Source organism: Heterocephalus glaber, unplaced genomic scaffold (assembly GCF_053883595.1).
Source record: "Heterocephalus glaber isolate CG9 unplaced genomic scaffold, H.glaber_assembly_v1.0 deba00001859, whole genome shotgun sequence".
Lineage (NCBI taxonomy): Eukaryota > Metazoa > Chordata > Mammalia > Rodentia > Bathyergidae > Heterocephalus > Heterocephalus glaber.
The window spans coordinates 999,708-1,129,975 of record NW_028258500.1 but is presented as its reverse complement, the minus strand read 5'-3'; the positions used below and the strand labels follow the sequence as shown (position 1 = coordinate 1,129,975).

The window sequence follows — 130,268 nt, the reverse complement described above, 5'->3', positions numbered from 1 at the left end:
ATGTGAATGGAGAGACTTCACAGAGCCAATAAATTTCAGATAAGAAAGGCTCCATTACAACATAAATGGTGCTTTTATAAGGACAGGGAAATACCACATAATGATGGTGTTAAAGATCGGAGAGGATCCCATTGGACCCCACAGATTGGAAATGCTTCATTTTCACAATTTATTATTTTTATTAATACATGCTTGCAGTACATGCAGTTTACAATCATCTTGAAGAGTGGATACACATAAATAGTATACCTTGATTCTTTTTTAATCCCATTCCCTCCCATCTTGGTTCATCCTCTCTAAATTGCCTTTGCGCATTTTCATTCCTGTTGATATTATTAATGTAAGGTTAACGTTCATTTAGTTATGTTTCCACTACAAGGCATGACTTTATTCTACTTTTGTCCCCTTCCCCTCCCCCCTCCTCTCACCCATATTCTTTTGGACCCCTTGTTATTTGCAAGAGATCTATCTTTTATTTCCTTCTATCCATCCTTTGGTATACTTTTTGTACTTCATCTTACTCAAATGAGAGATATCACACAGTATATAAGATCATGTATCTGGTTAATTTCACTCAATATTATATTTTCCAGATGGATGCATTGTCCTACAAAGGTCTCAAATTTGTCCTTCTTTAGGGTGAAGTAGCATTCCATTTTTCACAGATATCACATTTCCTTTATCCAATCCTCTGTTAATGGATACACAGGCTGCTTCCAGGATTTAACTACAATGAATTATGCTGCTATAAACATTGGTATGCATGTATTGCTGTAGTATGATATATTTAGATCTTTGGAGAAGATACTAAGAAGAGGTAAACCTGGGTCATATGACATTTATAATTTTAGTTCTTTGAAGTACATCTACAGTGATTTCCATAATGCTTTGCATAATGCCCCCAACAATGCAGGAGGGTTCCCTTTCATTCCAGCATTGGCAGTATTTGTTATATTTTTATTTCTTGATGATTGACATTCTTTCTGGAGTAAGATATAATCTTAGTGTTGATTTAATCTGCATTTATTTAATGATCAGAGATGTTTAACAGTTTTTCATGTATTTGTTGCCATTTGTACTTCTTCTGTGAAGCATCTGTTGATTTTACTTGTCAATATCTTCATGTGGTCTTTTATACTAGATGGTCTATTTTTTTGAATTAATTATATTTGTAGATATTCTTCTGATAATAACAATCATGGCCAGATTTTATCCAGCATCACAAAGCATGAATCTGGTGAAAACTTGATTTCAAACACTTACATTCCAATAATGTCAGAAAATATATTTTTTTGTGCACCTAGTTGGTGATATTTATTAAAGCACCATAGAAAAATGATGCAGAGCCTATATCACAGAGCTTATGTAACACAGGGATTCTGCAGTAGAACAGACAGTACAAATTTAATGTTCCCTTTTAAGTTAGAAGCTGTTTTTAAAAATAGTAGTTTCTGTACGTCAAAGTCTTTGGTGTAGAAGTGAGATTTTCCTGCAGCATTAGATCCTAACGGCCTTCTGAAGTGTTTGAAACATGGGATAGGAAAACAAAAAAATCAGATCAAAAGAGCCAAAGAATGTCACTCCATATGATTAAGGAAAACATTCAACAAGAAGGAATAACAATTATAAATGTATATGCACCAAATACCACCACATACAACTTCCTAAAACAAACAGTGTGGGTATAAAAGACAACATAAACACTGACACAATCATAGTGGGGGCCTGAATACCCTAAGGCCATACATAAACAAATCACCTAGACAAAAATATCAAGAATGAAATGTCAGAGTTGAACAAAACCTTTGAATAAATGGACCTAATAGATATTTGTAGGGTGTTTCACCCAAATAGAACAGAATACATACCCTTCTCAGTGGTACCTGGAACATTTTCCAAAATGCACTACACTGTAGCACATAAAGCTTGCTAAAGTGAATATAAAATAATTGAAAGTATTCTACATGTATTGTCAGATTAGTTTCTTCTATGGTGTCTCCTAGTAGTCACAAAGTTTCAGTTTTACATTAATGTCTTCATCAAATTTGAGTTGATTTTTTTCCAGGTGAGAGATCGGATTCTAATTTTATTGCTTTCTTATGAATATTCATTTTCTCAAAACTATCTTTTTAAACCATCTCCTGGCATGCATGATTGTGGCATGTTTGTTCCAGACCAGTTGCCTAAGATGCATGTGTTTATTTCTGGGACCTCTACTCTTTCATTGTTTTATCTCTATTTTTATCCCAATAGAACACTTGTTTGTTACAGTGGCACTGTAATGTTGAACTTAGGTATTTTGAATCCTCCAAGATTGTTCCTTTTAGTCAGCATTGCTTTGATTCTTTAGTCTTGTACTCCCTTAACACTGAGAATTTTCTAATCCTATGAAAAGCATCATGAGAATTGCATTGAATCTTTGCCTCATTTGGGACAAATATTTCCATTTTAAAAATATTGATTTTTCCCAATCTATGTACATGGTAAGTCTTTTTTATTCTTCTATTTTATTCTTCAGTTTCTTTCTTCTCTATTTTATATTTGTATTGTAAAGACTTCATACTTTTGTTTAGGACTTTCTTTCCATCTATCTTTCTTTTTTATTCTAGTGGATTGGATTTCTATCCTGATTTGTTTTTCAGACATTTCATTATTGGTGTATAGAGAAGACACTTATCTTCATATGATGATTTTGTATTCTGCTACTTCGCAGAAGTTTTGAGTTCTAAAAAGGTTTTGGTTCTATAATTTTTATGGATAGAAATATATGGTCAGCAAAAATAATTTGATTTTCTCATTTCTGTTTGAGTACCTTTTAATTTTTTCTGTTGCCTAATTACTCTGGTTAAAATTTCCAGTACCATAGTGATTGAGTCCTGTGAGTACACACCCTTATCTTCATGCTGACTTTTAGAGACAATGTCTTTCAGTTTGTCCAATTGGTATAATGTTGGCTATGGGGGTTGTCATCTACACAGCCTTTACTATGTTGAAATAAGATACTCCTATACCTAATTTATTCAGGCCTGTTATCATAAAAGAAACTTTAATGTTGTCAAGGTTTTTTTTTTACAGCATTTCTTGAAATGACCATGCACTTGCTATTCTTAATTATATTTATGGAATGCATTAAAGTTTTACTATTGAGTTACATATGTTGAACCATTCTTTTATCTCTGAAATGAAACCAACTCGATCATGGCATATAAACCTTTCAATATGTTGTTAATTTTCATCCACAAGAATTTTATTGAGAAATTTTGCATTTAAGTCCATCAAGGATGCTGGCTCACATGTAGCAAATCTTTTTAGTTAATTTTATTGGTATATTTTTGACATGCATAATGATTACATTAGTCATAAGGAATTTGTACCTGTACATGATATATATATTTTTTTACCATTCCCATCTGTTCCCTTCAATCCTTCTTTCCCTCACCATTTACAAAACTTTGTTTCTGTTGTGTTCTTTCCATTCTTTATTTTTTATCCCTATTCCCTTCCTTCCCTTCCAACTGCCCCCTCCCTTGTTCCTCTTCCAATTTAAACATTTTTCCCACTTCCCAATACCTAGCCTCTATTTTGATCCTTGTGTAAACTTTGAGTTTCTTATATAAGAGAAACAATGTTATGTTTAAGAATGTGTCTGATTTATTTCACTTAAAATTGTATTGTAAAGATGCATCTATTTATCTTCCTGAAAAAGTTAAAAGCATCATACTACAGTGACATAGGCCCAAGCCTTCTTTATAGCAGCACAATTTGTAATAAGTAAAGCTTGGAAACAGCCTGTATTTCCATCAATGGATAAAGAAAATGTAATTTTTATATACAATGATGTATAACTCTGCCATAAGGAAGGATAAATGAGTCATTTTCAGGTAAATGGATGTACAACATGTGAAAAATCTTATCTTGAAGGAAATCATTTAGTTTTTATTTTAGACAAATATAAAGAAATCAAGTTGTCTATAATGTTTAATCTAGTATTTTGTTGGTATATGCCATGAGTGTAACCAACAGAAAAATTGTGGGGATTTTCCTTACAAAGTTATATGTATTGGGGTAGCAACATATCTTTGTATTCCAAAGTTGTCTACTGCATAGTAATCTACTTGCCCCTCCTTACTTAATGTTTAGTTTACAGCCACCTTTCTCTCTCTCTCTCTCTCTGTCTCTCTCCCTTCAGCAGAGGTTAGTTTGCAATTGTTGAGAAATAATTTCTCAGTTTTATTTCTTCTGAGTTGATTCATAATATCACATTATTAAGTATAAATAAGGAGCTTATTTGTGAGATGTATGCATTTCAATTTTGGTTCATACTCTACTGTTTAAGAATAATGAAATCAATAGATATATCATCTTATTAGGTGACATTACAATTGATGTATTAAGCAGTGAAATATGGAGTTTATGTTCTTTTCAAAGTAATATTTCACTTTTGTAACTTCACTGGGTTGTTTCAGTGCATATGGGTAATAAAAATCACATCATAAAAATTATACTGTATATGAATTCAATTTTCTTATGTAGATTTTACAGTAAAGTTACATGATTTCTGTAAAAAATTTATCTTCTTGGTACATAAGTACATTGAGAGGTATCTTCATGAGTTTTCTTAGAATGTACAATGGTTGTATCCCATTCATCTTTAAAGCCAAAGTAGAAAGACCACATATTTTTCCATCATGTTTAAAAGGGATGTGTTTTTCCAATTCTCATTTTATTTTTAAAAAGTCAAAATTTTCTGTTTGCTTCTTCCACTGGATCCAATGTGCCATATTCTGGACTATAAAGGTGTACCGAAATAATGGTAGTGAGTGGCCTCATAGAAAATGAGAAGGCACTGAAATTACTTCCTTAAATATTTCTGAATCAAATAAATGCTTTGGTTAACAGGAACTGGTATTATTTTAATATAAGGTAGGTTGAACCACATAAAAGGAAATTATTTTACCACTTTTAAAGATATATTTAATAAGGCACAAAGGGGAAGGGGAAGTGGGAGTGGTAGGGGAAATGAAAGAGGGGAATGGAATTAATATGAAAAAATGGAAACAGTCTTTGTAAACAGGGAGGGGTGGAGAGGTTGAAGGGAGGGCAGGGGAAGGGGGAAAAATAAAAATCAAGATATATTATGTAAAGGTACAAATCTCCAATGATGAATCTCATTATATTGTATGTCTAAAATATACCAATAAAATTAATTTTAAAAAGGCTAGAGATTTAGCTCAGTGGTTTTGCTGCCTGCTGCACAAGTGCAAGGACCCAAGTTTGATCCCTGATACAAATAAATTAATTTTGAGAAGAATATATTTAATAAACAGTATGCACTGTCTTGCTCTATATAGCCCCTACCAGAGAGGCTGAGGCAGGAGGAGCTCTTCAACCAAGGACTTAGATGCCAGCCTCAGTGACACAATGATTGTTTCTGTCTTCGTAAGTAAAATATATGTAGTGAGAAGGCCACTTCTTGGCATTGAAATACTGCGTAATAGATTAAAAAGGCTTGTTTAATTACAAAAATTTCTTTCTCTGGATACCAGATGCAATGTCCAGATTAATAAACATAAATTCCTTTCATTTAAAAATTATTATATAATTTTAAGCCAATAGATTTAATATATTATTCTGCCACATAATTATTATAAAATTACTGAGATATTGTATGTTCATTATGTCTTTTTTTTTGATATGCTGAAGATTTTGCACTTCTATCCCAACTTTATTTTGAGTAGCTGCTTTTCAAAAGGGAATGAAGACATGAGGCCAGTATCTTTTATTTTGGAATATAAATTTTTCTTAAAACTTATAGACTTTAATTTTTGAAATTTTAGCTTTACAAAACTTAATAGGTTCTCTCCTACTTTTAACATATCACTTACTATTTACATGTCACAGTTTATAAGCCAATATCGATACCCAAATGATATGGAAAGTCTATGTCCACGTTGAGGATCATTCCTTGTGCTGAATATTATTTAGAGTTGGACAAATGTCAAATGACATGTGTTGCACAAATACATTATTCAGAATAATCTTCCTGTCCTGAAAAATTACCTGAATTCGGGGCTGTAAATGTTGCTTAAGTCTCCCTGCTTGTGCAATGGGAAACACAGAAGTTATTTCCAGCTCTGATCCTCAACTTTAGGGTGGAGAAAAAAATTACTACACAGATTCGTGTTCTCACAAAAGCCTAAATACAGGAAATACTCAGGTTTGTAGGAGTAGAAATTGATTATGACAGTATATTAAACCATAGAATAAAGATACTTGTAAAAATGAAGATGTAGGAAAATAGGCTAAATTATATAACTGAAAATGTACTTTACTTTATTTCTGCATGGATCTTGAATTACTAATTCAGATTTTCTGGATTTTGTGTAAATATTTGTACCCCAAGCAATGCAGAGCACGTGTTACTGTGAGTTTCAGCACATGTGACTGGTACAAGGACAACAGGGCTATACAGGGCATGTTCTCTGGCTGCAACTCCTGATCATGGACCAGTCAATTGATAATTCCCTATCTTCCACTTTTGAAGGCACAACACCTGATGTTTCTTGTGTGAGCTTGGGGATTTTCAAAACATTTTAACAGAAACCTAACATTAAATCCTCTAGTGCAATCCATTAGCAACACCACTCTATGCCAATGGCTTTTTGACAAAGACTTAGGAGCAAATCTGCCCAGGAGGAAGTGGCCCCTGGGATGTTGCTATTAGTGGACTTGGATGAAATCATGGTGGCTCTAGGTGGAGAAAATCAAGCATAATTTCTGACTTGTGTTTTTCTCCTGGACACCAGAACTCAGATGTACAGCCCAGAGGGCAATGGTGGCAAACTTTTCCGGGGACATGGAGCAGGTGCTGCTGACAGGAGCCAAGGGCATCAGAGTGTCACCTGAGTCAGAAACAATGTCACACAGAATCACACAGATACTTATTTGCCTGGCTGACATTGCAAGTTTCCTCTTCATTCAGCCTAAAGTTTTATATATACATCAAAGATGTTCACTTTGTTATCTTCCTCCTCCTGCAGCTTCCTGTCTTAATGTGCAATAGTCATAATGAAGCCTGCCTTCAGCAAAGCAGCACCAGTGTGCACAAGGATGGAGACATGGTGATTGGGTTTTCTGTCTCTCTATGTCTATGTGTACTACACAGATATCTTTCATATAAGGCCTATGAATCCTGTATCATGCTGGAAGTGTCTTCTTCATTGGTTTATTTTCTTCCTGGTTATCAGGCTGGATAATGACTAGGAACCTATGGATAGATGCATCAGTATTCTCTGTAGTGCTGTTCTGTTCTGCCCACCAAGATGTGCACAACAGGACTATAATTCTTTTCCTGTCCCCTTTAAAGCTTTGAATATGGGAAGATACTATTCTGGTTTTGTTTTCTTAGCTTCTTGTTTTCAGTGCTGGAACCTGAGATAGACACCACTCTCCACCTTATTCCATGGTCAATGTCCTTCCTCCTACCTAGATGCCACTGCATGCCATTAAGTGATGTTCTGTAGAAAAACAATCTAAGCCTTTAGATTGAATTGAATTGAATACAGAGTGGCTATTGCCAAATGTCCCCTCATACAATCAAAGGTCTGTTAATGTTTCTTTAGTTATGCATAAAATCCCTTTTATTCATACATATTATCCTATTTCTACCCCTCCTGCTTGAAGACACTTCATACTCAGATATTCAGTTAGTACTCTAAACTCTAGGCTGTTATCTCATGCCAGGGCTGCTTCCCATTCCTGGAGCTGCAAGTAGGGCCAGGAACAAGGGATGGGTCATCTGTGAGACTTTTCCTCACCAATGTGATTGTTCTGCAGTTTGGTGCATGTATATTTTGTTTTCACACACTATCATATCAGTTGTTTTCATCACCAAATATATAAATAAATAATGAAATTTTCAAAGTGACAGTGAATTCTAGAAATGATGTGCTTTTCTGAGAAAAAGAGATGCCACAGAAACAGTGATTGATTGTGGTCTTTATAAAATGCTGGACAAACAGTGGCAGCTGCCCATATTTGGGAGCATGAGGGGCAGTATAAGGAGTTTGAGCTCTTTTCTTCCATAGATAATCTCTATCTCCTATTCTTCATAATGTCCAGATGTTTGCTTACATTTTTATTCTTAGACACATTCTCTATGTTTACAGTTTTTGAGACAGTGACTTATTGTGCTGACTATGCTAGCAGCAAACTCCAGGACTCAAGAATTCCCTCCACTTCAGCCTCTTGAGGACCCTCCATTACAGGTATTTGCCATTACACCCTACATGTGTGTTTTTCTTCCATATTTTTCCAACATGTATTAGATATTATTATCAATGTGGTTTGTATATAAACTGTGACTATCAGAGCTGCTGTTGATTGTTTCCTCTCAGATACTGACAGAGCAGAAGGACTTTTGAGTGGGCTGACACAGACAAGTATGCTCTGAATCACCTGAAACCTATGAAAGCATTAATCACTCATGGCACTTATTGAAAATCAGATCAGAACATAACCCTCAGGACAGAAGCCACTACAATGTGGTTTGGGGAAGCAGAGTCTGGCAAGATGGGCTAATGGGAGTTTAGAAGCCAATGAGAGGATGGAGAACACTAGATGGAATTCACTGAGAGACCACAGGGAATGATGAAGTCTGGCTAAACCTACCTGAGAAAATTCTAACTAAAGACAGCCCAGTGTTATGAGGCCTCATCTGTGGAGAATGAGAAACTGATCAGCTATCAAAATAAGGCTTGAAGAATAAGTGAAGGATGAGGGACACAGGTTGTTTCTGTCCTAGGAGGAGATCAGAGACTGCCTCCTCTTCTCTTTATTTTTCTAAATTGTAAATCTTTTCAAGAATTTTAATTGAAATACCACTAAAAAAGACTTACAATTGTCTGCAATTAAATAATGAGTGAAATTTAACAATGCAATATTAAAATTAAGTTCATATGTAAAATAAAAGATTTTATAATTCAATTACCTTGAAATTAAAATACAAATCAAATCGTTAAGTATTAAATTTCCATTAAAGCAAATTAAATTTATAGTGAATTTAGTCTACCTTTTTATCAATATCAATGTATATAATATAAAAATAAGATGTGCTTATTTTGCAAATAATTATATTTTAATTTTATTTTACTTTTATTTTTTCCATTAAGTTTATTGGTACATTTTAGGTGCACAATACAGTTACATTCATCATTGGGATCTTGTACCTTTACATGATGTATCTTGGTTCTTATTTTTTTCCCCATTCCCCTGCCCTCCCTTCACCCCCTCCACCCTTCCCTATTTACAAAGACTTTGTTTCCATTTTTTTCCTTTTCTCATATTTTATCTTTTCCCTTCTTTCCTTTCCCCTACCCTCCCTACTTCCCCTACCACTTTAGACCTTTTCTTTCTATTACACAATATCAATTATACATTTTGATCCTTATTTACACATTTAGTTTTTCACTCCAGAGAAACTATTCAGTATTTACACATGTGTGTCCTATTTATTTACTTAAGAGTATGGCCTCAATGTGCATCCACTTAGCTATAAATGTCTCTAGTTTCTCATTCTTTATGGCTGAGTAGCACTCCATTTTATAAATAAAAAAGCACATCTTTATCCAGTCTCCAGTTGATGGGTAACTGGGCTGTTTCCAAGTTTTAGCTATTACAAACTGTGCCCCTATAAACATGGGTGAGCATATATCACTATGATGTGATTCTTCCTTTTATCCTCTGCTGTCCCCTCACATGCTTGGGGAATCTGGCTGCTTTTGCAGTTAGCCATGTTCTAGACACAAGCCCTGTGATCCCTCTCTATGGTGAGAAGAATACACTTGCAGTTCCAAAAGCGTTTTATGCCCATTGGGATGTATACACTAGGAACAAGGTTTTAGGGACTCATGAGGAAGTTTGCATTTCTCCTAAAATCAGAAGGAAAATGAAATTTTGGGAATAAAAGTGTTTACAAATAAGCAACATGTATATTTATATAGACCTTATATTGCAAAAAGTATTTTTCATATTTTAAAGGATATTGCTTTTGTTTGGCTCCTATACTAGTTTTTTCTTTTCTTAGGTGAATAATCTTATTCTTTATGTGATATCAATGCCTGTCTTCCCTTCAATTTTTTTTGTTGTTGTTACCAGGTATCAAACTCGGGTCCTTGTGCTTGCGCAGCAGGCATCAAAACCACTGAGCTAAATCCCTGGCCCAAGTCTTCCCTTCAATTCTTTTTGCTCTAACTTGCTGAATATTTATTCTAAGTCTTAATGTCTGAGGCTTAGCAGTGCTAAGTAACTCCAATGCCAACACAGAAGTATTGCATTGGTCACTTTTGCACTGAAAATGCTTTAAGGTACAGCTTCTTTAAGAAGCTTCATCACACAACATTCAAAGAAGATCCCACTTTATCTATAGTATGCTTACAATTTTCTTAACATAAGCTCTTTCAAGAGTGGATGGATGGAGCAATTATCTGTGCCATGAATTCCCTGGAAGGAGGGTGAACTTTGATTCCTGACCTTTATCCAACTTCATTGTGACTCACTGCTATATTCTGCAAGCAAAATCCAAGTTTTGACTTGAAAGAGTTTTGGTTTCACCTTTAATTTTATCTTTATCAAATATTAATTATATATATTTATGGATGCAATGTTATATGCTGAAACATACATTATCAAATAGTAAAATCAAACAGATTGATGTATCCATCATCTGTTGTACCTTTTCATGTGGATGAATGTGGACAGCAATTTTATGTTTTACTGAATTAGTAACATTGAGGAAATACATTTCTCCTAAAACACCCTTTTTTAAACTCTCAGCCCACCCACTTCTCCAGGTCAAGTCTCCATGCAGAAGCCCACAGAGCTGCCCTTTTAGGACACTTGGGTGACTTTAGCTCAGAACTTGAATAAGGAGAATGTCAATCCCTCCTCTCTCCAGTAATTCAGCTGGGTGACCTTGAGTAAGCACTCTGCCTCCCTCAGCCTCCACTCTGTCTGTGAAAGGGGATCCCCCAGGAGGACACTGCTAAGTTGCTGTGAGGATTAAATGAGACTTCTGCATGGAGCACCCTAGAATGTCCTTGATAAGGAAAGGTATGCATTATCACTGAGTTGAAAACAAGAAGCCCAGCTGGTGTCCTCTGTGCTCCCCTGTATGGCCATTCCAGCAGGGACAGAGGGAATGAACTGACATCAAAGTCTGCCTGAAAGATGCCCCTCCCCTGCCCTGTGCAGCCCTGGCAGACAGTCTGTACTGGAATAGTATCTGGGAATATTACAGCATCTTCCTGAACACCCCAAAATGCACTGTAGTTTTTCTCTTGCTACTGAAAGCCAATAGATCAGATAATATGGAATCTGCAGTGATACAAGGTGAAATATACATTGATTTGGGAAATATAGAGGCAAGAAGACTGTCCTTGCCTGCTCTGTCCCAGGGCAGTTCACTGTCCCTGTGGGCTCAGAATGCCCCATGTGGTACCCACATCCAAAGAGAGTTTCAAGGCACAACCAGAAGATTCAGAGATGCAGAGAGCATGTGTCTGGGCTCAGCCTGGTAAGGAAACAGCCCTATAACATAAAATCAAGGGGACAGCATGCACAACTCCCTGGCTGTCATGGTTTCTCAGGGGCCTCTGCTTCATCCACGGGCCTTTCTTCCCACTGAGCAAGGCCAAACAGCTCACCGCCCACCAACAGGCACTCTCTGCCCCATCCTGCCTTCATGCCCTTCCTCCTGATCTTCCCTCAGGCTGGAGATGAACTTGCTGTACCTTTCATCCACTGAGTCTGGGAATGCAGCGACATGGCTTCAAAGCAGGCCCAATAGGCTAATACACCTGGGTTCACAACCTGGCCTGAGTGGCTGACCCTTGGGTGAGTTAACTCAACTCTCCTCAGTTTCCTCATTGCAAATGGGGATAAAAATATCTGCTGGTCAGGTTGTGGGAGGAATAAACAAAGCAATGCACATGGCAGGCTTGGCTCAAGCCTAGTAAAGGATCAGTAAACAGCAGCGCTGATGTGATGCATTATTCATTAACACCACGTCCACAGAGAGAGCAGGGAGAAAGTGGAAAGAAAGCAGAGAGAAATTGGAGCTGGCCACATGTATCTCCACCTGGAGAGTCAGGGCTGGAGAATGTAAAAGGCCATCCATGGGCACCCTGGAGAGGATCCAGTCAAAGGTGGAAGACCCGGAGCTCACTGCAGAGACCCCTATGTGTTCATATCAGGAAGCTGAAGGTTCTGTGCTGGAAGGCTGAAGAATCTGCACTGGAAGCCTGGAGATGGAGGTCCAAAGTTGAAGGTAAAGACTGGAGCTCCTCTGAAGAATCAAAACAGAAACTTCCTTCTTTTTTCTCTTTTCATGCCATTGAGGCTCCAAGCCTGTTGGTTGGTACCACCACATTCAGGGTGGTTCTTCCACTCTTCACTTAAAACAGTCATCCAGATACAACCAGAACTATTGTAATGTAATTTGCTAGGCAATTCTTATTCAAGTTGACACTATTATTGCAGCACTGCTTGCTGTCTCTGCACTGGAAAGGGCTTCCATTCCTCCAAGTACCATTTAACTCACCAGATATGGCTTCCTCTCTTATAGCCTCTCAAAGGTAAAAAGATGGGCACATTTTGGGGAATTCCTGCATTTTCAGGGATGGGACTCTGGGTACAGATAGCTACCTCAAAGAGAGGATGAAGCTGCTCAAGTGACTGCCCAGTAGACAAGTGACACATGTGATGAAAGCTGAACTCCAAATCATAGCCATCCCAGCCATCCTGGGAGTCCTAAGCATTGGTTTCCTAAAGGTTAGAAATCAGAATCAGGCTGGATGAAGTCCTCATCTCTGCCTCCATCCTCTTGGAAGTGGAATGCAGCTGATTTTTCTAATACATTTCAACTTATCAACATAGGAGGGATCTTGGTCATTCTAAAACCAACTTCAATAAAGTCTTGTGAACAACAATCAAGTCTTATCCTATGTGTGATGGCCTGTTCCTTGAGTGACTTAATTAGAACCTGCAGGTGTTAGTAGGAAAGAGGCAGCACAGTATATTTCCAAACAAGCTCATTTTTCAGAAAAAAATGGAGATTCCCAGTGTGGGAGGAGGCACAAAGTGATGCCCTGGAAGATAAGAACTGCAAATGCACTGAGCTGTGGGCATTGATCTTCACACAGGAGATTTCCAGGGAATCACTTGGACAGGACAGTGGGCAGCAGCTGGGCTCCACTGCAACCCCAGGGAAGCAGAGAGTGACAATGTCTGGGAGAGGCAGTCAGAGCAGGTTATTTTTTATGAATTTGGCTTCTAGCCACACAACTGACACAACTCTTGGGCAAACTGTGTCCTAGGCTACATGGACAGGAGCACAATGGTGCTAAAATACAATCAGGCTCAACTCACCAAACCATGCACCCTGGCACAGGTCTGGTACTGTAGTAGAAATGGGCACCTATTCCCGACCACCCAAAGTGCAATGTGGGTATAACAGAGGCCTCCATCTGTCCTGCCCCCAGCAGCACAGCCTTCAGAGCCTTTTCACACATGAGATCTCACTGAATTGTCACAATTCCAGGAAGAAGGGATCATGAGCATCATTTTACAGAGGAAGAAACTGAAACTGAGATGTGGAAGAAGACAAAACTGTAAGGAGCCACTTCTAAAATGGACCCCTCAGGCCCAGTAACTTCACTTGAAATATTCCTAGAACATTCTGGGAAAACTCACTAATATTCTTAGCCATTTGCCCTGTGACAATATTTGCTTCATGTGGAAAAACAGACACTTTATGTTATAACTTATTGTGTACATATTCCAGGATTGCAGATAGAAATTCTAAATTGTGAAGTAAAATAAACACTATTGGTATCATTTTGTTATTTTCCTCACCCGAATAGTTGTCTTTGTAGAGAAATAATAGACAAAGGATGAAATGTCCCTTCATGCTATGTTGACAGAGACCAAGTGACATCACTGTTTTGATTTTGTATGCAGCACAACACTGTTGACCCCTCCTAAAATGAGTGTGTGCAATCTTATATACTTGAAATAAAAGAAATTATGCTTTAAAAAAGTGGAACAGAATATCGGGTTTATATCTAGTATTTGCTTGTTTAAAAAATAAATGAGATTATTTGGGGGGAAAATCCTTTAATTGGCTCTTGGTTTACCAAATCCAGCACATATCAAAGAGAAAGGAATGCTTCCCACCTTGACACAGTTTCATAAAACACCCCAGCAACAACAGCTATAGGACCAAGCATGAGTGAATTCAAACCTTTACTTGGCTTCTGAAGGAAATTCTGTGGATGTTGGTCTCCACAGAAAGGATGTAGTAAAACACAATGGGGAGTGCATGTCATAGTACTTCTTTTCCTTTTCAGAGCTGAAAAACTAAATGCACATATAAAATTCACTGTGAATTACACTAAAAATTTAGGCTACTTATAAAACAAGTGCTAATTGGATTCCTAAAATTGCAATTAACCAAGCCAGTATACCAAGACTCCAGTGGCTATTAGCCAAGAAATTATATACAATTCTGGTGCTCTCTGGTGTCGCAAATGTAGTTCAGCACTTTTATGAAGGGGCGGGGATCACATAGAGCAGAGGGCAGCTGTACCTACTTGGAGGGGTGAGCACCAAGTGTTCCTAAAATATGAGGGGATGATGAGGATGTAGCAAGGGAAGGGCCACTTCCTGTTTATGTCATAGGCAGGAAAGGGGTTTGGATAGCTAAGTGATATGATCAGAGTGGTTTGGAAAAATTCAGCAGTGGAAATGGAGCCATGGATGGTGACAACAGATCAATGCCTGAGGCATCAGTCCCCCAGGCCTGCTTACTGCCTGCATTCTTGGGTCAGACCACTGGAGCAGCATTCTTCTAGTGGAACAGAAGCAGGGATTCATGGGTGATTTGCAGGTGTCTATTATCCTTGCTGCCTAGAACAGTGCTTTGTACATAATACTGTTTTATGTAAAAGAACAAGGAGAGTATTTTTCCACAAAAGACTAAATGATCATACTGTGAAAATACAGATCTTGTGCCCCATCCATCAAGAAGCCCTCTTTGGTGAATAAAGAAGTTGGAGTGGCTTCAAACCAGCAGGCATCATGTGAGCAATTTACCTCATTTCCAAATGCCAACAATGAGATGTTGTGCTGGAATGGACCATGACTACCTGCCACTTATGATTCTTCACTACCCAGGCCCAAGGACCATGACATGTGGATGTAAATGAGGTAACTTTGGGGCCCTGACCAGGCCTAAGCCTGTGGATTTACATCAAACACTTACCCTATGACCTCCAGACCTCACAGATGGCTCCGTGAAAGAATGAGGGACAATTATCCTTCCAGAAAAACAAGTCTCTAAAGTGACATTTTCCAGGACTCTCCCAGGGGAAGTGGACGCAAGAGATAGATGCCACCAGAAGATGCAGCTCCCAACCCATGAATAAATGGAGAGTTCACACTATCCATGACTGGGTGGAAACAAGGGAGGCTGAGCAACTGGTGCCTTCTGCCTCCTTCCATAGCCTTATGTTTATAAAAGGAGAAACTGAGGCCACCAGTGGAAATAAGTCCTCTGAGATTACATCTCTTCCTCTTCGAGGGGAGAGCAATAAATTTGTTTTTTCCTGGGTCTCAAAGGGCGTGGTTCAAAGGTGATTTCCGACAGGATTTCCAGAGCAGTCCCCTCAAGGCTTCCAGGAGGCGCTGCCCACCTCACCTCACCTGCGCAGCTCCACTCCACCCCACACAGCTCCAGCTCAGGACATAGGGACAGCTTCTCTTGGATCCACTCTGGTCCCTTGGGCTCCACTCACTGGGTTTCTTCCTGCCAGCTCGCCCATCCCTTCAGCATAAGTTTAGTCAGACTGGCTCCGCCCATGGCTTCGGCTCCACCCACTCACTCCTCCTCTTCTGACAGCTGTCACACAGGGCACTGCATGGTGACCTTTCTGGCCCGGCTTCCTGGCTGAGTCTCTCCCAGTTCAATCCATGTCCTGAAGTGTCTGAAGCAGGTGGCTCCACCAGCACCACCTGCTCCCCTGCCAGCCCCTCACCCTCCGGCTACTCTACTCAATCCCTGCCCTCTGCATGCTCCTCTGTCCGCCCCACACTGACCTCGCTGACCACCCACCCAGTCTCCTCCACCCAATGTGTTTGAATATTAACAGTCTATTGCAAATAAGTTTCATGTTTTACAGGAGGATATGGCCCATGTTTTCAGAAATGCCATTGCTGTAATAATCAAAAGAATCACAAAAATATCTTAGCCTTTTCTGCTTCTATATATAAGTACTAAATTCCAAGTTGGATGCACTATTTCTATGATGTTGTAATCCATTTTTCTTACACAAAAATGACATATATGTTGACATATACATCAATAAGTTTGTGAAAATTCTTCTGCCTCCGTGATATGTTATGTAAGGCCAGCAAATTCACCTTGTATCACAATTTGCAACTTCCTAAATTTCTAAATTGTTCATTATCCCATGTATCCATACTGTGGAAATTTCTTGATGTTTGATATATATATATGTATTCATTTATAATATATTAATATGCAGATGTATTGTCTCAGATTAAAGCAAATGAATGCTGAAAATGAATTTGACTGGGATTGAAACTATCTATACTTTTAAAAACTTGTTTTTACTATCAAGCAACAATCCAGAAATATAATACCAATCATACAGGGGAATATTAGTTCTTTAATCTTCACCTGTAGCAAGTGCTCTACATTGATATTGGCAAATGCTGTGATGTTGCTATATCTGCATTATTTTTAATAGTTGGATTGATTATATTACACATATTACCTTGAGAATATTTTATTTGATGGCTTTTTCTTTATCATTTATATATCTTGCTATAAGCCTTTCCACTAGTTCAAGAATATTTTGCATGTTAAGTAAAGACTAAGTTGGCGAACCATATGCTATCTTTTTCAAATGATTAACAGGGCTATGAATATTTTGCATATATCATTTTTAACAGAAAGAACAGGAAATTTTAGGTAGCAAAGAATTCACTTATCATTTGTTTTTTTCTTCTTTTTACCATTCATTCCAAAGTATTATTAAATAAGTCTATATTAATTCAAAAATTATTTAGTGCTTTTTCAATTTATTTTGTAATAAATGCAGTTACATTTTGCATGATTCTCTTTCCAAATAAATAAATAAATTTATTTTGATTACTGATTTGTAATATGAACTCCTTATTATAAGCAGTACACATGTATAAACATATGTTATTTAATACAAAATTGCACATAGCTCATTTCTCTTTTCTTCTTATTTTGTTGCATTACTGCATCTGTAATTTTTTCCGTCATTCTCAGGTTGTTTAAAACATTATAGAAAATGCATTTTTCCCTAAATTATAATGTCATATTGTTCTGAATTACTTCTAAATATATTACTTTTAAAAGTAAAATCTCTATGTTTGCCCTAAAAAAAATCTCACTTCTTTCTATTTTTAATTAAAGTAGTGACAACTTCCAAAGAACTTTTAGGTGAGTGTTAACATGCATGAAATACTTTCTTTGATGCTTTTGTCCTTCTTAGTGCATTATATTTTTGTTATAGGTACTATCATAAATTTTAAATTAATTTCATTGGTATGTTTTAGACATAATGATCACTTTCATCATAGGGAATTTGAAACTGTACATGATATATTTTTATTCTTCTTTTTTTCCAAATTTCCTCCCTTTCCTTCAACCCCTCTCCCCCTCTGTATTTGCAAACATTATTTTTTCCATTTTTCAGTTCTATTATTTATTTTCTTTTCCTTTTCTTCCTTTTCCCCTACCCCCTCACTAAGTTCTCCTTCCTATTAGAACATTTTCTTCCCATTTTACAATAGTATCATTAATTTTGTTAAGTATTGCTGTGGTATATATACTATTTTTCACCAAAATCTTTTAATATAGCAATTTTATATTGGAAATTTTGATAGTTCTCAGGCATTAACATTGTGGTTGGCTCACGCACTTTTTGGTTAATCAGATTTTTTTCATGGATTTTTAAAGTGAACAATCTTCTCCTTTATGAAATACTAATGTGTATGTGTCCAGTCTATTACTTTTTTCCTATCTGTTTTACTGAATATTTCCTTTACGGCTTAGAAACTCCAAAGTGATACTAAGTAATTCTGATGATAACACAGAAATATTGCCCTGGTCCTATTTTCAAAATGCTCTTGATACTCAGCTTCTTAGGAGTATTTATACAAAATATATACTAACAAGAAAAAGGAAACACATACAAAGCCTGAAGGTTAAAGATTTTAGTGCCAGCTCAGGAGGGAGTCAAGTCAGCCTTATGTTTAATCCAAAGATCTGCATGACTGAGGCTCCCACAAAGGGGCACAACCACCACCACAATGACTGCCATCGCAACAACAAAACCTTCTGAACACAGAGCTGGGGAAGCTTTCCTTGTGGGCTGGGTTCCATGTGTAACACCACACACTGCTGCTGGGAGAAGTCAACCTTATCCATGACTCCACTGGAGAACACACCTGGAAGCTAGTGCTTTGAGTTCCCTTGGACCCATCCCCAATAGCTGTTAATCTTTCCTATTTTTTTATAGCCAGAAAAAAAGAATACAATAATATATGCATGAATATAACACAGAAGATGCCTCCCCCCACAATATGCAAAGGAGGTCACACCCTATCAATTGGAAGACTTATACTAGTTTTCATAACACAGAATCTGCACAAAGTGGTTGGAGTAGTTTTGTGTGCAGTGCATTCCTGGAAGGAGGGTGAAATTGTACGTCTGCCCTCCCACTACTCTCATTGTAACTCATTGAGTTTTTTTAAAGAGAAGTAAGTATTGAATAGAAAGGCTTTCTGGTCTGTTTATCTTTATTTTCTTCTTTAGTTGTCAAATAGTAATTATATGTTTTATTGGGATGCAATGCTATGTGTGGATATATATTTACATTACCCAACAATAAAGCCAAGAAGGATACAATATCTAACTTTTTGTCCTGCCCCACACGGATGAATGTGGACAGAGATTTTGTTTTAGTTACATTCAAATACTAGTATTAATATTAAGTATCTCTCACTAGTTGCCTGATAGTATCAAATGCTCCCTATATTTGAATAAGCATGTTGTTTTTCTTCTTGCAGAAATGTGAGAATATTTTTAGAAACTATTGCTGTAGTGACTTATGTAATATAATCCTTTGCTCAAAATTTTTTGAGTATTTAGAGCAAGCTCTTGTTCATTTAATAGAAAACACATTTTGTGTTCCATACATTCACTTTTTACTAAGAAATTACTAGATGACTACACTTATTGTTTTTTGTGAATGGAAATTGAAACCTAGACCTTCGTGGTGACCTAGATTGCTAGCCTGTTTTAATTTATTTTTTTAAGTTGACACTTGCTTAGATTTAAACTGTCTGTATGGGCTTGAACTTGCAGTCATCCACCTTCAGGGCCCTAACCCCAAGCAGAGATTACCGGTGTGCTCCACCATGTCCAATTTCCCTTCTGACATATATACATATAGAAGTCCCTGATCTGTAAATCCTTCCAGATTCAGTGTATATTGGACTTTCTGTTTCAACTCTGTGGAAGCCCAGTATTGTTTGTATAATTTCACCTTCACATTTTCAAATTCAGTCACTTGGGTAAATTTTAATTTTATTTTTAATGCAAAATCAAATAGGTTTTATTTCAATTTTAATTTTATTAGTACATTGATTGTAGGGAATTGGTACACACATGACACACCTCAATTCTTTCTTCTTCCTTTTCCCCAGTCCATTTTATTTTCTGAGCATCAGATTTGTTTATTTATCTTCTAAGTCCATATAAAGCTCATTATTATTTATGCTAAGTAACAACCAGACTAAGGAAGAAAAACATATAAAACACATAAGACAATTGTACTAAGTCAAGACAAGCTATTCTCTTACATATATTGTCCATGCTAGATTTACAGAGAATAGCTTTTCTCTCTCTCTCTCCCTCTCTCTCTCCCTCCCTCTCTCTCTCTTTCTCACTGCTTTCCTATTATCTGGCTTTTATTTCACACATTATTTATATGTAGAATTTTTGACATAAGATAAAGTATGTGATTTTTAAGCTCATTTATCTGATTTAATTCACTTAACATCATTTTCTCAAGGTGAATCCATTTTCCTACCAATGACTCAAGTTTAGCTTTCTTTCCAGCAAAGTAGGTCTCCATCGTGTATGAATACCACATTTCCTTTTGTCTATGTTTCTGATGACAGACATAGATGCTGTTCCCAAGATTTAGCAATTATGAATTACGTGACTATAACCATAAGTATAAGATGTTACCTCTTTTGAGAAGATAACAAGAAAGGGAGTAGCTCAGTCAAATGAAATTTTTACTTTTAGAATTTGAGGAAACTCCACACTGATTTACCTAGGGATTGTTCCAGCTTACACTGCCACCAACACTGAAGATGGGTTCCTTTTTCTTGAGAGGCTTCCCAAAATGTAGTATGTTGTTTGAATTTGCATTTCCATAGTGGTCAGTGATATTGACTATTTTTTTCATGTATTTATTGGCTGTTTGTATTTCTTCATCTGAGAAGTGTCTATTCATTTCAGATGCCTGTTTTTTGAATGAGTCTGTTAAATTTAGGGATTTATTTTTGAAGTTCTTTACATACTCTCTATGTTAGTATTATGCTGTACATTTGAAGAGTAGCTGTCAAAAATCTTTCCCTTTCTGTAGCTTGTCTCTCCACTCTTATAGTGATTTACTTTCTTGTGAAGAGCTTTTCAATTGGATATAATCCTATTTGTTGCTACTTGGTAATATTATTTGTGCAACTGGGATTTTTCAGAGAACATCTTTGCCCACACCTATGTCTTCAAGTGTTTGAGCTATTTTGTCTTCCAGTGGATGATTTCACTTCTAATGTTGAGATCTTTGCTCCATTTCATTATAATTTTGTACATGGTAAGAGATATGAGTTTAGGTTCCCTCATTAGCATGTATATAGTCAGGTCATCGAGAACTATTTACTAAAGAGACTATCCTTCATCCAGGGAAGGGATTTAACCCCTGTCAAAGATAACATAGTTGAGTGTGCCTGGAATTGTTTCTGCATCTTCTATTCTGTTCCTTTGATCTACAAGTCTAGTTTCGCCAATACCATGCTGCTTTTATCACTGGAGCTTTGTAGTATAGCTTATCCTTGGGACTTTGATGTCCCCTCCCTTGACCGTGTTGCCCAGAATTTCAGATGCATAACTGTGATGAGTGAACGGTTTAGGAAATTCAATTGCAGCATTTTGCTGCACCATAATCATCCATGGATGTGTTTCTTAATTTGTCTCAGATCTTTCATGGAACATTATTTTCATTGGTATTTCCACCTTCATGCATATCATTGTTATAATAAGAAGTGTTTAAGTATGACTTGTTTAACTATATAATCTAAGACTTTATGGAGGCCAGTTATTCAAAGATGGAATTATGTTTCTGGTTGCTTAACCTTAGGATATTGACTGAATTCTTTCTGCTGTGTAAAATATACCAGCAACTGAGTGTTTAAAACAATAATTCTCAGTATTTAATACATGTGGCGCAGAAAATGAAAAAGCACCTGCCTTCTAGTTTATCAGTGGCTGTCTGCCCAGTGTGTCCTCACATAGAGGAACCGTGAAGTGATTGTCCTGAGATCTTGTGAGGCAATGATTTTAGTTATGAGAAATCACATCAAGTTCTCACCAAAACCTGATTACACCTCCTCAAAAGTACCCACTAGTAATCTTACATTTTTGCCTCAGAACTTAAAACATGAATAAGGGGAGGAACATGAGCATTCTATTCATAAATACTATTGTACTGGATTGCAATATAACCATAGATTGCATTTACTATAAAGACCTGTATGCTCTCTATGCAGGTATACATGCAACCACTACCACAGTGTTCTGGCCTTCATATTTGCCATAGAAGAGATCATCAAGAATCCACAGCTTCTACCCAACATACCTCTGGGATATGAGTTCCATAATTACCTTCATGGTCACTGGAGGGTACTGGAGAGTTCTGTCATTTTGCTCACAGGATGGGATGAGACCCCTAATTACTCTTGTGGAAGAGAGAGCAAGTCTATAGCAGTGCTAACAGGAACATTATAGGGATATTCTGTGCAAATCGGAACCCTGCTGGAGCTGTACAAGTTTCCACAAGTGAGGATGAGTGAGACATGGAAAGATGAAACCATGTCTTGCTGGTGACACTATTAGGTGCCTAATCAGGGTGGAAGAAGGATCCTGGGTAAAAAAAGTCTTGACCAGTTTGTCATTTGAATGTATAAGTATGCAATGACTTGGTGTGTTGCTTACAATTTCCTTGTCTACAGCAAAAAATAGGGAGAGAAGAAAACAAAAATGTTTCCTAAAAATGAGATAATTAGAAAGACTGTAAAAATAGGTGTCTCCTCCTACTCCTTCCAGCTTTTACTTAGTATTCTCTAGGCATGAGGCTGTCCTTGGATTTCATGTTCTTACTTGTATTCCTTCCTATTTTCTTTCCTTTTAGGTTACATTTGGTTCTTTCACCCCTATGCTAAGAAACAATGGACAGTTTCCTTCTCTCTACCAGGTAGCTCCAAAGGATACACCTCTCACCTTTGCTATGGTTTCCTTGATGCTTCACTTCAGCTGGACCTGGGTGGGACTGATCATTTTGGAAGGTCCAAAATGTCTTCAGTTTCTCTCAGATGTGACAAGAGAGATGTACAGGAACAAAATCTGTGTGGCATTTGTGTCAAAGATCTCGAGAAATGTTAGGGCACATGAGACAGTCACACAGAAACATACTATTCTGACTAAGGAATCATCACATGTAAATGTGATCATCATTTACTATGACACTGAAATTCCACATGGTGTAAAGTATGGTATAGAGCACTATTTACCAAGGGGCAAAGTCTGGGTCACAAACTCACAATGACATGCTGACATGACTGGGAAAATTTCATACTTAGTTCATTCTATGGGACTCTCATTTTTTCCAACCACAGTGAGAAAATTTCTGGTTTCAAAACTTTTGTCCAAGAAGCCAACCCCTTCAAATACCCAGAAGACTTTTACTTCACTGAGTTTTGGTTCAATAATTTCCACTGCTCATTCTCTGTGACTGCTCACTGAGAGACTGTACACCTAATCCTTCTCTAGCATGGCTGCCTGCAAATTGTTTTGACACAGCCATGACCGACTGGAGTCACAATATATACAATGCTGTGTATGGTGTGGCCCATGCCCTCCATGAGATTCTCCTTCAATAAGCACAGTGGCCACCAATGGGACACAAAGAAGTGATGGTGTTTGCCCCTTGGCAGGTAAATCATCTTTTTTGTAATGACGTGCGAATGTCACCAAGATGCCTTTTTAAAGTTAATATGCATGTGCTTCATCAGAGAATTTTAGAACACTGTATCCAAAAGTACAGGTGAGTACACACCAGCTTATGATTAAGGAGGTAAATATTGACCTGGGAAGAAATGTTCACTTGCCAAGAAGGCCTTGGCATCAAAAAAAAAAAAAATATGGGACAAGATCATTGATTTTGTTTAAAAGATCTCAGTGTCCACCTAGATAATTGTCTTATTATAAAATCTCAATATTTTCCTCAAACTTCTTAAAGGGCAAGAACAGACCTAATTCTTGGATTTAAATGGTGCTAACCCCTATATTAGATACATTATTTTAAATTTCTCACTCCATGCTACAATCAGTTTGGCTAGTGACAACTTCATTTTGCAAGTCCAGGCTGTTGGAACATCAAGAGAGAAAATTATTAAAATATCAAATACTAATTTTTCTAACGCCCATGGAAACTTTATTTCTATAAGTGTGTTTATGAATTTTACTCCTGAGATTGATTGACTTTTTGGGAAAAGTAGGACATTTTGTCTCCATAAGATTTTATTCGTTCTACTTTATTAATTGCCAGTGTAAAATTTGCATTCTTAAATAAGATTAAAGATAATTGGGAGCTTTCCCTAATTATTTTTTTGTCTGGATAATGAATCCCTGTTCACCAGAGGATGTGTCTTTTTTAGCTGCACCCCTTTCTGAAGAACCTCCAATTTGACAACCCTGCTGGAGACCAAGTGACTTTGAATGACACACGGAAACTGGATGTAGAGTATGACATTCTCAACTTTTGGAATTTTCCAGAAGGCCTTAGACTTAAAGTTAAATTGGGTACATTTAGCTCACGTGGTCCTCTTGGCCAGCAATTGTCTTTGTCTGATGATATGATTGAGTGGGCCACAGGAATTACAGAGGTATGTTGGACAAAAAATCATAATGTACTACATTACCAAAAACCCAACATGTGGTTGTAGAATGTCTATCCCATATTTTTCTCAGGAAATGGAAATTATATGAATTACAAATATCAATTTTCAATTTTACCAAGGTTTCCATAAATTGGTAAGGGACATATTCATTTCACTATATGTTGTAAATATTTATAGAATTGTGTTGTTAAATATGACATCTACACACATATATATTATTTCTGCATATACACATTTCTCTCAAACTCTGAAGGAGGGAAAAAATTCTAACACCTCACCAAGATATGTTTTTCCCTCAAACTCCACACTCTGTATGCACTGAGAGTTGTCATCCTGGATTCAGGAAATCCCCTCAGGAGAGAAAACCTGCCTAATGTTTTCATTGCACCCCTTGCCCAGAGAATGAGATCACCAACGACACTGGTAAGAGTGTGTCTTCGGGACAAATTCCCCATGTTCATTTTGTATTCACCTCATCCATCCAGGAAATGGAAAAAAATTGTTCAGAGAACAACTATGATCAAGTTCTTTCTTCTGTGAATGACAAAATTCTTCCTTCTATCAGGTGAAAATTTATTCTTTCAACTTAGAACTATTATCCCTTTAAAGACACATTCTCTGTCCCTTGTACTATACATACTCATAGATTCACTTTTATTTCTTATGTTTTCTTTTCCTTTTGGCATTGATGAAGATTGAACCAAGAGGGGCCCTCGCCCTGAGCTTTATCGCTACCTCCTTTCATTTTGTTATTTTGAAAAAATCTTGCTAATGTTCACCAGCCTGTCTCAGGTTACTGAGTATCTGGGATCATGATATATAAAACTCCACCTGGCTTTTTAAATTTGTTTTCTAGACCCACTGAAAGTCCTTTTTGCATGAGAACATTTTTCCCTTCCCCGTAGTCTCTGAGTTCCATCTGCACCGCGAAGCTTAACACAGAGCATTCTTTTTTTTCCATTAAGTTTATCGGTACATTTTAGCTATAAAAAACAGTTACATTCATCATTGGGATCTTCTACCTTTACATGATATATATTGGGTTTTTTCCCCATTCCCCTACCCTCCCTTCAACCCCTCCACCCTTCCCTATTTACAAAGACTGTTTCCATTTTTTCCTTTCCTCATAATTTTTCTTTTCCTTTCTTTCCTTTCTCCTACCCCTCCCACTTTCCCTACACCTTTAGACCTTTTCTTTCTACTACACAATATCAAGTATCCATTTTGATCTGTATTTGCACATTTAGATTTTCACACCAGAGAAACTATCCAATATTTACACATGTGTGTGCCATTTATTTCACTTAAGAGTATGGCCGGCCTCAATGTGCATCCACTTATCTATAAATGTCTCTAGTTCTCCTTCTTTATGGCTGAGTAGTACTCCATTTTATTAAAAAAACACACCTTCTTTATCTAGTCTCCAGTTAATGGGCAATTGGGCTGTTTCCAAGGTTTAACTGCTAGAAACTGTGGCACTATAAACATGGGTGAGCATATATCACTGTGGTATGACTCTTTTAATGCTTTTGAGAAAATACTCAGCAGAGGAATATCTGGGTCAAATCCTCGTTTTTTGAGGTATCTCCATATTGATTTCCACAGTGATTGCATCAATTTGCACTCCCATCCAAAATGCAGAAGGGTTCCTTTCTCACCACAACCCTGCCAGCATTGTTGATTTCTTGAGAGCAGCCATTCTTTCTGGGGTGAGGTGGAATCTCAGTGTTGTTTACATCTGCATCTCTCAAATACCAGTGATGTTGAATATTCTTTCATATGTTTATTTGCTGCTTTTACTTTTGTGTCTGAGAAATCTGTTCATTTCAGATTCCCATTTTTTAATTGAGTCTTTATATTTGGGGATATCTGATTTTTTTGAGATCTTTATATATTTTAGATAGTAGACCTTTGTCTGAGGAAAAGCTTGTAAAGAATTTTTCCCACACTGTAGGTTGTCTCTCAGCTAACATAGAATATTCTTAAACAACATGTGCTCACTTGATGTGAAACCTCATTTTGAATACACTGGAGATGAAGCTCCAGAATAGTCTTACTTTTCAGGACCTAGCAGTGATTTTAGAGAAAGCAGGTGCTCAGAGAGATTGTGTCTGTCTTCAGACAGAGATATTTCTTTGGTGTACAACATGCCTAGAGTACAGTATGACATTAATGACTAGGATGTCATCCCTGCTGTCCTAGATGTTGCACATCAGTAGGGAAAATAACATGCATCAGGACTCATAATTCATGCAAGAGAGCTGTAGGATGACATGCATTCAGTCTAAGGGATTTAATGAGTGATGATAGCCATATGTTTAGGAGAATGTCAGAGATGTTTTCACAGGACAGTAGCATTAGTATTTGTTCTGTTTCTTACATAAAATGTGTCCCACAATTCTGTGTATAGAATAGCATTGGATTATAGGGGTACTATGTCATCAGTGGGTTAATTCAGTGATAAATCCATAGCTGCACATACTGTTAGGAGCAGTCCTGGTCAGAAGACATGACTCACAGAGGGTGTGACCTGGAAGAGCATGTCTTCCTACCAGTTCTCTCTCTCTCTGACTGTGTTTTTCTCTGTCTCTGTGTGTGTTTCTGTCTTTGTCTTTCTCTATCTCTCTCTCTGCTCCCATGAGACGAGCAGGTGTCTTCTGTCCTGATTCTTCCATGATGCCATTTCTGCATTTAATCCACTGACTGTGCACTGAAAACCTGAGCTAAAATAAAATTCTTCTCCTCTAAATTGTCCATGTTAGCTGTTTTTTCTAAGGGATCAGAAATTGACTCATTCAGTATTGTACAAGAAAAAAAATAAGGTGGCATAAATTCTTGTTTAGGATTAGCAGATGTGGCCAAAATAGCAAATTCTGTTTTATCTATTATCTAAATTCCTGAAAAAGAAATTCTATATCCTAAAAACACAGATAATATGAGGGTAAGAATTGAAACACTGTATAGAAAAGTTACAAATTTGCAAATACTGAAGGATTTTGCATACCATACGCATGACTTGGGAAACGCTTGAACTGAAGATAAAGGATGGCCTGGTTGAATCACCTTTCTAGTGGATATTTTCTAATTTGATTTTGGGGCTGACATGTGTTTAGATTTTGCAACATACTTAGTAGGATTTCAAATTTTCTTTGAAAAATACCTGACTGTTGATGTACCTGAGAAATAATTTGGGTATGCATTCATTACAGAATTTGAGGACATGGTATTTTTTATGTTTTTGAAGTGTTGACAAAGAGAGAAGAATTAGTTCAGGAATATAACTTTGTGTACCCTTGTTGTTTCTTACTAACAATTGCCAACAATTTGTGTCTCACACAATGATTCAAAATGGAAATAAATAAGCATGGGTACTTGAATACATGACACCAAATTTTGTGAGTAGAACCAAAGCAAAACTATTGTTAGTGACAAATGCATATTTCATAGCATATATATTCAGGTACATATTTATGAATATTGATATAGAAAAAGGCTGGAGTTCTGTATTTGAAATACTGAAGAAATGGACAGATTCCTAAATATATATGAATTACCAAAGTTGAACAAAGATGACCTAAAAATTCTAAACAAACCAATATCAATCAACAAAATTGAAAACTTATGAAAGAAGCAAAGGCCAGGCCAGATGGCCTCAGTGCTGAATTCTACAAGACATTTAGAGAGGAACTACTGCCGCTTCTGTTTAAACTATTCAATGAAATTGAAAGGGAAGCAATACTGTCAAATTCATTCCTGGAAGCAAGCATCACCTAGATACAAAAGGTAGAGAAACACCCAACCAAAAAAGAGAACTATAAGTCATTCTCACTAATAAACATAGAGGCAAAAATCCTTAATAAGATACTGGCAAATAGAATGTAGAAGAACATCAAGAAGATCATACACCCTGATCAAGTGGGATTCATCCCAGGGATGCAGGGATGGTTCAACATACACAAATCAATCAATGTAATACACTATATCAATAGAACCAAGGACAAAAATCATATGATCATCTCAATAGATGCAGAAAAAGCATTTGACAAAATCCAACATGCATTTATGATAAAAGCCTATAAAAATTGAAGCAGATGGTCACTACCTCAATCTGATAAAGGCCATCTATGAAAAACCAAGAGCCAATATCATACTAAATGGTCAAAAACTGAAATCCTTCACACTAAAATCAGGAACAAGACAAGGATGTCCACTATCACCACTCCTGTTCAATACAGTTTTGGAAACATTAGCCACAGCAATTAGACAAGAGAAAGAAATAAAAGGAATAAAGATAGGAAATGAAGAAGTCAAATTGTCATTATTTGCTGGTGACATTATACTCTATATACAAGACCTCAAGAGCTCCACCAAAAGTCTTCTAGACTTAATAACCAAATTCAGTAAAGTAGCTGGATACAAGGTCAACACACAAAAATCAATTGCTTTTCTCTACACAAACAACAGACTCACTGAGACAGAAATAGGGCTAACAATTCCTTTCACAATAGCATCCAAAAAACTGAAATACCTAGGAATTAGCCTAACAAAAGAAATCAAAGATCTCTTCTCTGAAAACTATAGCACTCTTAAAAGAGAGATTGAAGATATTATCAGAAAATGGACAAAAAATGGAAAGACATCCCTTGCTCCTGGGTAGGAAGACTCAACATAGGGAAAATGACCATACTTCCATAACTGCTATATAGATTTAATGCAGTTCCAATTTAAATTCCACAAGCATACTTCACAGACCTTGAGAAAATAATGCAAAAATTCATTCAGAACAAGAAGAGACTTAGAATAGAAAAAGCAATACAAGGCAATGAAGACAAGGTAGGGTGTATCATAACCCCCAACTTGAAACGATACTACAAAGCTACTGTGATTAAAAACAGCACAGTACTGGCAAAGAAACAGACCTGAGGACCACTGGAACAGATTGGAAGTTGCAGAAACAATTCCAAACACACTCAACCACCTCATCTTCAACAAATGAGCCAAAAACTCTCATTGGAGAAAAGATAGCCTCTTTAATAAATAGTGCTGGAAAAATTGGGTTTCAACTTGTCAAAGATTAAAACCAGACCTCTATCTCTCACCATGCACTAAACTAAAATCAAAATGCCTTAAAGATCTAAATATTAAAATAGAAATGCTGAACTGGCTGGAACAGAGGTTAGGTAGAACTCTTGAAGACATTGGTGTAGGAAAAGATTTTATGAACAAAACCTCAGTTGCCCATGAACTAACACAAATAATCAACAAGTGGGATCTCTTCATATTAAAAAGGTGCACAGCAAGAGAAACAACCAACAGTGTGAGGAAACAGTGGGAAAAAAATTTTCACCTGCTGTTCCTCAAACAAAGGTCTGCTATCTAGAATCTATAAAAAACTTTAAAAAATCAGACCCCCCCCAAATTAAAAAACCCAATCTGAAAATGGGCATCTGAAATGAACAGACATTTCTCAGACAAAGAAGTAGAAATAGCAAATGAGTGTATGAAAAAATGCTCAACATCACTGGTCATTCGAGAGTTACAAATGAAAACAATGCTGAGATTCCACCCCATCCCAGAAAGAATGGCTTCTATCATGAAATCAACCAATAACAAATGCTGGCAGGGCTGTGGGGAAAGAGGTACACTACTCCACTGCTGCTTGGCGTGTAGACTGATGCAACCACTGTGGAAATCATTATGGAGATACCTCAAAGAATTAGGACTGAAAGTCCTATTTGACCCAGCTATTCCCCTGCTGGGTGTGTTCCTCAAAGAATTAAAAGAATCATACCACAGCAATATATGTGCACCCATATTCATAGCAGCACAGTTTGTAATAGTTAAAACTTGGAAGCAGCCTAATTTCCCATCAACTGGCAACTGGGTAATGAAAATGTGGGGTTTTTAAAATATATAAAATGGAGTACTACTCAGACTAAAAAATGAGAAATTAGAGACATTTATAGATAAGTGGATGCACATTGAGGCCATACTCTTAAGTGAAATAAATAAGACACACGTGTAAATACCGAATAGTTTCTCTAGTGTGAGAAACTGAAAATGTAAATAAGGACTAAAAGGTATAATAGATAATGTGAAATAGGAAGAAAAGGGACAAATGGGAGGGGGAAGTGGGATGGGTAGGGGAAAGGAAAGTAGGGAATGGAATTAATGTGAGAAAATGAAAAACTGGAAGCAAAGTCTTTTTAAATAGGGAGTGAAGGAGGGGTTGAAGGGAAGACAGGGGTATGGGGAAAAAGTAAGAACCAAGAGAGATCATGTAAAGGTGCAAATTTCCAATGATGAATGGCATTATATTGTATACCTAAAATGTGAAAAAAAATCCATATGTACATAGACTGAGTTATATGATCCATAGTATATACATGAAGCAATTCGTCAGCATCCTACTGAGATACCTGCCTGCCTATGGTCAACATGCATAATGTATAATAGACAATATTCAGCCAAGGTTGCTATTTTCAGGTTATTAAATAAAGAAATCCAGTATATAAACACAGTGAAGGGTACAGCCATTAAGAAACGTGTAATTGTGACATTTCCAGGAGAAGGAAACTGGAGATCCTCAGGTAAAATTAAATAAGGCAGACACATGAAGAGAAGTACTGCATGTTCTCATAATATGTGGAATCAAAACAGGTGGCATAAAAGAGTGACGGAGGTGATTATTAGAGAAGGAGAAGGGAATAAGTGTGTGGGGGGGTAAGGGAGGATAGGGCAGGGGTAAAATATATTATGCACATGTAGAAAAATACCACATTGAGGGCCAGGGATTTAGCTCAGTTGTTCTGCCACCTGCCTCACAGCCACAAGGTCCTGAGTTCAATCAGCAGTATCAAAAAAAGAGAAAAAATACCGCATTGAAATCCAATGTTAAATGAAATTAATAGGCACTAAGAAAATATCATAAAATAAATGCTTTGAGGATTCAAAGGTGAAAAATTATACCAGTGCACAGTGAACATAGGCAGGCAGGTATATGAATAGAATGCTAATTCCTCCATATATATGTGTGTGTATATATATATATATATATATATATATATATATACACACTAGGGATGGTATAACTTATCAATGCATTCAACAACATGCTGATGCTAAGTTAAACTATTTCAGAGAAAAATGAAGTCAGAAAATAATTTATGTTAAGAGGAAATAATTTATGTTAAGAGGAAAGCTAAACAAAATATAGTATTTATACACAATGGAGTAGTACTGGCCTTAAAGATGGAGATACATGAGCCATTTGTCACAAAATAGGTCCACCTTGAGACCATACTTTTAAGTGAAGTAAGTCTGGCTCACATGCATAAATATTGTATAGTTTCTCTTCTATAAAAAACTCAATATATAAAACATTAAATAAAATATAATCACAAGGAAAGAAGAGAGAGAAATAAAGTTATTGTATTTTAGCATCGACAATGTATCAGAAAGTGTTCCTTGACTTAACATAATTGTCATTTGTTTTATATGCTTTGTGGCCCATTAGTCTGTTGTCAGTCTGTATATACAATAATTAACTCGATAAGGAATTACAAGATAAATGAATTCAATCCTAGCACAACAAAAGGGAAGTGGAGGGGAGGGGGAAAATTAAGATGTGTTCTGTACATGTACCAATTCCCTACAGTCAATGTACTCAGTATGTACTGCAAACATGTACAAATTAATATTTTTTAAGAGAGAGACTAAAGCTACATTATATTATCCACAGCTGCCAATGTCATTACAAGAAGCTAAGTTGATAGGTTGGTTATTTTAGGAAATAAATTGATATATTCTCTTCCAAATTGAGATTTATATCCTAAGGAGGGAATCCATGACCAAATTCAGTTTATGAAATATACTTTACTGTAATACGTTCATGAAAAAAGAAATAATATCAATGAATGAGGAAAATTATAAATTTGAAATCCTTTCTGTGATTTACAACTAAAGCAAAACAACATTTCATAAATTAAACATAGAAAGAAACTGTTTCCCCCCCAAGAATGACATTCACACAACCCTAAATTGAACAACACACTTTGTGGTTAAATTTTGAAAGCAAAAATCATAGTACAATTTTCCTTATAACTCCTTCTCCCACATATTATGCCACGTGTACCTACTGATACATATACTCAGAAACACATATAAAAATAATCATGTACAGGGAAAAAAAGAATACATCTGAGATAATTTTCCTATGGTGTTAGTGTGTAAGTATAAAACCCACATAAATTAACAATTAGATTGTTTAGTGATGGAATATCAATTAAGGTGAAAAATAACCTATTTCTGCAGCTCAGTCATTAATATTTCATATCTGGTATTGTACAAAGTAACATTTAATCAATAGTAGAGTATTAAATATGCAGGTAATATTAATAGGTTTCTGAAAGATACCACGTTTAAGCATAGAAAAACTTTCTAGCAGTAAAGTTGAAGTAACTGGTTGAAGAGAGCATGTTCATGGATCAAAATGCTCAGCAATGGGAAGATGCTAGTATTTTTCAACTGGATTTACAGATTCAATTCAATTGTTACACAAATTCCAATACATGTTTTCATGAAAGCTGCAACTGTTCATGGGAGTGGGAGAACATATCCTAATGGACACTATGTAATATTCATCATATCCTTAGAACTTAGTATATTATTTGGGTTTCTCAAATGGTTGTCCATTGATTGAATCTATAAAACATGACTTGCAGTGATTTGCTATTAACAGGCACATATTTCCTTACATTTTGAAAATGCAGAACAATACAGAAGAGAGCAGTATGAATTGGGACACACTGTTTTGCTTGGTATCTAGAAAATCAAAGGAAAAGTCAGGCATGCAGATGCACATGGAAGCCCAGCAGTCTGGGAGGCTGAGACAAAAGGATCACAAATTTGAATATAGCTTTGACAATTTTGTGATGTTTATTTCAAAACTTTTAATTTTTTTAAGGTTTGGGGATGAAACTCAGTACAATGGTCCCAAATTCAATAATTGGTCCTAAAATAGGAAAGAAAAAACATTACATGGAAAACAAAGAAGAGACAAACAAAAAAGGGACAATTTGGCTCAAGAAGTCCTATGAATTTTTTTTAAATTAATTTTATTGGTACACTTTAAGTATACCTAATGATCACATTCATCACAGAGAATTTGTACCTGTTCATGATATATCTTGATCCTTATTTTTTATCATTTGCCTATCCTCCCTTCAACTCATTTTTGTCTTATCTACAGAACTTTGTTTCTATTTTTTTCCTTTCTTTTTCATCATTTCCCCAGCCCTCCTCCCTTTGTTCCCTGCCCATTTTCTGGAATGAGTGAGTGAATGAATGAAGAGAGATAATGAATTTCAACTAATGACAATTTGATAATCTCTGTAGATATGGAGCAGTGAGTGAAGTGTCCTGATGATCAATATGCTACAGTGCTGCAGAACCATTCCCTCCAAAATTCTGTGACTTTCCTGGCTCTTGAAGACTCCATGGGGAAGTTGCAGGCTGGCACCACCTTGAGTCTCACTGTCTTCACAGCTAGTGTTCTTGGGCTCTTTGTGAAGCACCGAGACACTCCCATTGTCAAGGTCAACAACTGAGATCTCAATTACACCCTGCTCATCTCCCTCATCTGTTTCCTCTGCTCCTTGCTCTTCATTGGGCATCCCAACACAGCCACCTGCATCCTCCACCAGATCACATTTGGAGTTGTGTTCATGGTGGCTGTTTCCACTGTCTTGGCCAAAACTATCACTGTGAGGCTGGCATTTAAGGTCACTGCTCCAGGCAGAAGGATGAGGCAGTTGCTGATATCAGGGGCACCTAACTCCATCATCCCCATCTGCTCCTTGATCCAACTCACTCTCTGTAGAGTCTGAATGGGCACAAATCCAACCTACATTGAAACAGATGCACACTCTGAACATGGCTGCATCATCATCATGTGCAACAAGGGCTGACTTACCACCTTCTACTGTGTCCTGGGATACCTGGGCTCCCTGGTCCTGGTGAGCTTTGCTGTGGCTTTCCTGGCCAGGAACCTACCTGGCACCTTCAATGAAGCCAAGTTCCTGACCTTCAGCATGCTGGTGTTCTGCAGTGTGTGGGTTACCTTCCTCCCTGTGTACCACAGCACCAAGGGGAAGGTCATGGTGGCCATGGAAGTCTTCTCCATCTTGGCCACCAGTTCAGGGCAGCTGGGCTGCATCTTTGCCCCTAAGTGCCACGTTATTCTGTTAAGACCTGAGAGGAATTCTCTGAATGGGTTCAGAGATAAAACACACTCTCACAGAAAGAAATCTTTTTAATTTAAATAATGTGTTTTTCCCAAAATGCATAGAGGGTCTGGACCAAATATATACCATGTTTTTCAGTTACATATTACATTATAGCATGAGATTTTCTTCAATTATCAAGGGACTTATTTCTTTCTATAATAGTTTTAAAGATGCTAACTCTTGTAACCAGTTATGTTTTCACTTTGAATATCCATTTGAAAGATATTTTTGTTTCTCTCATAAATCAGTAATAAATTCTTACGTTTGCACTCAATTTTCTTTTGGTTTCTCACTTTTATTTTGTGCACCACTTGAATGTCTCATTCGTATTCATTTCTAATATAGTAACTTTGTAGATTACCATATTCCAGAATTTCCTCAATCATTAAATTTTTCCTAGTCAAAAATGACTATAACTTAAATATGCTATTTAGAGGTTTTTTTATTTTTATTTTTTAGAGTTTATTTTTGAAAAGGACTTCATATTTCCTTGCTAATCCTTTCCTGTGAATATTCTTGAAGGAATTTTTCTAGAAAGCCCCTGTCTTCTTGCCTTTAGAATCCTAGAATTTGCCGATCACCTGTGATAATACTCTTAAATTTTAAATATCACTGAATTTAATGGTGTTAAATGAAGGGATAGTGTTCTATAGTGTGTTTTAATATCAGTGGTTGATGAAACATTTCTGTTTATCTGGTTTAAACATTTTTTCTAATGTCAGACATGTCTCCATATACCTATATTTGTTTTCTATTTATTACATATTCACATATATATTGTATGCAATATTTTTCTTCTCATATGTAATCTTGCATATTTTTAGGGTTTGTTGAAAATTCAAACATAGTTTCATCTACCACATTTAGCATACTAAAGTTTGTAAGTCAAAGGTCCATTGTACTTATTTTCAGGAGTACCTTAACTTTTCATGGTATGCTGATAAGCTATAAGACTATTTTGAACATATTTAAATTTAATATGTTTGCATCTGTTTAAAGTGAATTGGCAAATGTTATTCCTTTTCAGTGTCATCCTTGTTGGATTTTTAACTTTATATATGCATTAATATATGTTTCTTAAGTGAAGGGAAGAACTGGATGGGTATGTGGACTGATGGATTGAGGATGGGTAGATGGATGGAAGAGTGTTAAAGGCAAAATAATGGCAGGAGTTCAAGGAGAAATGAATGGAAGCAGGGAAGGTGAAGTGTAAGGGTCAGGGAGAATGGATGTTGCTGGAGACACCTGAAGGAGGTCTCAGCCTCCTATGAGCCACCACAGCAATGGCTAAAGGTTAAAGAGTAGAGGGAAGGAGAGTTATAGTAAAGCTGAGTCTTGGGTCCTGATCAATGCTGCTCTAGGAAACAAAGCATATCCAGCAATTTTGAATACCATAGTAAGAAGTAATATGGAACTAGGGAGTTTTGAAATCATCTTGTGAATTACTGCTGAACACCCAACATGATGGTGCCAGGCAGGGCTATTAGGGGGCAGGTGCTGCTTTTCTTGTTAAAATAGAAGAAATTAGTACTGAGACCAGGAGCAATTAGTAAGCAATCCACAAGGTCAGTGAGAAAACATAATTCAGAGGAAAGAATATTAATTGGTGTCACACTAACCTCAGCTGCACATAATTCAGCAGGGCCTTGCCATTTCAGAGACCAGGACTTAGCCTCAGTGACAGCCATTAGCAAAGGAGCAACATTAGCCCAACTCTGCTAGCTCACATGTCCTTTTGAGTCATGCAGGGCTTTGGTCTGACTCCTCGTGTAAAATAATATAGCCAAATTAGTGAAGTCAAGAAGAATGGGCCACTCATATCCCACTAGTATTGGCCAGTGATGTTTCCTACAGAGAAATCACAAAACGAAACAGAGAAATCACAAAATGAAACAGAGAAATGGATAATTTAAAACATTTTATAGACCACTGCTCCCTATGCAGAGGACAATTCGGGGCCACCATAGCACTGCTCCCCATGAAGAGGAAGGGGTCCTGGGCCACTGTTCCACTGTTCCTAGTGTAGAGGAGGCTTCCGGCCCACCATACCACTACTCCCAGCTTAGAGGAGGCTTCTGAGCTGCCATAGCACCACTCCCTGTGCAGAAGAGGAGGCTTCTGGGCCACCATACCACTGCTCCCAGCACAGAAGAGGTTTCCAGGGCATTTTACCACTGCTCCCAGTCCAGAGGACATGGGCCATGAGGGCACTAGGACCACACAATCACACACACATGCACACACACAAACACACACACCCATCTAAATGTGAAGGCACATAAACAAGTGTCAAAACCAGTCTTCCAGATCACCTGCAGCAACCCCAAAGGGAAATAAGATGGAGCACCCTGATACTCAACCACCTGGACTCCCTGAACTGGCAACAAATGATGATCTGGAAAAAATGAAATCAGAAATAATTTATCAGATAAGAGTAGAGATTGTGCTCATAGTGCAAGACATGATTAATAAATCTAGAGAGGAGGTGAGAAACATGATGTAATCCTGACATAGGAAACAAATGGAATCCATAAAACAGGTGGAAACAGATTCCCAGGAGATTAAAAACTACACTGAATGTCTACACAGTAGAGTGAACCAATGTGAGGACAGAATTTCAGATATAGAAGATAAGATTCCAATTAGTGAACAGGAAAAGAAAAATTGTTTTAAAATTGTAAAGGACCATGAGAAATCAATCCATCAGCTGCTACATGATGCAAAAAAAGAATAGCATAAGACTGATTGGAGTCAATGAAGAAACAGGAGAGAGTGCAGATGACATTAAAAAAAAGAAGGTATGGCAGAAAACTTCCCAAGCAAGGGGAAAAGAACTTGACATACAGATAAGTTAACCATATAGGACTCCAACTAGTGTTCATCAAAAAAAAAAAAAATCTACACATAGGCATGTAATTGTTAAAATTCCAGAAACTCCAGAGAAGAAAAAGTTCTACAAGCAGTTAGAGAAAAGAAACAAATCACATACACAGGAAAGCCCATCAGAATCACAGCAGACTTCTCAATGCAAAACCTCAAGGCAAGAAGAGCTTGGAGTGATATATTCCTAGCCCTAAAGGAAAACAACCTCCAACCCAGACTGATGTACCTTGCGAAACTGTCTTTCAAAATTGATGGAGAAATAAGATACTTTCATGACAAAGAGCACCTTAGGAACTTCGTGAATACCAAACCAGCACTCCAAAAACATTTAGACAATATCCTAGGAAAAGACAATGAGGATCACAACCCCAGAAAGCACAGCAGAATGAATCCGTTGGGTGCAACAAGAAATTAAATGCAAAGCGGAAGAATCCAACAAAAAGAAGTCATGACAGTGTCAATATGTACCCGTCATAACGATCAGTGTTAATAGTCTCAATTCACCAAGCAAAAGAAATAGACTGGCAGAATGTGTCAAGAAGCAAGATCCAACAATATGAGGCATACAAGAAACACATTTAATTCAAAAAGAAACTCATAGAATGAAAGTTAAAGGGTGGAAAACAATACTCCATGTGACAGGAACCCCCAAAATTCAGGAGTAGCTATCCTCTTTGCAGACCAAGTGGATTTCAAACCAACAGTTTAAGAGAAATAAAGAAGGACACTACATCCTTGTAAAGGGAACAATCCAACAGGAAGAAGTGACAATCATAAATATCTATGGACCAAACACTAGTTCCCCAAATATATAAAACAAATACTAATGGACATGAAAAGTCATATATGCCCTAATACAACAGTAGTGAAGGATGTCAGTATCCCACTGTCACAAATAGATAGTTCAACCAGACAAAAGATAAGTAATGAAATACTAGAACTCAATCAAACTCTTGAACAAATGAACTTAACAGATGTTTACAGAGTCTTCCACCCCACAAAATCAGAATGCACATTCTTTTCTGCTGCACATGGGTCGTTCTCCAAAATAGCCACATACTAGCTCAAGAACATGTTTAAATAAGCACAAAGGAATTGAAATTATCCCCTGTATATTATCAGACAATAGTGCAATGAACTTGGAGATCTAGAGCAAAAGAAACCACAAAAACTTCATAAACACGTGGAAATTGAACAACACACTTCTGAATAACCTATAGGTCACAGAGGAAATTAAAGAAGAAATCAGACAGTTCCTTCAATTAAATGACAGTGACAATACAACATATTGCTATGGGACACAATGAAAGCAATCTTACGAGAGAAATTCGTAGCAGTGAATACACATATTAGGAAAGCAGAATGAGCCCAATGAAACAACCTGATGCTGAGCTTCCAGCTTCTAGAAAAAGAAGAGCAGGACAAACCCAAAGCTCATAAAAGGGAGGAAATTATAAAGATCAGGGCAGAAATCAATGCAATGGAGACTAAGATAACGAAGCAAAAAAAACAAGAGTTGGTTCTTTGAAAGAATAAACAAAATTGACAAACCCTTAGCCAACCTTGTCAGAAAAAGGAAAGAAAAGGCCCAAATTCATGCAATTAGGAATGAAAAGGCTGAAATTACAACGAATCCAGCAGAAATCCAGAGGATCATCAATACCTATTTTGAGAACCTTTATGTCAATAAAATGGAAAAAACAGAAAAAATGTGCAGATTCCTAAATATGTATGAATTACTAAAGATGAATAAAGAAGACTTAAAAATTCTAAACAACCCAATATCAATCAATGAAATTATAAAAGGATTAAAAACATACCAACTAAGAAAAGCCCATGTCCTGATGGCTTCACTGCTGAATTCTTCAAGACACTTAGAGAGGAAATACTGCCACTACTCGTTAAACACTTCAATGAAATTGTAATGTAAGCAATACTCCCAAATCCATGCCTGGAAGCAAGCATCACCTTGATCCCCAAAGCAGAGAAAGATCCAACCAAAAAAGAGAACTATATGCCAATTACACTAATGAACATAGTTGCAAAAATCCTTAATAAGATACTACTGGAAAATAGAATCCAGAAGATTATCCAGAAGATCATACACACTGACCTAGTGGGATTCATCCCAGGGATGCAGGGATGGTTCAACATACACAAATCAATCAATGTAGTACACTATATCAATAGAGCCAAGGACAAAAGCCATATGATCATCTCAATAGATGAAGAAAAGCATTTCACAAAATCCAACACACATTTATGATAAAAACCCTACAAAAAATTTTAAGAGATGGTCTCTACCTCAATCTGATAAAGGCCATCTATGAAAAACCAACAGCCAATATCATACTAAGTGGTCAAAGACTGAAATCATTTACACTAAAATCAGGAACAAGAAAAAGGATGTCCACTATCACCACACCTGTTCAATATAGTTTTGGAAACATTAGCCACAAAAATTAAACAAGAGAAAGAAATAAAAGGAATAAAGATAGGAAACAAAGAAGTCAAATTGTTATTATTTGCAGATGACATGTTACTCTATATAGAAGATGCCAAGAATGCCAAGAAAAGTCTTCTAGAGTTAATAAGAAAATTCAGTAGGGTATCTGGATACAAGGTCAACACATAAAAATCAATTGATTTCCTCTACACAAACAACAGACTCACTGAGACAGAAATAGGGCAAACAATTCCTTTCACAATAGCATCCACAAAACTGAAAAACCTAGGAATCAACCTAATGAAAGAAATCAAAATCCTCTTCTCTGAAAACTACAGCACTCTTAAAAGAGAGATTGAAGATGATATTAGAAAATGGAAAGACATCCCCTGCTCCTGGGTAGGAAGCATCAACATACTTCCCATGGCCATACTTCCAAAACTGCTATATAGATTCAATACAATCCCAATTGAAATTCAAGCAGCATACTTCACAGACTTTGAGAAAACAATCCAGAAATTCATTTGGAACAAGAAGATACCCAGAATAGCAAGACCAATTCTAAGCAACAGAGACATGGCAGGTGTATCACAACCCCCAACTTGAAACTATACTACAAAGCTACTGTGATAAAAACAGCATGGTACTGGCAAAGAAACAGACCTGAGGACCAGTGGAACACATTAGAAGATGCAAAAACAACTGGAGACACGCTCAGCCACTTCACCATCAACAAAGGGGCCAAACACCCTCACTGGAGGAAAGATAGCCTCTTTAATAAATAGTGCTGGAAAAATTGGGTTTCAACTTGTCAAAGATTAAAACTAGACCACTATCTCTCACCATGCACTAAACTAAAATCAAAATGGATTAAAGATCTAAATATTAAAATAGAAATGCTGAACTGGCTGGAACAGAGGTTAGGTAGAACTCTTGAAGACATTGGTGTAGGAAAAGATTATATGAACAAAACCTCAGTTGCCCATGTACTAGCACAAATAATCAACAAGTCAGATCTCTTCATATCAAAACCTTCTGCCAAGTGAGAGAAACAACTAACAGTGTGAAAAGACAACCCACAATGTGGGAAAAATTTTCACCTGCTGTTGCTCAGACAAAGGTTTACTATTTCAAATCTACAAAGAACTCAAAAAAATCAGACCTTCCAAATTTAAAGACCCAATCCAAAAATGGGCATCTGAAATGAACAGACATTTCTCAGACAAAGAAGTAGAAATAGCAAATGAGTGTATGAAAAAATGTTCAACATCACTGGTCGTTCGAGAGATGGAAATGAAAACAATACTGAGCTTCCGCCTTACCCCAGAAAAAATGGCCGCTATCATGAAATCAACCAATAACAAATACTGGTGGGGATGTGGGGAAAGAGGAACCCTGCTCCACTGATGGTGAGAGAGTAGACTGGTGCATTCACTGTGTAAATCAGTATGGAGACACCTCAAAGAATGAGGATTGCCAGTTTCATTTGACCCAGCTATTACCCTGCTGGGTAGCTCCCGCAAAGAATTTAAAGAATCATACCACAGTGATATATATATGTGCACCTATGTTCATAGCTGCACAATTTGTACTAGCTAAAACTTGGGAGCATCCCAATTGCCCATCAACTGGAGACTGGATAAAGAAAATGTGGGGTTTTCTTAAATAAAATGGAATACTACTCACTCATAAAAATGAGAAGTTAGAGACATTTATATCTAAATGGATGCACATTGAGGCAACACTCTTAAGTGAAATAAATAGGACACACATGTGTAAATACCAAATAGTGTCTCTAGTGTGAGAAACTGAAAGTGTAAATAAGGACTAAAAGGTATAAGAGATAATGTGAAATAAGAAGAAAAGGAGCAAAGGGGAAGAGCAAGTGGGATGGGTAGGGGAAAGGAAAGAAGGGAATGGAAGTAATAAGACAAAATGAAAAATTAGAGACAAAGTCTTTGTAAATAGGGTGGGATGGAGTGGTTGAAGGGAGGGTAGATGAAGGGGGAAAATAAGAACCAAGAGAGAATATGTAAAGGTGCAATTTTTCAATGATTGATGTCAGTATATTGTATACCTAAAATGTACCAATAAAATAAAATTTTAAAAAACATTTTACATAGGTTTTAAAACTGTAAATTGTATTACAAAACAATTATATTAGAAAACATCTTTCATGATTGGCCTTTCAACCTCAATGGACCAGGATTTTATAAACCTGACAGAATGCCCAAAGAAGCCACCTCCTCTCAGGTAGATTTGGTCTCAAGCCTATGTCCATAATCTATTTGCATGAATGCCATCTGGGATGATGCAAAGGATTGCAATGGAGGATTCAATGTAAGGTTATTTGTGAAAGGGCCTCAAAGTGTCCAGGTGTGTAGAGAACACTTGAACATCATGCCGTCCCTCAAAAGTTCAACATAGGTAGGTGCAGCCTCATGTACCCAGGGTCGAGTTGAGTCTGACAACTTTCCCTGTATACTCTACGCATGTCCACATCTCAGTCACAGGCACTGAAACGCAGATAGCTACATGTGTTTGACCTTGGGAGAGCCACTAATTACACTGAATTGAGGAACTGCAAATCAGTAACTCAATGCCAGTGAGAAAATCACATGACAACTTCTGAATTGCAAGGATAAAATTCCCTCTCTACTCTTAGGTTCTTTTAACTCAAGACTAATTTCTAGAACTACACACTGCGGTCTATATGTGTGATGTGCATTATTTATGATTTTCTGAAAACAGAGACTAAGAGGGAAATTCCTCTCTCTTCTAACATATTTCCAAGAAAGAGAAATTTGGGGAACACTTCTGTATTTCCTGTTAACCAAAATATTGAGAATGCATGTCCCACAGATTGGCATTTTTGGTCTATACTTCAAAGGACTATCAGGGCAGTGAAACCATGCTATGCTCTAATGCTGGACAAATGCTATTTTACATTTGTTGAAACATGAATAAAATACAATGAAAATTTAATCCAAAACTTGATTTTATTAATATAATGGTATAAATATAAGTTTATGGATTGCTACAAATAAATTATAGATGTAATGAGATTGTGGGATAAATGAGGGGAAAGAAAGTGTTCTGTTTATTCCCTTTATTTCTTAAAAATTAAAGCTGGTTTTGAAATATTTATTAATTAAAAATATATATTTTTCAAATATGTAGTTAGTGGCCTTTTTGGTAATGTGACTATTGCAAACAAAGTTGTGCTTTTAGTGAATGCTGCAAAATTTTGTATAAAAGAAAAATGTATACACTGGATGTGGTGGTGCATGCCTGTCATCCCAGAACTTAGGAGTCTGAGGCACGAAAGTCTTTGTGACTTGAAGGGCAGTCTGGGCTACATAATAAACTTAAGGCCATCCTGGAAAACTTGGAGAGATCCTGGTTCAAAAACAGAAAAAGAAGGAGAGAAAGAAAGAAAAAAAGAAAGAAAGAAAGAAAGAAAGAGAGAGAGAAAGAGAGAAAGAAAAGTATAAAATTCACATAATAATTTTGACATTCAGTAAAGATTAAGATAATGCATTGATTCCATTTGATTAATTGTATACATAAAATTAAGATAAAAATTCTTCAAAGATAAAACAAATTGAAGATCTGGGAGATGTATTTGCATGGCAATGCACTTCTCATGTGTGACCAGATGTGATCTGAAGTACTGATCCCCAAAGGAGGTTACATGTTTTTAATTGCACGTGGAAAGATGTACACACTGCACTTACACACACGACAGTACAGCTGATCATGCCTTTGTAGATTCAGAGAACACCACGCAAGTTTATATCCTCTCATAATCAAACTCATTTTTCTAACTTCCAAACACACTTTTTATGAAAGCAATAATGTGTCTCCAAAATATATCTTGAGGCCCAAAACAGGGCAAATTATGGATGCAATCTTATTTGGAAATAGTGTTAACTGATGTTGCTATATTAAAGCCATCAGAGGAGGCCTAGGTCAGTCTGAATGGTGTGTTAATTAGAAGAGGAAAAAAATAGGTGACAGAAAGGACAGAGATTGGACAGATGCATTCAAGGACTAGTGGTCAGTTTACTAAGCTAAAAATAGGCAGGTCCTAGAGAAAACTTGATTTCAAACTCCTAGAGTGCACTCTTCAGAGAAAATATAATTCTGTTGCATCAAGCTACCCATTTTTCCACATTTTGCTAAAACAGCCTTAGGAATGGCTGGAAAGGAATCCAGGTAGAGATGGCAGTGCTCATGTAACACAAAAGGCAGACAACACGTGCAGATCACAGAGCATTTTTCCCTCCTTCCTCCATAATAGTTGTTATCCCAAAAATCTGCTCATACAGGGTGATGTCCTTGGCTCTCCAGAATGCAGTTTTGAAGCAACAGTAGCTAACAAGGTGTTTGGAGTGTTTGAAAGTTCAGATAAATTAGTATGTGGAACCCCTGCTATTTTTGAAATTATGAGATGCTCTGTGTTCTAACCTGTGTAAAAACCTGTCCAGGAAATTGATATAAGATCCAAATTCTTCTTCCATACCAATGCTTAAAATAGGGGATAGCTATTGGAAAGTAGCGAAAATATATTCAAATGGGAAGCAGAACAATAGATGAAAAAGGAGGAGAAAAGGAAAGCAGGAATAAAAAATTTAAAGGGAAAAACAGTTGAAGGGAAAAACTGGAAATAAAGCATTTGCAAATGAGGGGAAGAAGAAAGTGTGGAGAGAGGAATGGAAGGCAACAGAAGAAAGAATTAAGACATGTTATACATATGTACAAATTCCTCATGATGAATGTGACTATTATGTACTGCAAACACGAACTATTAAACACATGAATGAGACCTTTTCAAATTAATGCAAACCCAGGAAGTGTTTGAATGCAACTGTTGTCTGCTTTTCACATTTCCTAATTGGCATTTACAATTCTCCTTATTCACTTTCCTAGGTAGAAGTTTGTTCTTAGTGCTGGATTCTGCATCATGCAAACTAACAGAAGAGTTTACAGATGAATGTGTGATGTGCTGTAACAGTGGAAATTTTGAGAAGGAGCCTAAGTTACTCTAGACCAGGTTTAGCATTTAAAAATGATTCTGAGCAGTTACACACGTTCCAGTTCTATGATAGGATTTACTGAGCCTGGACAAAGTTGGCACAAAAGTGGTAGATAAAAGAACAGTTACCAGAGGAAGGAAAAAATCCATTAACTCAAAAGAGCAAAAATGGACCAGGGATTTAGCTCAGTGGTTTCACTGCCTGCTGCACAAATGCAAAGACCCAAGTTCGATCCCTGGTACCAAAAAAAAAAAAAATCAAAAGGGCAATAATAAACTTCAAAGCTTATGAGGAAAAGTAATAATAATAAACACAATTGATCAAGGTGGGTACATAAATCCACAAACTATGAAGCAGAAACTGTAGATTATTTTCAAGATGAGTTCACATGAAGTATATTTCAGCTCCACAAAGTAGCAAAGAATCTCTGAGATTTCTATGTAATAAGAGAAACCGGTGGCAACATACAAAGCTTTGGAAAATCAAGAATAAATATGGTAAATCAAATTTTAAAATAACGGAAACCAAAGACATCCTGAATGAGATAAAATATACACATCAAATGCGTGATAAATAACCCAGCATCCAGTACAGAATATATTAATAAGAAAACTGGCTCATTAGAATTTAGTAATAAAGAATGAACCCAAATCTATAGAGGAGAGTGCATAGGCAAAGGGAAACAGAAAACACAATGAGAGATGATTTCTGAAATGATTTCAACCACTTACTGATCCACCCTAGAAAAGAGTAAAAAAATCTAAATCCAATAACAATTACAATATTAAAAATAGGCAAAAATTTTCCAAAATAGAAGCTCTTTATTTAGTTTCATTTTGAAAATTCCTAATGAGTTCAAGCTATCATGCATTTACAGAGTACAGATATTTTCACACAACTATCAAACACTTTATCGTACAGTGGTCAGGACTTTTTTAATTCATTAAGTTTATTGGTATATTTTGGGTAAATATTATGATCTCATTCATCATTGGGAATTTTTACCTGTACATGATATTACCTTGTTTTTTCCCATTCACTTTCCCTCCCTTGCACCCCTTCACACCTCTGTATTTACAAAAGCTTTGCTTCTGTTTTCTCCTTCTTTTTTCATCTTTTCCTCTTCTTTCCATTCCTTCATGCCCCCCCCCCCAAGTTCCCCTTCCCCTCTGAACATTTTCTTCCTATTTCACAATATCAATTATACATTTTGGTCCTCATTTACACTTTAAGTTTCTCATACCAGAGAAACAATTCGGTATTTTCGCATGTATTTCACCTCAGGGTATGACATCAAGCTCAATCTATTTAGCTATAAATGTCTTGAGTTTATTATTCTTTATGGCTGAGTAGTACTCTGGTTTATTAAAAAAATCTGTTTTTATCCAGTCAACAGTTGATGGGCATTTGAGTTGTTTCCAAGATTAAGCTACTACAAATTGTACTGCTATAAACATGGGAATGCATATAACACTGTGGTATGATGCTTTTAATTCTTGTGGGAAGATACTCAAAAGGAATAGCTGAGTCAAATTGGGTCTTTTATCTAATCTAATCTAATCTCACAACTTTCCTAAATCAGATCAAGGCAGCACAAGTAGGAAAGCAAATCCCAGGAAGCTGAAACCTACAACAGGGTTAGAGTAGAGATGAAGATACTTCATGCTATGGCTCGTGTCTAGATGTCCCCCCAAAGCCTCATACAGTCATAGGTGGGATTTTCAGAAGTGGCTGGATCCAGAGTGTGTGACACTGGGATTGATTCCTGGTGAAATGCTAGGCTCAAGGGAACAAGGATTAAGTGTATGAGTGCTACCCACCCTAAGTTGTCTGGATAAAATATAAGGGATAAAAAGACATGGGGTTCACCATGCTGGTGGTCTGCAGTGTGTAGGTCACCCTCCTCCTTGTGTACCACAGCACCAAGGGGAAGTCATGGTGGCTGTGGAGGTCTTCTCCATCTTGGCCTCCAGTCCAGGGCTGCTAGGCTGCATCTTTGTCCCTAAGTGCTACATTATCTTGTTAAAACCACATAGGAATTCTTTTACTGAGTTCAAAGGTAAAACACATTCTGTAAGAAAAAAAGCCTCCTTTGATAAGGAAATAATACACAACATAACTATGGCAGCCCTTTGTCTGTTTCCAAGCACCCCCCACCCAACACCGATTTTGCCAGGAATCATAAGCTGTTTTGTTAAAGTCACCTACACTGAAAGTAACTATTTAGGCATCTTATCTGCCAATGTAACTGTCCAACTTACAAGATGTTCCTACCAGATGTTCCAAGATGTTTTGTTAACTCTGCCCTTCTTCTTCTGTGAACATGGTTACCTGGTGCACAACCCCAACCCCTCTCCATATAGAAGTCATCTATATAAGATGACTTCCATTTCTACTTGGGGCTCAGACTTCAAAGTGTGAATTCCTCTGGGCCTGTGGGCATAATAAAGTTTGGTTCTAGCCATCTCTCAAGTGCCATTTGGTTTCTTTGCCTCTGGAGACATTTGGATAGCTGTAACATTTAGGTGTAATGATGAGTTGTCACACTTCATGGTAGCATCTGAAGTTAAAATATTCTTTTATTAAAATATATCAAACACCTGAGGCAAATCTGCACCATTTTCCAGTCTTATATTTGATCACAGTATGTGATTTACTTTAATAAATAAAAGATTATTTCTTCATTCTCTAACAGTCTTACACCTGTAACTATCTGTAATTATCATATTTTTCAATTAGAACTTCGTTCTAGATTTTTCTTCTATTGATTTTACAACCAATCTCATTATTTGTGCTCAATTTTGATTGTATTATTTCCTTTTTGTTCTCCCCTTGAAATTCTCAACTACTTTTATGAATTTTAACACACTAACCTTTATGTATAGCTCAATGTTCCTGAATTCCCTAAAGCATTTCATTATTTCTTTTGAAGAATCACCATAATTTTAATGTGGTGATAATGAGACAGAAAAATAAAAAAGCTGACAGACAGGTGGGACACCAGTCTAGGATAATGTTGGTCATGAGCAGTTTTATTTTTTCAGCCCAAGCAAATTCCTCCTTGGCAGACCCTGCCCTGAACTGATGCCCACTCCAAGCACATGTCTCCCTTATCTATTCCTTTTTGACAGACTCTGCCCTGAACTGATGCATATTCCAAATATGTATCTCCTTTCTCTAGTCAACCTTACCCTGAACTAATGTTTTCTAACCCAAGTTTGAACTTGCTATAGACCAATCAGTAATAACGATATCATATGTAACCAATCAACTGCTTGCTCTGCTTCTGTACTTAGTTGCTGCTTGAAAACACTGTATAAACTGTAGAAGGACAAAAGGCAGCTGCCTGCTTCTTTGAGGAATTATCCTGACAAGGTCCATCGACTTAATAAAGTTTACATTCTGCCTCCATGGTTGCCTTTCGGTGTTTACCATTTGCCGTTAAAATAATACTATTCTCTGATAGCTACTTGTGTATTCGTGTTTCTCCAATTTATTTTTGCAAGATCCCAGAGGCTCTTTTGGAAGAATTTCCCTCATGTAAGGCTTTTGGTATTTCAGAAATGGCTGGTCATTTGTAATAACAAATATTCTTTAATTTAAGATGGCAAAGTGCTAAATTTGTATTTTAATTCAGGGGAGAACTTGTTAGTGTGTAATAGTGATTTTTCCTAACCATGATAGTATGAACCTTTCCATGTACCCTTCTTTAAAAATCCATTATTAATATGAATCATGTATCTATGTATCTAGTTCTTGTTTTATACACATTTATATACAGATCTGTGGGAAAGGGATACCATGCGGCCTGTCTGGCTGCACTCCCAACTCATGTCAGGAGTAGAGAATGGGGACTTGATAGCCAGGGAGGACACTGCAGCAATTGTCCTAGTCAATTGAGGTGCATGAGGGAGCAAAGGGGAGCCCGGGGAAGGCCAATCTGCTGCTGACCAATCCCCAAAGCTCCTCCAACTGGGTGGGAAAGAATGAAAGTCAGATGTTTCTACTACCAATTCATGGAAGCTGTGTGTCACTTTCCAGTGACTGAAATAATCCCATTCAGATGGAGACAGTCCTGTAGGGAAATTTGGCCAGTTACCATAGATTGTGAACCATATATTTCTTAGGAAAATCTATTTTCTTTTCCTAAGATTTTTTTTTCTTTGAAAGCGGAAACATATATAAGCCCACTGCTAGACAAATCTATTAGTTAACTATACCAAAATGGTAATAAATTTTCTTTTTAAGCAAGGCAATTTCCACAAATGTGATGATTGACACTAAGCATCAGGGCATTTCAGTAAAAGAAAGTGAAGCTAAGACTGGCGGCCAACTAAACTTTTCCCCACCACTATCCAGGTTAGCAGAGAGGTAAGAAACACGGAAGAATTTGAGGCAAAGAACTTGAAATGCAGGTATCCACAGATAACATCAGTGCAAACTACAGAACAGGACAGCATTTTAGCTTTCAGAACAACCAGTGAAGTAACCAGTTCCAGAAAACTGGGCAAACATATGAAGCACTCAGTATACTAAAATCAACCTTTGCTCTTTAGTAGTAACTTGATCAAGGCAAACAACTGTTGAATGCCTCATACATTTGGCGCAGGGGGCGGAGGGTCAATCAAACACCTTGCACAGCTGGGATAGTCCCAGGGGGACCATGCTGAGCCCAGGGTTGTGATCAGAGATTCGGATCACAGGTTATAAGGGACTGTGGAGTTCAGCGACTTGCGTCCATAAAGCAAAGCCCGGAAAGCACTGCGCTTGCGCAGTGGCTCAAGGTAAGCAAAAGCAAGCCCTCCCCTTCCCAGCCGCCGTGCCTCCCAGGTGTTCCGAGTGCGCAGGCGCAGTGGTGGGGGGCGTGGTGACGTGTTACGTGCCTTTCAGAGGTAACGCTGAGGAACCGCGGGATTTCAATTCAGCCTGCGGCCTCCCGGCTGTCTCTCCAGTCTGGACGTAACGCAGCAGTCCTTCCCTGGGGGAACAAGGTGAGCAGAGCGCTTCACGGTAGCAGAACTGAGGACCCAGAGAACGGGGTAGAGGAAGGTCAGACTCGGGGGTAGGTGATTCTGAGGGGCTGTGTGAGGGAGGGGAGCTTGTGGGAGCGAGGGGAGGGGCCTTTTGATGGACGGCCCATAGGCCAATGGGGGAAAGGGGCCGGCCCGGGAAGGCGGTGCCTTCGGAGAACTGGCGCAGTTTTTAAGCTTATGATGACAACTCATGGGTGTCGGGCCTTGAATTGGGGAATCTGTGCCCAGAGCTTTCACAAGGTGTTTAATGATCGCCACTCGAGCGTGCGGGTGTTGCTTCAGCCCTGGTGAAGAGCTCCACGGAGAACTTGGGCGGGAGGTCCTGGTTGTGTCCCGCAGAGTCCCTGGAGAGGTCTGAGATCACAGACCATGTCCCTCAGTGCTGAGTGAATCTGTTACTGTCGGATTTCATCTCCCCTGTTCTTTAACCGTGATTGACCTGTGCTGTTTCTGGAATAATGAGATGTATAGTTACCTTCACGGGGAAGGGAAATGATTACTTTTGTTCTGTATTGTCTCATGCTGTGATTCTGAAGTTGGCTAGCTTAGTCTTTCCTTTTGCCCTCCTTACTGTGGAGGAGGAAGAGTCAGGAAATAAGCTTAGGGGGATGGGGAGTGACGGAGACTGTCCTGGGCTCAGCCACATACTGCATGAACTTAAGCAAATCACTTTTCTGAGTCTCAGCTTCTTCACCTATAAAGAGCTGATGGAAATACAAACCACACAAGCTTGTTGCCATTGAGGACTGGCGCTGGGACTGAGAATTCAAGTCGTGGCACCTCTCTGCCTCGCACCTGTGAAGAACAGAAACCTCTGGCTACAGCCCCATGACTACCTGACTACTCATTTATTCATGAGAATCTTATTTAACACCGCAAGCTGCTAAAGCTAAAGCTAAAGCTCCTAGTTTTGAGACCCGGAAGCAGAAAAGAGAAAGACAAGAGAAGAAGAGTCCTGCTTTTGTGTAGTTTATGTTCCCCCTGTGGGGAAGAACAGTGAATAAAATAGGTTCAGATAGTGCTAAAAGCTACGAAGAAATTAAGTACAGCTTGAGGTGATAAAGGTGAGACCTAAGGCAGGATGTGTGTGCACATAGTGTGTGCGTGTGTGTGCATGTGCACACCCATGCGTGTGGTGTGTGGATGTGTGTGGGTGTGTGTATAGGAGTGTCTTGGACACTATCAAGTGGCCAAACTGGGATGGAAGGTGAGCCAAGGTCTGAATACTGGGTCATCATTTCACAGGCAGGGGAACCAGCGATTGCAAGCCCCAGGCTGATTAGGTCAGGCTCAGTGCCTGGCTGAAGGGTGTGTAGGCTGACCAGTGAGCTATCTTTGTAGAGAGGCAGTGCTCATCAGTCTTTGTCTTGGGATTGAGTACTAAGAAACATGAAAAGAACTTTTACTTAGCAGAGGTGATTGAAGAGATCATATACAGGCTAAAGATCTGGGTGATCAGAACATAGGAGTGGCCTGAGGAAGTCAGACTGGGGCTCTGTCTCACATCTGACTGGACAGCAGCATGATCATCTGTGGTATTTTCTTACTGGTGAGGTTCCTGGCACTGTCTTGAAGACTGAGCTAGGAGTCTTCTCACCTGAAAGAGGCCCTATCCTGCCAATGACATATGTTCCTGACTTTCTCAGAGTCTCAGTTAATTTTTCAATGTGTATTATTTCAGTAAATAACTCTTTTACTTCAGCAAGATCTCTTCCAACAACATGAACTTAATGAAAGCAGAACTGTATGGACCTGGTTTGAAGGGCTGATTTTCCTCCTCTTAGATGTGACTTTGAACAATTATGTACTTTCTTCCCTCTTCTCCTTCCTCAATGGTGTAGAGTGAACCCAAGGCATTTCACAGGTGAGTGCTCTTCCACTGAGCCACTGTCCCAGTGAGCAAATATTTGATTTCTTTTTAAAAATTAATTTTATTGGTGTGTATATATATATATATATATATATAATATATATATATATATAAAATGCTAACATTCATCACATGGAATTTGTACCTGTACACGATGTATCTTTCTTTTTTCAATTTCCTCTCTTCATTCCTCTTCCCCTCCTTATTTATAAAAGATTTGTTTCCATTTTTTCCTTCTATTCCCTTTTTTGCCTTATCTGTTCCTTCCTTTCTCCCTCCCCCTCTCTAATTCCCCATCCCATTGGAACATTTTCTTCCTATATCACAATATCTGTTATACATTTTGGTCCTTATTTATACTTCCAGTTTGTAACACTAGAGAAAATATGCGATATTTAAACATGTTTGTCAAGATTTATTCAGAGTATGGTCTCAAGGTGCATCCATTTACCTAGAAATGTCTCACATTTATATTTCTTTTTTCTTTTTACAAAGACTTTATTTCCATTTTTTCCATTTCTCATCATTTTTCCTTTCCCTTCTTTCCTTTCCCCTGCCCCTCCCACTACCCCTACCCCTTTGGACCTTTTCTTCCTATTTTGCATTATCGATTATTCATTCTAATCATTGGCACATTTTAGGTATACAGTATAATGACATTCATCATTGGAAATTTTCACCTTTACATAATCTCTCTTGGTTCTAATTTTTCACCCTTGCCCAGCCCTCCTTTCATCCCTTCCATTCCTCCCTATTTACAAAGATTTTGTTCCTATTTTGCCATTTTCTCATATTAAGTCCATTCCCTTCTTTCCTTTCCCCTACCATTCCCACTTCCTTCCCCTTTGCCCCATTTCTTCCTATTTCACATTACTTATTATACATTTTAGTCCTTATTTACACTCTCAGTGTCTCACACCAGAGAAACTATTAGGTATTTATACATGTGTGTCCTGTTTATTTCACTAAAGAGTATCACCTCTATGTGCATCCATTTAGCTATAAATGACTCTAATTTCTCATATTTATGGCTGAGTAGTACTCCATTTTATAAAAAAAAACACATTTGCTTTATCCAGTCTCCAGTTGATGGGCATTTGGGCTGTTTCCAAGTTTTAGCTATCACAAACTATGCTACTATGAACATGGGTACACATATATCACTGTGGTATGATTCTTTTAATTCTTTGGGAAGATCCCCAGCAGGAGAAAAGCTGGGTCAAATGGAACTTCCAGTCCTAGTTCCTTTAGGTATCTCCATACTGATTCCCACAGGGGTTGCACCGGTCTACACTCCCACCAGCAGTGGAGCAGGGTTCCTCTTTCCCCAAAGCCCTGCCAGCATTTATTATTGGTTGATTTCAGGATAGCAGCCATTCTTTCTGGACTGAGGTGCAATCTCAGCATTGTTTTCATTTGCATCTCTCGAATGACCAGTGCTGTTGAACATTTTTTCATGTATTTACTTGCTATTTCTGCTTCTTTGTCTGAGAAATGTCTGTTCATTTCAGATGCCCATTTTTGGATTGGGTCTTTAAATTTGGGAGGTCTGATCTTTTTAAGTGCTTTATAGATTCGAGATGGTAGACCTTTGTCTGAGGAAAAGCAAGTAAAGATTTTTTCCCACATTGTGGGTTGGCTCTTCACACTGCTGGTGGTTTCTCTTGCTGTGCAGAAGCCTTTTAATAAGAAGAGATCCCACTTGTTGATTGTTTGTGCTAGTACATGGGCAACTGAGGTTTTGTTCATAAAATCTTTTCCTACACTGATGTCTTCAAGAGTTCTACCAAACCTCTGTTCCAACTGGTTCAGAGTTTCTATTTTAAAATTTAGATCTTAAATCCATTTCAATTTTAGTTTAGTGCATGGTGAGAGATACAGGTCTAGTTTTATTCTTTGGCAAGTTGAAGCCCAATTTTTCCAGCACCATTTATTAAAGAGGCTATCTTTCCTCCAGTGAGAGTTTTTGGCGCCTTTATCAAAGATGAGATGGCTGAGTGTGTCTGGCGTTGTTTCTGCATCTTCTAATGTGTTCCACTGGTCCTCACGTCTATTTCTTTGGCAGTACCATGCTTTTTTCTTAATCACAGTAGCTTTGTAGTATAATTGCAAGTTGGGGATTGTGATACCCCCCGCCTTGTCTATGTTACCTAGAATTGCTTTTTCTATTCTGGGTCTCTTCTTGTTCCAAATGAATGTGTCAATTGCTTTCTCAAGATTTGTGAAGTATCCTGCTGGTATCTCAATTGGAATTGCATTAAATCTATATAACAGTTTTGAAAGTATGGCCATTTTCACTATATTCCTCCTACCCAGGAGCAGGAGATGTCTGTCCATTTTCAGACATCATCTTCAATCTCTCTTTTCAGAGTGCTATAGTTTTCAAAGAAGAGTTTGATTTCTTTCATTAGGTTGATTCCTAGGTACTTCAGTTTTTTGGATGCTATTGTGAAAGGAATTGTTTGCCGTGTTTCTCTATCAGTGAGCCTGTCATTCGTGTAGAGGAAAGCTATTGATTTTTGTGTGTTAACCTTGTAACCAGCTACTTGACTGAATTTGGTTATTAAGTCTAGAGGACTTTTGGTGGAGTTCTTGGGATCTTCTATATACAGTATCATGTCATCTGCAAATAATGACAATTTGACTTCTTCATTTCCTGTCTTTATTCCTTTTATTTCTTTGTCTTGTCTAATTGCCATGGCTAATGTTTCCAAAAGTGTATTGAACAAGAGTGGTGATAGTGGACATCCTTGTCTTCCCCCTGATTTTAGTGTGGAGGATTTCAGTTTTTGACAATTTAGTATATATTGGTGGTTGATTTTTCATAGATGGCTTTTATCAGTTTGAGGGAGAGAACGTGAATTCCAATTTTTTTTAGGGTTTTATCGTTAATGCATGTTGGATTTTGCCAAATGTTTTTTCTGCGTCTATGCAGATAATCATATGGTTTTTGTCCTTGGCTCTATTGATATAGTGTATTACATTGATTGATTTGTGTATGCTGAACCATCCCTGCATCCCTGGGATGAATCACACTTGATCAGGGTGTATGATCTTCTTGATGATCTTCTGTATTCTATTTGCCAGTATCTTATTAAGGATTTTTGCAACCATGTTCATTAGTGAGATTGGCCTATACTTCTCCTTTTCAGTTGGGTCTTTCTCTGCTTTGGGGATCAAGGTGATGCTTGCTTCCAGGAATGGATTGGGAGTATTGCTTCTCTTTCAATTTCACTGAAGCATTTAAACAGTAGTGGCAGTAGTTCCTCTCTAAATGTCTTGTAGAATTCAGCAGTGAAGCCATCAGGGCCTGGCCTTTTCTTAGATGATAAGTTTGTTATTATGTTTTCAATTTCTTTGGCTGATATTGCGTTGTTTAGAATTTTTAGGTCTTCTTCTTTCAACTTTGGTAATTCATATGTATCTAGGAATCTGTCCATTTCTTCTGTGTTTTCCATCTTAGTGGCGTATGGGTTCTGGAAGTAAGTATTGATAATCCTCTGGATTTCTGCTGAGTCTGTTGTAATTTCACCCTTGTCATTCCTAACTGCATGGATTTGGGCTTTTTCTTACCTTGTTCTGATAAGGTTGGCTAAGGGTTTGTCAATTTTGTTGATTCTTTAGAAGAACCAACTCTTGGCTTCATTGATTTTTTTTGTATCGTTCTCTTAGTCTCCATTGCATTGATTTATCCTCTGATCTTTATAATTTCCTCCTTTGTATGAGCTTTGGGTTTGTCCAGCTCTTCTTTTTCTACAACCTTTAGGTTTAGCATCAGGTGTTCCATTGGGCTTGTTCTGTTTTCCTGATATGTGTATTCACTGCTATGAATTTTCTTCCTAAGACTACTTTCATTGTGTCCCATATATTCTGATATGTTGTATTGTCATTGTCATTTAATTGAAGGAGCTGTCTGATTTCTTCTATAATTTCCTCTGTGACTCATTGGTTATTCAGAAGTGTGTTGTTCAATTTCCACATGTTTATCAATTTTTTCCAGTTTCTTTTGCTATGGATCTCCAATTTCATCGCACTATGGTCTGATAATATACAAGGGATAACTTCAATTCCTTTACACTTACTTAAACATGTTCTATGTGTGAGTATGTGGTCTATTTTGGAGAATGACCCTTGTGCAGCTCAGATTTTGTGATTCTGATTTTGTGGGATGGAAGACTCTGTAAACATCTGTTAAGTTCATTTGTTCAAGAGTTCGATTGAGTTCTAGTATTTCATTACTTATTTTTTGTCTAGTTGATCTATCTATTTGTGACAGTGGGGTGTTGACGTCCCCCCACTACAATTGTATTAGTGCATATATGACTTTTCATATCCGTTAGTATTTGTTTTATATAGTTGGTCACACTAGTGTTTGGTGCATAGATATTTATGATTGTCATCTTTTCCTCTTGGATTGTTCCCTTTACAAGGATGTAGTGTCTTTCTTTGTCTCTCTTAATAAGTGTTTGTTAGAAATCTACTTGATCTGCAAGGAAGATAGCTACTCCTGCTTTTTTTCAGGTTCCCTTCACATGCAGTATTGTTTTCCACCCTTTAACTTTCAGTCTATGAGTTTCCTTTTGAATGAAGTGTGTTTCTTGTATGCAGCATATGGTTGGATTTTGCTTCTTGACCCATTCTGCCAGTCTGTTTCTTTTGATTGGTGAATTGAGACCATTAACATTGATGGTTATAACTGAAACATATTGACTTATCATTGCCATGACTTTTTCTTTTTGTTGGGTTCTCCCCCTTTCCATTTAATTTCTTGTCGTGCCAGATGGGTTCATTCTGCTGTGCCTCTTGGGGTTGTGATCCTCAATGTCTGTTCCTAGGATATTGCGTAAAATTCTTTGGAGTGCTGGTTTGGTATTCACGAAGTTCCTAAGGTGCTCTTTGTCATGAAAGTATCTTATTTCTCCATCAATTTTCAAAGATAGTTTTTCAGGGTACATCATTCTGGGTTGGAGGCTGTTTTCTTTTAGGGCTTATAATATGTCACTCCAAGCTCTTCTTGCCTTGATGGTTTGTGTTGAGAAGTCTGCTATGATTCTGATGGGCTTTCCTTTGTATATGATTTGTTTCTTTTCTCCAACTGCTTGCAGAACTTTGTTCTTCTGTTGAGTTTCTGGAATCTTAACAGTTATATGCCTATGTGTAGATTTTTTTTTTTTGATCAAGGCTATTTGGAGTCCTATGTGCCTCACTTATATGTATGTCAAGTTCTTTTCCCCCACTTGGGAAGTTTTCTGCCATTACTTCTGTGAAGAGTTGTTTTATGTCATCTGCACTCTCTCCTGTTTCTTCTTTGACTCCAAACAGTCTTATATTATTCTTTGCATTGTCTAGCAGCTGTTGGATTGATTTCTCGTGCTCCCTTATAATTTTGAAGCAATTTTTCTTTTCCTGGTTATTAATTGCAATCTTACCTTCTGTGTCTGAAATTCTGTCCTCACATTGGCTGATTCTCCTTTGTAGACTTTCAGTGGAATTTTTTTATCTCCTGGAAATCTATTTGCATCTGTTTTCTGGATTCCATTTGTTTCCTGTATTGGGATTCCATCATGTTCCTCAGCTCCTCTCTATATTAATCATGTCTTGCACTAGGAGCACAGTCTCTCCTGTTATCTGAGAAATTATGTTTGATTTTATTTTTTCCAGATTTCTTTTTGTTGCCAGTTCAGTTAGTCCAGGTGGTTGAATATCAGAGTGTTTCATCTCATTTCCCTTTGAGGTTGCTCTAGGTTATCTGGAAGTGTGGTTTTGAGACATATTTATGTGTCTTCTCATTTTGACCCAGGGCAGGGGGTGCTGTGCTCTTGGTGCCTGCTGGGCTCACCTCCTCTGAGCTGGGAAAGTTGGGACAGGGGTTGGGAGTGGCAGGAGGGATGGTGGCCTTGAAGCCCCTTCCTCTTGGCCAGAAGTGGTGGGATGTATGGCAGCCCAAAAGCCCTTTCCTCTTGGCCAAGAGTGGTAGGAGGGATGGTGGCCAGGAAGCCCCTTCCTCTGGGCCAGGAGCGGGGGGCTGGATGGTGGCCCAGAATCCCCTTCCTCTGGACCAGGAATAGTGGGACAGTGGCTCAAATACCCCTACCTCTGAGCCAGGAGTGGCAGGATGAACAGTGGCTCAGAAGCCCCTACCTCTGGGCTGGGAGCAGTGGGACCGAATTTATCCTTCTCTATGGCAAGTAGTTCTCTATTGTGTATGCAAAACATATCTTCTTTATCCACTCATCAGTTGATGGGCATTTAGGGTGTTTGCAAGATTTAGCTGTTTAAACTGTTCTGCTACAAATATTGGTGTGCATTTATCACTATGGTTTGATGCTTTTAATTCTTTTGAGAAGATACCAAAAAGGGGAATAGTTGCATCAAATGGAACCTCTAGTTTTAGTTTCTTGAAGAACCTGTTTTCCACTGATTTCTACAATGGTGACACCAGTTTACACTCATTTCTACAGTGGTCGCACCAGTCTATACTCCCACCAACAGTGGAAAAGAGTTCTTTTTCCTCCACAATCCCTCCAGCATTAGTTGTTGCCTTATTTCTTGATAATAGACATTCTTTCTAGAGTGGGATGGATTCTTAATGGTATTTTAATTTGCATCTCTGTAATGACCAGTGATGTTGAATGTTTTTTCATAGATTGGCCATTTCTACTTCATCTGAGAAGTGTCTATTCATTTCAGATGGCCATTTTAGGACTGACTCTTTAAATTTGGAGGCTATGATTGTTTTGAGTTCTTTATATATTCTAGATATTAGTTCTTTGAGGAATAGCTGAAAAAATATTTTCCCTCTCTGTGGGTTGTCTCTTTTAGTGGTTTCCATTAAACACTTTTAGTGATTTCTTTTGCTGTGCAAAAGCTTTTTATATTATTATTTATATATGTTTATTGGTACATTTTAGGTGTAAAATACATTTACATTTATCATTGGGTGTTTGTACCAGAACATGATGTATCTTAGTTTTTATTCATTCTCCAATTACGTGTGTACCCTTTACCCGCTCCACCCTTCCCTATTTACAGTGAGTTTGATTCCATTTTTTTCTTTCTCTTAATTTTTCCTTTCCCCTCTTCCCTTTCCTTCCCTTCCCACCATCGCCTAACCCTTGGACCTTTTCTTATTTCAAATTATCAATTATTCATTGTAATCATTTTCATCCTTATTTACAGTTTCAATTTCTCACACTAGAGAAACTATTTGGTATTTACACATGTGTGGCTTATTTATTTCACTTAAGAGTACGGCTTCAATATGCATCCATTTAGCGATAAATGTCTCTGGTTTCTCATTTTTTATGGCTGAGTAGTACTTCATTTTATAGAAAAACCACATCTTTATCCAGTTTCCAGTCAATGGGCACTTGGGCTGTTTCCAAGCTTTAGCTATTACAAACTGTGCCACTATAAACATAGGCACACATATATCGCTGTGGTATGATTCTTTTAATTCTTTGGGGAAGATTCCCAGTAGGGGAATAGCTGGGTCAAATGGGACCTGTAGCCCTAGTTCTTTGAGGTGGCTCCATACTGATTTCCACAGTGGTTGCACCAATCTGCATTCCCACCAACAATGGAAAAGTGTTCCTTTCTCTCCAGCCCCCTGCCAGCATTTGTTATTTGTTGATTTCTTGATAGCAGCCAATCTCTGTGTGGTGAGGTGGAATCTCAGTGTTGTTTTCATCTGCATCTCTCAAATGACCAGTGAGGTTGAACATTTTTTCATATATTTATTTGCTGTTTTTACTTCTTTGAGAAATGTCTTTTCATTTTGGATGCCCATTTTTGAATTGGGTCTTTAAATTGGGGGGGGGGTCTGATTTTTTTTCAGTTCTTTGTAAATTCTCGATAGTAGACCTTTTTCTGAGGTACAGCTACTAAATATTTCTTCCCACATTGTAGGTTGTCTCTTAGCTCTGCTGGTAGTTTCTCTTGCAGTGCAGAAGCTTTTTCATATGATGAGATCCCACTTGTTGATTCTTTGTGCTAGCTCCTGTGCTGCTGAAGATTGGTTCATAAAGTCTTTTTCTATGCCAATGTCATCAAGAGTTCTACCTAACTTATCTTCCAGCAAGTTTAGTGTTTCTGCCTTTATATTTAGATCTTTAATCCACTTTGATCTTAGTTTAGTGCATGGTGATAGGTATGGGTCTAGTTTTAATCTTTTGCAGGTTGAAATCCAGTTTTTCCAACACCATTTATTAAATACGCTATCTTTCCTCCAATGAGGGTGGTTGGCTCCTTTGTCAAAGATGAGGTGGCTAAATATGTCTGGAGTTGTTTCTGCATCTTCTAATCTATTCCACTGATATTTGGATCTGTTTCTTTGCCAGTACCATGCTGTTTTTATCACAGCACCTTTGTAGCATAGTTTTAAGTTGGAGATTGTGATACCCCCAGACATGTCTCTGTTGCCTAGAATTGCCTTTGCTATTCTAGGTTTCTTCTGCTTCCAAATGTATTTTTGGATTGTTTTCTCTAGTTCTGTGAAGTATATTGTTGGAATTTCAATTGGCATTGCATTGAATCTATATAGTAGTTTTGGAAGTATGGCTATTTTTGCTCTATTGGTTCTTCCTACCCAGGAACAAGGAACATCTTTCCATTTTCTTATATCCTCTTCAATCTCCTTTTTCAGAGAGCTGTAGTTTTCAGATACAAAAGAAATCAATGAATCAAAGAGTTGTTTTTTTGAAAGAATAAATAAAATCAATGTACCTTTAGCCAACCTTATCAAAAAAAGGAAAGAAAAGGCTCAAATCCATGCAATTAAGAATGGAAAAGGTGAAGCCACAACAAATCCAGCAGAAATTCAGAGAATCATCAATACCTATTTTGAGAACTTGTACTCTAATAAAATGCAAAACACAGAAGAAATGAACTGATTCCTAGATACATACAAATTGCCAAAATTAAATGAAGAAGATATAGAAATTCTAAACACCCCAATAACAATGAGTGAAATTGAAAATGTAATAAAAAACTTAACCAACAAAGAAAAGCCCAGGTCCTGATGGCTTCATTGCTGAATTCTACAAGACATTTAAAGAAGAGCTATCACCATTACTCTTTAAACTCATCAAGGAAATTGAAAGGGAAGCACGGCTTCCAAATTCATTCTTGGAAGCAAGTGTTACTTTCATTGCAAAACCAGGGAAAGATCCAACCCAAAAAGAGAGCCACAGACCTATCTTCCTAATGAATGTAGATGCAAAAATTCTCAACAAGATACTGGCAAACAGAATACAGAGGGTCATCAAGAAGATCATACACCCTGACCAAGTCAGATTTATCCCAAGGATGCAAGGATAGGTCAACATCTGTAAATCTATAAATGTAATACACTATATTAATAGAGTCAAGGACAAAAACCATATGATCATCTCAATAGATGCAGAAAAGGCATTCAACAAAATCCAGCACCCTTTCATGAAAAAAACCTTACAGAAAGTTGGAATAGAAGGTATTTATCTCAACCTGATTATGGCTATCTATGAAAGCCCAACAGTCAACATCATACTAAATGGTCAAAAACTAAAACCTTTCATGCAAAAATCAGGAACAAGACAAGGATGCCCACTATCACCACTCCTGTTCAATATTGTTCTGGAAACATTAGCCATAGCAATTAGAAAAGAGACAGAAATAAAAGGAATAGAGATAGGAAAGGAAGAAGTGAAACTGTCATTATTTGCTGATGATATGATACTTTACATAGAAGATCCAAAAAACTCAGTCAAAAGTCTGCTAGACCTGAGTGACAGATTCAATAGAGTAGCTGGATACAAGGTAAACATTCAAAAAACAATAGTCTTCTTATACACAAATAGCAGACCCATTGAGAGAGAAATTCAGGAAATAATTCCTTTTACAATAGCATCTAAAAGGAATGAAATATCTAGGAATCAATCTAACAAAGGAAGTAAAAGACCTCTACACTGATAAGCTTTTTAATAAGATGAGATCCCAGTTGATTTTTTTGTGATATTTCCTGTGCAATAAGGGTTTTCTTTGTGAAGGCTTTCTCTACACCTATGTCTTCAAGAGTTCTACCTAATCTCACTTAGAGTAAATTGTTTCTATTTTAATATTTATGTCTTTGATTTATTTTGATTTTAGTTTAGTGTATGATGAGAGATATGGGTCTAGTTTTAGTCTTGAGGCAATGTGGAAAGCCAGTTTTCCCAGCACCATTTATCGACGTGGAGGCTATCTTTCTTCCAATGAAGTTGTTTGGCCCCTTTGTCAAAAATAAGGTGACTGAATATGTTTGGAGTTTTTCTGCATCTTGTAGTCTCTTCCACTGACACCCCCCCACACACCCAGTATCATGCTGTTTTTATCACAATAGCTTTGTAGTATAATTTCTGATCAGGGATTGTGATGCCTCTGTCCTTGCCTTTGTTGCCCAGGATAGCTTTTGCTATCCTAGGCCTTTTCCAGTTCCTAATGTATTTTAGGATTATTTTCTCTAATTCTGTGAGGTATGCTATTGGTATTTTGATTGGAATTACATTAAATCTATAAAATGGTTTTGGGAGTATGGCCATTTTCACTATGTGGATTCTTCTTCCCCAAGATCAAGGGATATCTTTCCATTTTCTGATATCTCCTTTGATCTTTTTCCGAGTACTGTAGTTTTTAATTAAAGGTTTTGTACTTCCTTCATTAGATGGATCCCAAGGTATTTCATATTTTGGGTTGCTATTGTGAAAGGTTTTGTTTCCCTAATTTCTCTTTCAATGAGTTTGTTATTTGTGTACCGAAATGCTGTTGATTTTTGACGGTTGACTTTGTATCTAGCTATGCTACTGAACTTGGTTATTAAATCTTGAAGTCTTTTGGTGGATTTTCCAGTGTCTTCTATGTAGTATCATGCCATCCACAAATAATGATACCTTCTCCCTTTCCTGTCCTTGTTTATTTTATTTCTGTCTCTTGTCTAATTCCTCCAGCTAATGTTCCAGAACTATATTGAATAGGAGTGGTGATAGTGGACATCCTTGTCTTGTTTCTGATTTTAGAGTGAACACTTTCAGTTTTTGTCCATTTAGTATGAGGTTGGCTGTTGGTTTGCCATAGAATGCTTTTATCAGATTTGGTTAAGACAATCTATTTCAATTTTTGTAAGAATTTTATCATGTGAATGGGTGTTGGACTTTGTCAAATATTTTCTCTGCGTCTATTGAGAAGATCATATAGTTTATGTACTTGGCTCCATTAATATGGTATATTACATTTATTGATTTCCATATGTTGAACCACCCCTGCATCCCTGGATTCAATCCTACTTGGTCATGGTGTATAATCTTCTTGATGATTTGCTGCACTCTGCCAGTATCTTACTGAGGATTTTTGCATCTATGTTCATTATGAAGATTGGCCAGTTGTTCTCTTTTTCAGTTGAATCCTGCTCTGATTTCGATATTAGGGTAATGCTTACTTTTCCAGGAATGAGTTTGGGAGTATTACTTCCCTTTCAATTTCATTGAAGAGTTTGAGAAGTAGCAGCATTAGGTCTTGTCTAAATTTCTTGTAGATTTAAGCAGTGAATCCATGAGGACATGGGCTTTTCTTTGTTGGTAGGTTTTTAATTACATCATGAATTTCTCGACTGATACTGAGTTACTTAGAATCTTTATATCTTCTTAAGTTTTGGTAATTCATATTTATCTAGGAATCTGTCCATTCTGTTATCCAACTTATTTGAGTACAAGTTCTCAAAGTAGGTACTGATGATCTGGATTTCTGTAGTATTCACTGTAATGTCACCCTTTTCATTCCTAATTGCATGGATTTGAGTCTTTTCTTACCTTTTTTTGATAAGTTTGGCTAAGGGTTTGTAACATTTTCTTAATCTTAAAAAAGAACCAATTATTCAGTTCATTGATTCTTTATATTGTTTTCTTAGCATTAATTTCTGCTCTATTCTTTATAATTTCCTCCCTTGTATAAGCTTTCAGCTTGACTTGCTCTTCTTTTTCTAGAAGCTTGAGGTTCAATATTAGGTTATTTGAGCTCATTCTGTTTTTCTGAAGTGGGGATTTACTTCTATAAATTTCCTTAGTAGGACTGCTTTCATTGCATCCCTAAGTCATGGTATGTTGTATTGGCACTATCATTTAATTGCAGAAACTGTCTGATTTCTTCTTTAATTCCCCCTGTGACCCATTGGGTGTTGAGGAGGGTGTTTTTCCATTTCCATGTGTTTATGGAGCTTTTGTAGTTTATTTTGCCATTGATTTCCAGTTTCATTGCACTATTGTCTGATAATATGGGATAATTTCAGTTTATTTGCATTTAAGCATGTTCTATGAGCTTGTATGTGGCCTATTTTGGAGAATATCCCATGTGCAGCTGAGGATGATGTGTATTCTGATGTTGTAGGGTACCGCACTCTGTAGACATCTACCAAGTCCATTTGTTCTCAAATTTTGTTCAACTCTGATACTGCTTTGTTGATATTTTTGTCTAGTTGATCTGTCTGTGACAGTGGGGTATTGAGGTCCCCCATTACAATTGTATTAGGGCTTATTTGATTTTTTTTTTTGGTACTGAGGATCAAACTTGGGTCCTTGCACTTGCACAGCAGGCGGCAAAACCACTGGGCTACATCTGTGGCCCAAGGGCTTATCTGATTTTTCATTTCCATTAATGTTTATTTTATATAACTCGGTGTGCCAGTATTTGATGCATATATATTTATGATTGTAATCTGTTCCTATTGAATTGTTCCCTTAACAAGGATGTAGTGAACTTCTGTTTCTCTCTTGATCAATCTTGGCTTGAAATCCATTTTGTCTCCAAATAGAATAGCTACCCCTTCTTTTTTCCAGGTTTCTCTCACATGGAGTATTTTCTGTCCTTTGACTTTCAGTATATGAATTTCTTGTTTGACTTAAATGTGTTTCTTGTATGAAGCATATTGTTGGATCTTGTTCCTTGATCCATTCTGTTTCTTTTGATTGGTGAATTGGGACCATTTACATTGATGGTTATAACTGATATGTATTGACTTACCCTTGTCATGTTATTTTCCTGTTGTTTGTTCCCTTTCTTTCCCCTCTGTTTAATTACTTGCCTTGCCTGGTGGATTTGTTCTGTTGGTGTTCATGGAGTTGTAATCTCCATTATTTCTTTCTAGAATATCCTTCAAACTATTTTGGATTGCTGGTTTGGTGGTCATGAATTTCTTCAGGTGTTCTTTGTCTTGGAAGTATCTTATTTCTCCATCAGTTTTGAAAGACAGTTTTGTGGGTATATCAATCTGAGTTGGAGATTGTTTTCTTTTAGGGCTTGAAATACTTCACTCCAAGCTCTCCTTGACTTAAGGTTTGTGTCGAGAAGTCTACTGTAATTCTTGTGGGTTTTCCTTTATAAGTAATTTGTTTTCTCTAACTGCTTTTTAATATTCTGTTCTTGTGTTGAATTTCTGGAATCTTGACTATTATATGCCTTGTTGTTGATTTATTTTGATCATGGCTAATTGAGTTCAATATTCCTCACTTATCTGTGTGTCAGATTCTTTTCACATACTTGGGAGGTTTTCTACCATTACTTCTGTGAACAGGTTTATTATGTCATTTCCATTATCTCTTGCATTTTCACTGAGTCCAGTCAATCTTATGTTATTCTTGCTTACATCATCTAGCAACTGTTGGCTTGATTTTTCATGGCCCCTGTTATCTTTTAAAAAATATTTCTCTTCATGATTGTTAATGGATATCTTGTGTTCTACATCTGAAATTTTGTCCTCACATTGGTTTATTCTGCTGCATATACTTTTAATTCAATTTTTAATCTCTCAGATAACTGTTTGAATATGTTTCATGGGTTCCATTTCATTCCTGTGTTGGGCATTCATGGCTTCCATCATTTTTCTAAGCACACTTTTTAAAAACTGTATCTTCTCTAGATTCACTAATCATGTCCTTCATTCTGGCCATCATCTCTGAAGCTATCTGAGAAATTACTTCTGATTTGATTTTTTTTCGGGAGCCTGAATTATTCACTTTGATACTTCCACTGATACCACTTTAGAGGGTCCAGGTGGGTGGCTTTAGAATTGTTCGACCTCATTGCCCTGAGTTTGCTTTGGTGAGCTGGAACCCTGGGGTTGCATCTTCCATGTCTTCTCATTTTCATTTTTTTGTTGTTGTTTAAGTCTTGCTTTGATACTTGTAAATTGTTTATGATAGATGTCTTTATTGCGCGTATCAAGAACCCTAAGGAAATGACTACTTCTCAGAAGTATTTACTAGATGCGGCTAGCTTTTGCATTTTGATTCTGTTGCAAGATTGTACCTCTTCAATTTATTGGGGATGAGAAGTTCCTGCCTAATTGGCTAGCCCCTGATTCTTTGGCACTGGCCTATTGTATTATGACCCTCAGGCAATCTTTTTTTTATTATTTAATGAATTTCTCCTTTGGCACACCCCTTTAGAGATGACCTACTTTAGTTTTTATATAAAATCCAGTAACATTTGTCCCATTTTTGCCTTTGACAAAGTGGTACCACTAGGTTCAGTATTTCTTTTTCTTTTTGTTTATCTTTTTATTGGGACATTTTAGGTTACAATATAATGACATTCATCATTGGAGATAGGCAACTTTACATACTCTCTTGGGTCTTATTTTTCCCCCTTCCCCTGCCCTCCCTTCAATCCCTCCATCCCTCTCTATTTACAAAGACTTTATTTCCTTTTTTTCATTTTCTCATATTAATACCATTCCCTTCTTTCCTTTCCTCTACCTCTCCCACTTCCCCCTCCCCTTTGCCCCTTTTCTTTCTATTTCACATTATCTGTTATACCTTTTAGTCCTTATTTACACTTTCAGTTTTTCACACTAGAGAAACTATTTGGTATTTACCCATGTGTGTCCTGTTTATTTCACTTAAGAGTATCACCTCAATGTGCATCCATTTAGCAATAAATGTCTCTAATTTCTCATTTTTGATGGCTGAGTAGTACTCCATTTTATTAAAAAACCCAACATTTTCTTGATCCAGTCACTAGTTGATGGGCATTTGGGCTGTTTCCAAGTTTTAGCTATTACAAACTGTGCTGCTATGAAAGTGGGTGCACATATATCACTGTGGTATGATACTTTTAGTTCTTTTGGGAAGATACCCAGCAGGGGAACAGCTGAGTCAAATGGGACTTCCAGTCCTAGTTCTTTGAGGTATCTCCATACTGATTTCCACAGTGGCTGCACTAGTCTACACTTCCACCAGCAGTGGAGCAGTGTTCCTCTTTCCCCACAGCCCTGCTAGCATTTGTTGTTGGTTGATTTCATGATAGCAGCCATTCTTTCTGGAGTGAGGTGGAATCTCAGCATTCTTCATTTGCATCTCTTGCTTGAACAGTGATGTTGAACATTTTTTCATATGTTTATTCAGGCAATCTGAGTCATGGGATGCAAGGAAGAATAACTGATTAAAACAATTATGTCACCTTGGATAAAGTAATAACAGCAGCATCAAACACAGCCTAGAGAATGACAAACTGTGAGAACTATTAATTTGCCACTTTGATTTGCCATATGAATTGATTTGTAGTTATGTAATCAAATGTAAAAGAAACCAGAAAATTGTGTACAGTAAATATGCCCTCAATGTGGTGATTTTACCCAGGAAAAAAAATTTAAAAGAGATTAGGGGAAAAATAGAGAAATAGAAGAAGAGAAAGGGATTAGAAGCAAGGCTGGAAGACAGAGGAAGATTACACAAATTTTGGGAACTGGTGAAGCCAGGAAAGAAAGAATAAAGAAATAGAAACAAGAACAGAACAAAACAAACAAACAAAAAAATCCAAAAAAGTAGAAACACTATTATCACTAGTATAAAAAGGAGAGCAAACAATCAAGAAAGACAGAAAATAAACAGAAAAAAATAGAAAATGAAAATAAAATTAAAAAGGAAGGAAGAAAAGTAGAAAAAAATGTCCACTTCTGGGTGTATCTCTGCTGTCTCCGGTTGAAAGAGGTGGCAGATAGAACCCAGATCTGTGGAAGGCTCTGGGGTTCCCAGTAGTCACCATGCCTCTTCAGCTTCGAGCTGCCCTTCCCACACCATGACCCAGGGCTAAGGGAAAAAGTGCCACTTGCCACTTTTCTCCTCCACACTGTAGTCCCTCTCTGCTCTCACTGTGGGCTTGAATTCTCACTTTAGATCCTTGTCAGGTCCTGGGGATCCACTTCCCTCCTCCTTCTTTTCCTCACATTGCTATATTCCCAGCGTCTAGATTCAGATTATTGGAGAAGCTGTTTCTCTACTTCTCACCATTCTGCCATCTTCTTGGAAATCCAGCAGTTATTTAATTTCTATATGCATTGGTATCTAACAGCTGTACTCTCATGGTGTTATAGACACTAATACAGTACACACATATCAATAGAATGGGTTTTAGACTTTTAAATATTTGTACTGAGATGAAATAGACCTATTGAGTATCTTAGAGAAATTACTTCCAAAACTCAAGATGTGAGAAGCAAGGTAGAAGAACCAGTCCCTGAAATGGCAGTTAAAGGAGGACAGTATATGCAAGGCTATCTCAGAGAAAATTAATTTCAGAACAAGAGAAAAAGCTGAAATAAAGAAGTTGCTCTGAGCCCTTGGCTGGCCAGGAAGGACAAATCCTGTGTCTGATTAAGTGGGGCTGTGCGTGTCACTTGTGCCTTCTGAACAAGCCTTGCTGGTGACTCTGCTGATGCCAGCGTGTCACAGGACTTCCCCACAGAAGGGGAGGCAGCTTGGGTCTGTGAGTGCCTGAAAAGGCCTGCTAGAAGAATGCTGCAAAAGATTCACCAGCATCAGCCTTGATGCCAGTGGCACTCATTCTACCACATCTGTATGTGTGAGGCAGACGTCCAGGCTCAGCTATCCTCAAGGAATTAGCAAGGACCTACAGGAATGAATACAGCTGCTTTGAGGTTTCCTCCTCCTGTCTGCAAACATCTGCTGATCAGCTGTCAAGTGGAGACCCTGACCACAACAAAGATGCAAGACCCCTTAGGAGGCATAGGAGGCAGAGAGACAGCCTCAGACACAGTTAAACCATCAGCATTCTGACCAGGCCTCCAATACAGTCCTAAGGAGTGAGAATCCCTTACTGGTCCGGAGCCTGGAAAAGCCTCTCAGCAGAATCTGCACCTCTCTGCCAATGAGAGGGAGCAGGAACAGGAAAAGGAACACACAGAGAAGCAATGTGAGGGCTGCCACTGGATGGGCACTGTCCGGTCTGTTGGGCACCAGCTCCCACTTCAGACAGTCAGCACCCGAAGTGTGACTCACCGGAACTGAGGGGCACTCAAGTACAAGGAGCACCCCCAAATTCAGAGACTGAGAGGAAGAAATCATGGGAAATACGTTTATGTTGATTCCATGCTGCCGTGACCACATTTTAGATCTACCGGGTTAAATAATTACTAATTTTGTCTTCCTGTTAAAAGCACATAACTGGCTGGCATAATCTCTTGTTTTCTCTTTCTTTTTCCTGTGTCCTTTGATTGTAAAGAACTGAGTCCATTCCTTTTCTCCAAGACTGGATTCTGCCCTAAGGATCATATTAATCATAGTGTTTTCACTTTATCACCCCCTCTGATATCTGGTAGCCCTTAAATAATTATCATGAAGATAATCTTTTGGACCATCTTCAGTATTTTCATATGCTACGATATTACCACCACCAACACTCATTAAAACTAGTAATTATTACTTTGGTTACCTAATAATACCTACATACCTTACAACCATTCTTCTCAAGAAATATCTCATTTATTTCTTAGTATCAGTGAATTTCTCTTTATTCCCAGTTTTTGATAAGGAAATGGGGGTGGACCAACCAAGTAACATTTTTCTGTCATCTAAATGGTAGGTTGGGATTAAGCCACACTTGACCCAGTGCTGTGTGGATTCAGAACTTCTGTGACTTACTGGTATTTGTGGTTTTTTATGCATTAAAATGCAAATCTTAAGTCAAAAGTGTTGGTCCCAGGTGTGAGGCACTGTGTCTGGATCCCTGGTGTGGGTCAAGGGGAGCTGGCTATGGTTTGTCTAAAGGGGGGACATGGATCTGCACCAACCCCTCTGGGTGAGGAATGCTTTCTGGACCCGGCCTTGGGGGTCCCTCCCTGCACGTTTACTGCTGTCTCCACACGGGAGAAAACACAGTACAAAGAATGCTGCTTGGGGCCGGGGATTTAGCTCAGTGGTTCCTCTGCCTGCCTCACAAGCACAAGGACCTGAGTTCCATCCCTGGTACCAAAAAAAAAAAAAAAAGAAATTATGCTCCTGTTCCTAGAGGCCCTCGGTCTCCCGGAAAACATCCCTTTAGTGGGCACAGTAGCCTAGAAAGCTGGGGTGTAGTTGAAAATAAAACCTGGACATTTTATCCACAGCAGTCTGTCTTGAGGAGTCTGCTTATTAGAAACCCTGACTCCTCCCTGGCTCCACAACTGCTGACTGCGGTTCATCCTAGGCCTTTGACATCCTGCTGATTCAATTTCATTTTGGTTTTTTTTGAGGGGGTACCAGGGATCGAACTCAGGACCTTGAGCTTGTGAGGCAGGCGTGGTGCCACTGAGCTAAATAAACATAGTTTTTTGTTTTTGTTGTTGTTGTTGTTTCCGAACTGGGGATGGAACACACTGCGCTCCATCCCCAGCTCTCTTGAAACTGGGTCTCCCTAAGTAGCTAAGTTGCCCCAAGTGGGCTGCAACTTGAGATTCTCCTGCCTCAGACCTCCCAGAGTGCCGGGATGGGGATGACCCTGCTGGCTTTCTGATCCTTTTACAGTGGGGAGGAAGATTGGCCAGGATGGTTGGTGGTGCTGCGTGGACTAGGGGCACAGGGGGACGTGGGGCGGTGGCGGGAGGACCATGCACTGTAGTGGCCTCACCATCTGCCCCGCCTGCCTGCCCGCCAGTCTGCTTCCTGGGCCCGGAGCCCACACCCCAGCCTGCACCCCATGCTCCTACCTGTCTGCACAGCCCCATGCCCCGGAAGCCTGTGCCTGCCTTCCTTCCTCTCACGCCGCAGGGTCCTAGCACTGCCTGCACTGCTCGCCAGCAGGCCCCGCCCCGGCGCGCTCTGGATTGGCCCCACCCCTCCAGCCTCCCTCACTCCCAGGCTTTCAGATGGCTTTTACAGCCTGGATTTTAGTAGCCTTGATTTACCCTGTGGATAAAGACCCTTCATTCCCAGCACCCTAGCTCAGTGCTTAGCATGCATATGGTCCTGACTTTGATTCCCCAGCACCAAATAAATACAAAGAAATGTAGAAGCCTGGCACAGGACATACCATGCAGGACTAGGCTCACAGGAGACGTGCAGCCATTCAGTTCAGTTGCTGTGAGGTTCAGTTCAGTTGCTGTGAGGACGTGGTCAGAGCAGCTGAACTGCAGGTCTGCGAAAGGAAAAGCTCCCGCCCTCAAATCCACCTCCACAGCTGGTTCCGGTGGAGACCTGCAAGGGGAACAGGAGGAGAAGGACAAAAGCTACAGGAGAAAGGGGACTGGGACCCTTCCTCCCAGGAGGGAGGTCTGCTGTGTCCCTGCACAGCTCTTCCCTAACCCCAGACCTGGACTCCACCCGGACTTCCAGAAAACATTAGAAAAGCAAGAGAACCAGCTTCCTTTTGAACTCTTTTCAACTCATTTTCTTGGAAACCAGTCCCCGGCCTCTGCCTGTCTATATAAGGCCAAGGCAAGAGCTTTTTTCCCTAATATTTCCAATAAACAATTTCCTAAACACCTCCCTTTGTCCTCAAATTTAATCTTCAATTTTGAGCATCAGAGAACCCAGGTTTATAAAAAACTACCTGTACGGATACTGAGAATTCTCGGTCAGATTCAGACAGACCGTAGAATGTGGAAGCAGGGCAGGAAGGCAGCAGGTGGAGTTTAATGGACGAGGTGTTAATTCTGGATGCTATAGCTTTCTGGAGACAGGCAATGGTGGTGAGTGCATTGAAGGCCACCAAACTGCCCAAACAATGGGGCCTGTGGCTGGCACGGAAGCAGGGCCTGGTGTGCTCAAGGCCCTGGCACAGTCCCCGCATCATGCACACAACGTTTGAAGTGACAGTTATGGATTTTTAAAATCACACTACAAAGCTGGCAGGAAAAAAAGGAGGAAAGTGTGGGAGAAGGGAAAAGAAAAACAAATGCTTTTGAAAAAGTTAAACCTATAAGGAAAGCTCCAGTCCAGACCATGCAATGGTTCTTCCTGGGTTCCCCTGGCTTGCTTCTTCCAATGTTTCAAGGTTGCCAGGTAAAAATATTGAATGCCTACTTAATTTGAATTTCAGATAAACATAATGTATTTTTTAGCATAAGCATGTGCTCCATTTAGTTTAGTATCTACTTGTGCTGAAACACTGTTTATCTGACATCCACAATTAGCCAGGTGTTTTAGATTTTCATTTGGTAAGCTGGAGGGCCGTCTAAGAGCCCTAGGAACTGCCAACTGCCTTCCAGTGTGGCTTTGGGATCTATGGTCTCATTTCCAGGTGGCCCCACGGAGACCTTGTCCCTGTCTCTGAGGCACTGTCTTGTGGTGGCTGCCTTCACCCCACCCCTTTCATCAGGGCCCCTCTTGGGGTGAGCAGCAGTGGCTGGCTCTTGGGCCAGGGTCCCTGCAGTTGTTGTGGTAGGCAGGACCAGGCCTCTTGTGACTGAGGTGCAGGTGTGGCTGCCTGGGGACAGGTCTTCTGCCTCTAGGACACTGGTCAACAGCACACGTTCATCCCGGAGTCTACTGAGCCCGAGTCTCACGCTCCAGCCCACCCATAGGCTCCTGTCCTGTCCTGCATCCTGTCCAACACCCTGCACTTGCCCACTGCCTCAGCCTTCTCCACCCTGCTTGTGCTCAGGTCCTGGACCTCAGGAGTGCCACACACCAGTGTGCCTCTGCCCACATCTGTAGTCGTGGTCCCCATCATGTGTGTCAGGATAGACTCGTGGTAGCTGTTTGACTGGGTGCTGCAGGGCTGTGCTCCCCATGGAGGGCTGGTCATCATGAAACAGCACCATTGATGTCTGTCCAGTGAGGGCCAGGGCAGACCCACCCTCCTGAAGGGAGTGGGTACGTCCATGACATCCCTGGGCCAGATCTCTGCCACTCTGGGAAGGACATAATGCCTCATAAATAGTCCTCACACTGTCCACGATTTGGGGGACAGCTGGAAAGGGACTATGCTCTGCCACCATGCCAGCTTGTTGTCACAGCTAATCTCCACAGCTGACCCTCACGCCACTGTTCCTGGTGGCTGAGCCAGCAGGCTGGCATCACACATGTGCCCTCCAGCACCTACAGTGTGAATGGGCAGTGATGAAGCCACTTAATTGTGCTTGCTTTGTGGACCAGTGGCAGGTGCAGTGGCTCAGCCTAGAGGGTGGGGAGGAAGGTAGCATCCTTAGGACAGGAAGCTGCATCTCAATTCCTCCCATCTTGGCACACCCCCACATCCCTTATGTTGGCCTGGGGCTGGGACAGCTGTATGAACCACCCTGACTTGTAGCCCATGGCCCCGTCATGTGGGCCTGTGAAGGGAGAGGGTCCCAGATGCAGATACCTTTGGTCCTGTCTGTCACATCTGGGGGTCTACAGGAAGTCCCTCCCCCTGGGCATCCAGCAGTGCCTTCATTTGTGAGTGTATTTGGCCTCTCCTCCTCTCATTCTTCAATAGTCTTAGTTATTCTTACAGTCACTATCATCTGCACCAATCACCTTTTCAATTTGAATGTTGTTTTGGAGGGTTTTATACCTATACCTTCCATTACGTTTGCCACTAATTCTATTATTTTTACTTAATTTTGTTGACTTAATTTTATCTTGTCTCTTTTTCTGATTTTCTCAATTATTTTTAGAAATTTTTGATGAACTCTTATTTTTGGTAGGCTAGTATGTTTTTTAATCCTGCAATAAGTATTTTTCCTCTTCAAGAACTATTATGATTTTAGTTTTCTGATTATAGTGATTTGACAGTTGGCTATTTCTCTTCTCACCCTCTTATTGTTCAATATTTTGGAGACCATTTTTGCAGATGAGCACTCTTGTATGACCTTGAGAATTCTAGACTTGGCTAACCTAGTCTACTATAAATACTCTGAATTTAATATGGAGATGTATTGAATTTGCATGTTAATTGAGGAGAAAGCTAGATAGGGTACAAAGGTGAGGTTTCCTATCTCTGATTGAATAAGTCTTCCCATTTATCCAGTTTAACCATCCTTTGTTATTGGGATACATGTATCTGTATATCTAAATCTTTCTTTGTAAACATTATGTATACAGAAAACCTATATGTATGCAAACATTTTTTCTTGTCCTCCTTCTTCGTAGTTATTTTTTAGGGTTGACTGAGTATGTGAAATAAAATCATTTATCTGCCACAGTTTTTTCTTTTTTAAGGCTTATGAAGAAAGGAACAACTTCATGTATGAAGCTTAACCTAAATTCTTGGCTTCCCCCTATATTAATGCTTGTCAAATATTGGAACTTTTAAAGCATGTGATCTTCCACTGGCATTTTATCTTCTCTCTCCAACTCCTTATAGATTTTCTTTCGGCTTTTTTTTCCCCTTGGTAATATGGTGCTTGACTACAAAATGACCTTGGGCTTCTTTGTGTTGATAGGGAAAAGTGTTAGATGACTTAGTAGATTGAATATTAAAGTAGTTGTGGATATATGAATATTAATAGCAACTTTTAAACAGGTGCTACAATTCTTCCCTTTGTGAAAAATATTTTATCACATGTGCAAGCCCTTGTTCAGTAATAACCTAATTTTGTCACTGTTTACTATCTGATCGTGCAAATGTCAATGACATCATTTATCCTATGGGTGGCATCTGGTACCAATGCCATTGAAATTTAAATGTATATATATGGCAAGAATTTTTGTAACAAACAGCAACTGCAATTGAGCACGGGGAATTTAGAATCTCAGAAATGGTAATTATCTTTCTATTTGTGACACAGATATGAGTATAGTAAAAACACATTTGTGTTTATACACATGCTACACATTTGTTTAATTATCTCCTCTAATGAATTCTTGATCATAAACAACCTTAGTGGTATCCTCCATCTACTGTTAAGTGCACTGAATCACAGATATGATTAGATTTCATAAATTTCATGCATTTTGTTCCAAATGAAAATAGTAAAGATACTCTAATTATCTGAATGTATGAATCTGACTATCCTGGCCTGAATTCTTGTTTTCTTTTCTTATGTTTTAAAGTTCAAAACGAAATATCTTTAAGTGCTCATCTCAGTCTCAATATCACTATGAACTTTACCTATTTTATCAAATATATCATTTGAAGCTATAGTCTAGTTATTTTCATATGGTTTCCTAGATGAAATTTATTATTTAGATTGTGCATTGGAGAGATTCCTAAAAAATACTATCTTATCAACAACCTATGGAAGAATTTCGTGATTCCAAATAGTATAAAATAATTAGTTGAAAACTCAAATGTGAAGAAAAATCATAATTCATTTATACTTCCAAAGGAAACCCAGAGGGGTATTTTCATATAAAGTAAATGTTATACTTTATATGTAGATGTCCCCTCAAAGACTCATGTGCTCAAAAGTGAGGCTTTTGGGAGGTGATTGAATCATAGGTGTGTGATACTCACCAATGGATCAATCCTCTGGTGAGCTAATAGCTAAATATGATGCTGGTAGGTAAAGCCTGGTAGGAAGAGGTGGGTCACCGAGATGTGATCTGAAAGGACCTGTCTCCCTCTCTGTTCCTTTGATCTCCCTCTGCTTCCTGCCTGAAGTGCCCTGAGCTCTTTATCCTCTGCCACATCCATCACCTGGCACACTGTCTTGGAGCCAGCCGACTACGGATTGAGACCTCTACAGACTGTGAGCCAAAAAGAAACCTTTCTTCCTTAGAGTTGTGGTGCCAGGTATTGCATCTCAGCAATGAGAAACTAAGACACAACTACATTAGGATCAGAGGTCTCAAAAACTAGTCTGTTACTTTGCTCCAACCAGAACAATGCCCTGACTTCATCTGAGATTTAAGGAACTGACACCATAAAACTATGAGAAGTTCAACACAAAGATTATGGATAATACTCTCACATATCTTCAGATTTAAGTGTGAGCAATGGAAATGCTTACTTAACATAAAAGTCTTCTTCTTCAACAATTTCATATGTCAAGATATTTGGAATATTTAGGATTATAATATCAAAACACATATAGTTCAGATCCCTGCCATCAATGAGCTTATAATCATTTCTTTTGAAAAAGCCAAAAGGTTTATAGTAGGAAAACAAGTAAGTTCTTATAGAAACTGCACATCTAGTAGCTTTTACCTTTAAATATATGTATACCTAAAAATAATAGAAAATAGAACTTAAAGAAATCTTTATAAATCACAAAATTTTATGATGTAGAATAAGATTTAGATAGTCCTTGGAAAGGTAACACATAAACTATAACCTATTAATATAAAACTAGTGTTTGGTGAAAAGAAGATTTCTCAAAGTATTAAGTCCATGTAGAAAAAATACTGAAGACTTTGTTTCCATTTTTTTCATAGGGATGGAGGAGTTGAAGGGAGGGCAGGGGAAGGGGGGAAAATAAGAACCAAGAGAGATTATGTAAAGGTGCAAATTTCCAGTGATGAATGTCATTATATTGTATACCTAAAATGTACCAATAAAATAAAATTTTTAAAAAGAAAAAAGACTGAAGACTCTTTTAAGATTTTTATTTGCAAACAATTTAAAAAATTTAACATTTCAATCATCACTTTCTAAAATTTGGAATAAATATGAAATCACCATTGGAACTTATAAATTCTGAAAGACGAGAGAGAAGGTAGTAAAGCTGGAGGATGACTGACAACTTTGGATCAATGTGATGATTGTATCAATTTCAGATTCTCTGCTAACAATAGATGCCTGATTGGACACCGCTGGCTTTATTGGGAAGTGGACGGAATATAATACATCTTCCAGTGCATTAGTTGTTTGCGTTGACTGGATGAAAGACAAATTTCCCATGGAGGAGGGTCTGCATCCCATCACTGTTGCAATTACACTGAACACCAGTGGGATAATGCCCTGTTGCTTCCTACGTCTGCTCCAAATGAGGAGAATTCTTCAAGTCCCTTGCTTCTAGAATTCTACATGATTTCTTTTTCAATAAATTGAAATCTGTTTCTACAAGTACACTTAATTCTAAATTAAATAATTGAGTCTGTAATGCATTGTAGGCTTTTAAATAGACATCTCCATCTTTCTTTTTCATTGTGAGTATTCAATAGTATTTAACAGCTGATAGGCCTATTGGCTCTGGAACGTACAAACTGTGCATTATTTTCTAACCTTTTCTCTTGTATCTTAAATGATGGCATAAAGGAAAAAAATCACTCCAACAAAACGAATCACTTGTATTTCTCTGGGAGTAAAAAAATTTGTGAGCCCTTTGAGAATTGGAGAACATATCTTCTCTGTCACCAATTCATGACATTTTTACCCTAGTCTTCCATGAAAGTGTTCCTTCTAAGGGTAAATTAACCACACTATGTATTGAGTTAATTTATCATAGCATGCAGCATAAGCACCTTGTAAACAAATAAGGAATTGGCTTTTCTGTAAACTTTTATTTTACTCACCAATTCAATAAGATCAGTATTTAGCTGCTAGATGCTTGAGAACTATTTTTGAAAACAACAAAAAACCAATGATTGAGGCAGCTTTCTAAGTAATATTTTTTAACCATTTATCAAACATCTTTGCTCTGTTAGGCTTCACAAAATGACAAGACTATTTTACAGCCATAAATCTCATGGCCCTGTGCAGTTATGGCCTGCAACCAATGACAACTGGAGAGAACGTGGAGCTCTAATTGATTACAGCTGCTCATGCTAACATATCCTAACAGCACCCCAAGATGCTTAAATCGGTGTTTGCTCAACCTCTTCAGTACAGACCAAGGTGTGCTTCCTTTGATTTATAACTGGGTAAACTGAGGGAGCTGCAAGGTAGCCTGTGGGGTCTCTTCATGGCCCAGGACACGTGTGATCCAGTCCCCAAAATCTAATGATTGGTTTATGTGTTTGATTGCCATTCACTTGCTACATTCAGTGCTCAGGATGAAAGTAAAATGATAGTTATTTTCTGTGCTCCCTTGTCATTTCTAACCTGGTACAATGCTTTGCCTTCAAATTACAGGGAAGAGTTCTGTCCTTTGGAGGTTGCTATTAAAATATAGAATGGAACCATTATATTTTATTGGCTTAGCATTTTCCTGCACTGCCTATAAAAAGACATTACTTTAAAATCTCTCCCTAATTTCCACTTTCTTGGGGGTAGAGCTGACCTCAAGGAGTTTACTACTTGTCTGTTAGTTAAGACTAATTAATTTTGACTTTGTTGTTAGGGCATCTCTAATCTGAAGGTTCATCTTAAATAAATTCAAGAGGGGCCAGGGATTTAGCTCAGTGGTTCTGCCTCCTGCCCTGCAAGCGCAAGGACCCGAGTTCGATCCCTGGTACCAAGTAATAATAATAATAATTGAAGAAAAACAGTGTTCACACCAAGCACTGGACTGTTTGTAAATTTGTATGTTCAAACATCTTTTCTTTATGTGTACTTTGCGGATCTTACTTACAAGCACTTTTTGTGGATGTGAAATCAATTCATCATTTTTTGATAACTAAATGATTTTTATTACTGAACATTTTCTATAATGAGGCTGACTGTGCTTGTGCTGTTAGCTCATTTTCATACAAAAATGTAAGCCCAATTAAAGTCACCATGAAATATAAGAAACATTTTTTTTCACTAATTATTATAACATTTTATAATGAAAAGACTAGCACTAAATAGAACATAAATAATTAGTCCACATTGATTTTAATTGTAGCATAATCTTGTAGCCATTTTTGGAACTTTAGAATAATCATTAGTTTTCCATCTATGGAGAGAGAATCTTGAGTTATGTTTTATTTTTCCCTAACAACATGATTCATTTTCAAGACAGATATTTAGAAAATACTGTTATAATTTATTAAAATTACCATAGTGAATTCATACTAATTTTTATAGTGAAATTATTGACATTATTCAAGCACTTCAGCACAAAGCAGTTTGAGTAGAGTATGATGATGTACACCTATAATTCCAGCACTCAAGAGGCTGAAGCAGGAGGATCTCTGTGAGTGCAAGGTCAAACTTGGATACATAATGGAGATCAACATAAGGAGACCCATTCTTCTCCAAAGGCTACATAAATAAATAAATAAATAAACAAAACATTTTTATATTAACCCAATCTTGTTCAAACTTTAATATCAATGAAAAGGTATTATTTATACAGTGCCCTATTTCAAGATAACAAATATATCAATATAGCTGGATAGCATTTTAATTTAAGTAGTACTCAAGATAACACTGAACAATAAAAATTTTTATAAAGCCATCATTTTTTAATCTTAATTTTTCATTGTTTTTATTTAGATCCACTTGTATCTTATATCATAAGAAAAATTTATTTTTAGTCTTCCTCAGTATCACAGAAAAACAAAAAATGACCTTTTGCTGCAAAGAAAAAAAACTGTTTCCCTTAACACCATAGATCACAGAGCTGAACCCTATTGGCCAGTGACCAAATCAAAATATGTTCCTTTCAGGGTTCAGAAAATAAAATAACTGCACTTATAGAATCCTTTATATCTAAACTTGGGATGAGAGTCACTAACGATAAAAGGAGCTAGGCTACAGGCTTACGCACAGTTGGCTCTGTCCTGAGCACAGTGGCACTGCTGTCACAGTTTACAATGGTTGAGATAAACACTTGTATCAGGAAGGTACAATATATGTACATTAGGACATATAAACTTTTTATGGCTCACACAAACTGGGGCGTGGCAAGTTCAAACCCTGTGGGGCAGTCGGCAGCGTGGGAACCCAGAGAGTTGATACTGTGGTCTAGATGCAGCCTGGAAACCTCAGTGTCTGAAAGGCCTTTGTCTGACTGCCTGAGGCCCACTCACATATCGGAAGGTAATTTGCTTTACTTACACATAACTGTTTCTAGACATCATTCACATATCTTCACAGGAACACCTTCACAGCAACACCAAGATTAGTGTTTGCTAAAATAACTGGACATCATAGCCTAGCCAAGTGGACACAAAAATTGAACATTAAAATTCTTCCTACTTGGCTACCTTGCACCAGCTACAGAGTTTTTGGCTCCATGCACTTTTTTAAATTTATGTTTTTCTTCAATTCCCCTCATATGTAAGAATTAGGGCTTTAAAAAATCTGTGTTAATAATTTTAGAATTATCTTCACTCCCTATTCTTTTCCCCCTGTATAAGTCTAGTAGGGGATTTTCTTGAGTAAACCTTGTAGAGTAGCACTTAAGAACAGAACACCATCATTTAAGCCAAAAGATTATTTCTGACCTGCATTATACACAATTGTGTTGACTGTAAAGAAATAATAGGATTTCAGTAGCGATGATGATGGGTTTGCTACTGTCTGGCCAACTTTAATTGAGTGAAATAGTTGGATAGCTATTTTTGGCATCGGTACACTTCCTGGTCTACATCAAAAAAGTTTACTAAGTCATTACTTGGCCTTCCTTTCCATATATGTTCATACCCAGAATCATAACTTCACTTAGCTCTGTCATCCCTAACTGTATTCACAGTTAGAGCACTGACTAACATATGTGATTATGACTGTTGACCTATGTTTTACCCTGTTTTTTTGGAGGTGGTGACAATAATATTGATTATTAAGATGATTAAATAATACTTTTGAAAAATATGATACTTAAGTCTGACGCATAATACATAGTGTTAACTATTACAATTGCGGCGATACCTTTTCATTTTTATGACATCTTTATGGCGACATTTATTTAATTTCAGTGTGACACAATGGAATAAATATAGATTTGGTAACCAAACAGTTTTGCTAGCAATACTGGTTCTGCTATTTACTAGCTGTATGACCTTAGCCAGTTTACTTAACCTGGCTGGACCTCAAGTTGCCAATGTCCAAATTGAAGAAATTAAATCATTTAAGATGGTAGAGAATTAAGTAACAAAATGTAAAATCATTAGTATTTGCTGGTACAAGGTAGGTATGCAAAAACAAGCCACAAGATTATTAATATTTTAATAAATGATTGAATAAACAAGATAATTGGATCTTAGTTTGCACATTTACATATAAAGAATGACAATTTGACCTTGGATTTTGTTCCATTATACAAATGTAGTTCAACTGTCCTGAAAGACTCCATTACTTAATATCAACCAAGCAATGCCCTTTAAGTAAAGTTTAGATGAGAAATATAGTAAATAGAAATACTTTTCCAGCTCACATACCATTTTCTATTTCCTTAATCCCACGGTACATGCACAAAAAAATTTTCTGACACATGAATTTTGGTATAGGAGATGATTTTTCTTTTGGGGGGGGGTACTGGGGATTGAACTTGGGGTGGTATGCTTGTGAGGCTGGTGCCGGAACCACTGCGCTAAATCCCCAGCACAGGAGATGATTTTTTTTTAAAGCAAGTCCTGGCAATTGGAAGACTTTTTCTTTAAGCCTGCTTATTTCATTCCATTGGAGAATACGGAAACTTATTGCTAAGAAAAACTTTTTTTAAAGTTATCAAGTAGTTTGGCACTATTAAAGCTATTTCTTTGGTGGTGGGTTTGAGCAAGAATGAGCTTATAACGTAAGAATGCTGAAAATTCTGTTTTAATCACCCCAGTACTGTGAATTGGACCCAGGGCCTTCACACTGGCATGCATTCCAGCCATTCTTTATTTTTTGTTTTAACACAGGATATTATTAACTCTAACTTGCCCAAGCTGGGCTCCAACTTGTGCTCCTCCTTCTTCAGCCTCTCAAAGCATTGAGATTGATTTACAGGTGTGTACACCATGGCTGGTTTCTTCTTTCTCCTTTCCACTTTGCTCTATGCACAGGAAACAATAGTTAGACTTTTGATTAACTGGGATGAATGCATGTTATCCTAAATCTAGGAATTATATTTCATTTTCTAAAAGTAAGAGCCCAAGAAATTTTCCCTCACTGTATATCTATGCTTTCTGGAATTAAACATTGCTCTTCATCAATGATTTGATCAGCCTTCAAAATAGCCAGTAAGGCATCTATACTTATTGTAAATTGTTATCTGTGGATTTAAAAAATTGTTTTGGTTTAAAGGGTCATATTGTTATAAAATGTTATTTGCCTTTTAAATGATTGACATTGCATAGAAATGCATGACACCATATTCTGAATTACTTTCTATCGCTCTGTTTTCTATAGATAAAAAGCCAAAATCCTAACAATTCTATTGGCATAGCTGACTGCATAATGTAAAAATAAATTATACTAACTTTTAACTAATAGCATCGAGATATACTTAAACATAGAAGTTTTTATATGTGCTTTTGACATTATTAATGGTCAATGATGAGTGGAAACATACTTTATTTCTATGAGTAATAAATATCAAAACTGTAACTTTAAAATTTCTATGCTTCATGACCTAGGTCAGAAAAGAGCAGAGAATAATAAAAATTGCTTTTACTATGGCATAATATAATGTGTACCATCTACTGCCTATTTAAAAATATCATATCCTAAATAGCTAAACTCTCAGGAAATTAGTCTTCCTGAAAAGTTTTTAATTTGTAAATTATCTGTGTGGGGGAGACTACTGCTATGAATAAGAGTTTTATTGAAAAAAATAAGAGAACTTTATTTTAAAATAGGATGAGCAACGGTTGTTTAACAATTATATAAACTCCTACTTTTAAATTACTTCAAAGACTTGTCTTCATGAAATTGTAAATTCATTTCATCCAGGGATTTTTCAAGCCACCACTCATAGTATATATTGGAGGGAGGGAGAGAGAGAGAGGGAGAGAGAGAGAGAGGTTACTATGAGTGAGATTACAATTTAATAATTTTCTGGAATTATTTCTAGAATATTTTTCTTGAACTAAAACAGTACTTGTTTGGTCTGACAATAGTATTTTATATAAAGTGTTTAAATTTGTGAACATAGAAGTAAATATTTGTAAAATAAATCCACTATTTGCATGAAATTTGAGTAGATTAAAATTGTCAAGTGACATGGTAAAACTGGAACTTCACAATATAAAAAGTTAAGTAGTATTTTACTGTATCACATTTTGTTAACTTGATGCCAATTGGAGGCCTTAAAAAGCTTTTCTTGGTTTTTATTAAGTTTATGGGTATATTTTAGGTGTACAGTATAGTTACATTCATCATTGGGATCTTATATCTTTGCACCATGTATCATGATTCTTATTTTTCTCCATTCCCCTGCCTTCTCTTCAACCCCTCAACTCCACCCTATTTACAAAGACTTTGTTTCCATTTTTTTCTTTTCTCTTCTTTCCTTTCCCATACCCTTCCCACTTCCCCTACTCCTTTAGACCTTTTCTTCCTATTTCACATTATCAGTTATATATTTTGAATCTTATTAACACTTTTAGTTTTTCACATCAGAGAAACTATTCAGTATTTACACGTGTGTCCTATTTTTTTCACTTAAGAGGATCACCTCAATGTGCATCCATTTAGCTATAAATGTCTCTAGTTTCTCATTCTTTATGGCTGAGTAGTACTCCATTTTATAGAAAAGTCACATTTTCTTTATCCAGTCTCTGGTTGATGGGCAATTGGGCTGTTTCCGAGTTTTAGCTATCACAAACTGTGCCGCTATAAACATAGGTGCACATATATCACTGTGGTATGATTCTTTTAATTATTTGGGGAAGATACCCAGCAGAAAAATAGCTGGGTCAAATGAGACTTCCAGTTCTAGTTTCTTGAGGTATCTCCATATTGATTTCCACAGTGCTTGTATCAGTCTACACTCCCACCAACAATGGGGAAGGGTTCCTTTCTCCCCACAACCCCACCAGCATTTGTTATTGGTTGATTTCTTTTTTTGTTGTTGTTAAATTCTTTCATTGGTATATTTTAGGTATACAACACAATTACATTTCTCATTGGGAATTGTACCTTTACATAATGCATCTTGGTTCTTATTTTTTCCCCATTTCTAGCCCTCCCTTCATGCCCTCCACCCTTCCCTATTTACAAAGACTTTATTTCCATTTTTTCCATTTCTCATCATTTTTCTTTTCCCTTCTTTCCTTTCCCCTGCCCCTCCCACTACCCCTACCCCTTTGGAACTTTTCTTCCTATTTTGCATTATTGATTATTCATTCTAATCATTGGTACATTTTAGGTATACAATGTAATGACATTCATCATTGGAAATTTGCACCTTTACATAATCTCTCTTGGTTCTTATTTTACACCCTTGCACAGCCCTCCCTTCAACCCCTCCATTCCTCCCTATTTACAAAGATTTTGTTCCTATTTTTCCATTTTCTCATATTGATCCTATTCCCTTCTATCCTTTCCCCTTATCCCTCCCACTTCCTTCCCCTTTGTCCCTTTTCTCCCTATTTCACATTACCTATTATACATTTTAGTCCTTATTTACACTTTCAGTTTCTCACACCAGAGAAACTATTCCGTATTTATACATGTGTGTCCTATTTATTTCACTTAAGAGTATCGCCTCAATGTGCATCCACTTAGCTGTAAATGTCTCTAATTTCTCATTTTTTATGGCTGAGTAGTACTCCATTTTATTTAAAAAACACACATTTTCTTTATCCAGTCTCCAGTTGATGGGCATTTGGGCTGTTTCCAAGTTTTAGCTATTACAAACTGTGCTGCTATGAACGTGGGCACACATATATCACTGTGGTATGATTCATTTAATTCTTTGGGGAAGATCCCCAGCAGGGGAATAGCGGGGTCAAATAGGTCTTCCAGTCCTAGTTCTTTGAGGTATCTCCATACTGATTTCCACAGTGGTTGCACCAGCCTACACTCCCACCAGCAGTGGTGAAGGGATCCTCTTTCCCCACAGCCCTGCCAGCATTGGTTATTGGTTGATTTCATGATAGCAGCCATTCTTTCTGGAGTGAAGTGGAATCTCAGTGTTGTTTTCATTTGCATCTCTCGAATGACCAGTGATGTTGAACATTTTTTCATATATTTATTCGTGGCTTTTACTTCCTTGAGAAATGTCTGTTCATTTCACATCCCCATTTTTGAATTGGGTCATTATATTTGAGGATCTGATTTTTTTGAATTCTTTATGTATTCTAGATAGTAGACCTTTGAGGAACAACTGGTAAAATTTTTCCCCCACATTGTAGGTTGTCTCTTAGCTCTGTTAGTGGTTTCTCTTGCAGTGCAGAAGTTTTTAAATGAGATCCCAGTTGTTGATTCTTTGTGCTAGTTCCCATGCTACTGTGGGTTTGTTCATAAAGTTTTTTCCTATGCCAATGTCTTCAAGAGTTCTCCCTAACTTATTTTCCAGCAAGTTTAGTGTTTCTGTTTTAATATTTAGATTTTAGTCCACTTCAATTTTAGTTTAGTACGTGGTGAAAGATAGGGGTCTAGTTTTAATCCTTGGCAGGTTGAAATGCAGTTTTTCCAACACCACTTATTGAAGAGGCTATCTTTCCTCCAGTGAGGATGATTGCCTCCTTTGTCAAAGATAAGGTAGCTGAGTATGTCTGGAGTTGTTTCTGCATCTTCTAATCTATTCCACTAATCCTCAGGTCTGTTTCTTTGCCAATATCCTGCTATTTTTATCAAGTGGCTTTGTAGTATAGTTTCAAGTTGGGGATTATGATACCCTCTGCCATGTCTCTGTTGCCTGGAATTGCTTTTGCTATTCTAGGTCTCTTTTGGTTCCAAATGAATTTTTGGATTATTTTCTCTAGTTCTGTGAAATATACTCTTGGTATTTCAGTCGTTGTTGCATTGAATCTGTATAGCAGTTTTGGAAGTATGGGCATTTTCACTATATTGGTTCTTTCTACCCAGGAGCAAGGAATGTCTTTCCATTTTCTTACATCCTCTTCAGTTTCTAAAAAAGCTTTTCTTGATAACTACAGTACAGTACTTATTTTTCATATTTCCTGAGGTAAAAATAATTTAAATTAGAAAGTATATATAAAGCATATATAGACATATATAAAAAAATATAAAAATATATAATATATATAAAACAAGGGAAAAAATAGAAGTGCTATACACTTTCATTTCAATTATGATAAAGGCTATTTCCCAAAATTGAAAAAAATTTTATAAAAGACATCGATTTCCTTCATTTTTATCAAAAGTTATAATCTATAAAATGAACACACTTCTCTGTGTTATTAAATATAGAAGTATAATAATTGTTTTATATAAAATCTTTCATGTAGAATCAGACCATAATATATAAAATATAATTCTACTTCATAAAAATGTGCAAACGACAGAGAAAAGTAAATATTTTATTATACAAATCCCCTATGTTTATGTATACATGCTTGGATTTCTTTCATAATCATGAAGGAAAGAGAAGTCTCACATTAATTCTATGAGATCCGAATACAATGATGCATCAGTTATGTTAAATCATCCTGGAGTAATCAAAGAATAAAAACTTATTTCTCACCCTAGTCACTGTTGAATCCAGGATTTGCAGAGGAGTTCTGCTAATTACGGGGCATGATGAGAGAGAAGCCATGACCTCAGACACCACCATTTGCTGAGCCAGATGGAGTGACAATTTGTACTTTTACATATAATTGCATGTTCTGGCCAGGAAGTCTTTATTCACTTCAAAGTCTAGTACTATCACTTTTTCCAACCACAAAATGTTCAGCAAATGCAATCTTGCCAAAGTCTTGGAAGTTACAGAGCCAGAAATGACGACCATCAAAAATGACTACTATTGGTGGAAAGAATTATTAATTTGTTTCTTCATTCTTCTTGATATTACCTATATTCCTCCTTAAAAACATAAAAGTCACCTTTTTACAAACCAGTGGCAATTCTCTAGCTATCAACCCTTCCCCTTCATCACCAAGGCTTTAATTATTTAGAAAGAGTTGGAGAAACATACAAAGAAAGTCTGTCTTCACTAACCATCTGTGTTCTCATCCATTTTTGGAAAGGCACAATATGTGGTGCAGATTCTCTCCCAAGTGGCATTTAGTCCAGTTGGGCAAGCAGGACACATGAGAATATACCCTAAGTACCTCACACATCAGACAGGTTGGGATTCCTGGCTGGAAGAAGGATATTGAACAAAGCAGAAGATATAATTAATCTTATAGACAGACCCTAGTCTACTTTTTTGCAGTGGATATTTTGTCAAAAATTAGAAGTAAATGGCTTGTTCTAGTGAAGATAGTTTAAGTAGATCATTTTGAGTGAGATGGAGAACTCAGGAAGTCCAATAACAGCAAATTAATTCAGAAAGATCTAGGGACAACCATAAAAACAAAACTTCAACAAGGAATATGGATTTCATAATCCCTACAGAGTATTAAAGAAAGATATTCACAGACATGTAGAATAAAAAATGAGATACATTGTTGATATGCAACTATAGTCACTAAGTATGAAATGGTTAATAAGCATCAAGTATGATATAATTTCCTTCCCTAAACTGCAATTCCAAAGCAGCGATTTCATAGTTGCAGATCAGGACAAAACCTTACAGGCAGAAATGCCTTTTCCACTTACCTCTGAAATCTCCATAGTGCCTGATGTTGAAGGGAGGTAAATCCAATTCATTGCTGTGGGACCTCCATTGCCATGTGGTTACCCATTTTTTGCCATGATTTACAACTTACCATCCTATCATTATTACAGAATGAGATGGTAATTTAGTTTTTTAATACCCTTAAGCTGTAGGTTGAACATCCCCTATATTTTTATTGGATTTGCATTTTGAAAAGATACATAGTTATAAAGAATGTACATTTGGAAAATGATTTGAAATATAAAAAATACTACATCAAAAAATACTATATCAAAATGCTAAGTAGCCATTATTTTTCCTAATGTAAAAGAAAAATGTGGGTGAAGCTTCCTTGTTTAGTAGCCAATTAGCCAATTGAGAAAATTCAAAGTAAAGTAACAAAAAATATATTGAAAGGCTTTTATACTTGTATCATGAAATAAACTGTGAACCCATGATGTAACTTTTCTTTTGGTAGAACAAAGAAAAATGTTTAAATGTTCAAAAACCAGCTTCTATGTGTTCTTGACTTTTAGAATGCTCATACTCTAAAATACAAAATTTTATTATGATTTTTGGAAGGTTTGTTTTATGTTTATTAGTGTTTACAAGATGACAAGCAATTACCCAACATAAAATGAGCTTGCTTATCAATGTAGTTCTTTTATTTTGGATCCCTATGTATAATCACATGTGATCTAAAAAAGATACACATTTTATATTTTATTTCTTTATTTAAGATATTTGCATATACTTCAATTTCCATTATGAATGTTTCTTAAATTTTTTTTTTTTTTTTTTTTTGGTACCGGGGATCGAACTCTGGTCCTTGAGCATGCGAGGCAGGTGGCAGAACCACTGAGTTAAATCCCCGGCCCTGTTTCTTAAAATATTTTATAAGTATTTTAGTCCTCCAAAATTCAACTGAATAAAATTATTTAAATAAATTTGATATAGATAATTTTTATAACTTTCTTTTATAATTTTTGTAACTTTCTTTAACCTGAAAATGTCACGATGGCAAGTGATTTAACTAAATGCAAAAGCCACGATTCATTGAAGGCAGTGAGTCAGTAAGTTTGGAATCTCTCAGTTAAGACCTTTTTATATAGCTGTTCATTCCCTGCATGAAACTGCATTATGTAAGAAAATGCTTGCATGCAGTTCTGACTTAAAAATATTAAAGAAGATATTCTTTATGGCCTGGAGAGTTTGTAATGTCTCTTTATGTCTGATATTTTGAGCAGCAATGGAAAGCTAAGAAACTACAAGTCAAAATGGCAGAGTGAAATTTTAGGTTATTGTCATTTTTTGCAAAATCAACTCTCAACTGCTATTGCTAAGTTTTGTGCTAAGAATCTTACTCTAACTTTATTTTTGTTGGATTTTTAAATAACATGTTAAGATCATCTTGTAAGACTTCCATTGGCTGTTAGCCAAAAATAATAAAATTCTGACCTGACCTGTCTCTCTTGAAAAGTAAAAAAAGATCTCAAGAGAATGCAATTTTAGATCTCACACATAATTTCCCATTCCTCTCCTATAAATCAGGATTCTGTAAAATATTGAGTTATACCATTCACATTTCTGCAGATACTAAAATTCCTCATTCATTTTCCAGTCTGCATTCTTTAAAAAAAGAGATGTTAATGGAGATTGTTAGAGTTGTGGTAGTCAAAAAGAATTGGCAGGATTTCAATTTGTAGAACTTGTTGACATCTTGCCAATTTCTTATAATACATGTTGCTAAGCAGAGCTGATATTCAGTCAGCATGTTCTAGCACAGCCAAACCAATTAAGATTTTGAATATTTCCATTACAGAAGGTAACTAACCACTACAGTAGGCCTTCTAGCATCCTCTCTCATACTCGAATTTAACAGCTGGCCACCTCTCCAGGATTCTTCAAATTTACAATTTTTCACCTACAATATGATGTTTAGCATTTATAAGGGATTTCAGGCCCCTTTTGTAGCTAGGATATGGATAGCCAATTTTTTTATCATTCTTGCCCATTTCTAGCACTTATGGAATACTTTGCATATAATTCTTACTCCTAAGTATGATTCCAGGCATTTGCAATGTAAATAGAAATATGGAAAGGGGAACATAATAACTCAATGATGAAGCAACTGAGATATCTCACAGGGTTCCAATATTGCCCAAAGCTTGTGAATATCAACAATTTTCTTCCCTGTAAATAGTGGGTCTTAGCTCTATAATTCATAGAACTCTTCTTGATGGCTAGTTCCCAGAAGGTGGGGATGCAAGAATAATAGATGGCCCTTTTGTTCAGAAAAACTGAACCAAGAAACTAACAACATTGAAAGAATTCTGTGGTAAGAGTTTGTTATATTAAATGCTCATTGAGGTGGACATGGAAACACAGTAGAAATGGGTTGCTGGTAACGCTAGGATATCATTTCGTTTGTTTATTCACTCAAAATATAATTCTTAAATATATGTTTGTATAGGAACAGAAACATAGAGGCAAACGAGAGATAGTGTCTTCCCTCCATATTGTCTAAAGCTTAGCAAGAAAAATTATAAAACAAATTGCACAATTCTGATAGATAACTAGCTCCTTTGAAATTTTAATATATTTATTCATTTCCCTATAAAATTTAGAGTCTTTATCATTATAATACTTCTTGGATACAATCAAGGCTTTAGGAGACAATGACATATTTCATATTTATTGATACTGTCTTTCTGCTAATTCATTCAAATAACACAATTGGCCTCCTAGAAATGAAATGTAAAACTTACTAAGTAAAATCAGCATTACGTTGTATCATTCATATTTGTCTTGTGGTTTTCTCCTATTTAGTTAGGAATACTTTCCTCTGATCTGTATGGGGAGGTATGAGTTGAATAGCTCAAGGTGAAAGAGCAAGGGAAGACTTTTCCTACCAAATACTTACTCCATTACTTTATGGCTTATTTTTCCATATAGCCCACTTATAAATTTATTCCTTTTAGTCCTAAACAACAAAAAGCATTTATTCTCAAATTTAATTTTGTTTCAATATTAGTGGTGCATTCTAGTTTCCATTTAAAAAAAATAGAATGAAAGAGAAAAAATGATCTTGACTTCTTTTTTCTCTGGGGAGCATCGGGGAAGAAATAATTTATTGAGTGATTACACTGTGATGGATTCTGAAGCAAATGCTGAACATTTATTCCAAAGAACTCTCTGAGATGACATCACCTCTAATGTATTCTACTCATTGAAGCTAAGAGGTATTAAGAGCTTGTTGAAGAGTTGAAGGCTGTTAAGTGGCATAGCTAGGATTCAAAGTCTGTCCTATTTCTCAAGACTTTTTCATTTTATTCTGTGAAGATATCCTGATACATGAAAGTCAATTTTTTCTGTATTCAGTAATATCTGTATGCATAAAAATAGTGTTTGTTTGGAAACAATCCTCTTCTTTACATACTCTTAGAACAGACTCCATTCTAGTTGAAGAGATGGTGGTGGATATTAAAACCATAGAATTGAGACAAACATAAAATTGTTGATGGGTGGCCATATATCCATGTAAACTCTTTCATTGATTATGAGCTCCTTGGGAAGGCAGCTGATCTGATGATTAAACAACTTTGTTTTGACTATAATTGTTACTTCCTCTGCAAGGAACCATGTAAAATATTAGTATGTGCCATAGGCTTTGCCAGTGATATTTCCAACCATCATAATTACCCCAAAATGAAAACCATTTTTTTATATAGAGAAACTGAGGATCCAGGGACCAAATTGATAAAAGCTGTCTATGTTAGTGCTAAAACTGAACTCAGTTCCCTTAAGCTACAATGCATATGTTTTCTTCATTAAGTGATTTACTACTTAATTACTAGAACACATCTAACTTCTTAAGCAAACATTTTCTCCAATATTTGAAAATAGAAAGAAATTTACTTTTTTATTTACTAGGCCAAATTTAGTTTTCTCAATATCTATGACTTGATCTGCAAGCCATCCTGAGCTATAGTCAACTTTGGACATGTAAAGGCACCATGGTTCCTCAAAAAGTGCCAGCCAGGACCTTCTAGAGTGTGGATGTTAAGTCTTAGTTCTATCTTAGCTTGTTTTGACAAGCCCTTGTCTCATTGTATCTTTGCAATAAAATGAATTCTCTATGTTTTCTTTTCCATTAATTAAGCAAAGTATCCCCAGACCCATATTTTGTTAGTTTGCTCATAAGTGTAGTCATTTAATCATTCTTCCTCTAAATTTTATCTTAGTCTTCCAGGTTTGTTGTTCCCCATTTAGTGATTCAACTACTTCTTTTCATATTTGTAATACCTGAAAAACTAATATGTATGTGCTGTATTTCTTCAGCGTTTTAATTGAAAAAGTAAAGTCATGAATCCTAGACTCTAAGACAAGAGAAACTCCTAAAGGAGAAAATTCTTTGGCCATTTGGTAAGGAGAGTAAGAAGTTGGAGAATATTGATGACCCAGTCTTAATAAATATTTATTTTGGACTTCCTATGTACCAAGCAGTATCCTAGGTATTGGTACAACACCAAGAAACTAAATTATAAAACTCCTTTCCTCTGTGAGCTTACTTTCTAGTTAGAGTACACAGGCACTAAATAAATACAGGGCAGTAATGCAGAAGATATTAATAGTATTGTTTTTGTTTTTGTTTCTGGTACCGGGGATTGAACTCTGGTCCTTGCGCTTGCAAGGCAGGCGGCTGAACCACTGAGCTAAATCCCTGGCCTGATATTAATAGTATTGGTATGAGCAGAAATAAATGAGGAAACTGGACAGCAAGTGCCAGGGGTGGGAGGGGTTGCTATGGAAATTTTATCTCCTAAATTCTACACATAAGGCTCTATCATGCTTTTTATGGTGTACTGTAATTGGTTTAATGTTCTCTAAATCTTCCTTTAGATAAATTACTTCCAAGAAATTGTTCAATGTCTTACTTATTTAGACATTTCTATCACCAAGCATAATGCCTAGCACATGATATTAACTAATTGAAATAAAATCACACAGTTAATATATGGAAAAGGAATTCAAGCCCAGGTTCTCTGGTTCCAGTTCTTGTACTTTACAAATTTTTGCCACATAGAACAGAAGCAGGCACCTTTCCATCTCCAATATCTCCAAATATCTTATAAGGAGTTTTCAGAAATTATAATTCCTATCATATTTAATGAAGAATGTTGCTCAGGTAGTAGCTGAAGCAAGGCAAATCAAAGTCTACCAAATGAACAAATTCAATTCATTCACTCAGAATAACATAATAGATATGTAATTGTTTCCAAAAGTTTGCATTTTGGTAGATTTGAGAACACTGTAATGAAAAACAGGAAGGAAAGGATGACATAGCTATCTATTCTATAACACTCAAAGTACTTGCTTCTTTCTCTAAGGAGGTGTAATTCTGGAGCATGGAGAACACCAGGCAGAGGCTGCACTAACAATTGATAAAATGTATAAATCCAAACAGGAATCAAGGAATCATCAGGGTCTTATTCATTGGTCATTCAGCAGTGGGGCTGATTTTAGTGATAATTCTACTACTCTGGCCAAGCTGCATGCAAGTTCTTAAAGGAAATAAAATGAATCAAGGGCAGTGATAAGCAGATGCTGCGGGAGACAGATTACACTATAGAAGTGACTAGCACCTGTCTACACTTATCTTTGCTCATTGCTCAATTTTTCCACCTCTGAATGAAGCAAAGTGGAGGATTATGAGGACGACCTTCTCAACCATGACACTGAGAAAATGGTTCAGTGGTATCGTTATACCTTAATTTTACAATAAGGAACTTTGAGCCATCTTTTAGGATAGAAGAACTTTTGAATAAATATTCCATAATTACACACTTTGTATATGATTTTACTCTTAAGATTAACATTGTTTTTCATGAGAAACATTTAAATTATTTTATTGCAACATTCTTAATATCGTTCCTTTATTTTAAATGAAATGTCTAATTCATCCAAAGTGAAGACAACTGAAATTATGGTGGAAACTTCCAATTCATGTGATTGATGTTGCTACAGTTCAGAATTTCTCTTATAAATATTAAAGTCATCATAACATGTAAACCCATTTCCATTTCTCTGGTTTATGAGAAAAGATAAAATACATTAAGCCTTAAACATAATTAGTAGTTGTATTAATCAGCTTTCTCATCGCTAAGACACAATACCTGATACCCACAATTTAAAGGAGGAGAAATTCAATTTGACTGGTGGTTTGGGAAGATTCAGTCCATTTTCTGCTGATTCCAAGGAAGAAACTTCACTGTTTAAAGAAAGCCACTCAGGGCCGGGTATTTAGCTCACACGCCTGCCTCTCAAGCTCAAGGTCCTGAGCTCGATCTCCGGTACCAAAAAAAAAAAAAAGAAAAGAAAAGAAAAGAAAAAAAGAAAGAAAAGCCATTCAACCCATTGCAGCCAGAAAGCACAGAGAGAGAGGAGGAGGAGTGGACAAGAATACACCCTTCTAGGTCATACCCCAGTGATCCTCCTACTAAGAGACTCCACCTCCTAACAGCGCATTCAGCCATGAACTCTTCGCTGGATCAACCTACTGATGATGTACAGCTCCCATGAATCAATCAAAGAAGTTCCACCTCTGAATACATGAGACTTTTAGGGTACACTTCAGATTTAAACCACAACAATGGTCGTGTTTCATACTTTCTTTTCTACCAGAATGCTATGTAATTCAAAAGATAGTACAGTCTGTGTAGCCAATTTTTGAGTTGTTTTGTTTTTGAAATAGTACTGTGGTGGTAGTTTGAAAGGCATAAGGGAAATCATAGGCAGAACATGAAATGTGGAGATATTGTAACCTTTTTCATAATAAAATACTCCTAAGTGAAACTTGAAGAGATTGGGGGAAACAGGATAGAAAACCAGGGAAGGTAATAAAGATGCATTTTGGGAATGGCTATTGGCCCTCGAAGAGGAGATGGTATGCAAACTGTCATACACTTCTGATGCATTGCACAGTCAGTCCAACCTTATTGAGTAACTCCTTACATTGTCCTACAAAGAAGGTTGCAGAAAGAAGGGAGAGTGAGAGTGGAGAGTAAAAATTATCAAAATGAAATATATATATATATATATATATATTATTCCCCAAGATGAATTATGTACAGCAAATATATCCTATTCAAAAAGAGAGTTGCAGGTGTGGAGCATTAGATGCAAAGGACACAGAGTAAGCAAGTGTGATGCTAGGAGTTCTGAACATGGGACCATCTTTACTCACTTTAGCTGGTTATGTGAGTAGGTACAGTAAATGTGTCATTTGCCATTTACCTATTCACCCTAAGATCAATTGAAAACATAGATGTTTTAGAATACTATAATATTTTCTTAATTTTCAGAATTATAGTTTTGGGGGATAAAAATAGTACATACTATATAATATAGAAAGATTAAAATGTAAAAAACAAATCCAATATCTCACTACTCAAAATGAAGTCATTAAAATTTTGTATATGAATTGATGAGTTGATAGATATAAACATATAAAACTGGAGTCAGAGATATGATCTGGATGATGTTGATTATTCTAAAAGTAATATATAATTTCAATATAATTTTCCAATGTTTTAAACCTAGAAGCAGACAAATTTATTCAAAACATATAAAGAAGAATATAGGTCTTAAAATCCCTAAGCAATATAAAAATATCAATAATGACAGGATTGGCCATATTAGAAAGTGAAATATTTCATGAAGCCATAGCAATTAACATGGTGATATATTTACAAATAAATTTAAATATATGCTACTGGAGCAGATTAAAGGATTGAGAGATATCTAAGTATGTATGAAATCTCAGTATATAATAGTGAAGGTATTTAATAAATGTATAAAAAGTAGGTTATTTGATTTTAAATGAATTAAATCTAAAAGTGGTAAAGCAAACATTATTAGAATAAAATAGAATTTCTTAATGCTAAACTCATAAATTACAAAGACAATAAATGTTACTACCAAAATTTTTAATTTCAGGAAGTAAAGATACTTAAAGAAAAACTACAGTTATACATTACAAGTAATGAATTATCATCTATCTAATATTACATTATTACACATCAATAAGAATAAGACCAAAAGGCTGATATAAATTAGACAAAGGGTATGAAGAGAAGTACAGAAAACAAAAGCCAAATGACCAATATACTCAGAAAAAGATCCACGTGCTTACTTTATATTTAAATTTTCTACTAGAGTTGTACCAGATTCTAAAATGATAGGGGAAAAAAAACAAGAATGTCACAAAGCACAACTTAATGATGCAACTGCATCTTAATCAAATTACTTAAAAGAAGATGCTCATCAATATCAAAATGCATTGACAAGAAATATGAAAATGCATTGACAAGGAAGTTCTCAAAAACTTGGGAGAGTAACTTAACAGCAAAGTTGAAGTTTTTCATACCCTGCAAACTCTCTTTTTAATTTCAGATGTAGTTCTTCAGCTATTATTTTTTTGGTTCTTTTTAATTAAGAAATTTGTTGATTATTAAATGTACAGTTCCTCTTTTGGATGTATTTACTGATTCCTTTTTTTTCTTAAATTCTTTTATTGGAACATTTATACAACACAATTACATTTCTCATTGAGAACTTGTACCTTTACATGAGGCATCTTGGTTCTTATTTTTAACCCATTCCTAGCCCTCCCTTCGCCCCCTCCACCCTTCCCTATTTACAAAGACTTTATTTCCATTTTTTCCATTTCTCATCATTTTTCTTTTCCCTTCTTTCCTTTCCCCTTCTCCTCCCACTACCCCTACCCCTTTGGACCTTTTCTTCCTATTTTGCATTATCGATTATTCATTCTAATCATTGGTACATTTTAGGTATACAATATAATGACATTCATCATTGGAAATTTGCACCTTTACATAATCTCTCTTGGTTCTTATTTTTCACCCTTGCCCAGCCCTCCATTCAACCCCTCCATTCCTCCCTATTTACAAAGATTTTATTCCTATTTTCCATTTTCTCATATTAACTCCATTCCCTTCTTTCCTTACTCCCACCCCTCCCACTTCCTTCCCCTTTGCCCCTTTTCTTCCTATTTCACATTACCTATTATACACTTCACTCCTTATTTACACTTTCAGTTTCTTACACCAGAGAAACTATTCAGTATTTATACATGTGTGTCCTATTTATTTCACTTAAGAGTATTCCCTCAATGTGAATCCATTCAGCTATAAATGTCTCTAATTTCTCATTTTTTATGGCTGAGTAGTACTCCATTTTATAAAAAAACACATTTTCCTTATCCAGTCTCCAGTTGATGAGCATTTGGGCTGGCCCCAAGTTTTAGCTATCACAAACTGTGCTTCTATGAATATGGGTGCACATATTTCACTGTGTTATGATTCTTTTAATTCTTTGGAGAAGATACCCAGAAGGGGAATAGCTGGATCAAATGGGACTTCCAGTCCTAGTTCTTTGACGTATCTCCATACTCATTTCCATAGTGCTTGCACCAGTCTACACTCCCACCAGCAGTGGAGCAGGGTTCCTCTTTCCCCACAGCCCAGCCAGCATTGGTTATTGGTTGATTTTATAATAGCCATTCCCTCTGGAGTGAGGTGGAATCTCAGTATTGTTTTCATTTGCATCTCTCGAATGACCAGTGATGTTGAACATTTTTTCATGTATTTATTTGCTATTTCTACTTCTTTGTCTGAGAAATGTCGGTTCATGTCAGATTCCCATTTTCGGATTGAGTCTTTAAATTTGGGAGGTATGATCTTTTTAAGTTCTTTGTAGATTTGAGATAGTCCTTTGTCTGAGGAAAAGCAGGTGAAGATTTTTTCGCACATTGTGGGTTGTACCTTCACACTGCTGGTGGTTTCTCTGGGTGTGCAGAAGCCTTTTAATAAGAAGAGATCCCACTTGTTGATTGTTAGTGCTAGTTCACCACTGTCAACTGAGGTTTTGTTCATAAAATCTTTTCCTACACTGATGTCTTCAAGAGTTCTACCTAACCTCTGTTCCAACTGGTTCAGCGTTTCTGTTTTAATATTTAGATCTTTAATCCATTTTGATTTTAGTTGAGTGCATGGTGAGAGATACAGGTCTAGTTTTAATCTTTGGCAAGTTGAAGCCCAATTTTTCCAGCACCATTTATTAAAGGGGCTATCTTTCCTCCAGTGAGGGTGTTTGGCTCCTTTATCGAACATGAGATGGCTGAGTGTGTCTGGTGTTGTTTCTGCATCTTCTAATCTGTTCCACTGGTCCTCGGGTCTGTTTCTTTGCCAGTACCATGCTGCTTTTATCACAGTAGCTTTGTAGTATGGTTGCTGGTTGGGGATTGTGATATCCCCTGCCATGTCTCTGGTACCTAGAATTGCTTTTGATATTCTGGGTCTCTTCTTGGTCCAAATGAATTGTTAGATTGTTTTCTCAAGGTCCATGAAGTATGTTGCTGGGATCGCAATTGGAATTGCATTGAATCTATATAGCAGTATTGCAAGTATGGCCATTTTCACTATATTAATCCTTCCTACCCAGGAGCAGGGGATGTCTGTCCATTTTCTGATATCATCTTCAATCTCTCTTTTCAGAGTGCCATAGTTTTCAGAGAAGAAGTCTTTGATTTCTTTCATTAGGTTGATTCCTAGGTATTTCAGTTTTTTGGATGCTATTGTGAAAGGAATTATTTCCCCTATTTCTCTCTCAGTGAGTCTGTCATTGGTGTAGAGGAAAGCTATTGATTTTTGTGTGTTGATCTTGTAACCAGCTACTTGACTGAATTTGCTTATTACATCTAGAAGACTTTTGGTGGAGTTCTTGGGGTCTTCTATATACAGTATCATGGCCTCTGCAAATAATGACAATTTGACTTCTTCATTTCCTATCTTTATTCCTTTTATTTCTTTCTCTTGACTAATTGTCATGGCTAATGTTTCCATAGCTATATTAAACAAGAGTGGTGATAGTGGACATCCTTGTCTTGTTCCTGATGGTAGTGCAAAGGATTTCAGTATTTGACCATTTAGTATGATATTGGCTGTTGACTTTTCACAGATGACTTTTCTTAATTTGAGGTAGAGACCATCTATTCCATTTTTTTAGGGATTTTATCATAAATGCATGTTGGATTTTGTCAAATGCTTTTTCTGCATCTATGGAGATAATCATATGCTTTTTGTCCTTGGCTCTATTGATATAGTGTGTTACATTGATTGTTTTGTGTATGTTGTATCATCCCTGCATCCCTGGGATGAATCCCACTTGGTCATGGTGTATGATCTTCTTTATGGTCTTCTGCATTCTATTTGCCAGTATTTTATTAAGGATTTTTGCATCTATGTTCATTAGGGAGATTGGCCTATAGTTCTCTTTTTTGGTTGGGTCTTTCTCTGCTTTGGGGATCAAGGTTACACTTGCTTCCAGGAATGAATTTGGGAGTACTGATTCCCTCTCAATTTCATTGAAGAGTTTAAAGAGTAGTGGCAGCAGTTCCTCTCTAACTGTCTTGTGGAATACAGCAGTGAAGCCATCAGGACCCGGGCTTTTCTTAGTTGATAAGTTTTTAATTACGTTTTCAATTTCATAGGTTGATATTGGGTTGTTTAGAATTTTTAGATCTTCTTCATTCAACTTTAGTAATTCATATTTATCTAGGAATCTGTCCATTTCTTCTGTGTTGTCCATCTTATTGGCGTATAGGTTATGGAAGTAGGTACTGATGATCCTCTGGATTTCTGCTGGGTCTGCTGTAATGTCACCCTTTTCATTCCTGATTGCATGGATTTGGGCCTTTTCTTTCCTTTTTCTGACAAGGTTGGCTAAAGGTTTGTCAATTTTGTTGATTCTTTCAAAGAACCAACTCTTAACTTCATTGGTTTTTTGTATCGTTCTCTTAGTCTTTACTGCATTGATTTCTCCTCTGATCTTTATAATTTCCTCCCTTGTATGAGCTTTGGGGTTGTCCTGCTCTTCTTTTTCTAGAAGCTTGATGTTCAGCATCAGGTTGTTTAATTGGGCTCACTCTGTTTTCCTAACATGTGCATTCACTGCTATGAATTTCCCTCAAAAGCCTGCTTTCATTGTGTCCCATAGATTCTGATATGTGGTATTGCCATTGTCATTTAATTGAAGGAACTGTCTGATTTCTTCTTTAATTTCCTCTGTAACCTATTGGTTATTCAGAAGTGTCTTGTTCAATTTCCACATGTTTATGAAATTTTTTGAATTTCTTTTGCTATGGATCTCCAATTTCATCGCACTACAGTCTGATAATATACAGGGGATAACTTCAATTCCTTTGCACTTTCTTAAAAATGTTCTATGTGTGAGTATGTGGTCTATTTTGGAGAATGACTCATGTGCAGCTGAGAAGAATGTGTATTCTGATTTTGTAGGGTGGAAGACTCTGTAAACATCTGTTGAGTTCATTTGTTCAAGAGTTCAATTGAGTTCTAGTATTTCACTGCTTATTTTTAGTCTAGTTGATCTATCTATTAGTGACTGTTGGGTGTTAAGGTCTCTGACTACAATCGTCTTAGTGCATATAAGATTTTCAAGTCCGTTAGTATTTGTTTTATATAGTTGGGCACACTAGTGTTTTTTGCATAGATATTTATGATTGTCATATCTTCTTGGTTTGTTCCCTTTACAAGGATGTAGTGTCCTTCTTTATCTCTCTTAATCAGTGTTCATTTGAAATCTACTTGATCTGCAAAGAGGATAGCTACTCCTGCTTTTTTTCGGGTTCCCGTCACGTGGAATATTGTTTTCCACCCTTTAACTTTCAGTCTATAAGTTTCCTTTTGCATTAAGTGTGTTTCTAGTATGCAGCATATTGTTGGATTTTGCTTCTTGACCGATTCTGCCAGGCTATTTCTTTTGATTGGTGAATTGAGACCATGAATGTTGATGGTTATAACTGAAACATATTGGCTTATCATTGCCATGACTTTTCCTTTTTGTTGGGTTCTCCCCCTTTACATTTAATTTCTTGTCATGCCAGATGGGTTCTTTCTACTTTGCTTCCTGGGGTTGTGATCCTCAATGTCTGTTTCTAGGATATTGTGTAAAAATTTTGGAGTGCTGGTTTGGTATTCATGAAGTTCTTAAGGTGCTCTTTCTCATGAAAGTTTCTTATTTCTCCATCAATTTTGAAAGATAGTTTTGCAAGGTACATCAATGTGTGTTGGAGGCTGTTTTCTTTTAGGGCTTGGAATACATCACTCCAAGCTCTTCTTGCCTTGATGGTTTGTGTTGAGAAGTCTGGTATGATTCTGATGGAATTTCCTTTGTATGTGATTTGTTTCTTTTCTCTAACTGCTTGTAGAACTTTGTTCTTCTGTTGAGTTTCTGAAATCTTAACAATTATATGCCTGTGTGTAGATTTTTTTTGATCAAGGCTATTTGGAGTCTTATATGCCTCACTTATCTATATGTCAAGTTCTTTTCCCCTGCTTGGGAAGTTTTCTGCCATTACTTCTGTGAAGACATTTTTTATGTCATCTGCACTCTCTCCTGTTTCTTCATTGACTCCAATCAGTCTTATGTTATTCTTCTTTGCACCGTCTAGCAGCTGCTGGGTTGATTTATTGTGTTCCCTTATAATTTTGAAACAATTTTTCTTTTCCTAGTCATTAATTGCAATTTTATCTTCTATATCTGAAATTCTGTCCTCACTTTGGCTCATTCTGCTGTGTAGACTTTCAATGGAGTTTTTCTGTACTGGAAATCTATTTGCATCTCTTTTATGGATTCCATTTGTTTCCTATGTTGGGATTGCATCATGTTCCTGAGCTCCCCTCTAGATTTATTAATCATGTCTTGCACTAGGAGCACAATTTCTCCTGTTATCTGAGAAATTATTTCTGATTTCATTTTTTCCAGATCCCCTTTTGTTGCCAGTTCAGTGGGTCCAGGTGGCTGAGTATCAGAGTGTTCAATCTCATTTCCCTTTGGGGTTGCTGTAGGTGATCTGGAAGTCTGGTTTTGAGACTTATTTACGTGTTTTCTCATTTTGATGAGGGGGCCAGTTTGTGTTCTGATGGCACCCACGTGGCTCACCTCCCCTGAGCTGAGAGGGGTGTGACAGGGTTAGAGAATGGTGGTAGGGATGATGGCCCAGAAGCCCCTTCCTCTGGGCTGGGAATCTCTTCAGTTATTTTGAATGCAGAGACACTGTCAAATATATGTATTGCAACCTTAATTAGAATAATGAGAATTTGGAATAACTCTAGTGCTCAGAATCAAGAACATGAATTATCTCATTAAAACTTTATTAAATGCCTATTACTTGCTATACTTTGCAATTGACATTTGCAAATCATTGAATGAAACACAAACATCCATTACTCTATAAATTGTGATATATCCATATAATATTGTACTATAAAATATTATGCATGAAGAAGCTTAATAATATAACAAGGTTAGAACTTCAAGAATATAACATTGAGTGAAAGAAGATGTTACAGAATATTTCGTGTTATAGCTGTCCTTCTATATCCATGGGTGATTGCTTCTAGGATCTCTCTTGGCTAGCAAAATCCAGAAATGTTCAAGTCTTTTCTGTAATATGGTACAATATTTACAAATAATATGCACACATTCTTCTGTATCTTTTAAAATGTCTTTACATGTAATATCTGTATTAGCTTTTTTGTCACTGTAACCAAATACCAGAGAAAAACAACTTTGAGGACTTAAGATTTATTTTGCCTCACATTTTCAGAGGTTCAGTCCATGGTCAACTAGCTCCTTGGCTTTTAGGTCTATGATGAGGCAGAAACATCATGCCAGAAGAATACAGCAAGGGAAAATTGTTCTCTATGGCAGCCAAGAAGCAGAGAGGGAGGGAAAGAGCCAGAGAGTAGGGGATCAGAAGCAAGATATGGTTCCTAGGGTCATCCCCTCCCTCATGAACCAAGCCCTTGAAGTAGTCCCAACCTTTTAAGTTTCCATTACCTTCCAATGATGCCATCAAACTGTAATCTCATTAATGAATTAATCCAGTGACATTAGAGCACTTACGATACAGTCACTTTCTGAAATCCTCACCTATGAATATAGGAGACTTTTCAGAGATATTTAAGAGCCAAACCATAAGAATACCTAATACAATATTACTCTTATACAAATATCTGTTGTAAGATTTAGAGAATAATGATAAGAAAAAAAGGCCTGTATATGTTTGGCACAGATGTAATTATCATTGCAATAATTTGACTTTTGGTAGGTTGAATCTATGAATGTAAAATCTGTATTTCAAAATTTAAGGAATATTTAAAAACATAGACATGGAATTCGATATAATTCATATATAAATGTTTTCAACTTATGTAAAATTATCTTTTTAATAGAGATTCATTTAAAAATAATGGTAACATTTTGAGAAAAAAAAGATTAGTGAGGAATACAAGAATACATAATTTTATCATTAAGGTTTTGTTTATATAGGAAAATAATATATTGACATAATTACAAATCTGCTGATGTTTTGGTACATTACATACACTTGGTTGTTATAAATGATATATCAAAAATAATCATTCAATATCTAGGATGGTAAAGTAGCTTAGATATTTCATTTTGTGCCAAGATAAGCACTTTAAACATTTCAACTAGATCTCTATGCCAATAGACAGGAAGAGGAAAGGAAAATGGAGGACATAGTTCTTTTCATTAATGGTACAATGTAGAAACTGCACATATCACTTCTATCATTACTTTATTTGCTAGAATACAGGCTCATGACCATCATAGCAGTAAAAGAAATTGGATATTGTTTTCTTTAATTGGGTTTTTATGTACCTGAGGTAATTCTTTTATTATTACACTGGAAATGGAAGGGGAAAAAAAGGAATTGAGGTGTGTTATGTACTTGTACCAACTTCCCAGAAGGAGTGTGATTATTATATATTCCACACACACAGTAAGAAAAATTTGAAAAAATTGAATTGGAGAATATTTATGAGGGAACAACTGCCAATTTCTACCATAGATACTTGTGCTCATGTCTGTTATTTTTCAATATTCTGTATAATTTTTCTTTGTAGACAGTCATATTATTTGAGAATAGATGCAGGTGACATCTTTTTTTTCTAATCTTTATATTTGTTTTGTTTGGTTTTGTTTTTTGGTTTTGCTTTTACTTTGGTCAGGACTCAATAATAATGTTCAATAGGACCAGGAATGATGGATAGACTTTTCATTCACCTCCTTCTCCTGAAACATAAAATTATTATCAATTAATTAATTTTAGTATAATTTTAAGAGATTACTGTATTCTTCTGAAAAGGTCAAAGAAAGATGGGACAAGAATATAAGCTGGAGAAAAGTGAAAAGATGATCACAAAATTTCCAGCAAACAACCACTAGTTTGGATCAAAGAATAATTGATGGGGATGATGGAAACACTTGCTTAGTTTCAAAAAGATTTCAACCAGCATAGAAAGAAAAGCTTGATTTCGAGATATATTTTGAAGACAGAGACAATGCTATTTGCTAATGAATTGTTTTATAGTGTACATATATAAAGTATAATGAAAAAGTAAGAATAATCAATGACTCTTTGGCTTGTGGCTTAAATAAAATTAAATGTAAAACTATTAACTGAGATGATATGAGAAGATTCACAAGGCAAGTCAGGAGGCAGAAATGACAAATTATATTTTGGCCAAGCTTCATTGAGACAACTATTAGAAATTAAAATAGAGGTGGTAAATCAGAATTTGGAAAATGATGTTTGCCACTTAGAAGCAATTTTTTGGTTGTCATATAAAATTTAAGTGTTTGTATATGGATAGTATTTAAAGATGTAAACCTGAATAGAAGCATCATGGGGTGAATATAGCAAAAAATAATAAAAGTCTGAATTTAGAGGTCTAGATGAAAAAAGGAAAATTCAATGTCTGTGAATATAAGGCTCCAGTAGTGTAGGACAAAAAATAGAGAAAGTGGGTCTTGAAAATTTGACTAAGCATAGAAAATTCTGCTTAGAGTTTGAATAAAATAAAAGTTGAAATCAGACCTTTACATTTCATCTAATGGGAGTTATATCCTACTTGCTAAATACATTCATAATGGAATAAAGAAAATGATAGCTTGATTAACTTCAGGTAAGAAGATGGAGGAGAGTTGGAAAGTACACAAAGAAGGAATTTTCCAATACAGTAAAAATGAAAAAGTTGCAAAATGAAATCACATGTTGAGACAAGAGTTTTTTATTTTCCTTTTTAATAAATGGAGATTTTTCTATGTTTGTATGATAATAGAAATGATACAGTAGAAAACTTGACAGGTTAGAGAATAAACCTCAAAGCAATGAATTTAACAAGGACTCAGAGCAGATTGGGTAGGCATTAGTCAGGTACATAATATAATATTAACTCATCAGAGGTAGAGAGGGTTAAATAGGGAGGGAATGTATGAAAGGAAGTAATTGTTTGGTAGATGCTGTCTCATCTCTTGATCACACCTTCTCTCTCTCTTCTACCTGAAGAATATTTCCTTGGTTTGAATGTTCCCTCCACAACTCATCTTGGAATTTAATTACTATTTTAAAGGAATTAATAAGCAAGCAGGCCTTTACAAAATGGCCAAGCTCTAAGGCCTTTATCTTTATGAAGACATTAATGCCATCATTGTGGAAGTGAGTTAGTTATCACAGGAATGGTTTGCGAATAAAAGGGGAGTTCAGCTCCTCCCTCTCTTGTTCTATCTCACCAGCACGGTTGCTTCCCCTTCTGCCATGTTATGACCGTCAAATGCCACTTTCATGCTCTTGAATTCTATTTAGAACTATGAGTTGACTAAACTTCTGTCATATGTTTTAACAGCAACAGCAAGTGGACTAAGGCACTAATTATTACTCTTTCACCTGGTTTCCATTAAGTTTATTGGTGTACTATTCAGCCATAAAGAATGAGAAGCTCAAGACATTTATAGCTAAATGGATGCACATTGAGGCCATACTCTTAAGTGAAATAAATAGGACACACATGTGTAAATACCAAATAGTTTCTCTAGTGTGAGAAACTGAAAACATAAATAAGGTTCAAAATGTATAACTGATAATGTGAAATAGGAAGACAAGGCCTGAAGGAATTGAGGAAGTGGGAAGGGGTAGGGGAAAGGAAAGAAGGCAAAAGAAAAAAATATGAGAAAAGGAAAAAATGGAAACAAAGACTCTTTCACTTTTAATAATCATTGCTCGTTTTCCTGTATAGTGTTACTACCAAGTATGCAAATTTAAACAATATAATTTACTTGTACCTGTTTTTGAATTTTATATAAAAGGAATTAGTGGCATTTCCTTGAATTGTTTCCTTAAAGCTAATGTTAAGCTTTAGTTTTTCAATTGTCGTTCATCTTTTCCATGGCTATAGCTTTTTAATTATTACCTCTGTGCAATAGGCAAATGGGAAAACAGACGTGTTTTATGTCGATGGATATATTAAAGCTTTAATCTAAGAATGACGAAAATGGGAGATAATGCATTTGTGTGCCAGAGTGTATACATCAGTGTTAAAGCAAGTGTTTAGCATCCATGAGGCCCTGGGTTCAAGTTCCAGTAACAAAAATAAAATATTTCAATTTTTAAAATAATAAAAAACGTTTTATTTACAAAAATAGCATACTATTCCATTAAAAGCACAAAGAATACTATAACCTCATAAAAATACAGCTACAAGGACCATAATATGTATATCAGAAGTATAGAATAATGATATATGCTTTATTCCTTCTTTCCCCAATTTAATTGGCACTAATGAGAAGATATTTGTTTTTCAAAGGCATTTAAATAGCTTGAAAAAATTTTTGGAATACAGTAAGCAATTTAGATTAATTCTCATAGCAAAAACTTCATATTATAATAATCAGTCAATGTTTTCAGTACTATATGTTGGAAACAACTCACCAAAATGTCCAACTTGCATTAACAAGAATATAATGAAAGTAGCTGTAAGGGCAGAATAACCCTCTGCATGAGTAGCTGACATTTTTTGTGTGTGATATTCAAATATATAATCAATTTTGTTTCTTCTCAAATTTACTGCAGTGGGTTTTTATGTGTAAATAAGATGGATGCAATGCAATGAACACATTTATAGCAATCATTTGTCTAGTCACTAAAACATATCTTCCTGAACCTTCTCTGAATGCAGAGACATAATTTGCATATGAAAGATGCATTAGAAACTTAGAAAGCAAAATAATATTCATTTTCTAATAAATAAAATATTCCTTTTACTAAAGCCTTTTTCCTCTCTAAATTCAGAAAAAATATATGGTGATCATAAGTCCTCTGAAAACTCCGTAGACTTTTAAGTTGTTGCTTTTATTAATTTGTTTCTAAGTAGTAACTGGGTTTGGAAATGAGGAGGGAAGTCATAAGTCAAATATAAGATGTTCAATGTAAATTAGAACATACCTGAACCATAGAAGGTACCTACATTTACTACTCACCAACAGAACAATGATAATTGCATTAAGAACATACTATATAGAATACAGTAAGTGCCAGGTACCTCACTAAGTGTTGTATGTGCATTATAAAATTTAACCTTAATACATAGGTGAGGACTTATTTTATCATATCCACTAGCACAGATGTAGAAACGGAGGTCTGTCTCTCACAGCCAGGACTCAGTGATATTCCATGGCCGGTATGGAGGACTCTTTATACATGTTCATGATGGCATCTTACTACTGCTCCACACTAGTCACCTTATGCCGTGTCTCCAAGACACACCAAGTTCTTTGCTGTCACTAGGCATCCCTTCATAATGGATCAATTTTTAAGAGTTTATAATTATTAGTGTACATTAATTATACAAACTTACATGTTTCCTTATGACATTTCTGTGCATGCATATAATGGATTTACAATGCCCAGCAGGTTCCACATCTTCTCTAATTTTCCCAAATGAATCTAGCAAATATTGATCTCTCCTACTCTTACCTCTTCAACAATTAGCCAGTAGTAGCTCACCAGCCAGTTTAGCTCCAATATTTTAATGTATTCATTCTTTTCTTCTAACTGAATAATAATTCACTTGATAGAAAAGGTGTTTATTGTTCAACTTTTATAGTCTTAAATATAACATTGCCCATTTCAAATATATTCACCAAGTATTCATTATTTTCCACTTCCTGACTCCACACTATAGCCATCTCAAAACATAAAACTTATTACAACATAATCTCAAGTGCTTGGAACCTACTATAGGAAATCTTCACAAAAAACAAATACTATGTGTGACACTTTATGGTACAGGTTCTTCCAGATGTATGCATGGTGTCATTTGATCCCTTACTCTGAGATTTATCTGGCAACTATTGATCTCTCCCTCCTCTTAATTTTCCCCATGGAAAGGTTACATTGAAAAAGGACATGTTGGACCCTGAACTCAAATTCAGTGGTACTGTGAGAAGTAGAACCTGGGTTCTTTGGGCTCTAGGTCCATTACTATCAGTTAAAAACTAGACCCCTAATAAAGGATGTTACAGGTTTATTCTTAAAGAACCAAATGCTAACAGCTTGGCTGCCAGCCTGTCACAGAGTTATTAGGAGGTGATGGAACCTCTTAAAAGGAAGTTAGGCCATTTGGGATATGCCTTGAAGGGATATTGAGAATCTGGCCCCTTCCTCTTTTTCTCTTTGTTTCTCAGAAACCATGAAGGAAACATTCCTCCTCCACCATGTGCTGCCTGCCATAATATGCTGTCCTTGCTACAGGCCCAAACCAATGGAGTCAAGTGTCCATGGAGTGCAGACTCAGAAACCAGGTCAATAAACCTTTGCTTCTTTTAAGTTGACTTTCTCAGGTATTTTCTCATAGTGATAAAAAGGTATTTTTTCATAGCTAGCATAAAGGACCTAAACACAATCTGAGTATAAAGGACACATTTATTGAATTATTAATTTCCAGAAACTAAGTTACTGAAGATACAGGGGTTGTTGCAGTTTGGATTTTCCCAATACAAGGCACTGAGACAAGGAAATGCTAAGAAGTACTCTACTTAGTAGAAACCACAGGAATCACAAGAAGAAAAAAAAGTAGAAAAGTGAGAGGAAAATGGGAAAAAATATAAGGAGGAAATTGGTCTTGATTCTGTTAGAGATACTCAGAGAAACTCTGAAAAAATATCAAGATTCAGGGGAGAGTGTGGCTTAAAGACCATCTCTTACCTGCTTTTGGTTGAGGATTGCATAATGGGGAAGGACTATCATCTGCTATCTATTTTTAGTGGCCTTTTTCAGGGAGGTAGGAAAATGCAGGCCCTTGAGGTGGTAAGAAGTCAGCCTTCCAGGAAACTTTATTCCACAGCTACAGATGATCTCGGGAGGAAGAGAAGATATCAAGCAGGCCATCACCAGTATCTGTGTAGAGATAATTATGACAAACATATTTGTTCATGGGCTTTGCCTTCTTGGAAGGGACATTCTCAGATAAGAAGTCCTCTAGTGTTGATTCTGGAGAGGAGGTTTACCATCCATCACCATCACTGGCAGACACAGGACATGCACATGCACTGTTTTTACCACACCTCTATGAATAATTTAAATGTTTCATGCTCATGTGTCAAGGATAAATTTGCTTTAGCACCCACATAATGATTCTAGAAGTAAATGTGCGGGCTCATCTCGAGAAGCAGCACTTCATGTTCTCTCTAGTCACATTTTCAGCCAAAAACACTATCAATGAAAAATCACTCTCACAAATACCAGGACCAGAAATGAGTTCGAAAAAAGTGTTACATTAATGTAGATTGGCCACAAAACAATCCTGACAACTAATAAAGATATTCTCTTACAAGAAAGTTATTGGTCACGTGTTTTTATATTTAGGAAGTCCGATGGAGGTAGAGGTAGAGATGCACTAGCCAGACTTCCCATTGAGAAAGGTCTTGGTAGTCAGTCATTGCGTGGAGCTGTGAGATAATGTCTAGCTACCTCCTCCTTTGGTAGTGGATGGTATGTCTGTTTCAGCTGCAGAGAGCCACCATGTCTACAATTGAGCCCTCCTCAGGGCAGCCCCAGCCAGTAACCAAGGAAAGCAGGTAGGAGCCAGATGTAAAGGGCCATTCCCCATGAGAAAACACTGATAGTCAAAACTTGGTCTCGTCTGAGCCTGGCTTTGTTGAGTCTGATCACAGTTTGACTTCTCCTTCTGATCAAAATTGCTTCTATCTCATTCCTTCCATTGTTACTGATCTCTAATAATGTCTCCTACCCTACACTTCATTTCAGCATCTGCTTCTAGAGAATCCAAACTATATGAAGAAATGTGGGGAGACCTAATATTTAAAATGAGTCAAGTTATTCATAGATTGCCATAGCTATAAGGAATTTAAAAAATAATCCTAGGCCAATGTTTTGATTTAAAATTTGAAGAGGTCAAGTGAGCTGCCCCCAAGTGGCAGAGACTTCAACAAGAATTAGTATTCCATTTCAAGTGAGAGAATACATTTACATTATTGTGATTCCTAAATGTGGGTTTCCACATAGTGGGAAAGAAGGTTAATGACAACCAAAGAAATATGATCAAGATGCATTTAATCAATTTTAGAAATACTTGAAGTATTACTGCATATTACACTTCTTATACTAGATTGTGTGTGTGTGTGTGTGTGTATGTGTGTGTGTGTGTCCAAGGAGTGTACAAATATGCTTGGGATCTCAGCACTGTGCTACATCCCCAGGCTTCACAACCCTCCAACTTTTTAATGAACAGGGTTTCTCTAAGTTACTATTTTTGCCCAGACTGACCTCAAGCATGTGCTTCTCCTGGCTCAGCTTCCCAAAGTGCTTTATACTAGATTATTTTGAAGTGATGAAACTAGGGCTCAGAGATTTTCAGTATTTGTTTCTATAATTTACACTATTAGTAATTGCTATTGTCACAGGTTTAATCAACTACTAGATGAGAGTATTTGGGGGAAATAATGAATTCACAGCTATAGAAGCATATCCAGGTTTTATCTTTTCCACTTTTGTACCTACCAATCTGACTTCCAACTGCCAATGACTGATGAGTATGGTATGTGTTTCAGATTATAATCTTGGCTGGGGATTTAGCTCAGTGGTTCCTCCACCTACCTTTCAAGTGGAAGGTCCGGAGTTCGATCCCCAGTACCAAAAAAAGAAAAACAGATTATGATCTTGGACTTTAAGACTGGCTTCAAGAGTTTTGCTAGCTGATGAAAATGATGACAAAACCTCCATTGTTTGCTTTTTTTTTCCTCTTTTGTTTCACAATTTCTCCAAAATAAACAACTTGCAAGATTCCTTTTAAAACAACTAAAATATCTCAATAGCTTGATTTGATAATTTGTAAAAAGGGAATACATAAACTCTACCAAAATTTAATTTAATTTCAAAAAAGTCATTTTATTTCTGAAAAATACATTATAGTATTTTCTATTTCTTTTTAATTAGCCCTTTGGATTCATAGGGTAATGATTTATCTTCTCTCTGGGTAAAATTATGTGTTTAGTCTACTAAAAATGACCAAATATTCTCCACGTTAATATTGTTAATTCATTTTATTTATACGTATATTTCCCAGACTTCTTTTTTGCAGTTCTTTGATAAGAAGTATGTCACAAATGAACATGCCTTTGGACAGCTTTGAAATCTTGGACAAAAATCAATCAAACTGACTCTAAAACTGGCCAAAACTAAATTAAAAAATGAAAAGGAAATTTTAAATTATTTTATACAGATTATTTGATAATAAATTAACTGAAATCCCGAAAAAAATGTTTCAAAATAAGACAATAAGCTTTATCTTGTATTTCCAAAAATGTTTCATCTGCACATGCAAAAATGGAAACATCAAATAGACTGTCACATACACAAACACACACACACATACACACACACTCAAAATAACAAAGCCATATGATCCTGGAACTACAAATAGATAACACATTTTTTGGCTGATTAATCTCAAATTCAAGTGTTTTGTCTGGGCTTTGAAATTGAACTGTAATACAATAATGTAGCCCAAAATACATTTTGGATTCAATTTGGTAATTCCTTGTCTTGTTAATTAGCGGTAAGATTTTGAATTCCTATTTAAAAATCAGTCTTCATAAATGCCTAAGCCTCAATTGTATATGCAAATTCCACACATTTTTGTACTGCTTGGAATAACTGCATATGCAAACAGGTAATTTGACAGTTAATGATTCATTTGCACATGAAAACCTACAATTTTAACATACAGATGCCAATTGGTGGATGTACATAATATTCCATGTGGACCCTGTTTGCCAGGTCTCTTTTTTTCTCTTTTTAAAGAAACCAATCCTCAGACAATACTTTCTTTTTCATTTTCATTAAGGAAAATGTATTAATAGTCCAGTAATATTAAGGTAGGAAAATATTTTAAAATTATAAATATCTTTGAAAAACTGTTTTATGCCTAAATTTTTATTCAAGAAACAACATTTGGACATTTGAGTCCCAAACCTAGAGCATATACTGTGTATATTCATGTGATGCCTGCATATGTTTGATTAGAAATATGAAATCATGATGCTGCTGAGTCTTTATTTATCATCTTAACACTTTTCAACCTGAAAGAACATAAAAGCTTTTTTCTTTAAAAGACCAATATTTAAAGGGTGTTGATTTATGTAGATCAATAATTTATCAACTTGCTGTCCTTCCTTGCTGCCAGCCAGATGCTTCTCCCTTTGCTCGGCCAGACGATATCAGCTGCAACACATAATGGCCTCTGCTTCATGTAGAATTAAGATCATAAATATTTTAAAAATCCTGCTACAGGAAGTAAGGAGAGTTAGTGTGGGGGTAAAAGATTTTACTGGTTTATTGTGAGAGTAGAACAAGTCTACATATTTTATGGGTTGGTTTTATCAGAAGTGGAGGCAGGGACATATCTTAGCCTGATTTTTATCTCCTAACAAGACTGACAGACCAAAGTCTTTTCATAGCAATTTAATGAAAACATCTGGTGAAGCTTTCTAGGGGATGAACACACTGCAGAGTGTTCCTCTGGTATCAGTTGGCATGGCAACCAGTAAAAGACTATTCAACATCAGTAGGTTTCAAAAAGGTTGAGGCCCAGTTGAAAATCCATTTGGGCGCCTACCTGCAAAATTCTTTTGAAAATGAACTAAATCTTTTCTTAGGGCTCTAGAGACTGAACCAATATGTACAACTGTGGCTACTTCAATCTTAAATAATTTTCAAAACATGGGATTAATGATTCCAGTCACCAGAGGTATTACAGAAAATAGGGATTTACTGGCACTGTGCTGGAGAGGATATGAGTTGAAATATGGTTGTTGTTTCTCTTTGTGTCTTATCATACAGGAAACAAAGTGCTATTTTGAAATGTCTATAAATTTTAAGTTAAGATGGTCAAATAAATGAAAGAAAATCTTTACAGGTTATTTTTAAAGAGTAAAAAACTAAATAGGATATTTGATGACTTAAGTAAAAAACAGATTTAGAATATTTATATTAATATACAGGATTTTTTAAAAAAGTCAGCATTTTATACTAGAATATTCTAGATCAATTACTTTTTATATCTAGTATAAGCCAGTTTATACATATATTTTGATATGAGTAATTACAATTATTTTAAAGTCAAACATTAAGAAGGGTTTATGGAAGCATAATTATTATAAATTACAACTAAACTAATGTAACTTTAAACAAAATGAAAACATTCCATGATATTTTGCCCAAATATGTGTTATATCCCATGGCAGATTTCCAGCCAGAATTCTAAAGTGAAATAAAGGGAAAAAGAAAGAGTTGTTTAAAACTATATTTTAAAAATTTTAAAACATGAGGAAAATAAATCATACACATTACATCATTGCCCTGACCATGAGTTAAGACTCAAGCATTTTATTAAATTTCCATTCAAAAGAGGATATCATCATAATTAACTTTTAAATAAAGAACTTACTTAAAATTCAATTAATAATATTGCTTTTGAATAATCAAACATTCAGCACTCCATAAAACTTATGCAACGGAGCCCATCAATAACCACTTACTGACACCACAATATTTACAACAGATCTATGTCAGTGTCATGTGCTGTTACTGCCACCCCCTCAGGTAGCATGAGATTTAGAGATGTCACTGAATGGTCTATGAGTTCTTTCAAATCATGCCATTGGGCATATTCAAAGCTGAATTTATTAATATTATGTGTAAGTAATTGTAGTTATACTATATTACATTACACTGCTTCAGAAGAAATAAAAATATTTGTAAGTGTTGATTCAGTTCACTATAAAGAACAAAAAACCAAAAGATTTGGATCCTTTTCAAGGTTATAAATGTGATCTGAAAGACAGGAGGCTTTCCCTCTTTACAATCTTCATTCCTTCTCAGGAGAGTGGAAAAAGGAAGGCTTTCCTTTTTGCTCCCACAGAACTATGGTAAACAGGGTAATTTTTATGTGACAGGATTTTGAAAACATATAGAATTCTAAAATGTAAATCTTTATTGCTGCTAATAAAGTAGGGCACATTTGAAATTGAAATTTTAGGATTAAAATATCAACATGATCAAAGCATACCTTTCATTCTGAAGCTTTAGAAATTCAATAATTTTACAGCTTCACCATGAAGCACCAAGCAGCAACTTTTCCTCTTGGTTTTAGAAGTGAAATATATTCCCTTAGATTTATCTCTCTTCCTCTCCATCATTCTGGCCTTTGTCTGAAAATTGCCCAGTTAACGACTGTTTCATCATTACTATGAAGTAGTTAGAAAGGAAAATCTTTGCTCACTCTCCAGTGACATTCATAACATCTTTGGCCCTTTACAGGGGGCCAGAGCACAGCACTAACACAATACGTAACAATTGCAATAACTTATAGATCTTCAACTAAATGCCAGGCACTATGCCAGGATTTTGACACATATTATCTCATTTTCCAAATTTATTCATCTGACCAGCTCCAAAAAATAATTATTATTATGCTGTCTTTACAGATAAGGAAACTAAGACTGTCAGACATTAAGTAATTAATCCTAAAACAATGATTGTGAAGATATTCCCAATTCTATCTATCCACAAATTTGTACATATTTGGGGAAATTGGAAGACCAGAGAAGGGAATTTTTAAATTTTTATGTAAGTAGAAAGGAATGTATATATGGATCAGAGAACGACTTTTGGCTGAAAGTCCTAAGGAGGAAACTATTCTCAATTCCTGTTTTCAGTCCCCAAACCAACCCTACAGAGCAAGTCTTAAAAGCTCCCAGAACTCGAGGCCCACTTCAGTCATTTAACAATAGTAATAGTAAGTTAATCTTATGTGAATGTGAGGATCTGCCTGCCCTCTACCTTCCACAGAGAAACAAATGCTAGTAACGAATAACACACAAGATTTTATTCTCTTCCTCTGCTTTACTTCACCAGCCCTTGGACAATGCTCCCCACCCTCAACCCCAGTAGGTGTATTCATCTCTATCCTTCAGGTCAGTGGGCTGAGGGACAAAGGATGGAAAAAATAGACAATTAGTGTGACATATGAATTTAATTTACATGCACAAAAATATATTTTAATTATAACATGTGTTGAATATAGAGCCCTAGAGAACTGACAGTTGTGATTTGTGTCTTGCTAATCTTGTTTCATACAATGCTGCCAGCACTGGCTATCACCAAAGTGGAAAAGTTCAAAGAGCCAAGAGGTCTCAGGCAAATCTCCAGAGTGAGAGGAACATTTTACAAAATAACAGAGGTAGCTCACCAGTAAAAGTTTGAGCTGAAGAGAAAATTATAAGATAGTTTGGTCTCTATTCCATCACATGCTGACGATTCCAATGTATTGTTCCACTGTGACTTCAACCACTATATCCACAGGACTCCCCATACTTCAAACCCACTTCTGAAAATTTATCTTATACCCAAATCTGAAGACCATCCAGCATAATAACCTTTATCCTGAAAAATAGCAATATCTTCTACTTCAGTATTTATCCATTTACCACTCATAAGATGCATACACTCATTTAGTTTTCAAATGGAAGGAAAAAGACAGTGTAAGCATGAATTAATAGCTCATCTCCCCCCAAAATAAGCTAAAATGAAGGAGTAGTGTATCAAAATAGTTTTAGAATAAGTCATGTACCAGCCCTGGAAAATTCAATGGTGAGAAGAAATTGGTAGTTCCCTGGTTAGCTATATCAATAGAGATGCAAAAAGCAGTTTGGAAGGGTATTTCAGAGATGTTGGAGCCTGGCCACACAGTCATATGAATGCCTGTCAGATATGTAGAAATGTGGAGACAACATGTTAACTGCTTGTCAAAAGCATAAAGAGAACTAGCACATAAACTGCGGGGGCATCTTGAACATCTTACTGATAAGTTTTTGCCTGAGATGAAGTTTCAAGAACGGGTAAGCTTGATCCAGAGAAGCGGGAAGAACAACCCAAATAGAGTGGGCAGAGATTCTCATACAGGGAAAATGATGTGATAGTAAGAGAGTTAACTCTTGCTGAATCCAAATAGTTAACACTGTGAAGTAGATGAGATTTATTATCACTTCTGAAGCATTCAAAGATTTACACTGAGGTGAAACATAGGAAAGAATTATTCTTGGATAATTTTTCATGTGACATTTAAAAGTACCCTCCATTGATAGAAATGTAGCAATTAAATAAAATGGTTTATCTTCAATGAAAATAAAATGGTAGAATTGAGCTTTGTGAACAACAGGATGGGATAGTGGAAAGTAACCACCTAGCTTAACCTCCAACACCCTCTATGCTGAGAACTAGCTGTGATATTTTTTAATATATGAGTTGCACCAAAATATCTCTCATACACATGTACACACACATGCACATACATACGTACACGCACATCCCTTGATTACAAGTGTCAATATTCCTTTCCCAAAATAAGAGATCATAGTAGTCTGAATTTAATGTTAAATCTTGAGTGGACTCTAACAATAAGGAATATATTATTGTCACACTTACATTGACTAAAAAAAACTGTTAAACTGTTTAAAAACTCATCTGAAGTAGAATTTTACCACTATATTGAATGTCTTAAATTCCAGTTAATTGCACCAAGATCGAGTATCAAAATATGGTTTTTTGGGCTGGGGATTTAGCTCAGTGGTGCTGCCACCTGCCTTGCAAGAGCAAGGTCCTGAGTTTGGTCCCTGGTACCAAAAAAAAAACAAAAACAAAAAACCCCAAGACAAAGTATGGTTTTTTGTTTTGTTTATTGCTAGTTTAGCTATCTGTTTTGATTCTTTTTATAGTTATGCTATTCAAATCCTGACAATACCTCAGAAAAAAATTAATAGGATTTTATTTAACTTTAATCAACAAACATTTATTAGACATCAAGAATATTACCACTCCCACACCCAAATCCCATTGGCTGCAGTACAGTGTCCTGCATCATAAGGGAGCATGAAATAGGAAGTGATCTGTTCAGTCTGAGAGGTCAGGGAAAGGTTTCGCAAGAGACAAGATATTTGAGCTGCAGTTTAAATGATGGATAGGACTCAGTTGGATGGAAAAGGGGCAGAAAGAAGAGAATTCCAGAGAGAGAGAAAACAATTGACCTGTGATTATAAAGCCTTTCAGGGGGAGGAATATGAAATAATTTGAAATTCATTCTAGAAAATAAAGCTAGATAAGTGACTTTGCTGTTGAGGACACTGGATCCCATGTGTGGAATTTTGTATTATTCTTCAGAAATGAAAAGAATAGTTGAGTGTGGATGGCCAGTCAACAGTTGCCTTAGTGCCTCAGTGGAAGAAGAGTTGAACCAAAAATTCTCCACATCTCAAATTTTAGGTCAGCATCTGAAGAGCAAGAATACAGGGGGAATGGGCCGGGGACTTAGCTCAGTGGTTCCGCAGCCTGCCTGGAAAGTGCAAGGACCTGAGTTCAATCCCTGGTACCAAAAAAAAAAAAAAAAAAAAAGAAGAATACAGGGAGAGACTTGCAGAAAGCACTAATATAATTCCCTCAGGTTGGGGTTGGAAGCATTTATTTCTTCTTTTATTTAACAAACCTTTACTGAGCCCAGTGCTACATACAGGAGAAAACAAGATTAAAAGAAAAAGGTTTTTTTTTTGATACCTGGGATCAAACTCTGGTCCTTGCACTTGCACAGCAGGCCGTGAAACCACTGAGCTAAATCTCTGGCCCTTAAAAGAAATTTTAAAATGCACCTTTAAAGAGCTAGCCCAATAGTGAGAAAGATAGAGTAGAAACAGTGTATGACACAAGAGTGAAATGTGTAGACTATTATTGGAAGTGTACCTACCCTCCATCCACTCTAGGAGCTTTCTTGGCAAAGACAATCCAAGGGCTAAATCTTAATTTATTAGTAACCATTAAACACATAAATTCTGTATGGCCCTGAAATTTCAGTCTCAGTTTCTTCATTTGTAAAGAGAAGGGATCAGGTTGAACTAGTGATTTTCATTTCCAGCTGCATATTAGACTCAACTGGGGAGATTCTGAAAACTACCAGTGCCCGGAACCTACTGCAGACCAATATTAAATGAGTGCCTTTGCAGGTGGGGCCCAGCCCTTATTACTTATTTAAGGCTCCCTCGGTAGGTGATTCTAATGTGGACCCAAGATTGAGTATCACTGAATGGAATTATTTTTGAGGTCATTGTAGCCTGAGTAGAAATTTTGAAAAGCAGGCAATCTGTTTAACAACAGCTCATATGAGCACTTTCCACTCTTGTACCTCAAATCCATGGTTCTCAAGTTATCCTGGAAGGACTAAAAATCCTCCACCTTGGAATTGCTCATTACTGCAGGTTCTACTCCATTTCTAGTAAAAAAAAAAAAAAAAAAAAAAAAGTCTTTATTTTTATTTGTTTTTAACTGGGAAAAAGATCATGATTTTTCATGTTTAAAATGTTGTCATATTAGTACATGTTTGCAGTACCTGAAGTGTACACTTAGGGAGTAGGTAGATGTACTTAACATATCTTGATTTTTTAATTCCCCTTCCTCTATTCACACACTTCCCTCCCTCCCTCTCTAGATTCCCTTTCTCCATTTTCTTTCTAATCATGTCTATTAATTTTTAAGCTCATGTTTGAGATATATAATGTTTAGTCATTCTGGGTATTTGGTACATGCATGTGAGGCATTTGAACCTTTCTGTGTCCCCTTCCTCTCCTCTCCTCCCCTCCCTCTCAGTCACTTGGAACAGTTTCCATTGGCCACAGACCTACTTCCCAGACTGCTTCTAACAATCTTGTAATTTGCTCTTTATTTCTACTTTGCATTACTCAAATGAAACCATACAATATTTAAGCTTTTGTGCCTCATGTTTTTACTTAACATTGTTTTCCAGGTTTCCACTTTCCCACAAATGTCTTGAATGTGTCCTTTTTTATGGCTGAGTGGTATTTTACTATGTATGCATACCACATTTTCTTTATCCCTTCATGTGTTGATGGACAGATAGGCTGCTTTTAGGATTCATCTATTGTGAATTACGTTGCTATAGACATCGGTATACATTTATTTCTGTAAAGTGATGTCACTGGTCTTTTTGGCAGATACCTGTAAAAGGAATAGCTGGGTCAAATGGAATTTCATTTTTAGTTATTTGAGAAATCTGCATAGTGATTTCCATAATAATTGTATTAGTTCAAATTCCCACCAGTAAAGTAGAAGAGTTCCTTTTACATCACAACCACAACAGCATTTGTTATTTGATTTCTTGATAACGGCAATTCTTTCTCATTTAAAATGAAAACTCAGTGTTGTTATAAGTTGCTTTTCTACAAAGTCCAGCAATGTTGAGCAGTTTTTCATTTTTATTGTGCATTTGTGCTTTTCTTTCTGAGAAGTGTCTGTTTATTTCACTTGCTCATTTTTATATTAAATCTTTAATTTAGGGTGGTCTAATTTTTTGAGTTCTTTATATGTTCTAGATATTGGTCCTCTGTCTCAGGAATAGCTGGCAGTGTTTTTCCTGCTCTGTAGGCTGTCTCTTCACTCTGTTGATTGCTTCCTTTGCTGTGCATAAGCTTTTGAATTTGATATAATCCCATTTGTTGATTCTTGCTGTTATTTTCTGTGCCATTAGAATTCTGTTCAGAAAGTCCTTACCTATACCTATTATTTCAAGTGCATTACCTATTTTTCTTCTAGTAGGTTCATGGTTTATGTTTTAATATTTAGATGTTTGATTCAGTTTGGCTGTACTTTAGTACATGGTGAGAGATAAGGGACCAGCTTCAATCTTCTGCATGTGAATAGCCAGTATTACCAGCACCATTTGTTAAAGAGGCTATCTTTCCTCTAACACATTTTTTTCCTTTTTATCAAAGAAAAAAATGGCAAATGTCCCTGGGATTTTCATCCTCTATTCTGTGGCACTGATCCAGATGTCTGATTTGTGCCAATATTATGCCATATTTATCACTGTAGCTTTGTAGTATGACTTGAAATCTGGTATTATAATGCCTCCTGTTTTGCTCTTGTTTCCCAGGATTGCTTTTGCTATTCTGGGTATCTTCTGGTTCAGTATGAATATTAAGATTGTTTTCTCTAGCTCTGTGAAGAATGCTGTAGGTACTTTGATTGACATTGCATTAAATCTATGTATTGGTTTTGGAAGTATGGTCAATCATACTTCTAATATTTGACAATATTGATTCTGCCCAATCAAGAATATGTGATATCTTTCCATTTTCTGATGTGCTCTTCTCATCTCCTTTTTCATAGTACTATAATTTTTATTGCAAATGTTTTCCACTTCCTTGATTAGGTTAACTCCTAGGTATTTAACTTCTTTTGATGCTATTATAAATGGTATTGCTTTCCTAGTTTACTTCTCAGTGAGTTCATTATTGGTGTACAAAAACACTATTGGCTTTTGTTTGTGGATTTTTTTTAATCCTGCCACATGACTGAGAGTATTTATTAATTCTAAGAATGTTTTGGTGAAATATTTTGGGTCTTCTATGTAGAGGATCATGTCATCTGCTAATAATGATTTGACATTTTTCTTTTCCATTCTTATCACTGTTATTTCTTTCTCTTGCCTAATACCTCTGGCTAATGTTTCAAGTACTATGTTGAACAGAAGTGATACTGGTGGGCATTTCTGCTTTTAGAGGAAAGTTTTCTATTTTCCCCATTTAATATTACATTGGCCATTGGTGTGCAATAAATGGCTTTTACCAAACTCAAGTAAGATCCTTTTATACATATTTTTCTTTATGGTTTTTATCATGAATGATGTTGAAATTTGTCAAAAGCATTTTCTGCATATATGATCATGTGGTTTTTGCCCTTCCTTCTGTTTATGCACTGTATTACATTTACAGAAATGCATATTTTGAACCATCCTTGAAACCTGGGGATGAAACCTACTTGGTCATGATGTATAATCCTTTGGATATGTCACATTCTAATTATCAACATCTTATTGAAAAATTTTTCATCCTATGTTCATTAAGGAGATTCACCTGCTTCCCTTTTAAGTTGGGTCTTTATCTAGTTTAGGTATCAGAGTGATGCTGATTTCCAGAAATGAGTTTCAAAGCACTACTTTCCTTTGAAATTTATTGGTGATTTTGAGAGTATTAGTATTACAACCTCCTAAAACATTTTGTAGAATTCAGCAGGGAGATCATCATGTCCTGGGCTTTTTAGTTGGTAGTTTTTTTCTTACTGCCTCAATTTCATTGCTTGTTATTGGATTGTTCAGAATTTTTATGTCTTCTTGTATTAATTTTGGTAGTTAATATGAGTCTAGGAATCTGTTTCTTCAAGATATTCCAATTTATTGGAATACAATTTTTCATACTAGTAACTATTTTCTGTATTTCAACAATGTCTGTTGTGACTTCACTTTTTTCTTTTCTAATTGTTTTGATGTGAATCTTTTCTCTTGATAAAGTATATACGGAATTCAGACTAGAGGCCTCAGGTACATTCATGTCCAGTCTTCATCAAAGTCATAATTTAGCTCTGGATTGCTGTAAAATCATTTATTGAGTTCTGTAATCCCACACTCAGGAGGTTGAAGTAGGAGGATGGTGTGTACATAGTGAAAACCTTTTCATTAGCTTGTGGTTAAGAATACATTTTCTCTGTATGTCATTCCATTCCTGAAACTTCCCTGTGACCATACACTCTACCTCCTAGAGAAATATATTTTTGTGACCCATGATACATATGCTAAAATGTGCACAGCTGTAGGGGACAGGGGAAGGGGACGTTACCAGAACCTCTGCAGTGAGTCCTGGTCTCCTGCGAGCCACGGCAGCACACGGCGAATTACAGGAAAGGTAGAAAAATGAGACCGAGAAGAAGCTGAGCTTTGGGTCTGATCAGTGCTGCTCTGGGCAGCAAAGACAAAAGCCCCCAGCTTACCACACCTTTTATTCAGTACATCGGGAGAAACAAATGTAACAAATGACTTGCAGAGAGTGCAATAGTTCACATTGGGATAAACAAGGTGTAACGGAAGGCTTGCAGAGAGTTCAGTACATCTCTGGCAAACAAGATGTTAATCAGTCCAAGAACAATGAGGAACTGAGCAGATGTTTGTTCTCCCAGGATGTTTCTTGTCCTGGAGAATCACAGCATCACTGGATCACTGAAGTCTCAGTTGTGACCGGAGGCCAAACTAGAGTTATTCTGTAGCTGGGCTGTAGGCAAGAGAACTAGGCTAACCAAATAATTTATCCCTAGAATTATGTAGCATTGCTCCCAACACACAGCAGCATTGTTCATGATGGTCACAAACTTGACTTCCACAAGTCTACTGGATGGAGCAAGAGCTTGTGAAAACGGGACAATGAATGAAGTCTGGGTTACTGTGTTAGTTACTTTTCTCATTGCTGAGACAAAATGACATCCAGAGTTAGATGGGAAGGCGTGCGTTTGGCTTATAGTTTGTAGAGATTTCAGTCCATAATCATCTGGCTCTAAGGCAGGGATGGCAAACAGGTATCACAGAAGAGAAACAACATGGCGAGCACAAGGTAGCAAAGGCAACAAAAGCAAAATATTCTTTCTTAGGCTCACGAATAGCTCAATGGCAGCATGAATGAAATCCTGGGTTAGGTAACCAGCAACACACACATATACACACAATGTCTGACACAAATGCATGCACACACATGCACATGCACACACATGTCAATATCACACCCAGGAAATACTCTCTTTTGGAGATTCTATATTTTAAGTAGTTTTTAACAAAGGCCTTTCTCAAGTGAGCTTTTACCATTTTCTCCCTTCACAATCCTCAATTTCAGTCAAAAGTTTCTTAATCTACCTAAAATTGCTCTTTATCTCTGAATATTTTTGTTTGTAAAATTTTACACATACTTTTTCTTTTTACATGCTATCTTCTACCTAAAATATTTTTTAGGTTTCCACCTACCATTTATCTTTTATTTATTCAATTAACAAATATTTATTAAATGCTGCTGGTGCCAGGAACCATGTAATCTGGAATACAAAATTCCTAATCTCATACAGTGTTCATTTTATTTCATTTTTATTGATAAAAGTTTGCAGCACATAATGATTCCTAATAGGGAGTTGGTACATGTACGTGACACATCTTAATCGTTTTCATCCACTTCTCTCCTCCTGCCTTCCCTCCACCTCTTGGTCCCGTTTTTGCAATCTATCTCCCTATTTACTGTTGTGTATCTTTTGTTTTGCTCTTTATTTATATTAGGGGTTCCTCATATAAGAGAACTCATGCTCATTTAACTCTTAGTGGATTTATGAATTTTTTCAGACTTCACATTTCTTAACTTTTATTAGTACTCTGCCAAGTATATTTAATATATACATAACTCATTTAAAATTAATTATTCCCTTCCATGTAAAATTTATTTATGCCAAAACAATTATTCAAGTTGTGAGACCAAAGCGACTCCATTTTGCTAAAATCCACTATTCCCCTAGTCTCTATTGTCCTCACAAATTAATGGTTAAAATGTGCTTGCTCTGGGACAAAAGACACACTCTGTAACGAAGCAAAGTTCCTAAGTTAATTACTCAACCATCTGTTTGCCCAGGAAATGAACGTTCCGGGTCCACTATCTATAGAACAATCTGTCAATGTGCTGACCATTAGTACGTGACAGTCGACCACTAACCTTTGTCCCTCTTTTACCCCATAAAACCTACATGTAACCACCCCTCACACCCCCGATGGGCCTAGCCAATCAGAAATATACACTTCATGCTTGCTAAATGCCAACCAATCATGTAACTGCTAAGTGAAAAATCTCCAAACCTTGCTGTAACCACAATAAAAACTCCGCTAATTTGAAATTCGGGGCTCTCAATTCTGATCCGCTGCATCGGTGACAGTTGGGAGCCCCTGCTCGAGCTTGAATAAACGGCCCTAGTGTGCTTACAGCGGAATCAGCTTCCTGGTGGTCTTTGGGACTTCACGATCTGGGCATAACAAAGTATTCCATCAATGTTGTAAAAAATTAAGTAGAAAAGAAAACTAAATAACAAATTAAATAGGGAAATTATAAGAAGTATTCTTTTATCCATTCATTTGAGATATATTTTTGAGGCCCTACAATGTATTGGTCCTATTTAAGGTGTTAGAGATTTGGAGGAAAAAAGTAACAGTGGAAACAAGGATTGGCACATTCCATTAGGAGGGAGAGAGAGACAGAGAGAGAGAGAGAGAGAGAGCCAGCCACATAGAAATGAAACTAAGGAAAAACACTAAGCTTTGGTAAGGCCAAAGGTAAGGGTGGACAGAAGTTATCATGGCAGGAGGGTTACTACGGAAGGTTTCTATGGGCTAAGTAGTTAGACTGGCTGGTTCATTACAATATTTGCATAGCCTTGAACAATGAGAGCCCATTTTTGCATTCTAGGAAAGAGTAGGAATGTGTTATCCCTTTTCAGAGAAATGGTAAAATGACTTAATGTTGTATCTGTGTACAAAGAAGCGAGCCAAACAGACAGACAGACACACGGACAGAGTGGGGAGACGAGCACGGTTCGAGATTTCTTTGATCATTACCACAGGGTAAATGAAGACTGACCTGCGAGATCTCCCCAAGTGGGTGGGAGGCCTGGCCAGGTGCATTGTGGGAAACCAGGTCGGAGCAAACCTCCTTTCGTCTGAACCCTTGAGACCAAACTGGGAAAATCTTGGGCTCTTCGGTTTCCAGACCGAGGAGACCAAACGCCAACCTCATCCTTCATCCACCCATCCAGCGGCCCATTCGGCCACAAAACCAAACATTCACTTATCCATTCACTTATCCATCTACCCATTCCCCCGTCCACCCATCCATCCGTCCAGCCAGCCAGCCAGCCAGCCAGCCATTCACACATCCACACATCCACCTGGCCAGTTTTGTTTTTGTGGTTTTTTTTCTTTTCTTTTTTTGGTCCATTGAAGATGATTCTCTGTGATGCTTATGCAAGAGACAAGGGAGAAACAGGAAGCCAAAGATTGCCCTCGTGGAACTCAGCTCTTTCGTGGAAGAGGAGTGCCTCTGTCCGGGACTCAAGGCTTCCGCACACACTGCAATGGATGCAGCTCTGGCTGCCCCTTATTTCCGTGTGATGCGATTGGATGCCCGTGCATGGGTGGGTGGTGCCTGAGAACTCGGCTCCCGGGAAGTTTGTGCAAGGGGGCGGGATTGAAGCCAGAGCTGATTGGTCCGTGGGTATGGTCGGGCTCCTGTTGGCTCACAAACGTAGCCAGTAGCAGGTGTTCGGGTGAAGGGTTCCAGGCGGGGAGGGTGGGGAGGGCGGGGCGAGAGGAGAGGAGAGGAGAGGAGAGGAGACCTCCTTGCGAGATCTAGCAGCCAGGACCAAGCCTCAGCAAGGCTTCTAGCGTCGGTAAGTGCACATCCACAGCACGCCTGGCGCACGGGTGATTCCAGGCCTAGGCCTCACACGCACCCCGAGGACACTCAGCTGACCTCCCAGCGGGCGGTGAGCCTCGAGGATACGCGGGCCGCCCTCCCACTGCCCGCGCCCCCCCCCAACCACCACCACCCCAGCGCGCCTACAGGACCCCGCTCAGGCCAGCTCAGTGACCCAGGGACGCCAGGCAGAAGCAGCCTCCAGGAGCCAGCCAGAGAGCGAGCGAGTGGGCCCTGCGGGAAAGGGGAGGCCTGGATGGAGGGAGATGGCCAGGGCTGGGGCGACGGAGGAGCGGGTGGGGCGAGCAGTGCGCAAGCTGCGAGGCCGCCTGCTGGCCACCAGCGACCCAGACAGGCTTGCCAGGTATTTGCGGAAACTGCGCCCTGCCAGTGAGCGCCCAAGTGCTGGCGCAGACCCGCGTCCCAAAGACAGTCAAGGGCCTGCGCCGACACGCGCTGGTCGGCACCTTGGCCAGGGCCTTGGTGGCCCTCTGGAAAAGCTTGGCTCTTTGCCAGTGAAAGCTGGGGCCTGGGCCCCAGGACTTACAGGAGAGCAGGGGCTCAGAGGGCGGAGGCGGCGATGGCGCTGGCGGCGGCGGCGGCAGGGACCGGGGCGGCGAAGTCCTGCCATCAGAGGGAAGGGACGCCTGGGGATTCCCGCACTACCGCGCAGACCCGGGAGCCGAGCCAGCATCCCTGACTCTGTGCGGGGGCAGACAGGGAGCCTGAGGGGGCTCTCTACAGCTCCCAAGCGGTCTCCCAACCCCCTCCACTTCCGCCTCCGCCTCAGACATGGCCACAGCACAGCCGGCCTGGAGCAGCACCCCGGACTGGCACTGCCTGCTTCCCCACCCTGGGAACTTCCCACCACGGCCACCTCCCCGCCTCCTGTGCGGGCTCTCCCACTCCCAGGCCGCAGTGCGTGCACTACTATGGCTCCACGGAGCACCTGGGGGCCAGGGCTCAAGGCCGGAAGCCCGCCGAGGCCTTGCAGGACAGGCTCAGCCTGGCTCCAGGAGCACCCCTGTGGGGACCCGAGGAACAAGACCCAGGAGCCCGCCACACCGCCCCCCTCATGATTCACTCCCAGTTGCGGGTCTCTTCTGCTTCCCCCTCCCGCACATCTGTGCTGCAGAAGATGGCCTTCTATGAAAAAAATCAATACAGAAAAATTATGTTGAAATTTATGGACAATCAGTTAGTAATTGGAAGAAAAATCAAGGTAAATTCCTGTGTTAATATTGTGATAGTGAGATGAAGTTGGACGAAAGATCTTCAGTTGTAGTAGATTTCTAGAAGAAGAAGATATAAAGTCCCTGAACACTAGTTCAATAAGACAAGAAAGGAATAAAAGTGAAAACATAATTGTGGATTCAAATATATTCAACGTGGTTAGGTAAAAAAAAAAAATCATAAATTCAAATCTAGAGAACATATTTAGAATATATTTATAACAAAGCATACAAATATAGGCATATAAAATTGTTGAAAATCAATTAGAATAAAAATATCTAATATGAGAAGCAATCAAAGGAGGTGAACCAAAACTTGAGAAAAATAAAAGCAAGTAAATCTAGTAGAATGTGTGTATGATAACAAGTCATTGCACTCTAACCTGGAATATGTGCAACTTTTATTTGTTAATTATACTTCAGTAAAGCAGGAACAAACATACACACAAAACATATAAATGTGTCTATCTTAATTATCAAAGTAAGTAAAATTAAAATAGCATCATGAACTGCACAAAGACATTTTAGAAAGAACATTTCTTGGTTGAGCCTTGGAATTCCAGAAGTGGAAATTTAGATTAGAGGTTTCCTTTTTTTCTCCAAAGTTTAACTATTATTATCATAAGGTTAGATTCTAGGTTCCACTACACTATGCCAAATTATTCAAGAGAATAACTTGATTTATACATCCCTGAGTTGGAGCTTTGTCACCACACCTGTGACTCAAGCTAGTTACCCAGGTACCATGATTACTTCCTTATGTGTAAATAGGAAAAATAATACACATCACATGCCATGAACTGGAGATGGTTGAAGTTTGTTGATACAAGGTTCATGTGTAGGGAAATTGGTCTTCAGTGTGATAATGCTGGAAACTGGTAGAACCTTTCAGAATGAGAGTCTATGGGCAGGGTTGCTGCCCTGAAAAGGAATTCATGTAGTTCTCGTGAGACCTTTGTGGTTATAAAGAATAAGCCTGGTACCTCCTTGGTCTATCTATGTTTTCCTGTCTCTTTGTGTGATCTCCCTCTTCTCAAAGTGCTCCTACTACAATGCCATCCTCCATGATGTGATGAAGTCTGAAGTATCCTCACTAGAACCTTAGCCATAATACCTGGATATTTTAGCCTCCAAAACTGTGAGATAAATAAACCTTGTATAAAGTAGGGATCTGTAGCCCCTGGAAAATAGATGGTACCAGTCTATGGGCTGTTAGGAACTGGGCCACAAAGCAGGAGGTGAGTGGTGGGCCAGTGAGTGAAGCTTCCTCTGTATTTCCAGCCATTCTCCATCATTCACAATAGCACTTGAGCTCTGCCTTCTGTGAGATTAGATTCACATAGGAGTGTGACCCCTACTATGAACTGCTCTTGTGAGATACCTATGTTGTGTGCTCCTTTCAATCATCCCTATATCATCCTCCTTCACTTCTAGAAAAATTGTCTTCCCTGAAACCAGTTCTTCATGCCCATTTTATTGAGGAGTCTCCCAAGAGCACCCTGCATGTCTCTGTTCCTCAGACTGTAGATGAAGGGATTCAGCATGGGGGTGACCATGGTGTGCACCACTGAGGGGATCAGACTCATCTTAGAGGATGGTGTGGCTACAGAGCTGAGGTAGACCCCAAGGCCTGTGCCATAGAACAAGGAAACCACCAAGAGGTGAGATGCACAGGTGGAAAAGGCTTTGTATTTGCCCCCTGCTGATGAGATTCTCAGGATGGAGGAGAAAATCTGAGAATAAGAGAAAAGAATCCAAGTAAGAGGAAAAACAGCTAGGACGATGGTCACAGAATACACCACTATGTTATTAATAAGGGTGTCAGAATATGTGAGCTTCAGGACTTCAGGAGATCACAAAAGAAGTGGGGGATTTTGGTATTAGTGCAAAAGGACAACCTCAAAACAGTCAGGGTCTCAGGGATCCCATGAGACTGATCACCCAGGACCCCAGAGCCATCAGCTCACAGAACTGTGGGGTCATGATGACCACATAGTACAGTGGGTGACAGATGGCCACAAAGCGGTCATAGGCCATCACTGTCAGTAGTAAATTGTCCAGGCACCCAAACACAATGAAGAAAAACATTTGTGTGATGCAACCTGCAAAGGTGATCACTTTGTTCTGAGTCTAGATGTTCACCAGTGTCTTTGGAACAGTGGTGGAGGTGAAACCGATGTCAGCAAAGGACAGTTTGGAGAGGAAGAAGTACATGGGAGTGTGGAGGTGAGAGTCTGAGATGATGGCCAGGATGATGAGCAGGTTTCCTGTAATGGTGACCAGGTACATGGGCAGGAGAAGCCCAAAGAGGAGGCACTGCAGGCCAGGGTCATCTGTGAATCCCAGGAGGAGGAAGTTTGTGACTCCTGTTTCATTTCCTGTTTCCATGAGGCTGCCAGATTTACCCATGAGGAGGCAAAAAGAAAAACAAAATTCACTCCAAAGGGATTCCCCAGGATGACCCATAATAGCTATTATTCAAATTCACAGAACTCAATAAATTATTCATTTTGGCTGATTTTGGCTCATTGGATGTCTTTGCTGACAAACTGTAGTTACCATTGCTACCTGAAAAAATCAGCTTTAGGTCAGTGGTTCTCTAATGGTGTTCTCTGGAACAGCAATATGAGCATATTTATGGAACTTGTTAGAAATGTGCCTTTTTAGGCTCTCCTGACCAACCCTCTCCCACACTCTGGGTCTAAATCTCTCTTGGGATTCTGGTGCGCGCATGCATGCGCGCGCACACACACACACACACACACACACACACACTTGGGAAACAGGCTCCAGTGTTTGTCTACATATCTAAGCAATCTTTTCTTTTGTAGCATCCCTGGTGGTTGCTCTGATATGTTCTGACTAATGCATTTGGGAATGAGAAGTTCCTAATTCTAGGCAGATTCATCAGTCATTGGAAAGGTCTTTGTTTTACTATGCTGGCTTTTTGCAGTTCTTACCTGCCTCATTCTTTGTTCTTTGGATGGTCCTTCTATAGATAATGTTAACAACCTCTCTTATTAGTAACTCCTTTTTCCATTTCATTTTAATTCCCACGTTCCCACCTAAGGTGAGACAACCTGCAGTTGTTAAGTAACATATCCTAAAGTTTCTAAATGGAAAATGGAAATTTACATTTTTTACCATATCCTCACAGGACAAAAATCTCCACCATATGGAAATGGCTCTTTATACTTCCCATTTTGGATATTTACTTTCTTGTTAAATTTTATTTATGATGAATATATTTTGGGTTAATTTTAATTTTTTGTTTTCTTCTCCTAGGTAATCAGTAAATGGACACTGCCAGTTTTTCAGAATTCAGATATTATATTTCCTTTTTCATATTCTTGTTAATAAATGATTATAAATGATTCTGTCAATAGTAACAAACTTTCTGGCCTTTTTTCATGTTTTTAATTATTTATCTTCATAATATAATGAAAAGATGAGTCTGAAATTCACTTGGTTTTATTTAAACACTATCATTATTTTATTACTGGCCCCAATCTGTTCTTTGGATGAATTTTAGGATCTCTAGCTATGTTGAATGAAAAATACTATTAGAATTTTATTAGAGTCCAT

General features: G+C 37.2%; 1 protein-coding gene and 2 pseudogenes across 2 annotated transcripts; 2 read left to right on the top strand and 1 right to left on the bottom strand.

Moving 5' to 3' along the window:
• The first annotated feature begins 11,366 nt into the window (after positions 1-11,366).
• Positions 11,367-34,910, top strand: LOC147820565 (vomeronasal type-2 receptor 116-like; annotated as a pseudogene). The gene is made up of 6 exons (XR_015448398.1): positions 11,367-11,572; positions 21,952-22,084; positions 22,593-23,394; positions 24,118-24,347; positions 24,662-24,783; positions 33,757-34,910. The product of XR_015448398.1 is annotated as a vomeronasal type-2 receptor 116-like (transcript).
• A 14,965-nt stretch (positions 34,911-49,875) lies between these two features.
• Positions 49,876-128,295, top strand: LOC147820564 (uncharacterized). Its single transcript, XM_087204041.1, has 2 exons — positions 49,876-50,005; positions 108,235-128,295. Exon 2 carries the CDS (start codon positions 125,718-125,720, stop codon positions 126,528-126,530), a length of 813 nt encoding a protein of 270 aa, XP_087060167.1. The 5' UTR covers positions 49,876-50,005; positions 108,235-125,717; the 3' UTR covers positions 126,531-128,295.
• Positions 128,114-129,071, bottom strand: LOC147820563 (olfactory receptor 7C2-like; annotated as a pseudogene).
• Between the last annotated feature and the right edge of the window lie 1,197 nt (positions 129,072-130,268).

Excerpts from the sequence above, each read along its gene's own strand:
- LOC147820564 (XM_087204041.1), top strand. The coding sequence starts at position 125,718 with ATGGCCAGGGCTGGGGCGACGGAGGAGCGGGTGGGGCGAGCAGTGCGC.